Below are 144,179 nucleotides of genomic sequence, written 5' to 3' on the forward strand. Positions count from 1 at the left end.
TTTGCTCATCTTCACATACATGCTTGGCCTTCAATGCAAGATTGATCTTTGATGTTGAAGTACCATGCATGGCAAGATGTTTTGTAGCATTTGCCTTTGACTCTTAAAATAGCTAGAAAGTGGATATGTTGTCATCCAGAGTCATTTCCTTGAAGGCATGGTGTTTTCTTATGTCCCACACCATTTGGTGATGATAGGGAGCAAGAGCATGGAGCAGCTTGTCCACAAGAAATTTCTTAGTCACACTCACACAACTCAATTTCAGCAGTGAGAGTCATGAGACGCTCAAGAAGTTGATTGGGAGATTCACCTTTCTCCATACAAAAGTTTTGCAATTGCCCCTTGGCAATTTCATATTGAGCAAGTCGAAGAGTGGATGTACCAGTCTTGGATCTTACAATACTTTCCCATAGTTCCTTGGCAATTGTGATGTGTACGAATGGTCTCCTTTGCTTTTCAGCCATACCTCTCCTTATACACATGATTGCGGTGTCATTGAGATTCTTGTCATAAATTTCTCTTGGTGTAGGGTTCTTTGGATCAACCACATGGTAACCATACTCCAAGATCTCCAGCATCTCATCATTTCCATATCAAAGATGATCCTGCACAGAAACTCTCCACACAACAAAATCGGAAGTGGCATCAAGTAAAGGAGGTTTGCCTTGAGGGCTATACTTAGGTTTCTCTATTTGAGGTCTTGCATAGAGCTAAGGAACACTTGAGTGTTCATTGCTAGGAGGTTGTTGGCCAAGTGAAGGGGTAGGCACAGCTGGCCTCGAGGCCGCACCACCAGAAAGTGGTGCGAGCATCGTGGTTAGTGTGGCTAACCTCATTTGGACCAAGGCCTCAAGAGAGGAATCATGCTCCTCCTTTTTCTTAGCAAGAGCTCGTTCCAGATCCTCTGAAGTGAAGGACTTGGCTTCCATGGAAGCCGCGTCCGTATTCTTCGGATCTGCAACAAGGGGAGTCTCATGGGGGTTCGTCTTGCTCTAGGGCGGTTAAGCCACAAGAATAGAGCACGAGGCTTTGATACTAATTGAAAGGATCGAGATGGACCTAGGGGGGTGAATAGGTACAATTACAATTTTAATTATTACTTAGCAATTTTAGGCAATAATGCGGAATATGAAGTTTAGCCTAACAATTGCAAGTATGATGTTATGAGCTAAGCAAGGTAACCAAGTACCACAAGTAAGAAAGTAAGCAAGTACAATATGATATACGTAAGACTAAGAGACAAGAAACCACAAGTAGGGATTTAGGATTAGGGATAACCACAATTTAGAGAGACGAGGATGTATGCCAATGTTCACTTCCTTGGAGGGAAGCTACGTCACCATTTAGAGAGGTGGATGTTACCACGAAGGCACACCAACGCCACAAAGGCTCACCCTATTGTCTCTTTGAGACAACACCACGGAGGCATTTCTGAACCACTAGTGGTAGAACTTGGGGTGGTCTCCAAACCCTCACAAACTTTTCTGAGGGTTATCACAATGGTCGATTCCTCTCACAAGGACTCCTACTGCCTAGGAGTCTCCAACCTCCAAGAGTAACAACAACGTTGGGGATTGCTCAAGAACTTGCTCAAATCACGAATTCCTTGGGTGAGTAGAAGGAGAAGAAGTGGATCTATCACTTGATTGGAGAATTCTCTCAAATGTTCCCAAATCCCTTGGGGATCTAGGATTTGGTGTATAGTGTCAAGAGAGGGAGTGAGATGTGTTCTTAGAAAGCTCAAAGGTAATGGTCAACCTTCTCTCGTGAGAGGAAGACGGCTATATATAGTATGAGTGTAAAACAGATCGTTGACCCACTTAGTGCACAGGGTCTAACAGACATACGATGGGTACCGTATGACCGGTGTCACAGATTAGACCGGACGTCCGCCCGAGCCGCCGGTCGTCCGATTGCTGGAACATCTACCAGGGGCACAGACGAGGTATGGGACTTCACAGCCAGCGGACGCCCAGAAGGCGCCGGTCGTCCGGAGGCCAGACGTCTGGAGTGGTCGTAAATCCACAAATATCATTTTGTTGAAGTGCAACGGATATCCGGAGATGAGCGGATGTCCGGTGGGACCGGTATTTCGCTAATATCGGTTCTGTGGAGACGCACCGGACAACCAGTGAGAGCCGGAAGCCTGGTCGGCTGAGAGAGGCCGGATGTCCGTAGACTTTCGGTCGTCCGGTGGTAGCTGAACCTCTCTAGACCATACCAATATTTGTGCATAAGTAAGAGGAAGAATCTTGAGATGATATGTGAGTGAATTTTGTGGGTTTGAGCAAGTTCTTTCACGAAATCCAACGATCCCCTCTTAATAGTGCGGGATCCCTATACTCAAGAACAAACCGAAAAAGAAGCTGAAGCTTTCTGTCTTTGTCTTGTGTCTCTGCTCTCAAGTGATATATGTATATATATTTGTATGTCCGTAGTCATGATCCACACACCGCCCTTGAGACATAATCCTAAGATATACTTGACAAACATGATTAGTCCCAACATGCATGTTGTCATCAACATCAAAATATGATTAAGGGCATGATTGCACTTTCACACACAACATCAATTGTTAGCCGTGTGTGGCGTCCCCCTCCACAGTTTACACCCCCGGTCATATTCTCGCGGTGCTTAGGCGAAGCCCTGCGTGGATCACTTCACCATCACCATCACCACGCCATCATGCTGACGAAACTCATCTACTACCTCGACACCTTGCTGGATCAAGAAGGTGAGGGACATCACCGAGCTGAACGTGTGCAGAACTTGGATGTGTCATACGTTTGGTACTTGATCAGTCGGAGCTAGAAGAAGTTTGACTGCATCAACCGCATTGTTAAACGCTTGTGCTTACGGTCTACGAGGGTACATAGACACACTCTCACCCTCTCATTTCTATGCATCTCCTAGATAGATCTTGCGTGAGCGTAGAAAACTTTTGAAATTGCATGCTACGTTCCCCAATAGTGGCATCTGAGCAAGGTCTATGCGTAGATGATATGCACGAGTAGAACACAAAGAGTTGTGGGCGGTGATCATCATACTGCTTACCACCAATGTCTTATTTTGATTTGGCGATATTGTTGGATGAAGCGGCCCGGACCAACCTTACATGACCATGTTCATGAGACCGGTTCCACCAACAGACATGCAACTAGTTTTGCATAAAGGTGGCTGACGGGTGTCTGTTTCTCCTACTTTAGTTGAATCAAATTTGACTGTGGCCAGTCCTTGTTGAAGGTTAAAACAAAAAACTTGATAAATCACCGTTGTGGTTTTTGTGCCGTAGGTAAGAACGGTTCTTGCTAGAAGCCCATAGCAGCCATGTAAAACTTGCAACAACAAAGTAGAGGACGTCTAACTTGATTTTGTAGGGCATGTTGTCATGTGATATGGTCAAGACATGATGTGATATACGTTATTGTATGAGATGATCATGTTTTGTAAAAGTTATCTGCAACCGACAGGAGCCTTATGATTGTCTCTTTATTGTATGAAATGCAAACGCAATGTAATTGCTTTACTTTATCAATATGAGTTAGCGATAGTTGTAGAAGCATTGGTTGGTGAGACGGCCACGACGCAACGATGGAGATCAAGGTGTCGATCCGGTGACAATGGAGATCATAACGATGCTTTGGAGATGGAGATCAAAAGCATAAGATGATGATGGCCATATCATGTCACATATTTTGATTGCATGTGATGTTTATCTTTATGCATCTTATTTTGCTTAGTACGGTGGTAGCATTATAAGATGATCCCTTAACTAAATTTCAAGGTATAAGTGTTCTCCCTGAGTATGCACCATTGCGATAGTTCATCGTGTTGAGACACCATGTGATGATCGAGTGTGATAGGCTCTATGTTCACATACAATGGGTGCAAGATAGTTTTGCATATGCGGAATACTTGGGTTAAACTTAACGAGCCTAGCATGTACAAACATGGCCTCAGAACACTAAAGACCGAAAGGTCAAACGTGAATCATATAGAAGATATGATCAACATAAAGATGTTCACCATTGATGACACTCCATCTCATGTGATGATCGGACATGGTTTAGTTGATTTGTATCACATATCATTTAGATGACTTGAGGGATGTCTATCTAAGTGGGATTTCTTAAGTAATTTGATTAATTTAACTTAATTTATCATGAACTTAGTCCATATAGTATTTGCATATCTATGTTGTAAATCAATGGCCCGTGCTACCGTTCCTAGAGAAAGCTAAGTTGAAAGATGATGGTAGCAACTACACGGACTGGGTCCGTAACTTGAGGATTATCCTCATTGGTGCACAGAAGAATTATGTCATTGATTCACCGCTAGGTGTGCCACCCCCTCCAGCAACTGCAGATGTTGTGAACGCCTGGCCGTCGCGTGTTGATGACTACTCGATAGTTTAGTGCGTCATGCTTTACGGCTTGGAATCGTGACTTCAAAGACGTTTTGAACGTCATGGAGCATATGGGATGTTCCAAGAGTTAAAGTTAATATTTCAAGAAAATGCCCGAGTTAAGAGATATGAAGTCTCCAACAAGTTCTATAGCTGCAAGATGGAGGAGAACAGTTCTGTCAGTGAATACATACTCAGAATGTCTGTATATCATAATCACTTGACTCAGCTGGGAGTTAATCTTCCAGATGATAGTGTTATTGACAGAGTTCTCCAATCACCGCCCCAAGCTACAAAGGCTTCGTGATGAACTATAATATGCAAGGGATGGAGAAGACTATTCCCAAGTTCTTCTCAATGCTCAAAGCTCCGGAGGTAGAAATCAAGAAGGAGCAACAAGTGTTGATGGTTAACAAGACCACTAGTTTCAAGAAAAAGGGAAAGGGAAATAAAGGGAACTTCAATAAGAATGGCAAGCAAGTTGCCACTCCAGGAAGAAGCCCAAAGCTGGACCCAAGCCTGAAACTGAGTGCTTCTACTGCAAAGGGACTGGTCACTAGAAGCGGAACTGCCCCAAGTATTTGGCGCATAAGAAGGATGGCAAAGTGAACAAAGGTATATTTGATATACATGTTATTGATGTGTACTTTACTAATGCTCATAGTAGCGCCTGGGTATTTGATACATTCGGTTGCTCATATTTGTAACTCGAAATAGGAGCTATGGATTAAATGAAGATTTGGCTAAGGACGAGGTGACGATGTGCGTTGGGAATGGTTCCAAGGTCGATGTGATTGCCGTCAGCATGCTAACTCTACATATACCTTCGGGATTAATTTTAGACTTGAATAATTGTTATTTGGTGCCAGTGTTGAGCATGAACATTCTATCTGGATCTTATTTAGTGCAAGACGGTTTTTCATTTAAATCAGAGAATAATGGTTGTTCTATTTATATGAGTAATATCTTTTATGGTCGTGCACCCTTGAAGAGTGGTCTATTTCTATTGAATCTCGATTGTGGTGATACACATATTCATAATATTGATGCCAAAAGATGCAAAGTTGATAATGATAGTGCAAATATTTATGGCACTCCCGTTTAGGTCATGTTGGTGTAAAGATCATGAAGAACCTCATGCATATGGACTTCTGGAATCACTTGATTATGAATAATTTGATACTTGTGAACCATGCCTCATGGGCAAGATAACTAAAATTCCATTCTTTGGAACAATGGAGCGAGCCAATGACTTATTGGAAATAATACATACCGATGTATGTGGTCTGTTGAGGCACGCGGTAGGTATCATTATTTTCTAACCTTCACAGATGATTTGAGCAGATATGGGTATATCTACTTAATGAAACACAAATCTGAAACATTTGAAAAGTTCAAAGAATTTTCAGAGAGAACTGGAGAATCATCATAACAAGAAAATAAAGTTTCTACGATCTGATCGCGGAGGAAAATATTTGAGTTACGAGTTTGGCCTTCATTTAAAACAATGTGGAATAGTTTCACAACTCACGCCACTTGGAACACCACAGCGTAATGGAGTGTCTGAATGACGTAACCGTACTTTATTAGATATGGTGCGATCTATGATGTCTCTTACCAATTTACCCCTATCATTTTGGGGTTATGCGTTAGAGACAGTTGCATTCATGTTAAATAGGGCACCGTCTAAATCCGTTGAGACAACACTGTATGAACTATGGTTTGGCAATAAACCTAAGCTATCGTTTCTTAAAGTTTGGGGTTGCGACACTTATGTCAAAAGGCTTCAGCCTGATAAGCTTGAACCCAAATCAGAAAAGTGCGTCTTCATAGGATACCCGAAGCAAACAATTGGGTACACCTTCTACCACAGATCCGAAGGCAAGATCTTTGTTGCCAAGAATGGAACCTTTCTAGAGAAGGAGTTTCTCTCAAAAGAAGTGAGTGGGAGGAAAGTAGAACTTGATGAGGTAATTGTACCTTCTCTCAATTTGTAAAGTAGCTCATCGAAGAAATCTGTTCCCGTGATGCCTACACCAACTAGAGAGGAAGCTATTGATGATGATCATGAAATTTCAGATCAAGTTACTACCGAACCTCATAGGTCAACCAGAACACAATCAACACCAGAGTGGTATGGTAATCCTGTTATGGAAGTCATGTTACTAGACCATGGCGAACCTACGAACTACCAAGAAGCTATGATGAGCCCAGATTCCAATAAATGGCTTGAGGCCATGAAATCTGAGATAGGATCCATGTATGAGAACAAAGTGTGGACTTTGGTGGATTTTCCCGATGATCGGCGAGCCATAGAAAATAAATGGATCTTCAAGAAGAAGACTGACGTTGATGGTAATGTTACTGTATATAAATCTTGACTTGTTGCAAAAGGTTTTTGACAAATTCAAGGAGTTGACTACAATGAGACTTTCTCACCCGTAGGGATGCTTAAGTCTGTCCAAATCATGTTAGCAATTTCTACATTTTATGATTATGAAATCTGGCACGTGGACGTCAAAACTGCATTCCTTAATGGATTTCTTAAAGAAGAGTTGTATATGATGCAACCAGATGGTTTTGTCGATCCTAAAGGTGTTAACAAAGTGTGCAAGCTCTAGTGATCCATCTATGGATTGGTGCAAGCATCTCGGAGTTGGAATATACGCTTTGATGAGGTGATCAAAGCATATGGTTTTATACAGACTTTTGGAGAAGTATGTATTTACAAGAAGGTGAGTGGGAGCTCTATATCATTTCTTATATTATATGTGGATGACATATTGTTGATTGGAAATGATGTAGAATTTTTGGATAGCATAAAAGGATACTTGAATAAAAGTTTTTCAATGAAAGACCTCGGTGAAGCTGCTTATATATTGGGCATCAAGATCTATAGAGATAGATCAAGATGCTTAATAGGACTTTCACAAATCACATACCTTGACAAAGTTTTGAAGAAGTTCAAAATGGATCAGTCAAAGAAAGGGTTCTTGCCTGTGTTACAAGGTGTGAAATTGAGTCAGACTCGATCCCCCACCACTTCAGAAGATAGAGAGAGAATGAAAGTCATTCCCTATGCCTCATCCATAGGTTCTATCATGTATGCTATTCTGTGTACCCGACCTGATGTGTGCCTTGCCATAAGTCTGGCAGGGAGGTACCAAGGTAATCCAGGAGTGGATCACTAGACAGCGGTCAAGAATATCCTGAAGTACCTGAAAAGGACCAAGGATATGTTTCTCGTTTATGGAGTTGAGAAAGAGCTTGTCATAAATGGTTACGTCGATGCTAGTTTTGACACTGATCTGGATGACTCTAAGTCACAAACCGGATACGTATTTGTTTTGAATGGTGGAGTTATCAGTTGATGCAGTTCCAAGCAAAGTGTCATGGAGGGATCTACGTGTGAAACGGAGTACATAGTTGCTTCGGAAGCAGCAAATGAAGGAGTCTAGATGAAGGAGTTCATATCCGATCTAGGTGTAATACCTAGTGCATCAGGTAAAATGAAAATCTTTTGTGACAATACTGGAGCAATTGTCTTAGTGAAGGAATCCAGATTTCACAAAAGAACCAAACACATCAAGAGACGCTTAAACTCCATCTATTATCATGTCAAGGAGGGAGACATAGAGATTAGCAAAATACATACGAATCTGAATATAGCAGACACGTTAACTAAGCCTCTTCCATGAGCAAAATGTGATCAACACCAAGACTCCATGGGTGTTAGAATCATTACAATGTAATCTAGATTATTGACTCTAGTGCAAGTAGGAGACTGAAGGAAATATGCCCTAGAGGCAATAATAAAGTTGTTATTTTATATTTCCTTATTTCATGATAAATGTTTATTATCGTGCTAGAATTGTATTAACCGAAAACTTGATACATGTGTGGATACATATACAAAATATCAAGTCCCTAGTAAGCCTCTACTAGACTAGCTCGTTGATCAAAGATGGTTAAGTTTCCTAACCATAGACATGTGTTGTCATTTGATAAACAAGATCATATCACTAGGAGAATGATGTGATGGACAATACCCATTCGTTAGCTTAGCATTATGATTTTTCAGTTTTATTGCTATTGCTTTCTTCATGTCGAATACATATTCCTTCGACTATGAGATTATGCAACTCCCGGATACCAGAGGAATGCCTTATGTGCTATCAAACATCACAACATAACTGAGTAATTATAAAGATGCTCTACAGGTATCTCCGAAGGTGTTTGTTGGGTTGTCATAGATTGAGATTAGGATTTGTCACTCCGAATATCGGAGAGGCATCTCCGGGCCCTCTCGGTAATACACATCATAAGAAGCCTTGCAATCAAAGTGACTAATGAGTTAGTTGCAGGATGATGTATTATGAATGAGTAAAGAGACTTGACGGTAACGAGATTGAGCTAGGTATGAAGATACCAACAATCGAATCCCGGGCAAGTAACATACCGATGACAAAGGGAATAACATATGTTCTCATAGCGGTTTGACCGATAAAGATCTTTGTAGAATATGTGGGAGCCAACATGAGCATCCAGGTTCCGCTATTAGTTATTGACCAAAGAGGTGTCCTGGTCATGTCTACATAGTTCTCGAACCCGTAGGGTCCGCACGCTTAACGTTCGATGATGATATTATATTATATGAGTTATGTGATTTGGTGAACGAATGTTGTTCGGAGTCCGGGTGAGATCTCAAACATGATGACGAGTCTTGAAATGGTCGAGAGGTAAAGATTGATATATAGTACTATAGTATTCGGACACCAAAAGTGTTCCAGACGGTATCGGGTCACCGAAAGAGGTTCCGGGCACCCCCAGCAAAAGATATGGGCCTATTGGGCCAAGAGGGGAAACGCACCAGCCACCATGGGCTGGTGCACCCCCCATATGGGCCGAGCCAGGAGGAGAAGGAAAGAGGAGAAGGGAAAAGGAAATGGGGGATTCGGCCTCCCCCTTCCTTCCCTCCTCCCTCCTCTTTCCTTCCTCTCCGGTAAATAAGAAAAGGGGGGCCGAATTGGGGAGTGTCGGTGTCAAAACCGGCGGATCTCGGGTAGGGGATCCCGAACTGTGCGTCTAGGCGGATGGTAACAGGAGACAAGGGACACGATGTTTTACCCAGGTTCGGGCCCTCTTGATGGAGGTAAAACCCTACGTCCTGCTTGATTGATATTGATATTGTGGATGTTTACAAGAGTGGATCTACCACGAGATCAAGGAGGCTAAACCCTAGAAGCTAGCCTATGGTATGATTGTAATGGTTGTTGTTGTGTCCTACGGACTAGAGCCATCCGGTTTATATAGACACCGGAGAGGGCTAGGGTTACATAGAGTCGGTTACAATGGTAGGAGATCTACGTATCCGTATCGCCAAGCTTGCCTTCCACGCCAAGGAAAGTCCCATCCGGACACGGGACGAAGTCTTCAATCTTGTATCTTCATAGTCTTGGAGTCCGGTCGATGATGATAGTCCGGCCGATGATAGTTCGGCTGATGATGGTAGTCCGGCTATCCGGACACCCCCTAATCCAGGACTCCCTCAGTAGCCCCTGAACCAGGCTTCAATGACGATAAGTCCGGCGCGTATATTGCTTGGCATTGCAAGGCGGGTTCCTCCTCCGAATGATAGAAGATTGTGAACACCAGGATAGTGTCCGGCTCTGCAAAATAAATTCCACATTCCACCGTAGAGAGAATAATATATACACAAGTTCAATCTGCTGACGTTTTTTGCGGCATGACGTCACGCCACTACCAAGCCATTACTTGAATCGTTTTTTACTCTACCACCTCAGCGCATTTAGCGAAGCGGTTTCCTTGGCACGTCTTGTCGAAGCAGAGATCGTGTTCCCCCTTAATCCGGGATTCTCATCAATACGGACGTGGGTAACCCAACCGCGCCATTGATGGTGACGCTTGGGGGATAAGCGAGTTTTACCAGGCCGGTGGGGGACGCGTAGACTTCGCCCGCCCATATAAGGGATAAGGATTCACCTTTTCACCTACGCCTTCTTCCTCCTTTGCTTATCCATCTCCGCGCACTCGAGCTCCAGCGCCCAAGCCCGCACATCTCGTCTCAACCTTCCCCAGTTATGTCTGGAGCGGGAGGCAAGTGGATGACCTCCTCCGTTACGGAGGAGCACATCGAAAGACTGCGCAGCGCCGGCTACCTGTCCGGCGACATCGCGCACCGGCTGCCCGACGAGGGGCAGCTCATCCCCACCCCCAGGCCCCATGAGAGGGTCGTTTTTCTTCCCCACTTCCTCCGCGGACTGGGCTTTCCACTTCACCCCTTTGTCCGGGGGCTCATGTTCTACTACGGCCTGGATTTCCATGATCTGGCGCCGAACTTCATCCTCAACATCTCGGCGTTTATCGTCGTGTGCGAGGCCTTCCTCTGCATCCAGCCCCACTTCGGCTTGTGGCTCAAGACCTTCAATGTCAAGCCGAAGGTAGTGAAGGGCACTCAAGCGGAGTGCGGAGGCGCCATGTTGGGCAAGATGCCCAATGTCCTTTGGTTCGAAGGGGCCTTCGTGGAATCCGTCAAGGGGTGGCAATCGGGGTGGTTCTATATCACCGAGCCGCGCGACCCTACGTGGGCGGCGGCCCCCGAGTTCAGATCTGGTATCCCCATGCAGCTCACCTCCTGGAAAGAGAAGGGCTTGCTGTGGGGTAGTTCGGAGGAGCTGACGGGACTCCAAGCCTGTATCCAGAAGCTGGTGAAGAAGCTCAGGCTGGTTAACGTGGTCCAAGTCATGCTCGTCTGCCGGATTCTCCCATGCCAAGAGCGGGCATTCAATCTGTGGGAGTTCAATCCGGAACAGCACCAGGCGCTGAGCGGGCTCTTCGACACGACGTACGAAGGCGCCTGGAGGGTGCTGTTTAAGGGCGCCGAAGCCCCCGCATCCGCGACTGAAGATCGCGGATTTCGCTCGCAGCGCCAAGCCGACGAGGTAAGTGATTCTACCCCTTTACGGGACACTTGCTTTTCATAGTTTGACTCTATGCGGGTTTTAATTTCCCCTTTTCCTTTGACAGGACTGGATGAGGAAGGCGGAGCAGATTATCTGCCCGGCTCCTATGCCAGAAAACCCAGTAGACGCCCATCTAGCGAGGCTGCTGGTTCCGGCACCGCACGTGGTGCCGGAGAAGAAGGCCAAGAAGGAGGCCACGGGTGCTCGAAAGAGTTCCCGTTTTCAGGTGTCCGACGACTCCGGGGCGGACTCCTCCCCCGAAAACGAGGAGGAGAAAGAGGACTCTCTCCCAGAGGAGGGAGAGAGGAAGAGGAAGGCTTCCCCAACAGGGGAGGCCGAAGGGTCCAAGAGGGGAAGGACTATTCCCCCGGACAGCTCCGCCAACATCAACGTTGGCGAGGAAGAATGGCCTTCAAGGGCCAGGCCTCCGGCGAGATCGTAAGTATCCGGATTCCTGAATGATTTATAATTTCTTTTTCTGTGTCACATAGTGTCATTCTGATGCCGCATGCTGCCTGTAGTCCGGCCAATGATGATCTCCCCGCTTCATCGAGCGGGTCGTTGGCTCCGTCGGATGTAGACTCCATCCCGACCGCCTCCACCCCTCGCGACACCGAGGACGCCGAGGTGGGATCCCAAGAAGGGACCCATCAGGGGGAGGCTCCGGAGGCGCCACAAGGCGTCCTCCCGGACTTTGCGCCGGACTCCATATCAGAACCCGCAGTGGTTCCGGAGTCCGGCCGGCGGCCCCTTCGCACGAAGGGCAAGACCGTGACGCCGGCGGCTTCCGTCCAACCGGAGGCGCCGGACAATTTGTTGGAGGCGCTGCAGAGCGCTTCCATCGAGGAAGAACACCGCACTATTATGAGTGCGGTGATTCAGAAGGTACAGCTCGCCAAGAGCGGGCTGACCGAAGCCTGCAGTAGCCTTCTATCAGGCTTTGAGGTAAGAAGTTAAAAATATGCAATGTAATACCGCATAGACAGTAGCCCCTGATGCTCGGTTCGGTGTTCGGAAAGAAAAGCCGGACTGAGGATCTGAAAAAAAGAAGATATACGCAGGGTTGCTAAAAAATTATGTCAATATGGGTTGCAGGCTGCGCTGCTGACCTCTGCCGCACTGACTGCGGAGGTCGGTGCTTTGAAGCAGGAGCTCGAGCGGTCCGAGCAAGAGCTCGGCCGCGCCAAGAAGCAGCTCCAGGACAAAGAAGGTGAGTAACACCACTTTGAACTTGTACCTTACAGAAAAGGATTTAGGTTGCAACAAAAAATAACAAGGATAACATGGGTACTGCAGGGGCCACGAACGAGGTGGCGACCCTGAAGGAGGCCGTGTCCGCGGCCGAACGCAATGCGGCCGCGGAACGGGCAGAGCGAGAAAAGCAGGAGGCGCGGGTGGCGGTGGTTCGGCAAGAGCTCCAGGCTCTCATGGAAAAGCATGAGAGTTTGGAGCGTGACTCAAAGACTCGAGAGTCCGAGCTTGCCTCGGCTCTCGAAAGTGCCAAAACTGCCAAGGCCGATGCCCATAAGTCCCTTCAGGAGATTGAGTTGGTGAGGAAGATAGCGGCGGGTAAGGCATTTTTCATGCAAAGCAAGCATGTGAATGTAAATTACGTGTTACTTACCCGAATTCGGAGCTCTCCAGGGGCGTTTGCAGATCTGCCTCGCAGCGTGTCTGATGCCGCCGCATTCTACCGAGCCGAGGAGGGGAGCTCAACGGAGAAGGTCTTCTGGTCTCAGTATGCTGAGGCCGGCCATCCGGTGCCCCCTAGCGACCAGCTGAAGCAGCTGGTCGAGCTCCACAAGGTGGCCGAGCAGGCCATGAAGGGCCTCATAGTCCGGCTGTGGCCTGGAGAGGCCATGCCTGGGAGCTACTTCGGCCTCGTGCGACGGTTGGTGGATGCGTGCCCCTGGGTGGAGGTTATCAAGCGCTCCGCCTGTATTGAAGGTGCTCGTCGGGCCCTTGCCCGCGCAAAGGTGCATTGGGGCAAGCTGGATGCGGAGAAGCTAATCACTGACGCGCCACCAGCGGGCAAGGAATATCGTACGCCCGAGATGTACTATAAGACTGTCCTGAAGGGTGCCCGCAAGATTGCGGATGAGTGCCCCAGGGATGTAATTATTGAGTAAATTCGCAATGTGTTATCCTGTGCGCTGAAAACTTTGTTCATATGCGCTAAGCAACGCTTGTTAATTTAAAATATTACCTTCTGTGCGGCCGTTTATTAAATCTGAGAGATGGCAAGTCGTCGGCTTCAGCCCCCATGCCACGAGTGCTGGGGTGTTCGGGATAAACTTGAGCACTCTTGTTCCCATTTTTGGGTCCATCTAGGGAGGCGCTCAACACAACGAACAAGGCAACCGGACTTATAGTGCTTGAACACTCTCACTTAGCCATAGAATTCTATAATTTTAAATTTCGGCGAAGCCCCTAGTATTCGGAAGACCGAATTCAGGGGCGCTATCCACGCCTTCGTCGGACATTATCCGGAACTTCGCTCGAAGCGGCGTAGGTCTTTAAGGACCCGAAAGGACCTCTCGAACAGCGACCAGTCTCTCGCCTTATCATGACAGTCAGTTTTAGCTTTCTCCACTGAGGCGTTAACCCGGCTCAACCGGGGCGCAATCGCAGTGGTTCTCCCAGTGCTACCTTAGCCGATAGAACGGAACGTAAGGTGCCAAACATGGGAGCCGGGCAAACCCAACTATTGACCCAAGACATGATTCGGAGCCGATTCATATAATGCTATAAGTTCGGGGTGCCGCACTTGTGAAAGTGTTCGGACTTTATCACACCATAATGCGGGGAACATAAGCCCCTGGTGTATTTGGCCGTACCAAAATGTACGGATGCAACATGTCGTAAATGAACATATATATATATAAGGTAATGCAATTATGGGCAAAAAGTGCTGCATTTTATTCGAGAAGATCTGCTATGAGTGCGGAATGATACAAATAGTGCGGAAAGCAAGGGATTGGACGAATTAAAGGCGTCTCCCTCCAGGGGTAGGCCGCGGAATGGTGTATTTAACAAATTTAATGCTCGTAATGGAGACCACCTGAGTGTTCGTCGCGGCCTTTGTCCCTCCCTGGCTGTTGCATCATGAGTTCGGCAGGTTCGCCGCCGGACAGAGTTCTGTATAAAAAAGAGAAATAAAAGATAAAAAGAGCGACACACTTGGGAGCCCCTGGTGTGGTCGAACCGCACTCTGGGTCTGTTGTGGTTGTGCCTCTCCCCCTATGCCCATGGTATCTCCAGGGCGTAATTATGTACGCGGAGAGTTTGTCTTACAATTGTGCGAGGGCTGGGGTTGAGGCCGCATTGCTACGCGTGCTCGGAACGTGCCAGGTGGTCTTGGTTGATGTTGCTCCGGGCGCGTTTGGCCGTGTCCGGTCGTTTAACGGCCGGACTCGAAAATTGCCTTAAAAGGCTGCTCTGTACTTCTGCCGCGAGAGCCGCTGTATGTTCCTCCGTTCGGAGGGAGCGTTCCGTGTTTCCATTGACCGTGATGACTCCACGAGGGCCTGGCATCTTGAGCTTAAGGTATGCATAATGCGGCACCGCGTTGAATTTTGCGAACGCGGTTCGTCCGAGCAGAGCGTGATAGCCACTGCGGAACGGGACTATGTCGAAGATTAACTCCTCGCTTCGGAAATTATCCGGGGATCCGAAGACCACTTCCAGTGTAACTGAGCCTGTACAACTGGCCTCGACACCTGGTATGACGCCTTTGAAGGTTGTCTTTGTAGGTTTAATCCTTGAAGGGTCTATGCCCATCTTGCGCACTGTATCCTGATAAAGCAGGTTCAGGCTACTGCCGCCGTCCATCAGGACTCTCGTGAGGTGAAATCCATCGACGATTGGGTCTAAAACCAATGCGGCGAATCCGCCATGGCGGATACTGGTCGGATGGTCTCTTCGATCGAAAGTGATCGGGCAAGAGGACCATGGGTTGAATTTTGGGGCGACTGGCTCCATCGCGTATACGTCCCTTAGTGCACGCTTCCGCTCCCTCTTGGGTATATGCGTTGCGTATATCATGTTTACCGTCCGAACTTGAGGGGGGAATCCCTTTTGTCCTCTGTTGTTCGGCGGCCGGGTCTCTTCCTCGTCATCGCTGTGTAGCCCCTTGTCATTGTTTTCGGCGATTAATTTGCCTGCCTGCTTGAATACCCAACAATCTCTGTTGGTGTGGTTAGCTGGCTTTTCGGGGGTTCCATGTATTTGACAGGAGCGGTCGAGTATTCGGTCCAAATGGGACGGGCCCGGAGTGGTTCTTTTGAATGGCTTCTTCCGTTGACCGGGCTTGGAGCCTCGGAATCCGGCGTTGACTGCCGTATCCTCATTGCTGTCGCCGTTAATGCGGCGTTTGTTTTTGTTTTGACGCGACCTGCCATTGCGGTCCTTGGTATCCGGACTGCCAGCGTTTTTGCTGAGGTTGTTGCTGCGAGCTAGCCAGCTATCCTCTCCCGCACAGAAGCGGGTCATGAGTGATGTGAGGGCTGCCATGGATTTCGGCTTTTCCTGTCCTAGGTGCCGGGCCAGCCACTCGTCGCGGATGTTATGTTTGAAGGCAGCGAGGGCCTCTGCATCCGGACAGTCGACGATTTGATTTTTCTTTGTTAAGAACCGTGTCCAGAATTGCCTGGCCGATTCGTCTGGCTGCTGGATTATGTGGCTTAGGTCATCTGCGTCCGGTGGTCGCACATACGTGCCCTGGAAGTTGTCGAGGAATGCGGCTTCCAGGTCTTCCCAGCATCCAATTGACTCTGCGGGCAGGCTGTTAAGCCAATGCCGAGCTGGTCCTTTAAGCTTGAGCGGGAGATATTTGATGGCGTGAAGATCGTCGCCGCGGGCCATATGTATATGGAGGAGATAATCCTCAATCCAAACCGCGGGGTCTGTTGTGCCATCGTAGGATTCGATATTAACGGGTTTAAACCCTTCAGGGATTTGATGATCCATTACTTCGTCAGTGAAGCATAGTGGGTGTGCGGCGCCTCTGTATTGAGCAATATCGCGACGTAGCTCGAGAGAGCGTTGTCTGCTGTGTTCGGCCCGGCCGGAGTAGTTGTATCCGGCGCGACGGTATTCGTCGTGGGTCTTGGGGCGCCCACGTGATCCATAGATAGATCTGGATTGTCTTGCCTTGTCCTCCAATATATCCCGCAAGTCCGGCCCGTTCCCCCGTGGCTTCATGCTTTTTGAGCGATGCCGGGGTACGGTTTTGGTGGAGGGCTTGCATGCCTCTCTGTCGCGGCCACGAGGTGGTCGGTCTGCCGTATTGTGCGCTGGTGATGCAGGTTTGTACGCTTCCTCCTCTAGTCGGGGGAGCAACTTGCGTTTTGGGTAACTTTTGGAGGGGCGTTCGAGTTCATACTCTTCGGCCGCGAGGACCTCGGTCCATCTGTCGGCCAGTAGGTCTTGATCAGCTTGAAGCTGTTGCTGCTTTTTCTTTAGGCTGTTTGCCGTGGCCATTAGCCTGCGTCTGAAACGCTCTTGTTCGACGGGATCCTCAGGCACGACGAATTCGTCGTCGTCGAGGCTTGCCTCGTCTCCGGAGGGAGGTAAGTAATTATCATCCTCGACCTCTTCGTCTGCCGCCCTCTCGTGAGGGCTTGCTTCTGCCTCCTCCTGCGCTGGATCATGCTGGAGGGGGTTGTCTTCGGCACTTTCTGGGGTGTTATTATCTCCTGTGCCGGAATCTCCATTCTTGCTGTGGCGGGATTTAGAGCGGCGCCGCTGACGTCGGCGCTTGGGCTGTTTCTTTAAGGAATCGGCCTCCGTTGCTTCTTCGCCGTCCCCATCTTTTGGGGTGTCCACCATGTATATGTCGTATGACGAGGTGGTCTTCCAGTGTCCTGTAGGCACTGGTTCTTGATAGTCTCCGGCATCGTCGTCCATACCGTCGATGTCTTCGGAGTCGTAGTCGAGTACGTCGGTTAGATCGTCGACGGTGGCTACGAAGTGGGTGGTGGGTGGGCTCTGAATTTCTTCGTCGTCCGCGTCCCAACCATCCTGGCCGTAGTTCGGCTAGGGCTCTCCGGATAGCGAGAGATGCTTCAGCGAATTTAAGATATCGCCGAAGGGTGAGTGCTGAAAGATGTCCGCAGCGGTGAATTCCATGATCGGCGCCCAATCGGATTCGACTGGCAGGGGCGCAGGAGGTTCGGAGTCCGGCAGAGAGTCCGGCACCTCGGAGTCATGAGCTTTATGCGGGACAAGGTAAGTGTTCGGCTCCATCGCCGTAGAAGTTGCAGCTCCCGAGGCGGCGTCCAGCCATCCGTCCTCGATCTGAGCGATCGGCTCCGGACTATGGGTCGGAGCGGATTCGTGTGCGGCCTCCAAGGTGCTGTCCGGCGGCAGAGTTAGGTCGTGCCCATCGTGACAGCGCGGCACGCTCGGCTGTGGCTCAGATCCATCGAAGATCAAGTCCCCGCGGATATCGGCCGTGAAGTTTAGGCTTCCAAACCTGACCTGACGGCCAGGGGCGTAGCTTTCGATCTGCTCCAGATGGCCAAGTGAGTTGGCCCGCAGTGCGAAGCCGCCGAATACGAAGATCTGTCCGGGGAGAAAAGTCTCACCCAGGACTGCGTCGTTGTCGATTGAAGAGGCCATCAAGCCTATCGGTGACGACACAGAGGAACTCTCAATGAAAGCACCAATGTCGGTGTCAAAACCGGCGGATCTCGGGTAGGGGGTCCCGAACTGTGCGTCTAGGCGGATGGTAACAGGAGACAAGGGACACGATGTTTTACCCAGGTTCGGGCCCTCTTGATGGAGGTAAAACCCTACGTCCTGCTTGATTGATATTGATATTGTGGATGTTTACAAGAGTGGATCTACCACGAGATCAAGGAGGCTAAACCCTAGAAGCTAGCCTACGGACTAGAGCCATCCGGTTTATATAGACACCGGAGAGGGCTAGGGTTACATAGAGTCGGTTACAATGGTAGGAGATCTACGTATCCGTATCGCCAAGCTTGCCTTCCACGCCAAGGAAAGTCCCATCCGGACACGGGACAAAGTCTTCAATCTTGTATCTTCATAGTCTTGGAGTCCGGTCGATGATGATAGTCCGGCCGATGATAGTTCGGCTGATGATGGTAGTCCGGCTATCCGGACACCCCCTAATCCAGGACTCCCTCAGGGAGGAACCCCAAGTAGCATTCGGCCTACTTGGGCGCCCCTGGCTACCTCCCTCTCCCCCAACCTATATATATGTGGGGGCGCCCCTAGAACACACAACATCAATTGTTAGCTATGTGCGGCGCCCCCCTCCTCAGTTTACACCCCGGTCATATTCTCGCGGTGCTTAAGTGAAGCCCTGCGCGGATTAGTTCACCATCACCGTCACCATGCGGTCGTGCTGACGGAACTCATCTACTATGTCAACACCTGGATCAAGAAGGCGAGGGACGTCACCGAGCTGGACGTGTGCAGAACTCTAAGGTGCCATATGTTTGGTACTTGATTGGTCGGAGCTAGAAGAAGTACGACTACATCAACCGCGTTGTCAAACGCTTCTGCTTACGGTCTATGAGGGTAAGTAGACACACTCTCCCCCTCTCATAGCTATGCATCTCCTAGATAGATCTTGCGTGAGCGTAGGATTTTTTTTTGAAATTGCATGCTACGTTCCCCAACAAATCTTGGGTTCAAGAACCCAGAAATAGAATATATACCTACTAACTAAATGACATCACGAGATGATTTCAAGAATGGTGGCCAGAATTATCACACTGGGAGCACAACATGGCCAGATTACTGGGTGGTTCTCTAAGATACCCTAATGTCATAATAATAGCTTCAACATATATGTCGAGGCAATGGAGTATCTCAATACACCGATTAGTGTGCTTAATCTGTCCCAAAAGAACGTCGAGAACAAAGAGGAAAGATTGCAAATGCATCAGACTATTTAGAGACCTGGAATAACTTGGACAACATAACGGCTGCAGATGCTCAAAAAGATTTGAGACATCCTGGAAAATGGTGGCATAACCACTCAACATTACAATATCAAGGTTCCGAGACCAATTATTAACACACGGAAGTACTAGAAACTGAACTGAGACTTGAATCCATAATTCCTATAAGTCTACGTATTAGTAACACGTGATCCTGATAGAAAGATGAGAAGCCTAGTTCTTAATCCCCGTAGAAGAGAAGAGGATGTCTTATATCAGAAGGACATAGGGTAAAGGAGTAAAATGAGCCTCACGTTCCCTTCCGCAATCAATTCCCTTATATAACTAAAGCATTTCTAGACTCAACATCGACTAGTTTGGCTTGGTAATCCTATAAGCAGTCAGGCTCTGATACCAAAGCTATCAGGACCCTGATCCTAATTCACACCGATCTAGTATGTAACACATCATATCACTTTGCAGCCTCACGCACGGTATTCCCACGGCTGCAGCCTTACCTAGGCCGAGACCGTTTGTGCTTTTTGGCTCACGTATATGATTGTCTCGCTAGCATCCATATGATAGAGAACCCGAGCCGACATGACTAGTCGTAAACCCAATGTGGCACAAACTTACAGGGACATGCATACATGACCCAACAATGCATATGTCGGTCAGGAGCGAGTGTAACTGAGTCGTAGCAACCTACAAGGACTTTAGTAAAACACCACGTGACATTTCCCAGAAGGGGCAGACACGGGAGCAAGGAAGGACACATGCTGGTCAATCCATGTGTTCCGGAGCATTAGTGAGCTACCAAGGCTCAGTGGAAGCACTAGGAGGCATTTCACCATACGAGAGGCTACCAAGAATAAACAACTAGGTGTCGGATCCCACAAATACCAAGCATTTCAATAACATACACGCAATATGATTGATATGTGTAAATACAACATGCCATCACAACAAAACTCTACGAGTCAGAGTATTTATTGGAAAGGCTCCGAGGAGCCATACATAGTATGATATTACAAACATGGGTCTCATGACCCAACACATAGAGTCACACAAGCAACACACACAAGCAAAAGCTTATCCTGTCTAAGTACAAACAGCTAGAAAGAAAGAAGGGTAGGAAGCCTGTCTATTTACAAGACCCTCCATAGGAACCAAACCTCTGTCTGGGATTCCCAAGCTAATTGTTGAAGCCCGCGTGAAACTACTAGTGAGAATGAAGTCTCTCTGCAAAAACATAAATTAAGCAAACATGAGTACAAATGTACCTAGCAAGACTTACATCACAACTAGCTACATATGCATCAATATCAACAAAGGGGGTGGTGGAGTTTAACTGCAGCATGCCAGCTTGACTCGGTGGCTATCCTAAACTACGATTGCCAGCAACTTCTTTGAGGTGGCGCACATGAGTCCACATATTCACCATATCAATACACCACTATGGATCCGCTCCCGTCTCTCTATGAGAAGACCATCCATAACACTCACGTTTATCTTGCGCATTTTAGAGTATCCACTTCAAGTCATCTATGAATAATGTAAGCAGTCCAAGTAGTGCATATCCGCGGACGCGGCTATTTGAATAGATCATATTACCCTGCAGGGGTGTACTTCTTCACACACGCTCTCACCACTTATCACCATTTACATGATATGTACTCGACAACCTTCAAGTGGAAGCCCAGCGATGGTGTCAGCCACGACCTGACTAACCACACAAGTCTCCAGTCCAGGTTTATCACCTATTTGAGTTCCATCCGCAAGGAAGTCCGGCCAAGGTTTCCCCTACGGGCCCAAACGATGTGTGCAAGGTTCCCAAATCCACCAAACGGGTGCCACTTGGTACACCGGGCCACGGTGCCTAGTCTGTCCCAAGCCCATCTGTACCGGGTGCCACTTGGTAGACTACTACACAACCTACCAACACCAGAAACTAGTTGCAACTCCTGGACAGAGATCGAGGCGATTAATAAGCCGAGAGGGGCACTTAAGCATTCCAATGCGTGGTAGTAACTATCTTGGATCACAAACATGGAACTCGGTTCCTGAGGGCGGCTTCAATGAGAGAACCCACCATGTACTCCTACATGGCCTCTCATCGCTACCTTTACCAAATCGGGTTGACACAGTTAGGTCTCAACAGTAGGACATGTTCACCACATTCCAATTCATTCCCAATGAATCAGACCTGGCACAACTCTAAGCAATAGCAGGCATCACAAGCAAACATGGATGAGTAGGCACATCATGGCTCAAACAACTCCTACTCATGCTAGTGGGTTTCAACTATTTACTGTGGCAAAGACATGTCATGCAGAGGAATGGGTTCAACTACCGCAACATGTAATAGTGGAATCGTTGTTATCCCATTGCAGTAAAAGAGAGCAGAAGCGAGAGAGTGGGATTGTATCGGAGTGGTCAAGCAAGGGTTGCTTGGCTGACACTTCTGAAGATAGCATAACTCTTCATCGGTGTCAACGATCACATCGTCTGAACAACGTCTACTGAAAGGGGACAAACACCGACAAACAAGAGGGAACACAATCAATGCAATGCAACAATATGATGAATGATAATGACATGGCAAAATTATGTTGGTTGAGCTAATGCAACTAGCAACAAAGTTAAATGGAGTTGGTTTAAACCCAAGGTTCAAAATCAAACTCCATATGTGACATTTCAAATGTTATTTTCTCAAATTGTCCTATACAATAGCTTTAAGTTGTTTAAACATGCATGAAAATGCCATAAACAGATTCTTTGGATTTTTCTGATAATTTTTCATATATAAATTATTTCATTTGGAGTTACGCTTGAATTACTATGATTTTTCAAAGTTTCAAAAATTTTCTGGATTTTCCAAATTTATTTATAAATAAGAAAATCCTAGTAATTGTATTTATGATGTCATTAGTGTGTCATGCCGGTGTCAGGAGGTTAACGGGTCGGCCATGTCAAACCTGATCAGCAGGGTCCACTGGTCAGTGACCCAAGGTTAATCCCGGTCAAACCCGATGCTGACTAGGGTTTGACCCTATGGTTGGGCCCACTGTTAGTGTCTGTTAAATGGCTAATTGAGGGGATTAGCCGCTAATGATAGCGCCATGTCATCATCACCGGACTTAGGCCAACGACGACCAGATTGGCGGCAGAAGTTCATCGGAAACTCGCTACGGGGCTCGGTTTTGCGTGTGGTTTGCGTCTATGGGTAGCTGAAGGTGTGCCGCATCCAATCATGTAGGTCGTTGGTCGTGGGGTGGCCGGTAACACTGTCGGGCGGGGAGCTTGGCGGGGGCCAGAGCCACGGGCTCGAGCGAGACGAGGCTAGAGTGCACGGCGGGAGGCTTGGGTGGTGGCGTTGGGTTGCCTGGGAGGTCCTGAGCACATTCCAGTGCTTGGACGCAAGCGGCGGCGACTATGGCCATGACGGCATCGAGGCCAGCGGCAAGGAGCTCACGACTCCGGTGGTTAGCGTGGTTAGAGAAGAAAAAGACGGCAGGGCTAGGGGGAGATGGGTCAGGAGCTCAGAAGGAGTCGGATCGGGTAGACGATGTGCTTGGGACGTCCTATCAACAACGAATCAACGTCAGTGATGATCGGCTCCTGAGGTGGAAGACAGTGGCGATGACGATGCTACCACACATCTCGGCTTGCTTGGCTCGATGGAGATGATGAGGACGACATCGTAGAGCTCGTGGGAATGACGGAGTTGCGAGCGGGTGGCTGTGGCTGCGTGGCAGCGAACGGCGGTGACAAGCGCGCTCGGCAGCATTCGAGGGAGAGAGCAGGGAAGGGGGTGCGAGGGAGAGGCCGAGGGGATGCAGGGGGTGCATGGCACGCCTGGAGGCGTCCAAGGCGACGAGGGGGAAGCCAGACAGGGAGGAGGTGGCCGGCGCGTGGGCGCGCGACACGACCACACGCCCTCCTGCCTACTGGCAGGAGGTTGAAGACAGTGTGGCACGTGGTGGGCTGGGCCAACGGTGTTGCCACCAGGTGGGCTGCGCCAGGTAAATTTTTTGCTCTGTTTTATTTTTTGTTCTGTTATGAAATCATAACTAATTCAAAACCAGTGTCAAACTTCTCTAAAATATGTATGTTGCCATAATGGACCTAGCCAAATGCACACAATTAAGTCCAGGGGGTTTTGAATTTATATTCTATTTAATATGAATATAAACCCAAATTCAAATACCATATTGATTTAAATTCAGTGCCCAAAATATTTCTTAAAAATGTTCATAAATTGTGGTTTGATATATAGTTCCTGCCAAAATCCTCAGAACTATTTTAAAGGTAGTTTGCATTCAATGATTTAAATTTAAAGGGTTCTTACCCTTCTTCTAAAATAATTTTTAAGGCTTTGAATATTCCTCAATTCAATTTCTTGAATTAAACATGATGCATGCTCACTGATGCAACTATCACACTCAGATATTCTAAGGTTGGGACAGTTCATCCCAAACAGCTTTTATGCAAGGAAGAAACATACTCGATGGAGTAGTAATTTTGCATGAAATCGTTCATGAGATGCATAGTAAAAACTTGAGTGGAGTAGTGTTCAAAATTGACTTTGAAAAAGCCTATGATAAAGTCAAATGGCCGTTTCTCCAATAGGCCTTGAGAATGAAAGGTTTCACCAATAAATGTCGTGAGTGGATCCAAACCTTCATTTCTAGACGTAGTGTGGCTATTAAAGTCAATGATGACACATGCCACTACTTCCGAACGGAAAAGGGCCTACGTCAGGGTGACCCATTATCTCTAATGTTATTTAACATTGTCGCTGACATGTTGGCTACTTTGATAGAGCGTGCCAAACAGGACGACCAAATTGCAGGAGTAGTGCCACATCTTGTGGAAGCGGGCCTATCAATTCTGCTATATGCCAACGGCACAATTCTCTTTATGGACATGAGCTGGAGGGGGCTCATAATCTGAAACTTTTGCTTTCAGACTTTGAGCAAATGTCAGGTCTTAAGATTAACTTCCATAGAAGTGAATTGTTCTGTTTCAGAGAGGCTAAGGAGGCGGCTACACAATATGCTAATTTCTTTGCCTATGCGCAAGGCCAATTTTCAATTGAATATTTGGGAACCAATTATTCATTATCGATGCCTCACTAACTCGGAGTGGAAGCACGTCGAAGAGCACTCAGATAAACGTTTGAGCAATTGGAAACGCAAGTTGCTCTCCGTTGAAGGATGACTAGTGCTGATCAATTCTATTCTTACAAACATGGTACTCTATATGCTTGCCTTCTTCTAGCTCCCCAAAGGCGTGCTGCGAAGATTAGACTATTTTAGATTCATATTCTTTCGACAATGAGATGATGAAAAGAAAAAATACAGGCTAACCAAACGGAATGTTGTTTGTTGACCGAAATACCAGGTTGTTTAGGCATCCAAAACCTCCAAGTCAAGAATGATGCCTTACTCAATAAATAGCTATTCAAAGTACTTATTGAGGAGGGAGTTTGGCAAACCCTCCTGCGCAATAAGTATCTTGGGAAAAAAGCAGTGTCCCAAGCATTTTGGAAGACAGGGGACTCGCATTTTCAGGCTGACCCGATAGTAGCAAAGAAAAATCTTTTCCGCTTTGGGTCTTTCACGATAAAGGACGGCTCCGAGATACGTTTCTGGGAGGATAAGTGATTGCGAACCACCACTCTTCAGGAATAGTATCGACCCTTGTACCGCATTGTCTGCGATGAGAATGACACCCTTGCACAGGTGCTCAGCTCCTCCCCCGAATGTTTCATTCTGACAGGATCTAGTTGGCCCCGTCTTACTTCATGGCAACATTTGTCATCCTCTTTGGATTCTGTTAAGCTGACACATGGACGGATGTATTTTGTTGGAATCTCACGACATCCGTGTCGTTCACGATTGAATCCATGTATGGTGCCCTCATGCGCCTAGAGATCTAGTGGATAATAATAATAAAAAAATATGCAGGTCGAAGATAACTTAAAAAATCAAGATTTTCACGTCGTATCTTCGTAGGGGAGTTGTACTAACTAAAGACAATCTCATCTGTTTCAATTGGCATGGAATTAGAAGTGTAATTTTTGTACTCATGATGATACAATTAAACACCTTTAATTCCAATGCAAGTTTGCATGTTCTACATGGTCATTCATCCATATAGCATCCAATATGTATCCGCGGATGAGTGTTGCTAATATATATGGTCACTGGCTTGACGGTATACCAAATAGGTTTTGCACATTAATAAGATTGGGAGCATCTGCCTTATTATGGCGCTTTGGCTATGTAGAAATGGCATTGGTTTCAATCGTAAAACCCCTTTTCCTTTGCAGGTTTTTCTGTAGTACGAACTGGCTTCACATGTGGTCTATGTTGCACGGAACGGAGTATCAACCGTTGTTTAAGGTGTGTGTATGCGGTTGGAGCAAGTGGCCAGGGAGGTTTTTACCAAACATGGGTGACAACATAATCTCTGGCTCGGTCCAACTCCTCCTTCGGCATAGGCATAGTTTTGGTCTCATAGGACTTTACTGCAGCCAATATGCCATTTCGTTTATTTATTTATTTCTATCAAACTTGTTTTTGTTGGCTGTGTGCATCCTAATTATTCAAAGGCCGAATCTTGCTCAATATGAACATATTTACTTGATGCTATATTTTGAGCTAATAAAAACGCCCTTTATCGAAAAACATGCTGGCAAGTGTTGAAAAAGTCATTTAGTTGAACTTGTAGATTCATGGTTCATGCCAAAGCCTACAAGTTTGCGGAGAGTGACCAAGCCACTGTGGCCATGTTCACGGTTGTGCCCCTATTTCCGTTCTGTGATTTTGGGAACACCTAAACATCTATTACCTTGTTTCCTATTTCAAAGTGTACAATGCAGCGGCTTATAGATTACAAAAGAAGTGAGTGAGAGAGAGAGAGTGTGTGTGTGTGTGTGTGTAAATTGCACGATTAGTATACAAAGTTGTCGCAATTTCAGTCTCATACATCAACTTCAAAATCTTAAAGAGTCTGATACATGGCCTTGCTATTGCCATACATCACTCTTCATTGGGTTTAACATGAACTCATTGCATTAACTTCTCGCTAGCTTTGCCCCTGATCTAGTCCAGATGCTTATCATCAAAGACCGGCAAAGATAACCGAGAAGAAAGGGGAGGGCGGCCCAGCTTAGGACGCTACTATGCTCCTCCTCCTCCTCTGGGGCTGCCGCATCCTCCTTGCCTTGTCCACTGGCCATGGGGCATGTGAACGGTAACTCAAGCAGGTTCGTGAAATGTATGAAACCCTGCCCTTCGTTTGCCTGGCTCTTCTTTCCGCACAGGAAGCTTCCGTCAAGTGGGTGCAAAATCTGAAAGCTTTCGGGGCAAAATGCACACGCGGTTTTTAAGTGGCTTTTGCGCGACGACTTCTCTGCGGATAAAGAACAAAAGAAAGAAAGAAAACAAGTTAGGACTAGGCGTCACCGAGGTAAATACGAAAGGAAACCATACGTAAACGTGCCAGAAAATGTTATGCATATATATTGCATACGACGGATGTTTTCTCGTGGCGGTTCAGGTGTGGTCACTGCTTACCGATGATGGTGCATGTTTCGACGGCCGGCGCGCCGGAGTGGTGGCTGTAGCGCAGCTCCGCGAAGAAGGTCTTGTCCGTGTCGTTGGCCTGGTTCCGCCTCCGTTTGCTGCTGGCGATCTTCTTCCTGTGAGCCACGAAGCCCACGTGGACCCAGATGTGGCTTTGGAAACCCACGTACGCGGCCATGAGAGGCTTGACGGGAACGAACTCCGAGCCCGGGTTGGTGGCGTTGTAGTGACGGAGAGCGAGGTGGACGTGGCAGATGATGGAGGCGTCGCGCTCCCTAAAATCGATCCAGACATCACCATTAGCAAATAGCAATAGGTTAGTGGACTCGAGAAAGACGGATACATGTACATGAGCTAAGCGAAAGCGAGCAAGGAGAACGTACTCTTCGGTGCGCTGGCGGCAAGGAGTCGCCGTCGTCCCGTGGTGCGGCAGCGATTGGCTGCCGCACCCGCACACGGAGCGTTCCTGGAGAATTTGGTACTCGCGGTGCAGGTCGTGCACGAAGGCGGGCGGCGCGCCGTCCTTCTTCGGCTTCATCATCCGCACCATCGACAACAGTGCAGATCCCATTGGTGATGATCGACGGAGTGAGCGTCCTCTCGAGAGCGTACGTACAATCCCTAGGTAGCCCGTGCCTCTCTGTGACGCTATCGATCGTCTACGCTTGTCCTTGATCGTGTACCGTGGGTACCTGCATATATAGATGGAAGCAGGGGAGACGTGCGACCCGATTCTGACATGTAGCGCTCAGCAGCCGAGCCTCGGTCCGACTCGGAACTGCAAATGAAACCAAGCCCGACTCGGCCGACCGACCATCTGCGACTGTGAAGCCGGTCGGTCCTCGACCCGCTCCAACCCGGACCCCCGCCGCGCGCGTCTATATACACACACGCACGCACGCCTCGACGCCACTCATCACATCACATCAACAAATGGCGGCGGCCAAGCAGAAGCAAAAACCAGATCTCTCTCACGCAAAAGTCAGATCTCTCATGGGGAGCAAGAGCAACGACGGCGGCGGCGGCGGCAAGGACGCCGCGACGGAGGCAGAGGCCGCCGGCGAGGCGGCGATCAAGCAGGAGGCCCCGGCGAATCGCGGGAAGACGCCGCAGCAGGTGAACCAGGAGCTGAGGGAGTCCCTGTCGAAGCAGGACAGTTTCCGCAAGCTGGCGGAGCGCTACGGCGGCGTCGACGACCTCCTCGACCTGTGCGTCGGCGACGGCGACGACAACTGCTTCGACGACTGGTGCTGCGTCGTCAACCCCGATGGCTCCTACTACTACATGGACCGCCACTACGCTCCTGCCCCCGATTACTTGCTCTCCTATGATGCTGATGGTCGTCTTGTTCTCCTCAAACAAGAAAAGCCCACCTGAATCCTGATTCGTGTACCTCGTGCCTGCTCTAGTTTGCTTGCTTGTGTGTTTCTTCCTTTGTTAATTTGGATCTCTCAGTGATTAATGTTTTAACCTCCTTTTAAAAAAAAGTGATACAATTAATATTTGCTTGACCATCGAAATCTGACCCCCCTGTTCAGTAGAATTTAGTTTGCTTTGGTCTCATCCTCCTCGACCCTGGCCTTTTCCAACTCTACTGTCATGAAATAAATGGTATTATATTTATTCGATGATTTTGCAAAACTAAATGTGGTACTAAGTTACTGAATAATTCAATCGTACAGAAAAGAACATGCAAATCATGAAATAAATGAGAAATTTTGCGAATAAATGTACTAGCAAAGTAGCATCCAAATCATATATACTCCAGAGCATGCAAATCATGAAATAAATGTACAACCCTGGAGAACTAAATGGAGTACTCCCTCCGGTTTAGAAGGCACACTTCAGTTTTCCTGCATTTTCAGAATAGGAAAGGATTAAGTCGTGTGGGCAAAAAGTGCATGCAAATCATGAAATAAATGCACCACCCTGGAGAAATTTTGCGAATAAATGTACTAGCAAAGTAGCACAAGCGACTCTTATCAACTTCACTAATGCCGACGTATCCATATGGATATCTTCTCAGAATGCATTTCATAAGACTCAATTAATTATCCAAATGCAAAGGGTGCGTATTGATTTTCCTCCCTGACTGTGTCTGCGATCAGCCCAACCATACACAACTCTTTACTCAATTTTCCTTTTTTATTCTTTAAAAAATGTGCACCGACTTTCATAAATTTGAACTTTAAAAAGACAAACCCAATGCATAGAAGCTCCCACACAAGGTGGAGTCTGGAGAGGAATTATAGAAACCTAGTCTTATCTCTGCAAAGTGCAATGCAGATAGGCTGGTTTGAATCCAGGACCTCTGGCATAAGTGGGGAGGACTTATTAAATACTGACTTTCAAAAGTTATTTTTTTAAAATTAAAATTTCATAGATTTTAACTCTCAAAAATTCAAATAAGTTCTCCTATCGTATGACCGATTTTTTCTCTGGAACAATAATAAACCGATGGGTGTACAATGTGCCGGGTTTAGGTCTCTCTAGACAATATAAGAAAGCCAAGTGATCATATTATATGTTGCACTTGATCTCAAAATCGCCTCGGCCAATATAGTTGTAAGAGTTCAGCTGCCTTTTTTCACTCGAAGATGCACACTACCATTACAATTTGACCACTATTCAGTGGAATTAGTCGCTTGCATCTCATCCTCCTAGACCCTGCTGGCTGTCCAACTCATCGTTGAGGCATGTCGTTGTCTACTACGTTCACTCGCGCATTGACGTCTTTTCCTTGACCCAAGACCATCTCCGATGCTGATATATGGATGAATGTATGAGTCATGGTGCTACTTTGCTATTATATTTATTTCACAATTTGGAAGATCAAATGTACTGCCAAATTAATGAATAAATCATACATAAAGGAACATGCAAATCATGAAATAATTGTACTACTCTGTAGAAAATTTGAGCATAAATGTACTGGCAAAGTAGGATAGCGACTCTTATCGGCTCCACCAATACCAACAGTAATCGTATCCATACGGATATCTGCTTAGATTGCATTTTACAAGACTAGTTAATTGTCTATCTCCAAAGTGTGTACCTGTTTTCCTCCCTGATGCCTGACCGGGCGTGCAGTCCGCCCAACCATACACAACTCTTCACTCAATTTTTTCCTTTTTTCTTTCACTAGTAAGAATGCACGTGCAATGCACATATTGACTAATATATGTAGTCAAACGTATTACAAACACTAATATTCAAATTGTTGCATGCCATGAGATGACATATCTCCATGTCAAAATACAAAAAAGAATACCAATTATATATGTCCATAATTCTAAACTCCATGCCCCCAATGCTGGGAATGATTCAAACTTGCCAATCTAGTGTTGTCCAATGTCTGAAAATCCATCTAAACCAATGACTATTAGATCACCTTCCATAAGATTTACATAACGAAAGTAGAGAAGCCAACGAGTTCAGTATCAGAAAGGACCAGTCTTAGAAACACTTAAATCTTTGAAAAAAAGCCCGCTTAAATCTGATTACGCTCATAGACAGTTGTAATGAAGCAAAAAAACTACAGACAATACAACAATCGTGTCATTTTATTCTCACAGGAAAAGAGCAAGCTATTTATCATCATCCAAAGAGTTTACAACGTCAAATGGCTAAGCACGAACGACATGACAACATTGGCGGGCTGACCAGTGATTTATCTTTTTTCATGCCCTTATTGGTCATTTTCACCACAAATATGAAACTTTGTTGGATTCGTAGAGAGCAAATGCAACAGTTACTTCGTTTCCATAGGGCCACTGGGTCCTGAAACAATGCATCCCAAGTTCAAATATTCGTCATATGAAAAGACAAGCTTTGAAACCCATCAAAGCAGAGACCAAACAAACTGTACCAAGGGTAACTATTTTCAACTATCATTATCCCAAGGGCCTCAGATCTTTCATATGATAACGACATTCTACCATGATACAGTAGAAGAAATATTTCAGCATGAAAATTAACCTTATCATGGTCATGCGACTTGTGGACCGGCTGTAACCTCATTCTCCCCCTCTCACCAAAATCCTGGGCTCCAAGTCCACTACATGCCTGCACCATAGCACCATCCACAAGCTGTCGTGCTTCTTCCATTGAAAAGAAGTGAGAAAACTAAGGGAAGTTTAGTTCAACATCCTCTGCCTAATGCAATCAACACCCGTCAACCTAATCCATCGCCAGGCTAATGTAGTACAATTAGTGTTCGATAGTTTGTAATATTCATTTCCTTAATCTAACTTGAACACTAAAAATATTATGGGAATAACCTTTTTGTGCTCTTTATATTGCCAGTTACATTCAATGTAAATGCAACCCAACACAAGAAGAAATGGAGGCACTTGGCCCATGCAGTCTGCGAATTATCAATTAGAGAGCAATGCAGATATAAAAAATCCATGCCATTTATTAGGCTAAGCATTCATATAGATGGTATAGAATACTAAAACTAACATTCAACAATACTAAAAGTGTCATTTACATTCAGCAATACTAAGAGTGTCGTTTTCATATACAGAGATGACAAGTACATAATGAAAACATCACTTGGTTTGAGCAATCATTTTCAGCTTAATAATAAGTAAAATCGGCTCGAACTTGCAAAATTTGAGATCAACAACACAAATTTAGATGTCTGTTGGCGTTCAAGGTAGCGGCAATTGGCAGGTGCATTTTTCTCTTGCCATTTAGTTGACTTTCATTCTTCTGAAGTGACCAAGATCATGGGTTGCTGAAAATAGTGTAAAATTGGTAAAATCAGAAAATGAGAGGGGGTGGGTGTTCGAGATGGATCTCCCCTTCGTGACTTCATTTGCCAAAAAAAAAAAACAATCATCACCTTGAGAACATGTTGCTTGGCTGCCAACATCATGTAGTTTGACGTCACATGGTAATCACTCTATCAATTCTAAAGTCATTCGACATTATTGGTTACTGGTCACACCTCATCACCACCTAGTCATGCACCAACTCAAGAAGGTGTTGCAGTTTTCTCTGTGTGTGGATACGGAGACCAAGCCCTCTGTCGTCCTTGTCCCATGTAGACACACCTAGAGATCACGTGTTATGCGCTTGCATACTGTAGCAGGCACTCTACTCAATGTAGCGGGATGCAACCACAATTAACGGTGAGCATCCTTTGAGACGTTACCTCTATCTCTGCTGCTCCAAGTCGTCGCTTTCTAGGAGCCCAACCTTGGCATGGCTATATGTTCAACCTATGATCTTATGTCCATGCAACTATATACTATACAATTGAATCTGTACTGTTTGAAACATATGAGAAGACAAACAAAAGGACTTGTGGAAAGAAATTGGTGTTGCCTCACATCAGAGAATATTCTCTTTTTTTCTACCCAAAACTGTAGAACGACCTTGATAAGTGTCACACGTGCGGCATGAACACATGGCAACTTTGAACTTTTTTATGGCTAGTTTAGTGACTTGAGGATGGCAACTTCCTTTTCAGATGGTAAGTTTCAGTTTTTTTAGTTTTTTTATTTTCGGATGGCAATTTTAATTGTAAAAAACGCTAGGATCGGATTGCTTCATGCCACACGTGTGGCACTTATCATTTGGGTTGAACAATCGTTCTATGGTAATTTTTGGTCAAACCAAAGAATAAAGTTAAAATAGTACAAAAGCAAAAGAACAGAAAAATCAACAAATGCATGCCAGCTCTAGGGATTATGAAGGAAAACCAGTCTAACTTAGAGATGTACTCCCTCTGTCCCACAATGTAAGACATTTTTGCAAGCAAGTTTAACTTGCAAAAACGTCTTACAGATGGGACGGAGGGAGTATTATAGAAAAAGTCTAACTTAGAGATGGTGTTCTACCCAAACTTGAAGAGCTTCTAGAGAACAGGCCTTCCTGAAGTGGCAAAATGATTGACACGACTACATTTACAAAATCCTTCACCAAATTGGCATATACTTTTCATTGAGTCTAACACGAACTCATTACATTGACTTCTTCTGTAGATCCGCTACTACTCTAGAACACAAGCTTATCGTCAAAGGCCGGCAAAACCCTTGCCATGAGATTACGGAAAAAATCAAAGAAGGAGAGAGCCCGGCTCATGGTGCTACTATGTTCCTCCTTCTGTTCCTCTGGAGCTTTCTGTTCCTCTGGAGCTGCTGCATCCTCCTTGTCTTCTCCACCGACAGTGGGGCATGTGAACGACTTCTCAAGCAGATTCATGAAGTGCGTGAAACCTTGCCCCTCATTTGCTTGGGTCTTCTTTCCGCACACGAAGCTCCGGTCAAGAGGGTGCAAGATCTTAAAGCTTTCTGGGCAAAATGTACACGAGGTCTTCAAGTGGCTGTGTCGCGGCTTTTTATCTGTCGATAGTAGAGAACAAACGGAAGAAAAACATCTGGTGAGAATCCGAAGAGATGATTGTTTTCTCATGGCGGTTAAGGTGGTGGTCGCTGCTTACCGATGATGGTGCATGTTTCAACGGCCGGCGCGTCGGAGCGGCGGTGGCTGTAGCGCAGCTCGGCGAAGAAGTGCTCGTCAGTGACGGTGTCGCTGACAGTGTTCCGCCTCCGTTTGCCGCTGACGACCTTCCTCCCGCGAGCCACGAAGCTGACGTGGACCCAGATGTGGCCTTTGAAGCCCACGTACGCGGCCATCAATGGCTTGACGGGGACGAACTCCGAGCCCTGAAACGCATCCACTGTTCTGTCAGTATAATCCACAAAACAAAATCAACAGTGCACGGACATGTACTCTAGCTTTTGATCGATGATGCATGGCCTAGCTACGTACCGGGTTGTCTGCGTTGTAGCGGCGGAGGGCGTGGTGGACATGGCCGATGATGGAGGCGTCGCGCTCCCTGCAAATCCATCCAGACATCACCATTAGCAAACAGCAATAGGTTAGCGGACTCGAGGAGCTAAGCAACAAGCAGACGGCCGGATCAGAGTCGGAGATCGGAGAACGTACTCTTCGGTGCGCTGACCCGTCGTCCCGTGGTCCGGCGATTGGCTGCCGCAGCCGCACATGGAGCGTTCCTGGAGCGTTTGGTCCTCACGGTGCAGGTCGTGCATGAAAGCGGGGGGCGCGCCGCTCAGCTTCCGCATCATCATCCGCACCATCGGCGACAGTGCGGACTCCATTGATGTGATCCAAAGATCGAGCGAGCGAGCGTCCTCGAGAGCGCACGTAAAATCTCTAGGTAGCCCCTGCCTCTCTGTAACGCTATGGTCCTATGGATCGTCTACGTTAGTCCATGTACCGTCGGTAGCTGCATATATAGATGGAGAAGCAGGGGAGACGTGCCTCACGATTTTGACATATACTCCCTCTGTAAATTAATATAAAAACATTTAGATAACTAAAATAATGATCTAAACATTCTTATATTACTTTACGGAGGGAGTACCGCTCAACAGCCGAGCCTCGGTCCGATTCGGAACTGAAAATGAAACCAAGCCCGACTCGATCGATCCACCCACGGGTCTGCAACTTTGAAGCCGGTCAATGCTAAAAAAAGTGAAGCCAGTCCTAAACCCGCTCCAACACGGAAACCCGCCGCGTGTGGCTATACACACACACACCGGTTTGTCTAATTCACATCTAGATATTTTTTAAGGATGTCACATCTAAGCCCCGACAAATATATAATGCAACACCAAGAAATAAAAAAAAACTAGAAAAAAATAGACCACTAACAGAGTGGGCATCAGCTTATATGTGATATAACTATTTCACATCTAGATGTGTCCTAGACATACCTTACACACACAGCTTTGTCTCATTGCAGTGGCTTCATTCCCTTAGTCAAGGCACCGGTTTGGAGCCCACGTTCATCTTGCACGACTTCGTCTTATTGTGGTGACTTGTCCACGTTGAGGACCCCAGCCACTCTTTAGTGATGCTTATATGGGTGAAGTTGCTGTTTTCAACGTCTATATATCCTGCCTTGGGTGTGTGTTGTGGTGGCGTGTGTTTGTGTCTGATTGTATAGTGATGATTGCTTTATATATTTTTCGATAAAGGGTGAACTTTATTGACTCAAAATGGAGCACCAAGAGGATACAAACACAATGGATACATGATGCACACAGGTAACACCAACACACATACACACAAAAACACGCCAGTAAATAGTTAAGTCATATAAGATCAAAGCTATGCGTAGGAGAGAAAAAAATATGTCCCAAAGCGATCAGATCCGCGATGGACACAAAACTATAACAATGACACCATGAGAAGACGAGATTCTTCAACAACAACGCCTTCAGGAAAGGACCGACACTCAAGTGTCACCTTCACCGGATCCAGCCACCCAAGGCTAGAATCTAGGCTTTCACCCTGAAGAATCAGTCAGAGCATTCTGAACAATGCATTCAACAAGGTAACGATGTAAAACATCGTCATTGACAGGTATACCCAACTCGGGTTAGACCTATGCTTTCACCCGGAGCTCGAGACTGGGTGCTCAAGTAGCACCACTATCGAAGTCATTTATGTGTTGTCGTCACCATTTCTCCATGATCCCAGCAGCTACATGTGATGTGACCGCCACACAACCTTCCCTCTGCATCAAGACTTCGTCATTATATATTTTGCATCTCGCCACCGAAGTTAACCACCAGACCTGTAGAAATGAAACTCACACAAAGATCTTTCGACGGCGACCGCATTGAGTGAGGCAAACAGCCATGATCATGGGCTTCAGCTAGTCGGAGGCCGTCATCTGCACGCATGTGCACATCTCAAGCCGCCGTCTGTATGTGTAAGCATTCATGCACCAGCTCCGCATGCTTGTCCTGATCGTACTCTAAGCCATGGATACCAACCAGATTGGAAGACCGAAATCAGTAGCAGGCAACCAGATCAGGAGGCACCCAACCATGGACATGATCCAGATCAGAAGGCTGGCAACCATCAGCAAACTGCCACATCGGGAGGCGGACAATCACCAGCGACCTTGTTAGATCAGGAGGCCGACGACGCACAACAACGAAACGGCACCCAGATGAGGAGGCGACCACTAGTGAAGAACAGAAATAAAGAAACCGGCCAAAGATGCCCCGCCGCCGTCCGCCCGGCGGTCGGCTTCCTCCGGCGGTGGCGAGGTGAACGGGGTTGTGGAGGAGGGCCTTCGAAGCTGGCTGCGGCAGCGCCTCCAGAGTCGCCCAAAGCGACCCGAGAGACTAGGGTTGGGTACGTGCGGGTCCAGTTTGGCTTTATATATAAAGCGGGAAAACCATTTTCGTCAAATATTGTTGTAAGTTACTTTTCTTTACTTGCAGTAGCATTGGATCTGTTTGATTTGGTGAAGGTGCAACCTGAACACTGTTGGATGTTCACGTTCATAGTGTCAAGCTGCAGGTATTTATTACCGCATAGAGCTTTGTAAAGGTTGTGTTACCTAGCTGTGAAATATCTTCCTTGTAATTACTTTGAGATAGGGGCCCACTCCATATGTTTTTTTTTTGAGAAAACCCACTCCATATGTAAAGCATCGTACTGTGGCAGCCATCAAATAATCAAACCCGTGTCAGCTAAAAGAGCCCATGTCAACAATTGAGTAGTACTTTTCCAGTGGAGTGTACACATGCATGCATTTGTCTCTCTCCAAAACAAATACATGCATTTTATCGTTGTTTAAAATTTTCGATAATCAATATCTTTTACCAGGATGTTCTATTATTGAATTTTTTATATATTCAAATTCCTTGGCACATCATGTGTAGAACAAGATCAATCTTGTATATATTTAAACAAATTTAATTTTTACTATTTAAAAAAATTGAAATATGGTATTCGTGAAGATCCTTATTTCGGTGTTCCTTTTGCGAATGTGCTTTGTTCATTCATTTCAGTTTCAGTTATATTTCAAATATACCAACTTCTTAAAAAGAGGAAGGATAACATACCCCTCGTGGAAACTAAGATAAGAAGGAGTTGCAGGTTGCAAAAATTGTCTAAAGGTTTTAAGAAAACAGTATGTAGAGATAAAGATTGCCTGAACTGCCATGTTGCACCACCTATTCTTTCTGCTAAAGTGGTTAAAAGTCTAAACACCCTTTCTATAAGGTACCTGGAAAAGACACAACTGATGAAATTCTTAGCAAGAGAGCTAAGAAGAGCATAGGAGAAAGACCTGTGATGGAAGGCCACAAGGTGACCAAGGAAAAGAACAAGAAATGGCTCTAAGCCGTACTGGAGATCACTAGAGAGCACCTTTTGTACCAGATCTATCTATGTATGCAATGTGGCAGTTGTATCTACAGTACCTGTTATGCTTTAGCAGTAGTTGGATCTTTATATATCTGGGCATCTCTGGTCTTTTGGTTCAGACTCTGTGGTATATTCCTAAGCAGGCTACTTCTATGCCTCTTCCTATGTTTGCCAGTTGGTACCTCTCATTTCTTGCAAGTTTTGAGATGAACAATAATCTTCCATATCCATCTAATGAACAGAAATTGGAACATCCTTAATTGGAACATTCGTGGCCTTAATGACCCCAAGAAATGGACTGCTATATCAAACAAAGTGGAAGAATCCAAATGCTCCATTTTGTGTCTCCAAGAAACCAAGAGAGAAACTATTGATTCAGCCTATCTTAAAAACTTCTACCCTAGAAGGATCTCAAAATTTACTTATCTTCCATCTGTGGGTGCCTCAGGAGGCCTTCTGGTGGCATGGAATGAACAACTCTTCTCTGGGCAACTCCACCACATCAATGAGTTCTCCATGACCATGCTATTTACATCCAAACATGATGATGATTCATGGTTCCTCACTAATATTTATGGGCCCTGTCAACCCAATGAGAGAGCAGATTTCATAAATTGGTTTTAGAACTTCTCTATGGCAGTTGATGCAAACTGGATTATCTTGGGTGATTTTAATTATGTCAGATATCCCCACAACAGAAGCAGAGAAGGGGGGAAGTATTAATGACATGCTCACTTTCAATGAAGCAATCAATAGGCAGGCTTTGATTGAAATCCCTCTTAAGGGCAGAATATTTACTTGGAGCAATATGCAAGATGCCCCACTCCTTGAGAAACTTGACTGGTGTTTTACCTCAGAAACTTGGACACTAAAATATCCTATCACACTTGCTTACCCTCTAGCTAAAACAACCTCTGATAATATCCCTATCATGATTTCTATTGGCACTAATATCCCTAAATCCAAGGTTTTCAAATTTGAGAACTATTGGTTAGAACACCATGCATCAATTCAGAGATGTAGTGCAAGGTATATGGTCTCAACAAGTGAATGAACAAGACAGTGCTAAAGTGATTGCCACCAAATTCAACAGATTGAGGAAGGGATTGAAGAACTGGGCAAGAGACCTCTCAAATTTGAAGAAGATCATTGATAACTCCAACTTTCTAATTCTATGCTATGATTATTTGGAGGAATATAGAAGTTTGTCAGCAGAAGAATCAATGGGAAGAGATATAATCAAGAGTCACTTGCAAGTTACTCTGGAACACGAAAGAATGTACTGGAAACAGAGAGCCACAATTAGAAAGATAAAGGTGGGAGAAGCTAACACCAAATATTTTCAAGCAAAGACAACAATCAAATTGAGAAATAATTGTATTGCTATGTTAAAGGATGAACCTGGTTTTGAGCACCATGATCACCAGGCTAAAGCAGCCATCGTACTTAGGGCTCACTATTAGGAAAAGGCCTGCTAGTGGCGCACCTGTTTTGCCTACTAATGGCGCACTACAGGTGCACCACTAGCACCACGCCATTAGTATACCAGATACTAATGGCGCACCAGGCAGTGCGCCATTAGTATAGCCCACGGTGCGCCATTACTATCTGACTTAGTAATGGCGCACCACATAGAAGTGCGCCATTAGTAACAAATTTTTTTCAAATATTTTTTCAGAATTTTTTTCTTCGTTTTTTTCTTAATCTCGGGTCACTATGGCTTAATCTCGGGTCAATATGCTTAATCTCAAGTCAAATCGCACTAAGTGGTCAAACTTCCTGGAAGGTCACCCATCCTCACACTACTCCAGCCCGAGCACGCTTAACTTCGCAGTTCTATCCAACCCCAGCATCACCTCACTTAATAGGCACTTGTTGATATATCTATCATACCAATCCTATTAAACCTTATTGATGTCTAGGACTTTGTTCATGTTCATCAGTATGATGAAATTTTGAAAAATATTTCAAACTTCCCGGTCATATTACGTATCATTTTTTAAAAAAAAATCCAAAAAAAATTCGAAACCAATTTTTTTCTGTTACTAGTGGTGCACCTAGCAAACTGTGCGCCACTAGTAAGTTTGAAATTTTTGAATTTTTTTGCCTCTAGATCTTGAAAGCCCCGTAACTTTTTTTCTGTTAGGTTTTTGAGGATTTTGAAAATCTTTAACAAGGTTCCCCTGATTAAATTCGGATGTAACTTTTCGAGTAGATGATTGTTCATATAAAAAACTTTTTAATCCAAGTTCCTATGCAAAAGTTATGCCCATTTTACAAATTCCACAGAGATTCTGTAAATAAAGTCGAAATTCATATTTGTAAATTTTCCCAACAACTAGACCATATATCACATGGGAAACTTATTTTCTTTTATTTTTTTGACATTCCCATCATTTTCCTTTATTTTTTTAAAGCTGAAAAGGCGGTCCACGGGGGAGGGGGGGGGGAGGGGGTGCGCACCGTGGATGTAGTGCGCCATTACTAGTTTAACTAGTAATGGCGCACTATCCCCTGATGCGCCATTACTAGTTTTGGAAAAAAATTGAAAAGAAAATACTAGTGGCGCATCGTGGATGTGGTGCGCCATTACTAGTTTAACTAGTAATGGCGCACTATCCCCTGGTGCGCCATTACTAGTTTTGAAAAAAATTAAAAAAAATTGTTACTAATGGCGCACCGTGGATGTGGTGTGCCATTGGTATTTGGACACTAATGGCGCACCACCACATGATGCGCCATTAGTATATAGTAGTGGCGCACCACATGTCTGGTGCGCCATTAGTGTCCATATCATCTATAGCCCTTTTCCTAGTAGTGGCTTTTAAAGGCAGAATGGGCACTAAGGCTACCACAAGCAATCCTGTGCAGATACACCAACTACTGAGCCCCCTGGAGGACCTCTCTGATCTAGAAACCCCTTTCACAAAAGAAGAGATTGACAAAGTAATTCAGAATATGCCTGCAGACAAAGCCCGAGGACCAGATGGCTTCAATGCCTCCTTCTTAAAGCACCGTTGGGACATTATTGCTCCAGATTTCTACAAGCTCATTGAGGACTTCCATTTAGGCAAAGTCAATCTTCAAAGCATAAACTACTCCTTCATCACTCTAATCCCCAAGAATGATACAGCAGCTAGCCCATCTGACTTTAGACCCGTCTCCCTATTGAACTACACACTTAAGAGCATCACAAAGCTGCTGGCAAACATATTACAAAGATACATTCTTAAAATGGTGCACAGGAATCAATATGGCTTTCTAAACAAGAGATGTATCCAAGATTTCCTAGCATGGGCTTATGAATATATCCACAAGTGCTATTAGAGTAAGAAAGAACTCATCATGCTGAAACTAGATTTTGAAAAGGCTTTTGACATGCTCAGCCATGACACAATCATTCAGACACTTAAGGCCAAAGGATTTGGAGAGAGATTGATACAATGGATTAAGATGATTTATGGTACAGGTTTCTCTTCAATCCTCCTAAATGGAGTACCAGGCAAGCAGTTCCTCTGCATGAAAGGAGTCAGACAAGGAGATCCCCTATCTCCTTTGTTTTTTGTTATTGCTGCTGATATTCTTCAAACCATGCTCAATGAAGCCATGAGAAATTCCTTGGTGGACCCACCTTTGCAACACAATTCATCTCCTGATTACCCCATCATTGAATATGCAGATGATACTGTGCTAGTGGCACATGTTGACCATAGACAAGTTCAACATATCAAAAATCTGCTTTTGCATTAGGCTGAGTTCTCTGGTTTGAAGATCAATTACTCAAAATCCACCATTATCTCAGTTAATACTCCACATGAGAAAATGATGGAACTATTGATACGTCCATTTTGCATCATGCTTTTATATCAATTTTTATTGCATTATGGGCTGTTATTACACATTATATCTCAATACTTATGGCTATTCTCTCTTATATGACATGGTTTACCATGAAGAGGGGGAATGCCGGCAGCTGGAATTCTGGCTGGAAAAGGAGCAAACATTGGAAACCTATTTTGCACTGCTCCAAAAATCCTGAAACTCCACGAAACTTATTTTTGGAATTAATAAGAATTATTGAGCGGAAAAAACACCTCAGGGGGCAAACACCCTGGCCAGGAGGGTGGGGGGCGCGCCCACCCCTACCGGGCATGCCCCCTGTCTCCTGGGCCCCCTAGTGGCCCTCCGGTGTCCATCTTCTGCTATATGAAGGCTTTTACCCTGGAAAAAATCATGGGCAAGCTTACGGGACGAAACTCTGCCGCCACGAGGCGGAACCTTGGCGGAACCAATCTAGAGCTCCGGCAGAGCTGTTCTGCCGGGGACACTTCCCTCCGGGAGGGGGAAATCATCACCATCGTCATCACCAACGATCCTCTCATTGGGAAGGGGTCAGTCTCCATCAACATCTTCACCAGCACCATCTGCTCTCAAAACCCTAGTTCATCTCTTGTATCCAATCTTGTATCCAAACCACAAATTGGTACCTGTGGGTTGCTAGTAGTGTTGATTACTCCTTGTAGTTGATGCTAATTGGTTTACTTGGTGGAAGATCATATGTTCAGATCCTTAATGCATATTATTACCCCTCTGATTATGAACATCAATATGCTTTGTGAGTAGTTACATTTGTTCCTGAGGACATGGGCGAAGTCTTGCTATTAGTAGTCATGTGAAGTTGGTATTCGTTCGATTTTTGATGAGATGTATGTTGTCTTTCCTCTAGTGGTGTTATGTGAACGTCGACTACATGACACTTCACCTTTATTTGGGCCTAGAGGAAGGCATTGGAAAGTAATAAGTAGATGATGGGTTGCTAGAGTGACAAAAGCTTAAACCCTAGTTTATGCGTTGCTTCGTTTGGGGCTGATTTGGATCCATATGTTTAGTGTTGTGGTTAGGGTTACCTTAATACTTCTTTTGTAGTTGCGGACCCTTGCAAGAGGGGTTAATCATAAGTGGGAAGCTTGTCCAAGTAAGGGCAGTACCCAAGCACCGGTCCACCCACATATCAAATTATCAAAGTACAAACGAGAAACATATGAACGTGATAAAAACTAGCTTGACGATAATTCCCATGTGTCCTCGGGAGCTCTTTTCTCATTATAAGAAATTGTCCAGGCTTATACTTTGCTACAAAAGGATTGGGCCACCTTACTGCACTTTATTTACTTTCATTGCTTGTTAATCGTTACAATTTATCTTATCACAAAACTATCTATTACCTACAATTTCAGTGCTTGCAAAGAAAACCTTACTGAAAACCGCTTATCATTTCCTTCTGCTCCTCATTGGGTTCGACACTTTTACTTATCGAAAGGACTACGATAGATCCCCTACACTTGTGGGTCATCAACTATCTACTCTGTTGAGGTGTAAAGTTGGGAATTGGCCACACACTTACCTGGGACTTCCATTGGGCTCTGCCAAACCAAGAGTGGAAGACTACATGCCAATGTTGAAGAGAATTGAAAACATATTGCTTAGCTGCTCCACAATGCTATCCACTGAAGACAAGCTTACTCTACTCAAATCAGTCTTTACAAGTATGACAATATTTTTCATGTGTAGTCTCATGATCCCCAAGACTGTGATTAAACAAATAAACTCTTATCTGATGAACTGTTTTTGGAGGAAATTTGGAACTCAGGATAGAGGTGTTGTTCTGATCTCAGGACAGAGGGGTTTTGGACCTTCATATTCATAACCAAGCACTTCTCATGAAATTCCTTCACAAATTCCCCAATAAAGAAGACATACCATGGGTTAATATAATATGGGAGACATATTACGAGGATAGTGTTCCAGTAGATAGGATGATTGGATCTTTCTGGTGGAAAGTTGTCCTGAAACTGCTGCCCACATTCAAGGAGCACACAAGGTGCAAAGCTGGAAGGGGAGATACAGTTATGTTCTGGACAGATAAATGGATGAACACCCCTATGAACACTCTCTTCCCTGAACTACATTCTTTTGCTATCAATAAAGCCATCACTCTGCAAAAGGCCCAGCAGCATGAGGACTTCAGCCACAACTTTCATGGACCTCTGTCACTCCAGGCATACAATCAGTCCAATGAACTTCAAGATACCCTCAGTAACAGAGAAACTTCTACAGACAGAGATTCTTGGATCATGGATGGCGCCACACAAAAATTCTCCTCCATGAACATATATAAAGCAATTTGTGGACCCAGCCAAGCACACAAGATCTTTCAGATGGTCTGGAAAACAGCATGCAGACTAAGGCACAAAATCTTCTTTTGGTTGCTGCTCCATGACAAATTAAGCACTAGAAATATGCTCAAGCACAGAAACATGTTCTTAGAAGACTACAACTGTGCCCTTTGCTCAGAGGCTACAGAAGAAACCAAAACTCATCTTTTCTGGGACCGCCAGTTTGCATGGACTTGCTGGAATCTGGTAGTTCCTAATAAACATAGAGGTACTTCGGTCTATGATGAAGTCCTATTCACGCTAAGCAAAATTCCAAAGGATATTGCTATGGAAGTGGTGATCATGGGATGGTGGAGCATCTGGATGACCAGAAATTACAAAATTTTCAGAAAAGCCCCTTCGCACTTTGGAACATGGAAGTTTTATCTCAAAGAAGGTGTTGAAGTTACTAGACTAAGAGCTAAACAGAGGAAAGCTGATTTGATTAGCACTTGGATTGTACAGAATCTTTAATTTTCCTATGTTTCACAAAACAGGTATTGGTTGATCTTCTATAGACTTGCTACTTCTAGCCTTTGTATTTTGTTTATTTATTTAATACAGAAAATACCGTAGAAAGATTGTTCTGCGGTTTCGGCTAAAAAAAGTATTATTTTTAAAATGAGTGAAATTAGCTCCTTAAAATTTTAAGCATGTCTTCCAAATGAAGGGAGTGAATTTAGTAACACCTGATGGCAGAAAAGAAACATCTTTTTCGCTTCGAGTCTTTCGTGATAAAGGACGGCTCAGAGATACGTTTCTGGGAGGATAAGTGGTTGGAACCACACTCTTCGGGAATAGTATCGAGCCTTGTACCGCATTGTCTGCGATAAGAATGATACTCTTGCGCAGGTACTCATCTCCTCTTCCCCGGATGTTTCATTCCGACGGGATCTAGTTGGCCCCATCTTACTTCATGGCAACATCTGTTATCTGCTTTGGATTTAGTTAACCTGGCACATGGACGGGATGTATTTTGTTGGAATCTCATGACATCCGTGTCATTCGCAGTTGACTTTATGTATCGTGCCCTCATGCACTTAGAGATTCCAGTGGGTAATAACAATAAAATATGAAGGTCGAAGATACCTCTAAAAATCAGATTGTCATGTGTTATCTTCGTAGAAAAGTTGTACTAACTAAAGACAATCTCACCCGTCGCAACTGGCATGGAATTAGAAGTGTACTTTTTGTATTCATGATGAGACAATTAAACACCTCTTCTTTCAATGTCAGTCATCCATATAGCGTCCAATATGTAACCTCCAACAAGTGTTGCCAATATATATGGTCACTGGCTTGACGATATACCAAATAGGTTTTGCACGCTAATAAGGGTGGGAGCATCTGCCTTATTATGGTCACTTTGACTATGTAGAAATACATTGTTTTCAATCGTGAAACTCATTCTCCTTTGCGGGTTATTTTCCATTGTACGCACTGGCTTTGCATGTCGTCTATGTTGCACGGAACGGAGTATCGACCGTTGTTTGAGGTGGTGTGTATGCGGATGAAGTGAGTGGCTAGAGAGTTTTTTTTACCAAATATGGGGCAATATAATCTCCGGCTCGGTCCAACTTGTCCTTCGACATAGGCATAGTTTTGGTCTTGTAGGACTTTACTGTTGCCAATATGTCGTTTCATTTATTTATTTATTTTTGTCAAACTTGTTTCTGTCGAATGTGTGCATCCTAGATATGCACAGGCCGGGTCTTGCTCAATATGATTGCTTCCATTTGATGCTATATTTAAGGTAATAAAAGCGGCCTTTATCAAAAAAACATGCTGGCAAGTGTTGAAAAAGTCATTTCGTTGCACTTGCGGATTCATGGTTCATGCCAAAGCCTACCGGTTTGTGGAGCATATTTAGCACCAAGCTGCCCAAGCAGCTGTGGCCATGTTCACTGTTGTGCCCCAGTTTCCGTTCTTGATTTTGAAAACACCTAAACATCTATTACCTTGTTTCCTATTTCAAAGTGTGCAATGCAGCTGCTTATTACAGAAGAAATTCAGTCACATACATCAACTTCAAAATCTCAGAGTCTGATACATGGCCTTGCTATTATCATACGTCACTCTTCATGAGGTTCAACATGAACTCATTGTATTAACTTCTCGCTAGCTTTGCGCCTGATGTAGTCCCTACACTAGCATCGAATTAAGGCTGGCAAAACCCTTGTAATAAGATTACCGATAAAATGAAAGGGGAGAGCAGCCCAGCTCAGGGTGCTACTATGCTCCTCCTCCTGTGGGGCTGCCGCATCCTCCTTGCCTTCCCCATTAGCCGTGGGGCATGTGAACGGCAACTCAAGCAGGTTCGTGAAATGTGTGAAACCCTGTCCTTCATTTGTCTGGCTCTTCTTTCCGCACAGGAAGCTGCCGTCAAGGGGGTGCAAAATCTGAAAGCTCTCGGGGCAAAATGCACACGCGGTCTTCAAGTGACTTTTGCGGGACGACTTCTCTGTGGATGGAGAACAAAAGAAAGACAAAACACAAGTTAGGACCAGTGGTCACCGAATCTGAAGGGAAACCATATGCAAGTGTACCAAAAAATGTCATGCATAGGATGGATGCTTTCTCATGGCGGTTCAGGTGTGGTGGTCGCCGCTTACCGATGATGGCGCATGTTTCAACGGCCGGCGCGCCGGAGAGGTGGTGGCTGTAGCGCAGCTCGGCGAAGAAGGTCTTGTCCGCCTCGTTGGCCTGGTTGCGCCTCCGTTTGCTGCTGGCGATTTTCTTCCTGCGAGCCACGAAGCCGACGTGGACCCAGATGTGGCTTTGGAAGCCCACGTACGCGGCCATGAGAGGCTTGACGAGGACGAACTCTGAGCCCGGGTTGCTGGCGTTGTAGTGGCGGAGGGCGTGGTGGACATGGCAGGTGATGGAGGCGTCGCGCTCCCTGCATGTCGATCCAGACATCACAATTAGCATGCAATAGGTTAGTGGACTCGAAAAAGACGATACATAGATGAGCTAAGCGAACAAGGAGAACGTACTCTTCGGTGCGCAGGCGGCAGGGAGTCGCCGTCGTCCCGTGGTGCGGCAGCGATTGGCTGCCGCAGCCGCACACGGAGCGTTCCTGGAGAGTTTGGTCCTCGCGGTGCAGGTCCTGCACGAAAACCGGCGGCGCGCCGTCCTTCTTCGGCGTCATCATCCGCACCATCGACAACAGTGCAGACCCCATTGGTGATGATCCAAAGAAAAGATCGAGAGCGTACAATCTCTAGGTAGCTCCTGCCTCTCTGTAACGCTATCGATCGTCTACGCTAGTCCTTGTCCTTGATTGTGTACCGTGGGTAGCTGCATATATAGATGGAAGCAGGGCGGACGTAGCACTCAACAGCCGAGCCTCGGTCGGACTCGGAACTGAAAATGAAACCAAGCCCGACTCGGTCGATCCACCGGCCGACCGCAACTCTGAAGCCGGTGGGTCCTCAACCCGCTCCAACCCGGACCGCCGCCGCGTGCGCGCGTCTATATATACACATAACACACACACGCCTCGACGCCATTCATCACATCAACAAACACTTGCGCCCGACCGAGGCTAAGCAGAAGCAAAAGTCAGATCTCTCCCACGCAAAAGTCAGATCTCTCATGGGGGGCAACGACGGCGGCAAGGACGCCGCCACGGAGGCGGCGGCCGCCGGCGACGCGGCGACCAAGCAGGAGGCCCCGGCGAATCGAGGGAAGACGCCGCAGCAGGTGAACCAGGAGCTGAGGGAGTCCCTGTCGAAGCAGGACAGCTTCCGCAAACTGGCGGAGCGCTACGGCGGCGTGGACGACCTCCTCGACCTGTGCGTCGGCGACGGCGACGACAACTGCTTCGACGACTGGTGCTGCGTCGTCAACCCCGATGGCTCCTACTACTACATGGACCGCCACTACGCTCCTGCACCCGATTACTTGCTCTCCTATGATGATGATGGTCGGCTTGTTCTCCTCAAACAAGAAAAGCCCACCTGATGTATCATGCATGTACCTCGTGCCTAGTCTGGTTTGCTTGTGTGTTTCTTTCTTTGTTATTTTGGATCTCTCAGTGATACAATTAATATTTGCTTGACCATCGAAATCTGACCCCCTGTTCACTGGAATTTAGTTTGCTTTGGTCTCATCCTCCTCGACCCTGGCCTTTTCCAGCTCTACTGTCATGAAATAAATGGTATTATATTTATTCGATGATTTTGCAAAAGAAAAGAACATGCAAATCATGAATAAATGAGAAATTTTGCGAATAAATGTACTAGCAAAGTAGCATGCGAATCATATAGTATACTCCAGCGCATGCAAATCATGAAATAAATGTACCACCCTGGAGAACTAAATGGAGTACTCCCTCTGTCACTGACTCACGGTTTAGAAGACGCACTTCAGTTTTCATGCATTTTCAGAATAGAAGAGGATTAAGACGTGTGGGCAAAAAGAGCATGCAAATCATGAAATAAATGCGCCATCCTGCAGAAATTTTGCGAATAAATGTACTAGCTAAGTAGCACAAGCCACTCTTATCGGCTTCATTAATGCCGACATATCCATATGGATATGCTCAGAATGCATTTCATAAGACTCAATTAATTGTCTAAATGCAAAGTGTGTGTATTGATTTTCTTCCCTGGCTTTTGACTGTGCCTGCGATCAGCCCGACCATACACAACTCTTTACTCAATTTTCCTGTTTTATTCTTTAAAAAATATGCACCGACTTTCATAAATTTAAACTTTAAAAAGGACGGACCCAGTGCATATAAGCTCTCACACAAAATGGAGTCCGGGGAGGGATTATAGGAACCTAGTTTTACCCCTGCAAAATGCAATGTAGAGAGGCTGGTTCGAATCCAGGACCTCTCGTATAAGTGGGGAGGACTTAAATAATGACTTTCAAAAGCTAATTTTAACTCTCGGAAATTCAAATAAGTTCTCCTATTGTATGACCGATTTTTTCTCTCTGGAACAATATAAGCCGATGCATGTACATTGTGCCGGGTTTGGGTCTCTCTAGACAATATAAGAAAGCCAAGTGATCATATTATGTTGCACTTGATCTCAAAATCGCATCGGCCAATATAGTTGTAAGAGTTCAGCTGGCTTTTTTCAGTGGAAGATGCACACTACCATTACAATTTGACCACTATTCAGTGGAATTGGTCGCTTGCATCTCATCCTCCTAGACCCTGCTGGCTGTCCAACTCATCGTCAAGGCATGTCATTGGCTACTACGTTCACTCGCGCATTGGCGCGCGTCTTTTCCTCGACCCAAGACCATCTCCTGATGCTGATATATGGATGAGTGTATGAGTCATGGTGCTACTTTGCTATTATATTTATTCGACAATTTGGAAGATGCAAATCATGAAATAATTGTACTACTATGTAGAAATTTCGAGCATAAATGTACTGTCAAAGTAGGATAGCGACTCTTATCGGCTCCACCAATGCCAACAGTAATTGTATCCATACAGATATCTGCTTAGATTGCATTTTATAAGACTTAGTTAATTGTCTATCTCCAAAGTGTGTAGCTATTATCCTCCCTGATGTCTGACTGTGCGTGCAGTCCGCCCAACCATACACAACTCTCCACTCAATTTTCTCCTTTTTTTTCTTGGGTTTTTATCATTTTATGCCACCAGTTGTATCCCACTACTCAGTTTTGCCATTAGAAGTTACATCAGCTCAAAAATGTCATCGGTTCTCGAGATGCTTACTCAAAAATTTCATTAGATATATAAAAAATGCCATCGTTCCGTTAGATGTTTGCTCTATAATGCCATTAGACATTGTTATTTTCATGTCAAAATTGTTGACCATCCAACATGACAAAAAAGGCCTAGACCCACATTTCAGTTCTCTCTATCTCACAATGATAAGCGTGACCCCACTTGTGAGGAGTAAGTAAGCGAATAATTTTACAGGAAAATAAGAACACTGTTGGGATCAAGTGGGCCCCACACTTTATTATAGTGAGATAGAGGGAGAGCTGGCATATTGGTCCATAGGTATTTATGCCATTATAACATGTCAAAAGAGATTTGAGATCATAATAATGATGTCCAGTGGCATTTTTGAGCATGTGTCTAACGAAGCGATGGCATTTTTTAGCAGTTGAAATTTTTAGTGGTAAAAACTGAGTAGTGGGACACAACTGGTGGCATAAATGATAAAAACCCTTTTTTCTTTGACTAGTAAGAATGTACGTGCAACGCACGTATTGACTAATATATGTATAGTCAAACGTACTACAAACACTAACATTCAGATTGTTGCATGCCATGAGATGACGTATCTCCATGTCAAAATACAAAAAATAATACCAATTATATGTCCATAATTCTAAACTCCATGCCCCCAATGGTGGGAATGATTCAAACTTGTCAATCGAATGTTCTCCATCCCATGACAATGTCTGAAAATCCATCCAAACCAATGACTATTAGATCACCTTCCATAAGATTTACATAGCAAAAGTAGAGAAGCCAAACGAGTTCAGTATCAGAAAGGACCAGTCTTAAAAACACATGAATCTTTGAAAAAAATGCTTAAATTTGATTACACTCATAGACACTTGTAATGAAGCAAAAAACTACAGACAATAAAACAATCGTGTCATTTTATTCTCATAGGAAAAGAGCAAGCTATTTATCATCATCCAAAGAGTTTACAGCGTCAGATGGTTAAGCACGAGACAACATTGGCGGGCTGACCAGTGATCTATCTTTTTTCATGCCCATATTGGTCATTTTCACCACAAATATGAAATTTCGTTGGATTCGTAGAGAGCAAATACAACAGTTACTTCGTCTTCATAGGGCCACTGGGTCCTGAAACAATGCATCCCAAGTTCAAATATTCATCATATGAAAGAGAAGTTCTGAAACCCATCAAAGCAGAGATAAAACAAACTGTACCAAGAGTAAGCCATTTAACTATTTTTCAACTATCAATATTCCAAGAGCCTCAGATCTTTCATATGGTAATGACATTCTACCATGATACAATAGAAGGAATATTTCAGCATGAAACTTAACCTTATCGTGGTCGTGCAACTTGTGGACCGGCTGTAACCTCATTCTCCCCCTCTCGCCAAAATCCTGGGCTCCAAGTCCACTACATGTCTGCACCATAGCACCATACACAAGTTGTTGTGCTTCTTCCATTGAAAAGAAGTGAGAAAACTAAGGGAAGTTTAGTTCAACATCCTCTGTTTAACACTACCAGAACAGGGCTCTACCCCGACGGCCGAAATAATGCCGACGGTCCCCCGTCGGCCTATTCTGAACTATGCCGATAGCCAAGGTCGGACCGTCAGTGTATCCAAGCCGTCAGGCTATCCCCAGGTATACCTACAGGCGCCGTTGGCACAGATAAGCCGTCGGCATAGCTCTGCATACACCTACAGCAGCCGTCGGCACACCTGGGCTGTTGGCATAGAGGTTGGCCCGGCGACCCGGCGTGTGATGGGAAGTGCACGCCGTCGGTTATATATCGACGACAGGGATGGCGGTCGTCGGCATAGCTATGACAACGGCAAAGCCGTCGCCATAGCTCGAGTCCACGTCATCGATCTGCCGCAGGTACCACGTCATCGATCCGAAGCACACCTCTCAGCTACCCCTGCCACAGTTATGCCGGCGGTTGTGCCGTGAGCATAGTTATGTATATTTTTTAGTTTTTGTATACATTTTTTAGTTATGTATTATTATTTTATTAACTTAAATGTAGAATAGTTAGGCGGGACGGGAGCCCTAGGGGTAGCAATGCCACCGGAGGTCGCACCGGGCCCTGATACATGCCTTAAGGTGTGGTGGCATGTCTGAAGAGGCAACAGGTAGCTCCGGGGTGTGGCCACCCTCACGGACGGCGCCGCCGCCGGCAGGGGAAACGGTCGCGTCGGGTCTACAGGAGGGGATCTTGTTGTGGGTTTGGCCCGGACGTTGCTCCCAAGTGTTCCTATGGGCTGACCTACCACGACCGGGTGGAGAGGTCCACTGGTCAAAGCCTGTCCGAAAAAAGTCAAAGGGTTAGATCTCGTGGTCAACCGCTCCTGGGTTAGGCAGGATGGGGGCCCTGGGGGTAGGAATGCCACTGGAGCGTGGCATCGGGCCCTCATACATGCCTTAAGGTGTGGTGGCATGTCTGAAGAGGCAGCACGCAGCTCCGGGGTGTGGCCCCCCTCACGGCCGACACCGCTGCTGGCACCTGGAGGGGGAAACGGCTGCGTTGGGTCTACACGGAGGGGATTGATACATCTCCAACGTATCTATAATTTATGAAGCATTCATGCTATTTTATTATCTATTTTGAATGATTACGGGCTTTATTATACACTTTTATATTACTTTTGGGGCTAACCTATTAGTCGGAGGCCCAGCCAATATTGTTGTTTTATTGCCTATTTCAGTGTTTCGAAGAAAAGGAATATCAAACGGAGTCCAAACGGAATGAAACCTTCGAGAGCGTGATTTTTGGAACGAACATGATCTAAGAGACTTGGAGTACAAGCCAGGGAAGCTTCGAGGAGGCCAGGAGATAGGAGGGTACGCCCACCCCCCTGGGTGCGCCCCCTGTCTCGCGGGCCCCTCGAGGCTCCCCCGACCGACTTCTTTCGCCTATATATTCCCATATACCCTAAAAACATCAAAGAATAAGATAGATCGGGAGTTCCGCCGCCGCAAGCCTCTGTAGCCACCAAAAACCTTTCGGGAGCCCGTTCCGGCACCCTGCCGGAGGGGGAATCCTTCACCGATGGCCATCTTCATCATCCCGGCGCTCTCCATGACAAGGAGGGAGTAGTTCACCCTCGGGGCTGAGGGTATGTACCAGTAGCTATGTGTTTGATCTCTCTCTCTCTCTCTCTCTCTCTCTCTCTCTCTCTCTCTCTCGTGTTCTCTCTATGGCACGATCTTGATGTATCGCCAGCTTTGCTATTATAGTTGGATCTCATGATGTTTCTCCCCCTCTACTCTCTTGTGATGATTTGAGTTTTCCTCTTGAAGTTATCTTATCGGATTGAGTCTTTAAGGATTTGAGAACACTTGATGTATGTCTTGTCGTGCTTAGCTGTGGTGACAATGGGATATCACGTGATCCACTTGATGTATGTTTTGGTGATCAACTTGCGGGTTCCGCCCATGAACCTATGCATAGGGGTTGGCACATGTTTTCGTCTTGACTCTCCGGGGCACCCTCTGAAGTACTTTGTGTTGGTTGAATAGATGAATCTGAGATTGTGTGATGCTTATCGTATAATCATGCCCACGGATACTTGAGGTGACAGTGGAGTATCTAGGTGACATTAGGGTTTTGGTTGATTTGTGTCTTAAGGTGTTATTCTAATATGAACTCTATGATAGATTGAACGGAAAGAATAGCTTCATGTTATTTTACTACGGACTCTTGAATAGATAGAACAGAAAGGATAACTTTGAGGTGGTTTCATACCCTACCATAATCTCTTCGTTTGTTCTCCACTATTAGTGGCTTTGGAGTGACTCTTTGTTGCATGTTGAGGGATAGTTATATGATCCAATTATGTTATTATTGTTGAGAGAACTTGCACTAGTGAAAGTATGAACCCTATGCCTTGTTTCCTACAATTGCAATACCGTTTATGCTCACTTTTATCATTAGTTACCTTGCTGTTTTTATATTTTCAAATTACAAATACCTATATCTACTATCCATATTGTACTTGTATCACCATCTCTTCGCCGAACTAGTGCATCTATACAATTTACCATTGTATTGGGTGTGTTGGGGACACAAGAGACTCTTTGTTATTTGGTTGCAGTGTTGCTTGAGAGAGACCATCTTCATCCTACGCCTCCTACGGATTGATAAACCTTAGGTTATCCACTTGAGGGAAATTTTCTACTGTCCTACAAACCTCTGCACTTGGAGGCCCAACAACATCTACAAGAATAAGGTTGTGTAGTAGACATCAGGGATCTTGATGTGGGTTTGGCCCGGACGTTGCTCCCAAGTGTTCCTATGGGCTGACCTACCACAACCGGGTGGAGAGGTCCACTGGTCAAAGCTAGTGCAGGGAAAGTCAAAGGGCCTCCACCTCCGTCGGACAACGAAGAAGATATCTGTGATAGTGATGAAGAGATCGGTCGACAAATAGATTACAATAGTGATGATTCATATGGGTTCTAGAAATGTAAGTTTTTTTAATGATGATTCAAATAGATTACAATAGTATGCTTAATGTGCTCTTCTGTTATTAATGTTCCTTTATGTATGCTTAATGTGCTCTTCTGTTATTAATGTTCTTTTCTGTATGCCTGCTTATTTGTTATCCTTGCTAATTCTTTATTCTCTTATCATTGCAGGTTTGCTAATCATGGGCAAGTCCAGCGGCGCGTGTTTCCAGCAAATTCAAAGGTCTTGCTCGGAGTGGTCGAACCCAAAAGGTCCCCCCCCCGAGTACTTGAGGATGACACCCCAAAGGGAGGTAGAGCGGTCGAGGGAGGAGCCCCTAGAGGAGGAGGGGGTGGGGGAAGAGGCAACCGGGTCAAAAAGAATCGGTTTGTGTCCAACATAGGGGGTTCTTCTTCGATGCACTCCTATACTGCGGCACCTTCCGAGTCTGAGGAGGAGGTTCACGAGGAGGAGGGCGAGGAGGAGGAGGTTAAGGAGGAGGAGGAGGAGGAGGAGGAGGAGGAGGGCAAGGAGGAGGGCGAGGGGGAGGGTGGTGGAGGGGAGCTTGACGCCGAGTTGTGGGATAACTTGCCACCGGGTGGTCTGAAGGGGTGGTTGCATGGTATTGCAGAACTACCTACACCTACTTATATCGAGGCGAACAAGTGGCTCATTGAACCCGCGGGGAGAGAGTAAGTGCCTCTCAATCATATTAGGAATACATACCAACATTTTCATTGTACACATGCTAATTTTTTGATTCTTTTGCAGGAGTTAGAACCTTCTTAGAGAGGGTCGTAAACCGAACGGCATTATCACTATCATCTTGAAGGAGTTTTGGCCGAGACTATTCTGCCCACGGCCAAACAGGGACCCGGAGCTGCGGGTTTTGGCGACGAGCTGGGCCCACTATGAGGCTGCCAGCCTCACGGAGTATGGGATGGCTTCTAAGGCCGTGATCACCAAATTTTGGGTAAGTTCTCTTCAGAATCACTTGTCTTGAGTTTTGTTCATAGTTTATCATCGAGTCACTCAACTCATGCCTTGTTTGGTCATGGTTTTATGCATGACTGTAGCAACTCCATAGGGTTCTTGACGAGCACAAGGCCACAACCGACGTGGTCTTGCTAGCGGATGCGAGGAAGAAAGCTCGTTAGTTGCAGTATGAGGTGCGCTTGGTTGCCGTCTCGAACTACTACCACTCCTACCTTCATCAAAAGATGAGGAAGAAAGAAGCGAAGAAGCAACGGCTTACCTTGAATAGGGAGCAGTACATGAAGGTAAGTATTAGAGACTTTTCATTCCAACGTATAAGTAGTCAATTTCATTGTTTCGTATTGACATGTGATGCTTCCATTATTTTAAGTTATTCCTAAGTGGTGCTTCGGGAAGGATGATGGATGGGCGAGTTTGGTGGATAAGTGGCTCGGTCATGATGCAGAGTTTGCTGCCAAGAGCAGCAAGAACCGTGCTAACTGTGGAAAATACGGAACACACGGCCAAGGAAACAGGAACGACTGCGGCTTTAAGGCCATGAAGGTATATCGATATGCATGATGCATTCTTTTTCTTCTTTTTTCCGTCACGTTCTTATGTATGGCTAACTTCTGTTTGACATTGCAGGAGGCCAAGTTGAAGAGGCCGCTCTCAGACATGGAGTCATGGAAGCTGGCCCGTGAGCGGAGTGATCGCAAGGAAGATGAGAGCGAGTACTACGGCAAGACCGAGGAGCACCTCGAGTGTTACAAGAAGGAGTTTGAGAAATTGCATCTGCCTGGTCCGGATGCTCCTGACGTCGTCCAGTCTCAGATCGACGACACGGCGGTGGTGGCCATCCAGCCAAAGTACCATGGCCGCTACCCATGTTTTGATGGCTTGATCACTCCTTCTATCTCCTACACACGGCTTCGAGCTACCAATCCGAGCCCGTGCGAGAGTACGGGGTGTTTGCAGCCTCTCTTAGCCCGCCAGCATGCTGTAAGTATTTTTTCCCTTATCTTCTTTCTTTCTCATTTTCCACTTTATTTTCAGCATTGCGCACTTAGAAACAACCTAAATTTTGTAGGCATATAAGGCCTTTGTCAAGCTTAGGAATCTCGAGGTGCGGGAGTACTTGCAACGAGTGAAGGCAAACAAGGATTACAACCATCAAATGATGGTGGTTAGTTTTGCCCTCTTAGAATCAAGCTAAAATCTGCACTTTGATTTCTTCTGACCTTCTAGTTTGCTTGGTTAACTAACATCCAAGCTATGTTGGCGTCTTGGACTAACTGCACGGATCCACCACAAATGGGACCCGCACCACCACCTGCCGAAGAACCCACACACGTGCCCACATTCGATGAATGGGTGGCACTAGGCAGTGAGACTCCGGTTAGTACATTTTCCAAACTACTGACAAATTAGATCTCATTCATTCAACACTATCATATCATATTTACCCTTACAATCTCTTTTCAAACATGTAGGGGACCGGCGGCTCGACTCCAGTCACTCCGATCTGGCAAGGTGGTGCTGGTCTTGGCAGTACTCACGACGACGATACCCGTCTTGGCTGATGCTGTGTTCCATGCATGTCGTGTCATACTTTCCATGTTCCGTAGTTCTTATTAGCGTTCTGTAGATGACGATGATGATGTCCATGTCTCATACTTATGTTCATGAAGTTTAGCCGATGATGATGTTGATCTTTAGATGATCATGATGATGTTGATGATCTTTAGATGATGATGTTGGTGATCTTTAGATGATGATGTTATTTATTTGTCATATTTCTGTCTATATATTGTTTTTGTCATATTTGTGTGTTTAAATGCTGTGAATTTGAATGGAAATGGCAAAAATAGAGCATATAAAAAAACAAAACAGAACTATGCCGACGGCTATGCCATCGGCATAGCTATGCCCAGGTGAACCAGGTGCTGCCACGTGTCAAGGGGTATGGCCGTCGGCCTACCTCTCTGACATGAATGCCCAAGAAGTGCCACGTGTCAAGGCTAAGCCGACGGGCCGTCGGCTTAGCCTAACACATGGCCTCCTATGATAGGGACGCCGCGGTGATGGTGCCGTCAACTGTCGTTTTGTGAAAATCGGCGCCGACGGTCAATCTATGCTGACGTCCATACAGAAGCCGTCGGCATAGGTCTCTATGCCGACGGTCTGACATGACTATGCTGATGTAATCTATTTCGACGGCTCTATGCCGACGGCTGCCGTCGGCTTAGGTCTATGCCGACGGAAAAGTGGTCTATGCCGTCGGCATCGTGCGTTATTCCGGTAGTGTAATGAAATCAACACCCGCCAACCTAATCCATCGTCAGGCTAATGTAACACAATTAGTGTTCGATAGGTTGTAATATTTATTTTCTTAATCTAACCTGAACACAAAAAATATTATGGGAATAACCTTTTGTGCTCTTTATATTGCCAATTACATTCAGTGTAAATACAACCCAACACAAGAGGAAATGGAGGCACTTGGCCCAGGCAGTCTGCGAACAGATATAAAAAATCCATGACATTTATTAAGCTAAGCATTCATATAAATGGTATAGAATACTAAAACTGACATTCAACAATACTAAGAGTGTCATTTACATTCAGGAATACTAAGAGTGTTGTTTGCATATACAGAGATGACAAGTACACAATGAAAACATCACTTGGTTTGAGCAAACAGTTTCAGCTTAATAATAAGTAAAATCAGCTCAGACTTGCAAAATTTGAGATCAACAACACAAATTTAGATGCCTATTGGTGTTCAAGGTAGCGACAACCGGCAGGTGCATTTTTCTCTTGCCATTTAGTTGACTTTCATTCTTCTGAACTTGGTGACCAAGATCGGGTTGCTGAAAATAGTGTAAAATCAGTAAAATCAGAAAATGAGAGGGGGGGGGGTGTTCCAGACGGATCTCCCCTTCATGACTTCATTTGCCAAAAAAACAATCATCACCTTGAGAACATGTTGCTTGGCTGCCAGTGGCAGCGTGCAATCTTATATCCGGCAATAGAAAATGTGGAAGGACAAATACTACAAAATTAATCGTCCAATGAACATTTCCAGACCGACTCAATTTCACCATTTTAAATCCAATCACATATGTGTGAATGTAACCAGTTAAATACACATTGCAAGATCAGTCTGTGCTGCATCACAAATTGCTCCATTTGGTTCCGCTGGCTTCATTAAACAACATTTGTACTTAAACTGCCAAAGTGAAGACAAAAACAGACCTATAGACCACCCAGTACCATATTCATGTGACATCTCTGCATAACTAAATCAACCACATATAATCTAACAAAGCAATATCCAAATGTACATCACTAATGGACCAAATTAGATAAAGATGATGGCTAATGCATGGAATTAGTCACTATTTATGACTATACAAGAAGCACGAGCATCAACGCTCATCTGGATAATCCTCATTTATTTTTGAAAGATCCAGATTGCCTGGATTTTCATTGATTTAGCAAAGAGCAGAGTACAAAAACGCTAACTGATCGAAACACGATCAGTAGCAGAATGTTAAGAAAGCAAATGGGCTAAAAACTAGGGAAGCCCATGTTAGCTTGATAATCAAAGTCTTATATCTCACATCGGTTCCCCGAAAGGGGTCTCTATGCATGCCGCGCTGGCGAGACGCCATTGCTCCATGTCGCTTCTGACTGCATCGATGATGTCTCTGATGCTCGGCTGCTTTCCCTTGAAGGTGCAGCAGTTCCACTCCAGCCAGATGCGCCAAGAGATCAGGGCCGTTAGTGACAATATCCCCCTCCCGTGGCCTGGCTTGGTCTTGCTTGTGATCATGGCCACCACTTCCATTGTCGAACTGGGCATTGGCCAACCAGTAGGGTGCGGGGTTGCGCATCCTCTCCATGTCGATGCTCGTTGCCAGACTTCCCTGGCACCCTGCACTCCTAGAAGAGATGCACCAATGTCTCGAGGTTCCGATTGCATAGCTGACAGAAGTATGTGTTTTCCCAGCCCCGCCTCTGAAGCCGTCATTGCACCATAGCCGATTTTGGTGCAGGAGCCAGCAGAAGAACTTGACCTGCCCCATTGCCCAAGTCTTCCATATGAGGTTTCTGAACTCAGTGCGTGATTGGCTTGAAAATTGCAGGGCGTAGGCCGCGTGTGCGGAGTATGCGGCGCCACCTGCCATCCAGTTGATGTCGTTGCGCAGGGCCCCGTCGAGCGTGATGTCTGCCTCTCTGATGTTCTTGAGCAGGTGAATGACTTACGGCAAGATGTTGTTGACGTTGTTGTGTCTCAGATCGTTGATCCATCGAGCCTCATGTAGCGCTGCGGCCACCGTCCGTTTTTTCAGATGGAGTGGTTGTAGAGGATAGGGAAGGATTGCTTGAGGGGGCGTCCACTGATCCAGTTGCAGTGCCAGAAGGCTGCTTGCTCCTGATGGTGACCACCATTGCCGCCGCGAACAGGGCGCGGTCAGCGTTATCACACAGCGAGCTCGATCCTACCCATGGCCTATCGGGGGACTTCCAAGCAAGCCAGAGCCAGCGCAGTCGTACGGCCGTGGCGAATATGGCATGTCCGGGATGCCCAGCCAGCCGCGATCGACCGGGGAGGTGACCACTTGCTAGTTGACTTTGCACTTCCCCCCTGTGAGGTGCTCATCCTGGGCCCAGAGAAAACGTTGTCGCACTTTGTCATTGTCTTTAAGGAATCTCTTTGGAGTGCGTAGCACGGTGATCATGAATGCCGGGAGTGCGGAGAGCATGCTCCTGACAAGCACCCGCCTGCCGGAGATGGGCATAAGCCGGAGCTTCCATCCCGCCAGCCTGGATCTGATCTGATCAAGGAGGTATTGCAGATGCACAAGCCTGATCCTTCCAAGGGTGAGTGGCATGCCTAGGTATCTAATCGAGAAGCTAAAGATCTGGCCCACAAAAGATTGAAGAACGCTCTCCAGGTCGATGGTGCTGCAGCGGATCGGTGCTACTATGTACTTGGTTGGGTTGATGCGAACGCCGGTGGCGTCACCAAAATCTTGAAGGATCTGCATGATCATGTCAAGTTCCTCGCGCACCAGGTTGACCAAGACCATGGCATCATCGGCGTAGAGGCTGATCTGCACCCTGGAATTGCAGCCAGGAAAAGGGAGGAGCATGTCCATCCTTGCGGCTGCAGCAAGCAATATTTGCAGCGGATCGATTGCCAATATGAATAGCATGGGCGATAGTGGATCACCCTGTCGCAATCCTCTCTGATGCATGAAGCTGGGTCCTTCGACGCTGTTCAGCAGACAGGAGGAGGATGAGGAGGCGAGCAAGATCGCGATCCAGTCCCTCCATCTGCCCGGGAAGACCATGCGCTGCAGCAGCTCGAGGATATATTCCCAGGAAACACTATCGAAGGCTTTTGCAACGTCCAGTTTCAACAGCAAATCGACCTGTTCTTGTGGTGCAAGTTTCTGACGGTGTTTTGCATGAACAGAAAACTGTCATGGATGCATTTTCTCTTCTGAAATGCGATCTGGGCTGGCGAAATTAACTTGTCCAGTACCCCTCCAAGTCCGATGGAGATCACTTTTGTAATCAGCTTAGCAATGGAGTGGATCAAACTGATTGGCCTGAAGTCATTCATCTGGGATGCGATGTCTTCTTGGGTAGTATGTTGATGGCTTGAAAGTCACCGGCTGCAAGACCATGGAATTTGTGAAAAACTGCCATGACATCGCCCTTGATTGTTTGCCAGCACGCTCGGAAGAAGGTGCCGGAGAAGCCATCCGGCCCCGGGGCCTTCTCTGCCGGCGAAGCGCAGACTACCGCCCAGACCTCTTCCTCTGTGAATGGGTTGTCGAGGCCCTGATTTTGCATCATCGGCAGGTCGATTGCGTCCCAGTTGATGGAGCGGAAACGTGTTTCCTTTTTACCCAGCAGCTGCTCAAAATGCTCTTTTACTATCCTCTCCTTGTCATCGTAGGTGGTAGCCTGGACCCCGTTGTGCTCAATGCTTTGGATGAAGTTTTTCTCGCGCCTGGAGCACAACTTTGGCTGAAAAAAAGTAGTCTGAGCATCGCCTGCTCTCAGGCAGGTGACGCAAGATGACTATCATTTCCGGGCCCTCTCAAGCGCGGCCAAGCCGACGATCTTCAACTTGAGCATCTTTCAGAGATTGAACTATGCGTCTGTCACCTGCCGCTTCTCCTTCCCACTTCTAGCCGCAGTATAACCTCATTTTCTAGGTGGAACTGAAGTTTGGCTTCACAGAAGAATGACTTGCCCCAAATTTTCAGGTCTGTAGCAGTTTGCTTCAGCTTGATCTTGATACAGATGAATGGCCAGTCATGATTTATCGTGTGCTCCATGCTCTCGCCACCGTTTCTTAGAATCTAGGAGAGCGGGGCCAAAAGGACTCAAATCTGAACCTTGCGTGTCTGCGCGGAGCTGATAACCCATAAGTATAGGGGATCGCAATAGTTTTTGAGGGTACAGTATTCAACCCAAATTTATTGATTCGACACAAGGGGAGCCAAAGAATATTCTCAAGTATTAGCAGCTGAGTTCTCAATTCAACCACACCTGGAAACTTAGTATCTGCAGCAAAGTGTTTAGTAGCAAAGTAATATGATAGTGGTAGTAACAGTAACAAAAGTAAAGACAGCAAAAGTAATGTTTTTGGTATTTTGTAGTGACTGTAACAGTGTAGCAACGGAAAAGTAAATAAGCGAGAACCAATATATGGAAAACTCGTAGGCACCGGATTGGTGATGGATAATTATGCAGGATGTGGTTCGTCATGTAACAGTCATAACATAGGGTGACACAGAACTAGCTCCAATTCATCAATGTAATGTAGGCATGTATTCCGTATATAGTCATACGTGCTTATGGAAAAGAACTTGCATGACATCTTTTGTCCTACCCTCCCGTGGCAGCGGGGTCCTATTGGAAACTAAGGGATATTAAGGCCTCCTTTTAATAGAGAACCGGAACAAAGCATTAGCACATAGTGAATACATGAACTCCTCAAACTATGGTCATCACCGGGAGTGGTCCCCATTATTGTCACTTCGGGGTTGCCGGATCATAACACATAGTAGGTGACTATAGACTTGCAAGATAGGATCAAGAACTCACATATATTCATGAAAACATAATAGGTTCAGATCTGAAATCATGGCACTTCGGCCCTAGTGACAACCATTAAGCATAGCAAAGTCATAGCAACATCAATCTCAGAACATAGTGGATACTAGGGATCAAACCCTAACAAAACTAACTCGATTACATGATAAATCTCATCCAACCCATCACCGTCCAGCAAGCCTACGATGGAATTACTCACGCACGGCGGTGAGCATCATGAAATTGGTGATGGAGGATGGTTGATGATGATGACAGCGACAAATCCCCCTCTCTGGAGCCCCAAACGGACTCCAGATCAGCCCTCCCGAGAGAGATTAGGGCTTGGCGGCGGCTCGGTATCATAAAACGCGATGATTTCTTCTCTCTGATTTTTTTCTCCCCGAAAGCCAATATATGGAATTGGAGTTGGCATCGGAGGGCTTCCAGGGGGCCCACGAGGTAGGGGGCGCGCCCAGGAGGGGGGGGGCACCCCCCACCCTCGTGGATAGGGTGTGGGCCCTCTGGTCTTCATCTTTGGTGAGGATTTTTTATTATTTATTCTAAGATATTCCGTGGAGTTTCAGGTCATTCCAAGAACTTTTGTTTTCTGCACATAAAACAACATCATGGCAATTCTGCTGAAAATAGCGTCAGTCCGGGTTAGTTTCATTCAAATCATACAAGTTAGAGTCCAAAACAAGGGCAAAAGTGTTTGGAAAAGTAGATACGACGGAGACGTACCAACTCCCCCAAGCTTAAACCCTTGCTTGTCCTCAAGCAATTCAGTTGACAAACTGAAAGAGAAAAAGAAAAACTTTTACAAACTCTATTTGCTCTTGTTGTTGTAACATGAAAAGCCAACATTCAAGTTTCAGCAAGTATTATGAACTAACCATACTAACAATAACACATAGGTCTCACAATTACTCATATCAATAGCATAATCAGCTAGCGAGCCATAATAATAAAACTCGGATGTCAACACTTTCTCAAAATAATGATAACATGATATAACAAAATGGTATCTTGCTAGCCCTTTCTGAGACCGCAAAACATAAATGCAGAGCACCTTTAAAGATCAAGGACTGACTAAACATTGTAATTCATGGTAAAAGAGATCCAGTCAAGTCATACCCAATATAAACCAATAATAATGAATGCAAACGGCAGTGTGCTCTCCAGCCGGTGCTTTTAATAAGAAGGGTGATGACTCAACATAAAAGTAAATAGATAGGCCCTTCACAGAGGGAAGCAGGTATTTGTAGAGGTGCCAGAGCTCGATTTTAAAATAGAGATTGAATAACATTTTGAGCGGCATACTTTTGTTGTCAACGCAACAACTATGAGATGGTTGTATCTTCCATACTACATGCATTATAGGCAGTTCCCAAACAGAATGGTAAAGGTTTATACTCCCCCAACCACCAACAAGCATCAATCCATGGTTTGCTCGAAACAACGAGTGCCTCCAACATACAGCAGCCCTGGGGGAGTTTTGTTTAATTATTTTGATTTCCTTTGATCTTTTTGGATCATGGGACTGGGCATCCCGGTTACCGGCCCCTTCTCATGAATGAGAGCGGAGTCCACTCCTCTTGAGAATAACCCACCTAGCATGGAAGATATAGGCAGCCCTAGTTGAAACATGAGCTGCTCGAGCATACAAAACAGGATTTTATTTGAAGGTTTAGAGTTTGGCACATACAAATACTTGGAACGGCAGGTAAATACCGCATATAGGTAGGTATAGTGGACTCATATGGAAAAACTTTGGGGTTTAAGGAGTTTGGATGCACAAGCAGTATTCCCGCTTAGTACACGTGAAGGCTAGCAAAAGACTGGGAAGCGACCAACTGAGAGAGCGACAACAGTCGTAAACATGCATTAAAATTCATTCACACCGAGTACAAGCATGAGTAGGATATAATCTACCATGAACATAAATATCATGAAGGCTATGTTGATTTGATTCAACTACATGCGTGAACATGTGCCAAGTCTTAGTCACTTAATACATTCAAAGGAGGATACCATCCCATCATACCACATCATAATCATTCTAATAGCATGTTGGCATGCAAGGTAAACCATTATAACTCATAGCTAATCAAGCATGGCACAAGAAACTATTATCTCTAAATGTCATTGCAAATATGTTTACTTCATAATAGCTAACTCAGGAACAATGAATCATCATATTTACAAAATCAAAAGAGGTCGAGTTCATACCAGCTTTTCTCATCCCAATAAGTCCATCATATATCGTGATTATTGCCTTTCACTTGCACGACCGAACGATGTGTATAATAATAAGAGTGCACGTGCATTGGACTAAGCTGGAATCTGCGAGCATTCAATAAACAGGAGAAGACAAGGCAATATGGGCTCTTGGTTAAATCAACAATGATGCATATAAGAGCCACTTCAACAATTTAATCATGGTCTTCTCCTACTGACCCCCAAAGAAAACAAAAGAAATAAAAACTATTTACACGGGAAAGCTCCCAACAAGCAAAAGAAGAACGAGAAATATTTTTGGGTTTTCTTTTTAATTACTACAGCAAAGAAATAAACTACTACTAACAATTATTATTTTTTGGTTTTTTCTTAAGGTTTATTAAACACACAAGAAGAAAGCAGGAAAAAGAAAATAAACTAGCATGGATATTACAGTGAAAGAGTATGAGCACCGACATCTAGCAATGAGTGTGTGTGAACATGAATGTAATGTCGATGGGAAATACGTACTCCCCCAAGCTTAGGCTTTTGGCCTACGTTGGTCTATTGCCAGGGATAGCCTGGCGGATACCCGTAGGTGAAGCTGGGGTCATACTGCGATGCAGCGGCTATCGCCTCCTGAGCTGTAGCGTGGCGTCGAGCAGCATCCGCTCTCCTCTCGTACTCATCTGCCTCCTCTCTGGTAATAATATATCTTCCTTTTGTCTGAGAATCAAAGAAGGCAGGAGCAGGAAGAGTAATATGGACTACATGTTGTTTGTTAAAGACTAGTCGATACTGGAGAGGTGGTTCAGTCCTCTCAACAAACTGGTGGGAAACCATAGAATCAAAATCTAAATAAGTAGGGGCTAACTCCATATCACCCTCACGAATGTCTATCTCAAGAAAATTAGCTAAGCGGGTTGCATAAATTCCTCCAAAGAAATCTCCGTTATGTCTATTATGATGCAACCTACGAGCTACAATGGCTCCCATATGATAAGATTGGTCTCTTAACACAGCACTTCTGAGAATGTTGAGATTAGGGGCACACATGTGACATGCTTCATCCTTAGCATTTATGCATCTACCTATGAAGAGAGCAAAATAATGTATAGCAGGAAAGCGAACGCTCCCTATAGTGGCTTGTGTTATATCTCTAGATTTCCCCACAGTTATTCTAGCAAGAAAGTCTCTATATTCAGATTTAGGGGGATCCCTGACACTACCCCAAGATGGAAGTTTGCAAGTAAAAGTGAAATCCTCTAAGTCCATGGTATAAGATTTGTCATAAAGGTCAAACATGACTGAAGGATAATTACGCGAAGATGAAAACTCAAACCTCCTCACAAAGGAACTTGTGAGATCATGATACTGGGGGCATTTGTCAGCTTCAAAGTCCTCGAGACCGGCGTTGCGCAAATATGCGCTAAATTCTTCTTTGATTCCCACTTGATTCATAAAATTTTCCGAAGGCCATTCACAGGGCCTCACCGGAGCGTCTCTTGGTGGTTCCTCTTTAGCATCACGCATTGCAAGCCTGGGACCTTGCTTCCTTGAAGGACCACCTTGGAACATCTTCCTAAACATATTGTTTCCTCTGAAAAATTTCTGAAATTTTTAGTAACTTCAAATAAAAGTTAACCAACTTCAATAAAATTGATAGCAACAACTCCCACAAGTGCCTAGAGCCTATATCAAGCATTAGAACTACTTGGAACCATATAAATTTGACATGCAAGCTCAAGAACATGGTCACCTATGCAGCATAAATTTGCAATGAATAAAGCACTAGAACAAAAACTAAATGGACCAATGGAGGAGTCACATACCAAGGAACAATCTCCCCAAGCAGTTCTGCAAGAGGTGCTTTGAGCAAGGAGATCAAAAATCACAGCAACAGGGGCTGGAACTCGTGCTTGAGTTGGTTTTTCGTGTTTGTGTGAGGCAGAGGAAGAAGATGGGTGCAGGGATAAGTGGAGGAGGGCCACCGTGGGCCAACGAGGCAGGGGGCGCGCCCAGGGGGTAGGGCGCGCCCTCCACCCTCATGGCCAGGTGGCAGCTCCCCCGCGGTAATTTTTGCACAGTAAATCCTCAAATATTCTGAAAAAATCATATTAAATTGGCATGGCATTCTGAGAACTTTTATTTTCGGGATATTTTTATATTGCACGGATAAGTCAGGAAACAGACAGAAAAAATACTATTTTACTTTATTTCTACTAAATAACAGAAAATATAAAGGGGGTACAGAAGGTTGTGCTTCTAGTTTCATCCATCTCGTGATCATCAAAATGAACCCACTAACAAGGTTGATCAAGTCTTGTTAACGAACTCATTCCGAATAACACGGAACCGGAGAAATTTCGAATAACACTAAGTTACCTCAACGGGGATATGAAAATCCCCAACAATAAGAATATCATACTTTTTCTTGACAGTAGGGAGAGGAAATTCAAAACCTCCAAATATAATCGATGGAATTTTTCCAATAGAGTTGATACTATAAACTTGAGGTTGTTTCCTCGGAAAGTGTACCGTGTGCTCGTTACCATTAACATGAAAAGTGGCATTGCCTTTGTTGCAATCAATAACAGCCCCTGCAGTATTAAGGAAAGGTCTTCCAAGAATAATAGACATAGTATCATCCTCGGGAATATCAAGAATAACAAAGTATGTTAAAATAGTAACGTTTGCAACTACAACAGGCACATCCTCACAAATACCGACAGGTATAGCAGTTGATTAATCAGTCATTTGCAAAGATATTTCAGTAGGTGTCAACTTATTCAAGTCAAGTCTACGATATAAAGAGAGAGGCATAACACTAACACCGGCTCCAAGATCACATAAAGCAGTTTTAACATAATTTCTCTTAATGGAGCATGGTATAGTAGGTACTCCTGGATCTCCAAGTTTCTTTGGTATTCCACCCTTAAAAGTATAATTAGCAAGCATGGTGGAAATTTCAGCTTCCGATATCTTTCTTTTATTAGTAATGATGTCCTTCATATATTTAGCATAAGGATTTGTTTTGAGCACATCAGTTAATCGCATACGCAAAAAGATGGGTCTAATCATTTCAGCAAAGCGCTCAAAATCCTGATCATCCTTTTTCTTGGATGGTTTCGGAGGAAAAGGCATGGGTTTCTGAACCCATGGTTCCCTTTCTTTACCATGTTTCCTAGCAACGAAGTCTCTTTTATCATAACGTTGATTCCTTGATTGTGGGTTATCAAGATCAACATCAGGTTCAACTTCTACATCATTATCATTACTAGGTTGAGCATCATCATGAACATCATCATTAATATTTTCACTAGGTTCATGTTCATTCCCAGATTGTGTTTCAGCTTCAGACATAGAGATATCATTTGGATTCTTAGGTGGCTCAGCAATAGGTTCACTAGAAGTTTGCAAAGTCCTATCATTTTTATTTTTCTTCCTTTTAGAAGAACTGGGTACATCAATATTATTTCTCTGAGAATCTTGCTCGATTCTCTTAGGGTGGCCTTCAGGATACAAAGGTTCCTGAGTCATTCTACCAGTTCTAGTAGCCACTCTAACAGCATAATCATTTTTCTTACTATTCATTTCATCAAGCACTTCTTTTTTAGCTTTATGTACTTGTTCTACTTGAGTGGTAACCATAGAAGCATGTTTGCTAACAAGTTTAAATTCACCTCTAATATTAGCCATATAATCACCCAAGCGTTTAATCATAAATGTATTTTGTTTTAATTGTCTACCAAAATAAGCATTAAAGTCATCTTGCTTAAACATAAAGTCATCAAACTCATCCAGGCACTGACTAGCAATTTTAGTAGGAGGGACTTCAGCTTTATCATATCTATAGAGAGAATTTACCTTTACTACCTGTGTCGGGATATCGGGATCAGGAGGTTCTTCAGTAAATAAGGAATTGAGATCATATATTTCTTTAATAGGCGGTAAATTAAGACCGTGTATTTCTTCAATAGGAGGTAAATTCTTAACATCTTCAGCTTTAATACCTTTTTCTTTCATAGATTTCTTTGCCTCTTGCATATCTTCGGGGCTGAGAAATAGAACACCTCTCTTCTTCGGAGTTGGTTTAGGAATAGGCTCAATAATTGGCTCAGGAGCTGGCTCGGGAGTTGGCTCAGGAGGTGCCCAATTATTTTCATTTGTCAACATATTATTCAATAGAATTTCAGCTTCATCCGGTGTTCTTTCCCTGAAAAGAGAACCAGCACAACTATCCAGGTAATCTCTGGAAGCATCAGTTAGTCCATTATAAAAGATATCAAGTATTTCAGGTTTCTTAAGAGGATGATCAGGCAAAGGATTAAGTAACTATAGAAGCCTCCCCCAAGCTTGTGGGAGACTCTCTTTTTCAATTTGCACAAAGTTGTATATTTCCCTCAAAGCAGCCTGTTTCTTATGAGCAGGGAAATATTTAGCAGAGATGTAATAAATCATAGGACTACACACACAACCAGGATCAAGAGAATTAAACCATATCTTAGCATCACCCTTTAATGAGAACGGAAATATTTTGAGTATATAAAGGTAGCGTGATCTCTCATCATTAGTAAACAGGGCAGCTATATCATTTAACTTAGTAAGATGTTCCACAACAGTTTCAGATTCATAGCCATAGAAAGGATCAGATTCAACCAAAGTAATTATATCTGGATCAACAGAAAATTCATAATAATCCTTATCAGGAACACAGATAGGTGAAGTAGCAAAAGCAGTGTCGGGTTTCATTCTATCTCTAAGAGATTCTTTACTCCATTTAACTAGCAGCCTCTTAAGTTCGTATCTATCCTGACAAGCAAAAATAGCTGCAGAAGATTCCGCATCAAAAAGATAACCCTCAGGAATAGCAGGCATATTCTCATCATCACTCTCATCATCGTATTCAGATTCAATAATTTCTCTTTCTCTAGACTTAGAAATCTGTTCATCAAGAAATTCACCAAGGGGCACAACAGTATCAAGCAAAGAAGTAGTTTCATCATAAGTATCATGCATAGCAGAAGTGGCATCATCAATAACATGCGACATATCAGAACGAATAGCAGAAGCAGGTTTAGGTGTCGCTAGCTTACTCATAACAGAAGGAGAATCTAGTGCAGAGCTAGATGGCAGTTCCTTACCTCCCCTCGTAGTTAAGGGATAAATTGTTGTCTTAGCGTCTTTCAAGTTCTTCATAGTGTCCAGCAGATATAAATCCCAAGTGACTCAAAGAATAGATCTATGCTCCCCGGCAACGGCGCCAGAAAAAGGTCTTGATAACCCACAAGTATAGGGGATCGCAATAGTTTTCGAGGGTAGAGTATTCAACCCAAATTTATTGATTCGACACAAGGGGAGCCAAAGAATATTCTCAAGTATTAGCAGCTGACTTGTCAATTCAACCACACCTGGAAACTTAGTATCTGCAGCAAAGTGTTTAGTAGCAAAGTAATATGATAGTGGTAGTAACAGTAACAAAAGTAAAGACAACAAAAGTAATGTTTTTGGTATTTTGTAGTGACTGTAATAGTAGCAACAGAAAAGTAAATAAGCGAGAACCAATATATGGAAAACTCGTAGGCACCGGATTGGTGATGGATAATTATGCCGGATGCGGTTCGTCATGTAACAGTTATAACATAGGGTGACACAGAACTAGCTCCAATTCATCAATGTAATGTAGGCATGTATCCCGTATATAGTCATACGTGCTTATGGAAAAGAACTTGCATGACATCTTTTGTCCTACCCTCCCGTGGCAGCGGGGTCCTATTGGAAACTAAGGGATATTAAGGCCTCCTTTTAATAGAGAACCGGAACAAAGCATTAGCACGTAGTGAATACATGAACTCCTCAAACTATGATCATCACCGGGAGTGGTCCCGATTATTGTCACTTCGGGGTTGTCGGATCATAACACATAGTAGGTGACTATAGACTTGCAATATAGGATCAAGAACTCACATATATTCATGAAAACATAATAGGTTCAGATCTGAAATCGTGGCACTCGGGCCCTAGTGACAAGCATTAAGCATAACAAAGTCATAGCAACATCAATCTTAGAACATAGTGGATACTAGGGATGAAACCCTAACAAAACTAACTCGATTACATGATAAATCTCATCCAACCCATCACCGTCCAGCAAGCCTACGATGGAATTACTCACGCACGGCGGTGAGCATCATGAAATTGGTGATGGAGGATGGTTGATGATGACGACGGCGACGAATCCCCCTCTCCGGAGCCCCGAATGGACTCCAGATCAGCCCTCCCGAGAGAGATTAGGGCTTGGCGGCAGCTCCGTATCTCTCTGATTTTTTTTCTCCCTGAAAGCCAATATATGGAGTTGGAGTTGGCGTCGGAGGGCTTCCAGGGGGCCCACGAGGTAGGGGGGCGCGCCCAGGAGGGGGGCGCGCCCCCACCCTCATGGACAGGGTGTGGGCCCCCTAGTCTTCATCTTTGGCGAGGATTTTTTATTATTTATTCTAAGATATTCCGTGGAGTTTCAGGTCATTCCGAGAACTTATGTTTTCTGCACATGAAACAACATCATGGCAATTCTGCTGAAAACAGCGTCAGTCCGAGTTAGTTCCATTCAAATAATACAAGTTAGAGTCCAAAACAAGGGCAAAAATGTTTGGAAAAGTAGATACGACGGAGACGTACCAGGCGCTTGCGCGTTTGCCAGGAGGAGCGGGCAGTGGTCGGAGCAAGCTGTGGATGCCACCATGAGAGTGTGCGAGGGGAAGAGTGGCTCCCAGTCGGTGTTGCAGAAGAACTTGTCGATGCTAACTAGGGTGGGGCTCCGCCGCTCGTTTCTCCAGGTAAACCTCTGATTCTTGCATTTGATCTCGCATAGGCCCGCGGTATCAATCGCCGAACTAAACCTACCCATAATGCGCCTATTTAGGTTTAGGTTGTTTTTGTCGTGTGCCTCGTAGATGATGTTGAAGTCGCCATTGATGAGCCATAGCTAGCACAACGGCGGCGCGGTGGCAGTGAGCTCTTCAAGGAAGTCGTCCTTGCACGCGTCATTGGTGGGACCGTACACGGTTGTTAGCCAGAAGCGGGCGTTTGTGCACCGCACGATGACTTTGGCGGTGATCGCGCAGCTGCCGACGGCGTGCGTGGACATGTCTACGGCACTGCTATCCCAAAGAATGGCTGCTCCCCTACGCATTCTAATCGCAGGCAATAACATGCATCCATCTAATCTGCTACCCCCTATTTGCCTGACGAGTTCCGGCGACCAAGTGTTGATCTTTGTTTCCTGATGCAGAGTAATAGGGGTCGATGAGTGTCGACCACTTCGCTGATGGTCGAATGCCTCGCCGGCGAGGTGAGGCCTCAGACGTTCCAGCTCACAATTGCACAAGAAGAACTACTCATGGATGAACGCGCAATTTCTCTGGAGGCATGACTTTACTTCGAAAAAGAACAAAGCACAGTACACCGCCTTACAAGCCATGGCACGCCAGCAACCACCAGTAGCACCAAAGATATGCTGACGACGAACTAAACCTCTAATTCTATGACTAAACATTAACATGGATCCTAACTCAATCTGACGCATGGCCAGACGCCACCGGAGAGACGAGTCGGTGAAGAGAGGCACTCTATGCTGCTGCACCGCCCACGTCGTCCGGGCCAGCGAGGGTAGCCATGGCGCCCAGCACCTCCACGTTCAGGCGAGTGATCTTGGCAATGTCGGTGATGTCTTCCTCGGACAGGGGCTCATCGAAGTGTCGCACTAGCACCTCGGCCGCCTGGGCGGTCATCCGCTCCTTTGGCCCCAGCACCCCGAGCCCCTGGACGAGCGACAGGGTGGCGCTCTGCTCCACAGGGACGGAGGATGGGTTTGCCGTCTGGCGAGCGCTCTGACGAAGCGGGATGGAGGAGGCCCTGGACTTTGGCAGCGCAGCGGAGTGGCAAGGTGGAGCAGGTGGGTTGGCGATGACGGGAGGCGTAGGCTCGCGAAAGGGGCAGTGCGGGGTCGGCGGGGTGGTGCCCATGTGGAGCTCCTGAACTTGCTGCACCACCGCACCCAGTTGCATCGTGGTGGCCACCCTCGGGCGGGGCACGCGGCATGCTGCACTGGCCAGGTCAGGCAACATGCACTAGGAGGGGGGCCATCTGTCAGTGACGGCGGCGGGGCTTACTGACCGTTGATAGCGCGAGCATCGAAGGATAGTGGTGCCGCTAGCGTGTCGTCGATGGAGGCCTCCAGCTGCATCTACATGTTGTCTACCCGGGGCGGCCGCGCGATCATGTCTGTAGTGGAGCTGAAGAACTCTGCCACCTAGTCCTTCTCTGGAGGCGCCAAGCGCAGCTTAGCGGGTGGCAGCTGGGGGGCGGAGGGGGCGGCTGGGACGGTAGGTGGCAGAGAGGGAACGACGGGATGGCACGGATGCCCGAGTCGTGGCTCTTGCTGTAGCGGCGGCTGGTAAGCATCCGGTTGTTGTGCCATGCATTGGAGGGTGGGGCCTTGTCGCTGTTGTTGCTGTGGCGCACCGTGTCTCGAGTGCCGTGGCCCCACCCCAGTAAGGCGTCCCTCTAGGAGCGCCGGCCGCCGTGGTCTCCATCGCGGTCATCGCGGTCACGTCACCCACCTCCCAGCTGCAGGCCCTGGCAGCCGGTGGAGGACACCATTGGGGGGTTGCGGCGCCCTGACCGTCCTCGACATGCATGACCCAGGTCCTAGGGTAGATTGCAGGGAATGGCGTGTCGTCGTCGAAGCCGGATGAGGGAAGGCCGCTCTGGCGCGACTGGGAGGAGCGGGGAGACGGCGGAGTCCAGTCCTCCACCCGGTCGACATGCAGCTGCAGCTCACGCTTCTTGACGGCTGGGGGCGGTGCAGCTTGGCGGCTTGGGGGAGAGAAGCCGAGCATGGCCTGGATGCGCCCAGCACCACGCGCGGCATGCCAGATGGCGCACTTTGTGTGGATGAAGGCGACATCCGGGACCCACACCCAGTACTCGAACGTCCTGGTGTGGCCGCATTCATGGGTGCAGCTGTCCAGGCGGTCGACGATGCACTTGTCGCCGATGACCTCCGTCGCACCCTCAAGGGACCACATCTGCATTGGCATCCGCTTGATGATGACGCGCACGTGGAGCTTGAGGTCGTCGGGCACGTCGTGGTCGTCCTCCTGCCATCTCTTGATAGAGAACGCCACGTCACCGACCATGATGGAGCCGAGGCGCACGGCATTCACCTTGTGCCCCGGCAGCTCAAAGTGGACGAAGAAGTCCTCGGGGACGTGGCTGGTGACGCACAGCAGATGAGGAGGGGTGTGCAGCTGCTCCTCGATGGCGCAACCCATGGCCATGGGGATGGCGGCGTGGTGCTCCGCCGTCGTGTTGAGCAGGACGGTGTGCTTGCGCAGCAGGAACTCCTGGTGCTCCATGGTCGACGTGGTGATGATGACCTTGTGGCTGGCTCGTGGGTGGCGGGAGGGTTTGGTGTGGTATGCCCGGCGATCCATGGCAGGTGCGGGCGGCGATGGCGTCGGAGCGGGCATGGGGAAGCGCAGTCTCTCCTTCACCGGGCCACGCTGCTGCAACGGACCCGGTCTCTCCATCACCCTGCCCCCCTCTCTTGTTTCTTGGATTATTGGGGCACTCCCGGCATAATGGCTAGACAGCTTGTAGATGATGCAGTGCAGGGGATCCCGGCAGTCTATGCGCTAGTGGAGCGGGCAAAGGCACCAAAAACAAAGGCCTGTGAAGCGCCTTAAAAAGGCGTCACGGCCGCTCAAGCCATTGATGGAGGAGCGCCGACCAGAGCCTTGATGCGGCTTGAAGCTATGTCGGTATTTCCCCAAAGAGGAAGGGATGATGCGGCACAACAACGGTAGGTATTTCCCTTAGTGATGAGACCAAGGTTATCGAACCAGTAGGAGAACCAAGCAACACTACGTAAACAACACCTGCACACAAATAACAAATACTCGCAACCCGACATATTAAAGGGGTTGCCAATCCCTTTCGGGCAACGGCGCCAGAAATTGGCAAACAGACGTGAGAGAGTTATAAATTTTGATAGATCGGACGCCAAATAAAATAAATTGCAGCAATGTATTTTTAGTTTAATAGATCTAAAAATAAAAGCAAATAAAAATAAAACGCAAAGGAAAATATATTAAAGAAGAGACCCGGGGGCCGTAGGTTTCACTAGTGGCTTCTCTCGAGAAAAAATAGCAAATGGTGGGTGACAAATTACTGTTGGGCAATTGATAGAACTTCAAATAATCATGACGATATCCATGCAATGATCATTATATAGGCGTCACGTCCAAGATTAGTAGACCGATTCTTACCTGATCTACTACTATTACTCCACACATCGACCGCTATCCAGCATGCATCTAGCGTATTAAGTTCATGGAGAAACGAAATAATGCAATAAGAACGATGACATGATGTAGACAAGATCTATTTATGTAGAAATAAACCCCACCGTTTTATCCTTAGTAGCAACGATACATACGTGTCGGTTCCTTTTCTGTCACTGGGATCAAGCATCGTAAGATCAATCCCACTACAAAGCACCTCTTCCCATTGCAAGATAAATAGATTAAGTTGGCAAAAAAAACAAATATCAGAGAAGAAATATGAGGCTATAAGTAATCATGCATATAAGACATCAAAGAAGACTCAAATAACTTTCATGGATAAAAAGATAGATCTGATCATAAACTCAAAGTTCATCGGATCCCAACAAACACACCGTAAAAAAGAGTTACATCATATGGATGTGACGCCCCGATTCAATCGTACACTAATCATACACGCAAATGTGTACGATCAAGATCAAGGACTCACGGGAAGATATCACAACACAACTCTAGACACAAATCAAAATAATACAAGCTTTACATTACAAGCCAGGGGCCTCGAGGGCTCGAATACAAGCTCGATACACAAGAGTCAGCGGAAGCAACAATATCTGAGTACAGACATAAGTTAAAAAAGTTCTGCCTTAAGAAGGCTAGCACAAAAGCAACACGATCGAAGAGGCAAGGCCTCCTGCCTGGGACCTCCTGACTACTCCTAGTCTTCGGCGGCCTTCATGTAGTAGTATTCGTCGGCGGTGGCATCTGGCTCCAAGGATCCACCATCTGGTTGCATCAACCAGAAAGAAGAAGGAAGGGGGAAAAGGGGAGCAAAGCAACCGTGAGTACTCATCCAAAGTACTCGCAAGCATTAGATCTATACTAAGTATGCACTGGTATCAAATGGAAGGTTTGTATCTGTGGACTGAACTGCAGAATGCCAGAATAGAGGGGGAGGACCTAGCCTATCGAAGACTAGCATCTTCACGCAGCTCCGAGCATCTTGCAGCATGTAGAAGAGTAAAGAATAGCAGTTTATAATTAACAAGCATGTTGTAACATTAATGCCCAGAGATCCTTCCTCGACTCCCTGCGAGAAAGCAATCCCGGAGCCATATACCCATCACATATCAAGTATCCATTTCTAGTTGTATAAGATCAGGATACAAGTATGAACGTCCATTACCGAGGACACGGTATTCGAATAAAGATCTTCCCTGCAGGGGTGCACCACGTTACCCAACACGCTTGATCACTCTGGTCGGACACACCTTTCTGGGGTCAATGCCCGCCCTCGGAAAATCAACACGTCACAGCCTGACCTAGGCTCAGCAGAGAGGTCGCCGTCGGTCTACATCCTACGCACTCCGGGGTCTTGGGCCCATCGCCCGCAGCACTCCGGGTCGTTGCGAGCAGGGTGGATACTAGCACCGCCTCGGATGGCCAGCACGATCCGACCGTGCCGCACTGCTGAACTAGACGTCTGACAAAGCTTCGGCTGATACTGCGACGTCGAGGCCCATAACTATTCTCACGTGGTGGTTAGTGCGTAAAGGCCAAAGGCCAACTCAGAACAAATACCCAAACCTGTTAGTGCATTATTAAAAGGAGTGACGCTGTCGGGACAAGTCCGGAGCTATCACCCCCTCCCGGGTGATACCGCTAAACAGCCAGCCGCCACTGTCACATCGCACGGGTGCTCTCCGGGCCCGCCCGGCTTTCACAACGGTCTCCAGTAAAGTCAAGGTAACTGTGTGTCCAGACATCAAGGGGAAAACCCGAGGAATCACCCCCGGTGGATTCCACTCAATGTAATCATCAAGGTGAACGTAAGAGGGACCGCCCTCGAGGTTCACACTTGAGGTGTTGAACGACGGAGCCGTATCGGGAATGATGAAAGAGGAAATCACTCTCGATGACCACGACCGAATAGCTAGACTACAGAATTGTCATCAAGAGTGCGTTATGAGGGATCACCCTCGGCACTCGATAGTAGCTCTGCAGAGTCGAGCAACTAAAGGGGCGTGATGTGATATGAGGTGTCGGGCTCTGGTCGTCGATCACGTCGATCGAGGCGTCAATGATGAAGCAGGGGCAACAAGGACAAGTGGGGGTCACTGGTGGATCACTAACCAACCTATACTAAGCAGTTTAGGATAAGCAGGTAAGGTACAATGAGTAGGTTACAAAAAGCAGGTTATGCATCAGAATAGGAGCAATCAATAACAGTAGCAAAATCTAATGCAAGCATGAGAGTATAGAATGGGCGATATCGAGATGATCAAAGGGGGGGCTTGCCTGGTTGCTCAGACAAGAAGAAGGGGTCGTCGTCGACGTAGTCGATCACAGCGGCAGTCTCGGGGTCTACAGGAGAGAAGAGGGGGAAGAAACAGTAAATAGATAGCAAGCAAGAGCATAGCAGGACAACAGGCAGAGCTAGACGTGTTCTAACACGATGCTACACGTTACCGGCGAAGGGGGATAACATCCGGGAAAGATTTCCTGGTCCCGGACGTCTGTCAGACAGATGAACCGGAGGGGAAAGTTTGCAGGTTTGTTATGCTAAAGACGCGTGGCCGACGAATGGACCGCGTATCTGGATTCGTCTCGAAATTCTGAGCAACTTTCATGTATAAAACCTTTTCATCCGCGTTACGGATTAATTTATATGATTTTCCAAATGTTTAAACAATATTCTAAAATTATTATTAATTCGGAATAAAAGGTGAAATTGCTATGTGCACCTGGCAGAGTGTACACAACAGGGCCACTAGAGGCTGACAGTGGGTCCAGGGGGTCCCAGTTGACTCAGTCAACAATGTAGTCAACAGTCAACAGTTTGACTGTTGACTGGTCAAAACTGTAGATTTGGCCTAGGTGTCATTCACACATATCTTGCATTTTCTTTTTAAGTGGATATTTAGAGGGGGGTCCACCTGTCATTTGCACTATACCCAACCACTGATTAGACTAACAAGTAGGAGTACTAATTAGCTAACGGGAAGCCGGCCGGCCACCACACACACAGAATACACACACGCACACACAGTTCTGTTTTCTGCTAACGAAAGATAGCATTTTGTGATTTTCATAGGATTTATTCCATGCATCAAATGGATTTGGTCCAGTGGACACATTTAAACATTGTCAAGTGTACTTTCTACTAATATTATTTTTAGCCTTGTTTACAGTTGTTTAACCAAAGTTTAGGGGTTGTTTAGGGGGTTACTCAATGTAAAAACTAAAAAGCTAGCTAGTAGCTACAGTTGCTATCATCAGTTAGCATCAGTAGCAGTAGACGAGTAGCAAGCGGCAGCAGCAGTGGGCAACCAGAAGCAGTAGCCGCTGGTAGCAGCAGGCACGCACGCCGGCGCGTGCGCACGCGCAAGGCACGACCAGCGCGGGGAGCAGCCAGTAGCGCCGGGCGTGCAGGGGAGCGCGCGTGCTCGTAATTGGAGGCGCGGGCGGACGAGCAGGGCTGTGGCCCGGGCGTAGTAGGGGATCCGGGCGAGCGCGTTCCGGCGCGAGTGCGAGATGACAGCGACGGCGCCGTGCGTGTGCGGGCCAGGGGAGCGCGAGCGCGTACAGGGGAGGAACGGGCGCGCGGAGCTTCGGGCGAGTCGGTCGCAGCATCCTACGGCGTCAAATCGAAGAGGAGAAGGGGAGTTTGGACGTGGTGCTCACCTAGGAGCACACGGCGGCTCGGCGGGAGGTTTAGGAGCAGCAGGCGGTCGAAGTGGAGGAAGCCCGCCGTCGTAGTAGAGGAGGCAGACGGCGCGGTGGCGTTCCGAGGTGGTAGGGGTCGGGGCGGTGCTGCGGGGCCGTCCCGGTCCGATCTCGTCTACGAGGAGGAGGAAGGCGTCCGCGATGGAGCTATCGGACAGCTCGGAACGGAGAGGGGAGGCTAGTGGCTGCGTCCATGGCGACGGCGAGCCCTCGGGACGGCGTCGGGGCGAGGTGGCGTCGGCGTCGAGGCGCCGCGGATGGAGCGGATCTGGCGAGAGGGGGGGGGGGGGGGGGGGGGGGGGGGGGGGAGGAGGAACCGAGGAGGAGAGGGGGAAGTGGAGCGGGGAGACGAGGGGACCGAGGGGAAGGCGGCCTTATCCCCTCCCCGTCAGCGTCGGCGAGACGGTCGGGGGCAACCATGCCCCTGTTGCGACCGCGCCAGGGGAACAGGAAGGGAGGGGCGACCGTGGGGGTTTGCTGGGTTTGCTGGGCCTGTCCAGTGGCCAAGGCCCAGTGGAATTAGTGGGGCTCTTTTCTTTCTCATTTACTTTTACCCTTTTTGTTGTTTTGTTTTGATTTTTAATCCATTAGAGTTTTATAAAACATAGAATTTGTTCCTAAATTAGTATTTCTATTTATACCACTGCCACAACAGGTTTGAGGTTTAAACAAAATAGTTTAGCGTTTTTATAAATTTTAAAAGCATTTAACTTATTATTTTTGCCAATTATTATTTAGTTTAGTGCAATCAATCACTTTATAAAAATGTTGGGTCACCTCTGTAATTAGATATGGAATATTTTCCACACTTTGAACATTTTATTTTGCGTGTTTGAGAAATTTGAATCTTGGACTTTTATTTTAAATTTGAATTTGGATTGTGACTTGGATCAACCGAGGATTAGCAACAGTAATGTGATGACATGGCACCATTAACAAGGGTTTACTGTAGCTTAATTATCCGGGCATCACAATGGATCTCCAAGAGACCATTATATTGAGAATCAAACAAGAGAGAGGAAGCCATCTAGCTACTAACTACGGACCCATAGGTCTACAAAGAACTACTCACGCATCATCGGAGAGGCACCAGTGGACATGATGAACCCCTCTGTGATGGTGTCTAGATTGGATCTGGTGGTTCTGGAACTTGCAGCGGCTGGAATTGATTGTTGTCGACAACCCTAGGGTTTCCGGAATATTGGGGTATTTATAGAGCAAAGAGGCGGTTCATGGGGCACCCGAGGTGGGCACAACCCACCTAGGCACACCTAGGCCTCCAGGTGCTTTTCCGGCCCACTAGATGTCTTCTGGTCAAAAAAATCCTCAAAAAGTTTCGTTGCGTTTGGACTTTGTTTGGTTTTGATTTCCAGGCACTTGGCACTTGGCGCTATGTCAATAGGTTAGTACAAAAAAATGATATAAAATGACTATAAAATGATTTAAAAACATCCAAGAATGATAATATAACAACATGGAACAATCAAAAATTGTAGATACGTTGGAGACGTATCAGCATCCCCAAGCTTAATTCTTGCTCGTCCTCGAGTCGGTAAATGATAAAAACAGAACTTTTGATGTGGAATGCTGCCTAACATGTCATCTCATATTCTTTTCTTTATAGCATGGACATTTGGACTTTTATATGGTTAAAGCAATAGTCTAGTTTTGACATGATAACTTAAATACTCAAGCATATCAACAAGCAACCATGTCTTTCAAAATATCAACGCTAAAAAAAGCTATCCCTAGCCCATCATGCTCAATCATTGATCCATTCATGAAACACACTCGCATATTAGCTACACCCAATACTCAAGTACGATCACAGTGCCCCCTAGTTGGTGCTTTATATGAGAAGATGACTCAAATTAAAAATAAAAATTGCATAAAGTAAAAGAAAAGCCCTCCGCAGAGGGAAGTAGGGATTTGTAGAGGTGCCAGAGCTCAAAGCGGAAAACTTAGAGATAAAAACATTTTGGGAGGTGTGCCTTTCCCACCAACGAAAATGACTTAGAGTTCCCAACACTTACCATGCTAGATATATCATAGGCGGTTCCCAAACATAAAATAAACTTTATTCCTTTTTCCACCATATTTTCACTTTCCATGGCTAACCGTATCCACGGGTGCCCTCCATACCAACACTTTCCAAAGAATTGATTATTTGACAACATAAAGTAAATTCATTTTTTATTTTGGGACTGGGCATCCCTAATACCTTTGCCTTAATTACTCTCATGCAATGACAAGTGAATAAACACTCATCGTGAGAATAACACATCTAGCATGGAAAATATTAGCCACCCCTCACCACCTCGCGAGCGGTACAAACACACAAAAGAGAAGTTTATTTTGAAAATTAGAGATGGAAGATACAAATTTGCTTAGAACGGAAAAAGAATACCCCATATAGGTAGGTATAGTGGACTCATGTGGAAAAACTGGTTTAAAGGTTTTTGGATGCGCAAGTAGTGATCATACTTAGTGCAAAATGAAGGCTAGCAAAAGATTGAGAAGTGACCAACCAAGAAACGAATAATCTCATAAGCGAGAATTAAGCATAATTAAGACTGAATAATGCACCACAAGTAGGATGTAATTTCATTGCATGACTATTGACTTTCGTGCTTGCATAGGAAATCACAAACTTTAACACCAATATTCTTACTAAAGCACAATGACTCATCAACATGACTCACTTATCACATCATCATATCTCAGAACTATTACAAGGAATCAAGTTCATTTTGTTCAATGATCTTCATGAAAGTTTTTATTATATCCTTCTTGGATATGTATCACTTTGGGACTAATTTTCATATGTTGCTTTTGATAAGCTCAAACAAATATAAGTGAAGATCATGAGCATACTATTTCTTTCTCTCAAATTAATTTAAGTGAATCAAGAGAGAATTTCTTAAAAAAATTACTAACTCTCAAACAAATCTAAGCGAAGCAAGAGAGCATTTCTTCAAAAATACGAAAGCACACCATGCTCAAAAAGATATAAGTGAAGCACTAGAGCAATGCCATAGCTCATAAAGATTTAAGTGAGGCATATAGAGCAATTCTAACAAGTCATGGCATAATTTTGGCTCTCTCAAATAAGTGTGTCCAGCAAGGATTCATGACTCAAAAAGCAAAATAAAACAAGCAAATACTCATATCATACAAGACGCTCCAAGCAAAACTCATAGTATGTGACGAATAAAAATATAGCTTCGAGTAAAATACTGATGGTCGTTAGAAGAAAGAGGGGATGCCACTTGGGGCATCCACAAGCTTACTTGCTTGCTTCTCTTTGGATAATAGCTTGGGATGCCATGGGCATCCCCAAGCTTTGGCTGTTCTTACTCCTTATTCCTTCATCCATCGTAAAATCACCCAAAACTTGAAAACTTCAATCACACAAAACTCCAACAAAACCTTTGTGAGATCCGTTAGTATAAAAAAGCAAATCACTACTATAAGTACTGTAGCAAACCAATTCATATTTCATTTTTGCATTATATATACTGTATTTCAACTTTTCTATGGCAAAAACTCATCAAAGAAAACCATAGAATCATCAAAACAAGCACACAACACAAACAAAACATAATCTTTAGAAACAAAATAGTTTGTAGCTATCTGAATATTTCGAATACTTCTGAACTCAAAAAATTCTAAAACAATTAGGTCCACGTGACCAATTTGTATATTAATCTTCTAGAAAAAGAGTCAACTCAAAAGCGCTCTTCTGTTAAAAATGATAATTATTTTCGTGAGCGCAAAAGTTTCTATTTTTCAGCAAGATCAAATCTACTATCACCCAACATGATCCTTAAGGCTTTTCTTGGCACAAACACTAACTAAAACACAAAAAACACAATCATAACAGTAGCATAATTGTGCAAACACTCAGGAACAGAAAGCAAAAAGCAAAAATAAACTTTATTCATTGGGTTGCCTCCCAACAAGCGCTATTGTTTGATGCCCTTAGCTAGGCATAAAGCAAGGAGCTAAGTTTTGTCATCATTCTCCTTAATTTCCTTGGGGGTGTTTTTGTCATGAGGTTTTGTAAAGACAACATAAAACATATTATCCATAGAAACTTTAGCACTATTAATTTCCCCATCATCATAACCCCTTTGATTTCCGGCAACAATCCAAGAATAATGTTGATTAACATTATTGAAAACTTGTTGGCTTATATCTAAAAAGGGGACTTCCTTTTTGAGATTCTCATCAAAGATTTTATTATCCCCAAGACAATGCCTTAGCGCATAATCACTATTGTAAAGAATTTCATCTATCACGGGTTTTTCATGATTCATACCGTAAAAATCAAAGATTTCCCTAGCTTCCTGTATTATGTAGTCAAATTCATTCATAAGGACAAGAGTGGCCAACTTTTTAGCCTTTGATTCTTTATAACGGGAAGCTCAAAAAACAATTTGTGCAAAGTAGGATGAGTATGGATAAATTTACTTTCAAGTTTCAGAACTAGTGTTGAAATAGCATATGTATAATATCTAGTAGTTCTAAGTATAGGAGCATCATCAAGACTTAGATTTCCAACACAATTGAAAAATTCTTGAATACGTTCTTTTCCCATAACATTCCCTTGTCCCAAGAAAAAGTTTTAGCATCCAGATTGCCCGTATGTCCAATCTTAGGAGTTAGGCCATCATCTGTTGCTGACATACCAAAATAACTCATGCTTGCAAGCAAAGGATAGATTTGACAAGAAAACGACGAAAAAAGGCGAATAAAACGGCAAATTTTTATGAAGTGGGGGAGAGGAAAACAAGAGGCAAATGGCAAATAATGTAAATTGTGAGGAGATGAGATTTGTGATTAGGAACCTAGTATGTGTTGATAATGTCTCCTCGGAAACGGCGCCATAAATTCCTTTTGATGCGGCATGAAGCTACGTCGTTATTTTCCAAAGAGGAAGGGATGATGCAGCACAGCAGCGGTAGGTATTTCCCCCAATGATGAGACCAAGGTTATCGAACCAGTAGGAGAACCAAGCAACACTACGTAAACAACACCTACACACAAATAACAAATACTCGCAACCCGACATATTAAAGGGGATGTCAATCCCTTTCGAGCAACGGCACTAGAAATTGGCAAACGGACGTGAGAGAGTTGTAAATATTGATAGATAGAATGCCAAATAAAATAAATTGCAACAAGATATTTTTGTATTTTTAGTTTAATAGATCTGAAAATAAAAAGCAAATAAAAATAGATCGCAAAGGCAACTATATTAAAGAAGAGACCCGAGGGCCGTAGGTTTCACTAGTGGCTTCTCTCGAGAAAAAATAGCAAACGGTGGGTGAACAAATTACTGTTGGGTAATTGATAGAACTTCAAATAATCATGACGATATCCAGGCAATGATCATTATATAGGCATCATGTCTAAGATTAGTAGATCGACTCCTGCCTGCCTCTACTACTATTACTCCATACATCGACCAGTATCCAGCATGCATCTAGTGTATTAAGTTCATGGAGAAACGAAATAATGCAATAAGAACGATGATATGATGTAGACAAGATATATTTATGTAGAAATAGACCCCATCATTTTATCCTTAGTAACTTAGTAACAATGATACATACGTGTCGGTTCCCTTTTTGTCACTGGGATCAAGCACCATAAGATCGAACCCACTACAAAGCACCTCTTCCCATGGTGTCTAGATTGGATCTGGTGGTTCTGGAACTTGCGGTGGCTGGAACTGATTTTCGTTGACTCCCCTAGGGTTTTTGGAATATTGAGATATTTATAGAGCAAAGTGGCGGTTTAGGGGGCACCCAAGGTGGGCACAACCCACCTGTGCTCGCCTCGGAGCACCCCCTGGGTGCTTCTCCGATCCACTGGATGTCTTCTAGTGTAAAAAAATCCTCAAAAATTTCGCTGCATTTGGACTCCGTCTGTTATTGATTTCCTGCGATATAAAAACATGCAGAAAACAATAACGAGCACTTGGCACTGTCGATAGGTTAGTACTAAAAAATGATATAAAATGACTATAAAATGATTGTAAAGCATCCAATAATGATAATATAACATCATGGAAAAATTAAAACTTATAGATATGTTGGAGACGTATCAAGCGCCGGGGAGCGGAGGACGCAGGCCGGCCGATGGGTTCTTGAGGGCGCGCCACTCCTTCCGCGACTTGACTTTTGTCCATCCATCGTCGTCGCCAGAAGAGGAATGCTTTGACTTGGGGGAGGGTCTAACCATAATGGATTTTAGCATGGGCGCCCCGAAGGTGGGATCCACCGCACAGACCATTGGCGGAGGCGATGCAGCGGCGGCATGGGAGCACTTGCCCCGCAGCAGGATTCGCGGCGAGGCAGCGGCCAGTTGTAATGGCGATGGCACGGCCGGCAGGGAGTCAGGTACATGGGACAGATCAGAGGACTGAGCGAGATCTGAGATGGAGGCGCGCACTCCCCATCCCGATCTATCATTGGACGCGGATCACGAGGAGCGCGCTGAGCTGGGCGGGGAGGCTGAACGCATGGCGCCCTTTGGATGGCGCCGACGCCCGACGGGCGACGGCGGGGCTGGGTGGCCGCCGTGGCCGGAGTGGCCAGCTGCGCGTGGGGTGTGAGGTCCGGGGGAGGGCTCTCCCTGCAGAGCACTTACCACCCCTACAGGAAATTAACTTTGCCTTTTGACTACTAATCCTCATTAAATGGTCACTGTAGCTACAACAACAGAATGCATAACGAAAGACAACGGTGGCCGCCGTTCGGCTGGGACCTCGATACGGGGTGGGTCCACCATGCTAAGAGGGAGGGAGGAAAGCCACGGCGTGATGGCACTGAAGGGAGAACCCTAGTGGCGGGATGATACTTACTCTTACTCCCATCTGCACCTGCTTCTCACTATTGCTCATCCGCCGAGGCCGTGTAGCCACAACCATTCATATCCCCTTTTCACATTAATTACCCCTGATGTTGTTCTACAAATGTGACTAGAAATTGTCAATATCCCTTCCCCAATACAGAAATTCAGTGCAAATCAACTATTTCTTCACATAGCCAATTAGAAATACACCAAATCAGAGATGGATAAATATTGAGTACATACAAATCACCAGGAGAAGCCAAGAACAACGGGGTCATGTGATGTAACCTTTCATCAGACAGAGAAGCCAGGACATGTGGAAATGGCAGTGTTGTCGCCCCAACTGAGGAGGAGGGCGCCGAGGGCTCCCGAGCGGCGCATGGGAACAAGGAGGTTAGGTTGAGGAGCAGTCGGGTGGTGAGGAAGGTGGGCCAAACAAAGAGCGCGTGCATGAAGACGCTTTCTGTGGTACGCGCTGTAGTCGGGGGAGTGCTGCTCCAGGTTGAGGCATCAGCCATCGTGAGATTTGTCGATCAGGCGTTGCCGCTTCCAAACAAATGAGGCGCGACGGAGGAGGTAGACCAGAGGAGGTCGTGGAGCACGGGGTCAGGGGTGGAGCGGCGATGGAAGGAACAGATTGGGAGATGGCGGCGCCTACAGTTCCAACCCCAAGAGATAATGCGAGGCGGCTCTGGGTGCTCGATGGGTTGCGTGATTGTAGGGGACGTGGACCTGGTAGTTACAATATTTCTCTGCTGGTGGAGGTGAAGTACGGTCAGTGATTGGAAATTGCTGAGTGCACACCATAGAGCTATTGGATTAATGATGATTGTTAGATTGAGATTTGTGAGACTAATCGTGCGGTGCTGATCGGTTCATGCGGTGTCGTGGGCCTAATTGTTGGGTGCACGTAAGAAAGTTCTTGTTTGATTGTTTAATAATGGTGGACAAAAAGAGTACCAAGTTTCATACATTTGAACTTTAAATTTTTTTAAATACTGGCTTTTGAAAAATATATTAAATTTTCATAAATTTTAACTTCTGAAATTTTTAACTTTCAGAAAATTAAATTAGTTCTCGCATTGTATGATCCACTTTTTATATGGACAATAATAAGTCGGTGCATGCAAATTATGTCTGGCTTGTTTATTTGGGTCTTCCTAGAAAATAGGAAAGCCATTTTATTATATTATGTTGCGCTTGATCTCAAAATCACATTGACTAATATAGCCATAAGAGTCCAGCCGCCTTTTGCACTTGAAGATGCACACTACAATTATAGTTTGATCCTATTCAATGGAACTGGTCTATTGCCTCTTTTTCTATACCAAAGAACCTCTCCGGTGCGACATCCGGATGTGCGTACGAGTCATTGTGTTATTTTGGTATTATATTTATTCGATGATTTTGGAAAACTAAATGTGGTACTAAATTAGTGAATAATTCGATCATACAGAAAAGGACATGCAAATCATGAAATAAATGAGAAATTTTGTGAAAAATGCACTAGCAAAGTAGCACAATGACTCTTATCGGCTCCACCAATGCCGACGGTAATGGTATCCATACGGATATCTGCTTAGAATTCATTTCATAAAACTCAATTAATAATTGTTTCTCCAACAGGCCTTGAGAATGAAAGGTTTCTTCGATAAATGTCGTGAGTGGATTCAAACATTCATTTCTAGACGTAGCGTGGCTGTTAAAGTCAATGATGACATAGGACACTACTTCCGAATGAAAAAGGTGTTGGGGAACGTAGCAGAAATTCAAAATTTTCCTACGTGTCACCAAGATCTATCTATGGAGAGACCAGCAACGAGTAGAAAGAGAGTGCATCTACATACCCTTGTAGATCGCTAAGCAGAAGCGTTCAAGTGAACGGGGATGATGGAGTCGTACTCGTCGTGATTCAAATCACCGATGATCAAGTGCCGAACGCACGGCACCTCCGCGTTCAACACACGTACAGCCCGGTGACGTCTCCCAAGCCTTGATCCAGCAAGGAGAGAGAGAGAGGTTGAAGAAGACTCCATCCAGCAGCAGCACAACGGCGTGGTGGTGGTGGAGGAGCGTGGCAATCCTGCAGGGCTTCGCCAAGCACCGCGGGAGAGGAGGAGTACTTGTGAGAGGGGGAGGGCTGCGCCAGAACTTCGTGTGTAGCTCCCATGCGCCTCCCCACTATATATAGGGGTGGAGGGGCTGGTTTCTTGCCCTCCAAGTCCATTGGGGCGTTGGCCAAGGTGGGAGGAAAGAAATCCCATCATTTCCTTCCCCACTGATTGTTATCCCCCCTTTTTAGGGATCTTGATCTTATCCCTTCGGGATATGATCTTATTCCTTCTAAGGGGGGATCTTGTTGCGCCTTGACCAGGGGTGTGGGGCCTTGCCCCCACTACCCACGTTCATGTGGGTCCCCCCATGCAGGTGGGCCCCACTCCGGAACCTTCTAGAACCTTCCCGGTACAATACCGAAAAATCCCGAACATTTTCCGGTGGCCAAAATAGGACTTCCCATATATAAATCTTTACCTCCAGACCATTCCGGAACTCCTCGTGACGTCCGGGATCTCATTGGGGACTCCGAACAATATTCGGTAACCACATACAAACTTCCTTTATAACCCTAGCGTCATCGAACCTTAAGTGTGTAGACCCTACGGGTTCGGGAGACATGTAGACATGACCGAGACGTTCTCCGGTCAATAACCAACAGCGGGATCTGGATACCCATGATGGCTCCCACATGTTCCACGATGATCTCATCAGATGAACCACGATGTCAAGGACTTAATCAATCCCGTATTCAATTCCCTTTGTCTATCGGTATGTTACTTGCCCGAGATTCGATCGTCGGTATCCAATACCTTGTTCAATCTCGTTACCGGCAAGTCACTTTACTCGTTCCATAACACATCATCCCGTGATCAACTCCTTGGTCACATTGCGCATATGATGATGTCCTACCGAGTGGGCCCAGAGATACCTCTCCGTTTACACGGAGTGACAAATCCCAGTCTCGATCCGCATAAAACAATAGATACTTTTGGAGATACCTGTAGTGCACCTTTATAGTCACCCAGTTACGTTGTGACATTTGATACACCCAAAGCACTCCTACGGTATCCAGGAGTTACACGCTCTCATGGTCGAAGGAAGAGATACTTGACATTGGCAAAGCTCTAGCAAATGAACTACACGATCTTTTGTGCTAGTCTTAGGATTGGGTCTTGTCCATCAAATCATTCTCCTAATGATGTGATCCCGTTATCAACGACATCCAATGTCCATAGCCAGGAAACCATGACTATCTGTTGATCACAACGAGCTAGTCAACTAGAGGCTCACTAGGGACATATTGTGGTCTATGTATTCACACGTGTATTACGATTTCCGGATAATACAGTTATAGCATGAATAAAAGACAATTATCATGAACAAGGAAATATAATAATAATACTTTTATTATTGCCTCTAGGGCATATTTCCAACAGTCTCCCACTTGCACTAGAGTCAATAATCTAGTTCACATCTCCATGTGATTAACACTCACAGGTCACATCGCCATGTGACTAACACCCAAGAGTTTACTAGAATCAGTAGTCTAGTTCACATCACTATGTGATTAATACTCAATGAGTTTTAGGTTTGATCATGTTGCTTGTGAGAGAGGTTTTAGTCAACGGGTCCGAACCTTTCAGATCCGTGTGTGTTTTACAAATCTCTATGTCATCTCCTAGATGTAGCTACCACGCTCTATTTGGAGCTAATCCAAATAACTGTTCTACTTGGAGCTATTCTAAATTGTTGCTCCATTATATGTATTCGGTATCTCTACTCAGAGCTATCCGGATAGGTGTCAAGCTTGCATCGACGTAACCCTTTACGACGAACTCTTTTACCACCTCCATAATCGAGAAAAATTCCTTAGTCCACTAATTTCTAAGGATAACTTTGACCGCTGTCCTGTGATCCATTCTTGGATCACTCTTGTACCCCTTGACTGACTCATGGCAAGGCACACTTCAGGTGCGGTACTCAGCATGGCATACTGTAGAGCCTACGTCTAAAGTATAGGGGACGACCTTCGTCCTTTCTCTCTTTTCTGCCGTGGTCGAGCTTTAAGTCCTAACTTCGTACCTTACAACTCAGGCAAGAACTCCTTCTTTGACTGGTCCATCTTGAACACCTTCAAGATCATGTCAAGGTATGTGCTCATTTGAATGTATTATTAAGCATTTTGATCTATCCTTATAGATCTTGATGCTCAATGTTCAAGTATCTTAATCCAGGCTTTCCATTGAAAAACACTTTCAAAATAACCCTATATGCTTTCCAGAAATTCTACGTCATTTCTGATCAACAATATGTCAACAACATATACTCATCAGAAATTCTATAGTGCTCCCACTCACTTCTTTGGAAATACAAGTTTCTCGTAAACTTTGTACAAACCCAAAATCTTTGATCATCATCAAAGCACACATTCCAACTCCGAGATGCTCACTCCAGTCCTTAGAAGGATTGCTGGAGCTTTGCATACTTATTAGCATCTTTTGGGATTGACAAAACCTTCCGGTTGTATCACATACAACCTTTCCTCAAGTATAACATCGAGGAAACAATGTTTTGACATCCTATCTGCAAGATTTCATCAATCATGCAGTAACTGCTAATCCAATTCCAACAGACTCTTAGCATCCCTACGAGTGAGAAAACCTCATCGTAATCAACTCCTTGAACTTGTCGGAAAATATCTTAACGACAAGTCGAGCTTTCTTAATGGTAATTCTTACCATCATTGTCTGTCTTCCTTTTAAAATCCATCCGTACCCAATGGCCTTACGACCATCAAGTATTTCTTCCAAAGTCATGGATCCGTTCTCGGATTTTATGGCCTCGAGCCATTTATCGGAATCCGGGCCCACCATTGCTTCTCCATAGCTCGTAGGTTCATTGTTGTCCAGCAACATGACTTCCAAGACAGGATTACGTACCACTCTGATGTAGTACGTATCCTTGTCATCCCACGAGGTTTGGTAGTGACTTGATCCGAAGTTTCATGATCAATATCATAAGCTTCCACTTCAATTGGTGTAGGTGCCACAGGAACAACTCCCTGTGCCCTGTCACACACTAGTTGAAGAGACGGTTCAATAACCTCATCAAGTCTCCACCATCCTCCCACTCAATTCTTTTGAGAGAAACTTTTCCTCGAGAAAGGACCCGATTCTAGAAACAATCCATATTGCTTTCGGATCTGAATTAGGAGGTATACCCAACTGTTTTGGGTTTCCTATGAAGATGCATTTTATCCGCTTCGGGTTCGAGCTTATCAACCTGAAACTTTTTCATATAAGCGTCGCAGCCCCAAACTTTTAAGAAACGACAACTTAGGTTTCTCTAAACCATAATTCATACGGTGTCATCTCATCGGAATTACGTGGTGCCCTATTTAAAGTGAATGTGGTTGTCTCTAATGCCTAACCCATGAACGATAGTGGTAATTCGATAAGAGACATCATGGTACGCACCATATCCAATAGGGTGCAACTATGATGTTCGGACACACCATCACATTATGGTGTTCCAGGCGGTATTAATTGTGAAACAATTTCCACAATGTCTTAATTGTGTGCCAAAACTCGTAACTCAGATATTCATCTCTATGATCATATCATAGACATTTTATCCTCTTGTCACAATGATCTGCTACTTCACTCTGAAATTACTTGAACCATTCAATAATTCTGACTTGTGTTTCATCAAGTAAATATACTCAACATTTACTCAAATCATCTGTGAAGTAAGAACATAATGATATTCACTGCATGCCTCAGCACTCATTCGACTGCACACATCAAAATGTGTTACTTCCAACAAGTTGCTATCTTGTTCCATCTTACTGAAAATGAGGCTTTTCAGTCATCTTGCCCATGTGGTATGATTTGCATATCTCAAGTGATTCAAAATCAAGTGAGTCCGAACGATCCATTTGCATGGAGTTTCTTCATGCATATACACCAATAGACATGGTTCGCATGTCTCAAACTTTTCAAAAACGAGTGAGTCCAAAGATCCATCAACATGGAGTTTCTTCATGCGTTTTATACCATTGTGACTTACATGGTAGTGCCACAAGTAAGTGGTACTATCATTACTATCTTATATCTTTTGGCATGAAAATGTGTATCACTACGACCGAGATTCAATAAACCATTCCTTTAGGTGCAAGACCATTGAAGGTATTATTCAAAAATAGAGTAACCATTATTCTCCTTAAATGAATAACCGTATTGCGATAGACATAATCCAATCATGTCTATGCTCAACGCAAACACCAATCTCGGTGGTAGAGGGAGCGTGCGATGCTTGATCATATCAACCTTGGAAACACTTCCAACATATATCGTCAGCTCACCTTTAGCTAGTCTCCGTTTATTTCGTAGCTTTTATTTCGAGTTACTAACACTTAGCAACCGAACCGGTATCCAATACCCTGGTGCTACTAGGAGTACTAGTAAAGTACACATTAACATAATGTATATCCAATATACTTCTATCGACCTTGCCAGCCTTCTCATCTACCAAGTATCTAGGGTAGTTCCGCTTCAGTGTCCGTTCCTCTCATTACAGAAGCACTTAGTCTCGGGTTTGGGTTCAACCTTGGGTTTCTTCACTAGAGCAGCAACTGTTTTGCCGTTTCATGAAGTATCCCTTGTTACCCTTGCCCTTCTTGAAACTAGTGGTTTTACCAACCATCAACAATTGATGCTCCTACTTGACTTCTACTTTCGCGGTGTCAAACATCACGAACACTTCAAGGATCATCATATCTATCCCTGATATGTTATAGTTCATCACGAAGCTCTAGCAGCTTGGTGGCAATGACTTTGGAGAAACATCACTATCTCATTTGGAAGATCAACTCCCACTCGATTCAAGTGATTGTTGCACTCAGACAATCTGAGCACAAGCTCAACGATTGAGCTTTTCTCCCTTAGTTTGCAGGTTAAGAAAATCGTCGGAGGTCTCATACCTCTTGACGTGGGCACGAGCCTGAAATCCCAATTTCAGCCCTCGAAACATCTCATATGTTCCGCGACGTTTTGAAAATGTCTTTGGTGCCTCTACTTAAACCATTTAACTGAACTATCACGTAGTTATCAAAACGTGTATGTTCGATGTTCGAAACATCCACAAACGACGTTTGGGGTTCAGCACACTGAGCAGTGCATTAAGGACATAAGCGTTCTACTGTCCGCATAATCGCTACTGTCAACTTTCAACTATATTTTCTCTAGGAACATATCTAAACAGTGGAACTAAAGCGCGAGCTTACGACATAATTTGCAAAAAGGTCTTTTGACTATGTTCAAGATAATTAAGTTCATCTTATGAACTCCCACTCAGATAGACATCCCTCTAGTCATCTAAGTGATTACATGATCCGAGTCAACTAGGCCGTGTCCGATCATCACGTGAGACGGACTAGTCATCATCGGTGAACATCTTCATGTTGATCGTATCTACTATACGACTCATGCTCGAACTTTCGGTCTCCGTGTTCCGAGGCCATGTCTGCACATGCTAGGCTCGTCAAGTTAACCCTAAGTGTTTTCGCTGTGTAAAACTGTCTTACACCCGTTGTATGTGAACGTAAGAATCCATCACACCCGATCATCACGTGGTGCTTAGAAGCGATGAACTGTAGCAACGGTGCACAGTTAGGGGAGAACACTTCTTGAAATTTTGTAAGGGATCATCTTATTTACTACCGTCATCCTAAGTAAGCAAGATTGCATAAACATGATAAACATCACATGCAATCAAATAGTGACATGATATGGCCAATATCATTTTTGCTCCTTTTGATCTTCATCTTCGGGGCTCCATGATCATCATCGTCACCGGCATGACACCATGATCTCCATCATCGTGTCTTCATGAAGTTGTCACGCCAACGACTACTTCTACTTCTATGGCTAACGCATTTAGCAATAAAGTAAAGTAATTTACATGGTGTTGTTAAATGACACGCATGTCATACAATAAATAAAGACAACTCCTATGGCTCCTGCCGGTTGTCATACTCATCGACATGCAAGTCGTGAATCCTATTACAAGAACATGATCAATCTCATACATCACATATCATTCATCACATTCTTCTTGGCCATATCACATCACAAAGCATACCCTGCAAAAACAAGTTAGACGTCCTCTAATTGTTGTTTGCATGTTTTACGTGGCTGCTATGGGTTTCTAGCAAGAACGTTTCTTACCTACGCAAAACCACAACATGATATGCCAATTGCTATTTACCCTTCATAAGGACCCTTTTCATCGAATCCGTTCCGACTAAAGTGGGAGAGACTGGCACCCGCTAGCCACCTTATGCACCAAGTGCATGTCAATCGGTGGAACCTGTCTCACGTAAGAGTACGTGTAAGGTCGGTCCGGGCCGCTTCATCCCACAATACCGTCGAAACAAGATTGGACTAGTAACGGTAAGCATATTGTACAACATCAACGCCCACAACTACTTTGTGTTCTACTCGTGCAAAGAATCTACGCAATAGACCTAGCTCATGATGCCACTGTTGGGGAACGTAGCAGAAATTCAAAATTTTCCTACGTGTCACCAAGATCTATCTATGGAGAGACCAGCAACGAGTAGAAAGAGAGTGCATCTACATACCCTTGTAGATCGCTAAGCGGAAGCGTTCAAGTGAACGGGGATGATGGAGTCGTACTCGTCGTGATTCAAATCACCGATGATCAAGTGCCGAACGCACGGCACCTCCGCGTTCAACACACGTACAGCCCGGTGACGTCTCCCAAGCCTTGATCCAGCAAGGAGAGAGGGAGAGGTTGAAGAAGACTCCATCCAGCAGCAGCACAACGGCGTGGTGGTGGTGGAGGAGCGTGGCAATCCTGCAGGGCTTCGCCAAGCACCGCGGGAGAGGAGGAGTACTTGTGAGAGGGGGAGGGCTGCGCCAGAACTTCGTGTGTAGCTCCCATGCGCCTCCCCACTATATATAGGGGTGGAGGGGCTGGTTTCTTGCCCTCCAAGTCCATTGGGGTGTTGGCCAAGGTGGGAGGAAAGAAATCCCATCATTTCCTTCCCCACCGATTGTTATCCCCCCTTTTTAGGGATCTTGATCTTATCCCTTCGGGATATGATCTTATTCCTTCTAAGGGGGGATCTTGTTGCGCCTTGACCAGGGGTGTGGGGCCTTGCCCCCACTACCCACGTTCATGTGGGTCCCCCCATGCAGGTGGGCCCCACTCCGGAACCTTCTAGAACCTTCCCGGTACAATACCGAAAAATCCCGAACATTTTCCGGTGGCCAAAATAGGACTTCCCATATATAAATCTTTACCTCCGGACCATTCCGGAACTCCTCGTGACGTCCGGGATCTCATTCGGGACTCCGAACAACATTCGGTAACCACATACAAACTTCCTTTATAACCCTAGCGTCATCGAACCTTAAGTGTGTAGACCCTACGGGTTCGGGAGACATGTAGACATGACCGAGACGTTCTCCGGTCAATAACCAACAGCGGGATCTGGATACCCATGATGGCTCCCACATGTTCCACGATGATCTCATCGGATGAACCACGATGTCAAGGACTTAATCAATCCCGTATTCAATTCCCTTTGTCTATCGGTATGTTACTTGCCCGAGATTCGATCGTCGGTATCCAATACCTTGTTCAATCTCGTTACCGGCAAGTCACTTTACTCGTTCCATAACACATCATCCCGTGATCAACTCCTTGGTCACATTGCGCATATGATGATGTCCTACCGAGTGGGCCCAGAGATACCTCTCCGTTTACACGGAGTGACAAATCCCAGTCTCGATCCGCATAAAACAATAGATACTTTTGGAGATACCTGTAGTGCACCTTTATAGTCACCCAGTTACGTTGTGACGTTTGATACACCCAAAGCACTCCTACGGTATCCAGGAGTTACACGCTCTCATGGTCGAAGGAAGAGATACTTGACATTGGCAAAGCTCTAGCAAATGAACTACACGATCTTTTGTGCTAGTCTTAGGATTGGGTCTTGTCCATCACATCATTCTCCTAATGATGTGATCCCGTTATCAACGACATCCAATGTCCATAGCCAGGAAACCATGACTATCTGTTGATCACAACAAGCTAGTCAACTAGAGGCTCACTAGGGACATATTGTGGTCTATGTATTCACACGTGTATTACGATTTCCGGATAATACAGTTATAGCATGAATAAAAGACAATTATCATGAACAAGGAAATATAATAATAATACTTTTATTATTGCCTCTAGGGCATATTTCCAACAAAAGGGCCTATGTCAGGGTGATCCACTGTCTCTGATGTTATTTAACATTGTCGCTGACGTGTTCGCTACTTTGATAGAGCGCCAAACATGACGGCCAAATTGCAGGAGTGGTGCCACACCTTGTGGATGCGGGCATATCAATTTTGCAATATGCCGTCGAGACAATTCTCTTTATGGACATAACCTGGACAAGACTCATAATCTGAAACTTTTGCTTTCAGCCTCTGAGCAAATGTCGGGTCTTAAGATTCACTTTCACAAAAGTGAATTGTTCTGTTTCGAAGAGGCTAAGGAGGCGGCTACACAATACGCTGACTTGTTTGACTGCGCGCAAGGCCAATTTCCAATTGAATATTTGGGAATACTGATTATTCATTATCGACACCTCACTAACTCGGAGTGGAAGCACGTCTAAGAGCGCCTAGAGAAAAAATTGAACAATTGGAAAGGCAAGTTGCTCTCCAATGGAGGACGACTAGTGCTGATCAATTCTATTCTTACAAACATGGTACTCTATATGCTTTCCTTCTTCCAGCTTCCCAAAGGGGCGCTGCAAAGATTTGACTATTTGAGATCCAGATTCTTTTTACAAACTTGAACTTTCAAAAATTCGAATGCTCATTTTTGAAAATATAAATTTTATAAACTTGCATTTTAAATATTAAACTTCGAGGAATTTAAACTTTACAAAATTATGACAAATGAACATTTAGAATATATACTTTCCAAAATTCAACTTCTATAAACTTTTACTTTCAAAATTTCAAATATCTACATAAGTTGAAGGTAAGGGAGTGGGTGGGAGTGATAGGTAGAGAGAGAGAGAGAGAGAGAGAGAGAGAGAGAGAGAGAGAGAGAGAGAGTTGAAATGGGAAGATGCGTGGGCCAACTTTTGGATGCATGAGCATGTGCATCATCTCGGCCTTTTGAAACTCAAAAGCGCAAACTTTGTACTAAATTGAAGGAGGGCCTGGAATTTTCGGAATACCCTCTGATCTTCATCCAATTTTCTTTTTTTGCTAGTTAAAGAATATCCGAATCTAAAGGGCAAAATCTGTTTTTCATTTCAGAGTATTTGAAAAGGCAGCCCGAGCACAACAATGTGGATGCCTAAGTGGTTAAACTAATCAGGCAGAACATAAATGCACATGTCTGTTTGTCTGTTCCTTAATTTATACAACATGTGTGCATATTGAATTTTTTATGCTTCATTAATAAAAATCATATGGGATGTGAAAGAAACCGTACGCTCATGCAACTTTTGACTAGTTTTGAGAGGGAACGCTTATTTTTTCACGGATTGATGCGTAAAAGAATGCTGATATCACCTTATTAGTTCGGTAATGCTAGAAATCTGACATTGGATATTTAAGCATGGCAAATCCAATAATTTTTATGTAAATTTAGTTGACGTGAGGATGACAAATCTAGTTTACAAGCACAACAATATTCTGGCAAAACAATGAGAAGATTCTTTTTTAGTGGAGTCCTATTAATTTTACACGTCCCTACTTGGGGAGATTCTGTTTTCCTCTGTTTCCAATCAATCATACTACAATTATATTTCAACTTTACTCACAGGACCCGATGTATAAACTTGGGAGCAAATTTGTGCTGGAACTCAAAACATAAAAAAGACTGATTCATGTCAACAGTCCAAGACGCACGCATGTATCAACAATTTTCTTCATTTGTTCAACTAACTTAACTCAAGATATATTTGCCCGATGTATAAACTCGATATATACCACTACCAGAGCTTGTCACACCATGGTCCTGCCATCTAGCCAGCTCTCGGCGGTACGTATGGGGTGGGCAGGAGCACCAGCGGCGTCTTGCGGTGGAAAGTCAGTCTGCCGGCCTCCTCCATGCTCAGCTTCTCCGCCACCGTCCCCTCCGGCAGCTCCCACTCGAAGCCGTACAACATGTTGGCCAACGTGAACTCCACGTTCGCCACCCCCATGGCCAGTCCGGGGCAGATTCGCCGGCCGGCGCCGAACGGCATCAGCTCCAAGTGAGCGCCGCGGAAGTCCACCTCGCCGTGCCTCCCGCCGGACTCGAACCTCTCCCGCTGGAACTCCGCCGCGTCCTGGCCCCAGCTCGCGGGGTCCCTCCCGATGGCCCACGCGTTCACCAGCACCCGCGTCCCTGCCGGCACATCGTAACCGCCGATCTCCACCCGCCGCAGTGTCTCCCGCGGCAGAAGCAGCGTCACCGGCGGGTGAAGCCGCAGGGTCTCTTTGACGACCATCTTCAGGTAGGTCAGCTTCGGCAGGTCGTCCGGCTGCACCCGCTGCTCGTTGTTGCCGTTGACGGCGACCGCGGCCCTGATCTCCTCCTGCACTTTCTTCAGCACTTGCGGCTTCCGGATCAGCTCCGACATCGCCCACAGGATCGTCACCGAGCTCGTGTCGACGCCGCCGAGGAACGCGTCCAGGAGGACAGCCTTGACGTGGTCCCTCGTGAAGCCGTGCTCCTCGCAGATTCTGATGAGGGCGTCCACCAGGTCGCCGCCGCCGCTCTCCGGCTTGGGGCGCGCGGGGTGCAGGTGCTGCTCCAGCACTGCCTCGAAGAAGCCGTCGAGGTCTCTGAAGATCCTCTCCCTGCGCGCGACTATGCCGGCGAGCCGGTCGAGGAGGCGGCCGACGGCGTTGGGGAAGAAGTCCTCGGCGGAGAAGCTGGCCGACATGTCCATGGCCTCCTCTAGCACATGCTGGAACCCCTTGTGCTTGCCCGCGAACGCCTCCGCGCCGTACACGCTCCCGTACGCCACCGTGCTAATGACACCGTCGGCGACACGGAACACGTGCTCGTCCAACGACACCGGCCCCGCAGCGTCACCCAGGGCGGCCATGAGCCTGTCGACCTGCTCCCGCCGGGCGGCCCAGGCGGCTCTAACGCCGCGGGCGCCGAGGAGCTCCGCAGCGAAGAGGCTGCGCATGTCGCGCCAGTAGGCTCCGTATGGTGAGAAGGCGGCGCTCTTGCGCCCGTAGGAGAGCCGCGCGGGACCTGGCGACGAGGACCGGCTGCAGCAGTCGGCGTCGTGGGCCCTCATCACGTCGCGCGCCGCCGCGGAGGAAGAGACAACCACCGTCGTCGCCGCGCCGAGGCGGAGCAGCATGACGGGGCCGTGCCGCCGGGCCAGGTCACGCAGGCTGCGGTGCGGCAGAGGGCCCAGTTGGTGCAGGTTGCCGAGCACCGGCACCCGCTTCGGGCCGGGCGGCAGCTTCAACCGCCCTTCCTCGGAGCTGCGCTTCGTCACCAGCAGGTACGAGACGACGGGGAGGAGGATGCTGGCTAGGAGGAGGAGCTGCCATTGCTGGGGTAGTGAGAAATTCATCGTCCCGGCCGGAGGTTTATCTAGCTGGCTCACCGACCAGGTGCTGCTGCTCGTGGACGGTCGTCGAGGGTGTATAAAGTGACCGGCAATGGCATGGTGGACACCATGTACCAGTTGATCCAACATTGAAATTCCTGTAAGATTTTATTTCTGGGCTCGAAAAATAAACAGTAGAATTTGTTTTTGCACTAGATGAACAATTTCTTATACCCCCATGCTGAATACTCCCTTCATACCTAAATATATGTCGTTTTAGCTTTTCTAGTGCAAATTCTGTCACAAAATCATTTTGCAAAACTATCATCGTCCAGCACCACTCATTTCCGCAGTCCACTCACTCTCCCCATCCACTCCAGATTTTCCCATCTCTCTCTCTCTCTCTCTCTCTCTCTAGATCCGCCGGTCACTCCCTCTTCCCGTCTCTAGCAAGTCCCTCGCTCCGTCGCCGCCCTTTCCATGTCCCCGTCGCCGTCCTCTCCCTCTCCCTGTCGCATCACTCTTGCCGCTGGTCGGAAAATATCTCCAGCGACTTATATTTCAGGTCGGAGGGAGTATGTTTTTAGTTATGTACGAACAACTTTAGTTAGTTAATTCTCTGTCGACTGAGCGCTAGTCGCTCCCGTAATATGCCATCGCTCTTAATTTTAAGACACATAAATGTTGTCTTACTGTTATTTTAGATCCCTTTGGAAAGATGGAAAAAAGAAATCCGGGTCAATGACTTGTGCACTCCGTCTTCTCACCACCCGACCGGCCGGTGGCACGTGCCATGCCACTTCTACGTTTTGAGAGTTGCATCGGTTGGTCCTAGTGTTTTGAACTGGCTCACCACATATGCCATATCATTGTGCTGCCAAAAAACACATGTAGGTTGTTCACCACACATGTGTAATGTGGCATCGGTAGGCCCTAGCTAGTGAGGCATGCTTTTTTAGAATTTTTTAGTTTTTTTAATACGGCCTGTTTGGAATTTTTTAGAATCCTCAAATTCCAAAAGGAAAAAAAGATATGGTCAAATTTCAGTTTTTTTAAATTTTTTTGGTTAAATCTGGTCAAACTACTTATTCAAGAAGCATTAATGTTACTACATAATTATTCAAGAATATTAGTGTTACTAAATAATTATTTCAATTTTTTGATTTTTTGTAAAAACTGGTCAAACTATGGTCAAACTTATTCAAGAAATATTAGCGTTACTAAATAATTACTGTTTTTTAGAATAATAGTTTCAAACTCAAACGGTGAAATGTGTGACTTCATGCTCAAGCTAAACTCCTGAGGGTTAATAGGATTGACATCCTACTATTGTCAGGAAAACAACAAGTGCAGACTCGGAAACGAAGGAGAATAGAACCCAAAAGTTAAGCGTGCTTGGGCTAGAGTAGTGAGAGGGATGGGTGACCGGTTGGGAAGTTAGATGATTTGGAATGAATGATCTACACTTGAGCAGTTAAGAGAGGTGATTAAAGAATAAATCATCAAATAATTCAGAAAAATTTAAAATCGAAAAAAATTGAAAAAAAACCTTTAGTACCGGTTGGTAACACCAACCGGTACTAAAGGTCCCCCATACCAGGGCGCGAGCTCACGCCATGTGGTGGCACTTTAGCGCCGGTTTGTGCTGAACCGGTACTAAAGGGGGGGGCCTTTAGTGCCGGTTATGGAACCGGCACTAAAGGCCCTTACAAACCGGCGCTAAAACTCCGTTTTCTACTAGTGTAGACCTTTAGAACCGGGACAGATGGGCCTCCACGTGGCCGGTGCGCCGAGCCCAGGCAGGAGGGCCTTTGGTCCCGGTTGGTGGCACTAAGCGGGACCAAAAGGCATCAACGCGTCAGCATTTCAAGGGTTGGGTTTTTTGTTTTTTTTGAAAGGGGGGAGGGGGGTTCGATGTTTTGGGGGGTTAATTTAGGTGTTTCATATATTGTATTAGCTAGCTAATTAATAGAGAGAATTGTCCTCTCTTATGTCCGTGCTTGGTCGATGCTACGTACTATACATAGAGAGGCCCTCGACACGCTAGCTAGTAAGAAAATGAAGGAAACCATTAAGTACAGAAGTTCGTCATGCATATCGAGAGAAGTGATCGATCGACCTCTCCTTCTCCGAGAGATTGGTCGAACAACAAGTTTTCGTATTATCTATCCGATGCTACTGGCTACATACATATACAATATGTAAGATCTCTTACAATCCCCTAGCAATTGAAATCAACTTCCACATGGTATTCTCCGGCTTTATTGATGACGTGGCCAAGAAAGAATCCCGCCAATTCCTCTTGAATTGCTTTCATGCGATCTTGTGGTAGGAGTTCATTCTGCATCTGCCACGTCTAATTTGAAGAAGGGGGTTAATACATATATATGAATGAAACTCAACAGAAATGATGGTGTAATAAAATGAAATTGTGAATATTATTGCATACGCACTTCATATTGTCTTTTAGAGTAGCCCCGCTTATTTTTCTTAGTCGCATTGTAGATGAACTCGCACACGTAGTATCCACAGTAATCATTCCCTTGTTCCTGCCACAAGCACTTTACGAGAAATAGAGGTCAATCAAACTAATAATGAAGCATTATAAATGGCATTGATAAAAGATAGCTATAGAATCAACGGGAGATGCGCGCAACTAGCTAGCTAGTAGTACTTACTTTCGGGTATGTATATCGCAACTCCTTCGGCAGTCCCGGAGCTTCTGCCGTGAACTGTTTCCAAACCCTGCAAGACAAAGAAAATAATTATTATTACTTGAGATATCAGGAAATGAACAAAAAGTTGCCGATATGGTGCGATAATGATCGATTGAACTTACTTGTTGAGCATTTTAGTCATGTCCGCAAAGGTTTCGGGATCTTTTCGTCTCGAGTCTAAGACGGTTACTAGTCCCCGCTCAAGCTTAGTCTCCAGAAGAACATACTGGAAGCTGCGCACGCATGCATAACTCATCAATTACATTACTATAACCTCACTCGAGTAATAAGGGAAATCGAATATGCACACGATAGTAACACTCACTCGAAGTTGTAAGGAAAGAGTATTAAATCTTTGTTTTGATTTTTGATCAACGATTGTAGCAAGTTGGCCTCGGCCTCTTCGGCGTTCTTTGTAACCAGAAATTCATCTATGATATTTGTGTTAATGAACCCAATATCATACATTTCTTGTTTTCTGCACTCGACGATCTTCAATATGCATAATATAGTGAGGATAATTAATTATAAATATATGCAATGAAAGAGCTGAGCTATATATAGAGACTTAATGACAGAAATAGTACTTATAGTCAGTAGCAAAAGACCGTTAATTTATCGAGGGCCTTTTGATTGAAGAACTCGAAGAACTCCTCAAATGGAACAGGCAACAGATCATTTCCAACGAAGTCGTGCTCCTCTTTAATTCTCAGATACAAAGTATTCATCCCCCAGACTCTCTGCAGGTTTTCATGTACCAATTATGGAATCTTCGCATCATCGTTGTTAGAGATTTTTCATCTTTGACGAGAGGCTTCCCGTACTCGTATCTGTGTTCGTCCATCTCCATGAAATCAAAATTTACATCGTCAGGCAGGTAATCTCTAAGATTGCTATAATCGGGCACCATCCCCGGAGCATTAGCGACGATGTCGCTAGACACATTGAGCGGGGGGGCACGATTTATTTGCTTATTCGCCGAGCTGGGCAATTTTTTTTGCAGCTGCTCGTTCTTTTGACCTTTGATGTCTGACAGTACTTCCCGACCGCTCTGCTTCGAGATATGCCTTTTCAATAATGCGCTCATAGTTGGTTTTCGGTGGAGACTTTGGTGCTTTCCTCAGGGCATCGATAGTGCGCTTTTCTTTCACTGGATTTACCTTCTCCTTCGGAGGTGGATGTCTCTTTGCTTTCAACCCTTCAAAGAAGTCCTCCACTTCGGTCCGCACGATCTTCGCGTTTTCCTCCTCGATCCTCTCGTACGGTAACTTCTCTAGAGGCTTGAGAGGTGGACCTTATCTGTATTGCCTCCCGCCTCTGGCTGTACTGCTAGACGCTAGAGCAGACGGAGCGGCTGCGGCGTCTGTATTCTTTCGTGCTTGCTTACGAGGCGGAGGAGAAGGACTACGACACGTGGGAGCAACCGGGGCGGCGGCAGGTCTCTTCCACCCTTGCTGGCGAGGCAGAGAAGGAGGAGGCTGCTGGCTGCTCGGGCGCGCCGACGCAGGCGAAGAAGGAGGTGGAGTGCCGCCACGCACCGGAGAAGGAGGCTGAGTGCCCTAATCGTCACTCGCCGGAGGAGGAGGCGGTGGAGGAGGCGGAGTGCCCTGACTCGTCGTCGGAGGAGGAGAAGGCGGAGGCGTCCAGTTCAGAAGGTTGACGAACTCCTTCCGCCATAGGCATGGAGTCTTCAGAGCAGAACCCAGCCGAGTCTCCCCTTCACCGGTAGGGTGGTCAAGCTGGAGGTCCTCAAATCCCTCCGTTATTTCATCCACCGTCACCCTAGCATATCCTTCTAGAATCGGACGACAGTGAAAAGTTGCGCCGGGTTCAGAAGGTCGAACAGAGCCGACAGTCGCCTTGACTTTTAAGTTCTGCCATTGCGTCATAAGGTGGCAACTTTGAGACTCCGTGATAGCATCCACGGGGTAGCTAGCAGGAGTCGTCAAGACATGCTCCGGCTGAAGCAGCTCGGTGGAAGCCACGCTGCTTCTCCACTGAGATGGTGGGGTAGCTTCGGGGAAAGCTTCGACAGTTCGTTTGCTGCGATTTGCTTCTCGTTCCTCTATCGCTTGTACCCTTGCATGTAGCGCCTGTAGTTCGGTCTGCTGCACTTTCTTCCTCCTCTCCTGGCATTTGTAACCGCCTGCGTCCGGAAACCCAACCTTCCACGGAATGGAGCCTGGCATGCCTAGTGTCCGTCCAGGGTGCTCAGGATTCCCGAGGGCCATTGTGAGCTCGTCGTTCTCTCTGTCTGGAATGAACGTCCCTTCCTGCGCTGCATCGATATAGTGCCGAAGCCTCTTGACTGGTATTTTCATTTGATCGTCCGTCCAATGGCACTTCCCTGATATAGGGTCCAAGGTTCCGCCAGCCCCGAAGAACCAAGTCCGGCAACGCACTACTAGAAAAACCGCTACTAATGGCGCACCTAATTTGGCCATTAATGACGCATCACTGGTGCGCCATTACTAGCACGCCATTAGTAATTTTTACTAATGGCGCACCACTGGTGCGCCATTAGTATCTGGTATACTAATGGCGCACCACTGGTGCGCCATTAGTATAGGCCACGGTGCGCCATTAGTATGCCTCCCAGGGCCATGTATACCCAGGTGCTTTGGCATACTAATGGCGCACGACGAAGGGATGCGCCATTAGTAACCGAGGCATACTAATGGCGCACTGTCCAGTGATGCGCCATTAGTATGCTTTGTCATACTAATGGCGCACTGTCATGTGATGCGCCATTAGTATGAATATTAGGTTTTTTTATTTTTTTTCTGTTTTTTGCACAGGTTACAAAATGTATAATTTGACAAAATATAGACAGCACACATCAATAACAGATTCATCGAATACAATAGAAGATTAGTCTTTGAATACAATTCATCATATTAGTCTCCGAATACAATTCATCATATTAGTCTCCGAATTGAAAAGACCGAACAAAGATAGAACATTATATTACAAGTCTCGAGACCGCGAGTAGCGAGTTTGTCTTCACATTACAAGTCGATATCGATCATCTAAACTACCATCACATAGAAGAGAGCTGCGGTCATCACGATGAGCATCATCACGATGAAACTCGTCTTCATCCGGTTCCTCCAACGCTCCCTCCCCTCTCCCGCTAGATAGCGGGCGTATCTAGATTCGGCCTCGGCCCTAGTGGTGTACCCTTTGTAACTGTTACCGCTGAATCGGTGAACCTGTCTCCGACACTCCTCCCAGTCATCGTAGACTCCGGGAACCTTACCCTTGTACACGACATACGTCGGCATCGCTATACAATCTGAACTTTTTTTGTCATCTATGTGCTCATTTAACTTTGATCCAAATAGTATCAAAGTTCTTAGAAACAAGCAGCTCTGCTAACAAAGAACAGTAAAAATGGGGCTTGCCTTAAGATGGGAAGTAAAGTTGCAAACTGAATATGTAGCTGCTAGGACCCAGTTTATCTTTCATGCACTCTGCTTCAACACAAATGTGCTCTGCTTCAACACATTGGAAACTGAGTTCTGACTGCTACAAATTCAGTTTTCAGATACCAGCAATCAGGAGCCTACATGGTACCATTTTGTTATCCTAGCAAGAACAGCATGAGCCAAACAAGTAAATGGAAAACATGTTTCCTCAACAAGCAAAAAGGGAAAATGCAATTTATGGCACATAGATGTTGATCCACTGACATTCATAAATTTCAGAAGAGAAAACAGCAGGCATTGCGCATGCAGTATTTACTGCTAACCAGGGAGAAGAGGTTCTTATTTTCACTCCCAACAACAAGCAGGAAAACGTCTACATCGATGCACTCGGACGAAGAAAGTGCAGCATACATATAGTTCATAACAGAGTGCACTGTGTGCAGAAACAGGAAGCGTACTATCAATCATCCACATATTTTTCGACAAAGATCAATCATCTATATAGTAAGGGATAGCTAAATTCGCACTTTACTAAACAAACTATCCCTCAAGTTATGCTATGAAAACATATTCAGTTTTTGAGACACCAACAATTAAGAACCTACAGACAAGTATTAAGAGAGCAGCTACACTAGGATTAAAGAAATTGACTCCTAACTACTACCCAGTTCAGCGTTGAGACTCCACCAATTAAGGTCCTACATAGTAATAGACCATCTAAAATAGCATTCCACTACTACCCACTACAAGCAGTATGTGCTAAACTAGCATGTCACTACTACAGACTAGATTGGAAACTGGGTCCTAGCAGCTACATATTCAGTTTGCAACATAACCAATCAAGACCCTACAAGGTGCCACTTGTTCATCCTACCAAGAACAGCAGCATCCAGAAAAGCCCCATATTTCATGCACTCTGCTTCTACACAAATGTGCTCTGCTCCTAGCTAGTTTCAGTTCAGATCTGATTACTCTTTGCTCTTATCCTGGTTTAGATCTTGTGGTAATTAAATAAATGTCCGTATATGCAATTGCAGACCAAAACAAAACTACAATTAACAGCCCCTGTTTTATTGCAAGTAAATTTGCTATCTTATACTCCCTCCTCTCTGGATTAGAGATCCTGCGTGTAAATCTAGGTTGTCTATTTTACCAACATAACAATACATATCACAAAAGTTATACCGTTAGTAGAAAGTACAATAAATCTTCAGCAAGAACCAGTAAGGTCCATATAGGGCTCTGGCTCCAACTATATCATGTTTTATTTAAACACAGTATGTTTCAATTCCTCCTCTATACAAATCTTGAGCAAGGACCAGCATATAGTATATGTCAACGATTCCGCAAGCAAGAACACGAGGCTTACTTGAGATCCAAAGAGTAGCTACCGGACTAGAGATATCGGGAACTAAACTATCAACGAAATCAATCACAGCAACTAAATCGATCCAGCACAAAAACGAAACGATAAAGATCACCGATCCGTAGAGCCACGCGTGAGGAGGCGTAGGGGAGGGAGGGAGGGAGGGAGGGGAGGGGAACCTTTCTTGGGCTGCTGGCGATGGGGATCGCTGCTTCTGCTACGACGGCGGAGGCCGCGCTTCCGCTCCCTGGTTCGGGGCGGCGGGGCGACGGACGGTGGTGTCGGGGCGGCGGGGCGACGGTGGTGTCGGGGCGGCGTCGAGGGCGGTGGGGCGACGGTGGTGTCGGGGCGGCGTCGAGGGCGGCGGGGCGACGGTGGTGTTGGGGCGGCGCTGGGGCGGCGGGGCGACGGTGGCGTCGGGGCGGCGTCGAGGGCGGCGGGGCGACGGTGGTGTCGGGGCGGCGCTGGGGCGGCGGGGCGACGGTGGCGTCGAGGGCGGCGGGGCGACGGTGGTGTCGGGGCGGGGCGACGGTGGCGTCGGGAGAGGAGATCGGGGAAGGGGATCGCGGGCGAGGGCGAGGGAGAGAGAGGGGATCGGTACGAAGTAGGGGCGCACAATACTAATGGCGCACCACCCCTCGGTGCGCCATAAGTACATTAGTAGTTTTGCAAAAAAAGGAATAAAAAAATAATAAAAAAACAACATTAGTGGCGCACTCTCTGGCAGGTGCGCCATTACTAGTTACAACTAGTAATGGCGCACTACCTATGGATGCGCCATTAGTATGTTTGGACAGGCGCACTAGTTCAAAAAAAATTTGATACTAATGGCGCACCATGTGCCAGGTGCGCCATTAGTAGTTTCAACTCTAATGGCGCATCAGAAGGTGGTGCGCCATTAGTATATACTAATGGCGCACCACTTGTCTGGTGCGCCATTAGTGTCAATCCCATCTATAGCCCTTTTTCTAGTAGTGACGGTCTGGCCAGTTCATTGTCTCTGGTTCGATCCCTTTATCAAGCAGATCATTCTCAGCCTTGGCCCACTTAGGTCGGGCTTTGAGGTAGCCACCTGACCCCGTGCGATGGTGAAGCTTCTTCTTCGCAGCATTTTGCTTGTTTGCCGACATCTTCTTACTCTTTTCCGATGTCTTGTGGGCCATAAATGCGGGCCAGTGATCTCTGATCTTCTCATATTTGCCGATGAATTCTGGTGTCTCTTCTTTGTCGACTAACCTTTTCAGCTCATTCTTCCACCTCCTGAATTGGCCTGCCACCTCCTGAATTTGCCTTCAGCTCAGTCCAAAGATCATCTTTCTGCATATCATTGACATAAGACACTTCAGGGTCTTTGTTCCTAGGCTTATACCATTGGTGGATGCTGATCGGGATCTTGTCCCTAACAAGAACCCCGCACTGAGCAGCAAATGCATCCCTTGTCCGGATGGGTTCAATCGGTTCGCCGTCGCGCGCGATTGCTATGATCTCAAATCTTTCATCCGAGCGCAACTTTTTTCTTCGGGCCTCATTTTTTTACCGAAGTTGTGCTCGATCCGGAGGGCTAGAAAAAAGAAGAAAGACGAGAGTTAATTAATATGTGTACATATACCAAAACAATGAATGCATCAATTAGCTAGTCGGCACATGCTTAACTAATATATATACCTGGCCGGACTCGGTTCGGTCACCGGAGCCGTCATCACGGTCTCCTTCTTGCACCGTCATTAGGTCACCGGAGCCATCATAATCATGTCTTTCCTCCTCCATTCTTCGATCACCGTAGCCTGCTTCTTCAGCATGTTCTTCCAGACCATCATTGTCGTTAAGATACGACAAGATATCACCTCCGGCTAAGATTATGTCCCCCAACACCTCTTCTACTTCCTCGTCTCGTATGTGCTCCATTGTTTCTGCAAATATTACAACATGGCAAATTATTACACAAACATGAAAGCAGGTGGATATATTAGTGGCAAACGTAGACCGAGCTTATTCCGGATTTGGGGTGGCCTCGGCAACGCTTCAAGGGTAGGGGCGCGGTGGGAGGGGTAGGAGACCGACATCATTTTTTTCTAGGGTTTGGGTGTCCTCGAGAGTTTTGGTCGAGCGAGAGGGCCGGGGGTGCTCCCGTGGTATAAGTTATCACGGTCGAAGTTATCCGAGAGGGTGTTATATCGACAATGACGACATACATACATGGGAAAATAATGTTATCAGGGAGGGGGTAGGTCGAACCCCCCCCTCGTGTTGAAGTTATCAGGAGACGGGGTATATCGACAACGACATATCCGATAAGAAATAAGAAGACGAAGAATAAATAAAAAGATGAGAAAAGAAAGGAATAGAGGAGAAGATTGAAGAAAAAAAAGGAGAAGAAGAAAGGAATAGAGGAGAAGAAGAGAAAATAGAATATTCTATTTTCTCTTCTTCTCCTCTTCTTTTTCTTCTTTTTTCTTCTTCTTATTTATTTCTCCTCTTCTCCTTTCTTCCTCTTCTTATTTTCCTTTTTCCTCTCATTCTTTTTCTTCTTCTTTCTTCTTAATATCACTTAGCAACTTCTCCTCTATGTAACTTTTGCATATATAAAACTTTTCCATGGATCATCATTTCTCATATATATTGAATATATATCCATAGTCATATATAAAAACTTTCTATATATGAACAAAAAACTTTCTATGAACAAAAAAACATTTTTGACATATATACTTAGCATATTATATATTTTCCTAACTCTTTTACAACCAGAAAAATTACATATATGGAAAAAAAACATTAATACACATATGAACAAAAAATACATATATGAACATAAACATGCTCTGAACAATTTTTTTATACATTTTGAACAACTACATACACATAGCCACATACATACACATATACATTATATATATATATATATATATATATATATATATATATATATATATGAACAAAAAAATAAACTAATAAAAATGAAAAAAACAGAGCCGCATAGCCACATACATACACATATACATTATGTATATATGAACAAAAAAATTAAACTAATAAAAATGAAAAAAACAGAGCCGAGGCAGCGTGGCGGCTCACAGCGGGGGCGACTAGCGATGACGATGGCGACGGCGGGGGCGGCGAGGGCGCCGTCACGCGGGGGCGTGATGGGGCAGGGTCTCGGGGCGCCGGGGTGGCACGCACGTCGGAGAAGGGGAGCTCGAGGCGGGGCAGCGCGTGGGGGCAGGGCGACGGCGACGAGGACCGGGCGGCGACCCGTCGGGGCAAGGGCGCGGGGCGACGGCGACAAGGAGCGGGCGGCAACGGCGAGCACGGGGCAGGGGCTCGGGGCGCTGGGGCGGCGCGCGCGTAAGAGCAGGGGAGCTCGAGGCGGGGCGACTCGTGGGGGCAGGGCGACGACGACGAGGAGCGGGCGACGACCCACCGGGGCAAGTGCGCGGGGCGATGGCGATGAGGAGCGGGCGGCGACGGCGAGCACGGGCAGCCTGGCGGCGTCGATGAGCTCGGCGTCGTCGGGGGCAAATGGTCGATGAAACTGAAAAATTCCTAAGTCCTGCTTATATGCACAGAGTATTGGTCCCGGTTCGTGGCACCAACTGGGACCAATGCCCCCTTTAGTCCCGGTTGGTGCCACCAATCGGGACCAAAGGCTAGTTTTCGGCAGTCCAAAGGGCGGAAAGCGGCGGCCTTTGGTCCCGGTTGATGGCACCAACCGGGACTAAAGGTGGGGCATTGGTCCCGGTTGGTGCCACGAACCGATACCAATGCCCCCCTTTAGTCCCGGTTGGTGCCACCAACCGGGACCAAAGGCCCATGTGCTGCCCGCGTCGCGGCCAAAGTTTAGTCCCACCTTGCTAGTTGAGAGGGCTCGAGAGTGGTTTATAAGAGCTGTTGCGCCCACCCTCTCGAGCTCCTCTCAACTATAGGCTTTCGGGCCTAATCTCACACTATGCTGCTGTGGGCCTATTGGGCCTTCTGCGGGCCTGAATCCTGGCCCAGGTTGGGTTTCTAGTCGTATTCAGGCCGTGGTGTCCTAATAGGTGGCAGTTTTTTTATTTTTTTTCCAGTTTTTTTTGTTTTTTGCATTATTTATTTTCTTTTGTTTTTTGCTTTATTTTTTAATTCTTTTTTCTTTTAGTTTTAGAAAAATTATAAACTTTCTGTTAGTGCCATTAGTTTTCAAATTTGAAAACACTTTTTTTGTTTTTTTTTGTTTTCTTTCTTGCTTTATTTATTTTATTTTGTTTCTACTTACAAAAAAATACTTATTGTTGCTATTTTTTTATTTTTCCAGTTTTTTGTTTTGTTTTCTGCATTATTTATTTTCTTTTGTTTTTTGCTTTATTTTTTAATTCTTTTTTGCTTTTATTTTAGAAAAAATATAAACTTTCTGTTAGTGCCATTAGTTTTCAAATTTGAAAACACTTTTTTGTTTTTTTTGTTTTCTTTGTTGCTTTATTTATTTTGTTTTGTTTCTACTTACAAGAAAATACTTATTGTTGCTATTTTGATTTTGTTTCCAGTTTTTTTGTTTTGTTTTCTGCATTATTTATTTTCTTTGTTTTTTGCTTTATTTTTTAATTCCTTTTGCTTTTAGGTTAGCAAAATTATAAACTTTCTGTTAGTGCCATTAGTTTTAGAAAAATTATAAACTTTCTGTTGAGAGTGTTCTTGGTGAGAACATAGTTGGCAAGGAGCAAAACGGGATTAATGGTATTACGAGGGCCGAACCATAAGACATTAAAGCATTTCAAATGAACTCTGAAAAAGTTGAAAGTTGGCATGGTATCATAAATTCACCCACATAGCATGTGCATGTACAAAACGGACAATGGTATCATACTCGTCTGTTACAAAGTTGGCATGGTATCATCATAATAGTTGCGGGAGAAAGTCTTCACTTTTTCTTCGCTTGTGTCATTTGCTTATTGCGCCGTAACCATGGATAATCTTCATCGTTTATCAGGATGCTGGGGTCAGCCTTGACTTTGAAGGGAGGAATTTCATGAAACTTTTCATAATCTTCAGACATGTCTGTCTTGCCCTCCACTCCCACGATGTCCCTTTTTCCTGAAAGAACTATGTGGCGCTTTGGCTCATCGTATGATGTATTCGCTTCCTTATCTTTTCTTTTTCTCGGTCTGGTAGACATGTCCTTCACATACATAACCTGTGCCACATCATTGGCTAGGACGAATGGTTCGTCAGTGTACCCAAGTATTTTCAGATCCACTGTTGTCATTCCGTACTATGGGTCTACCTGTAACCCGCCTCCTCACAGATTGACCCATTTGCACTTAAACAAAGGGACCTTAAAATCATGTCCGTAGTCAAGTTCCCATATGTCCACTATGTAACCATAGTATGTGTCCTTTCCCCTCTCGGTTGTTGCATCAAAGCGGACACCGCTGTTTTGGTTGGTGCTCTTTTGATCTTGGTCAATCGTGTAAAATGTATTCCCATTTATCTCGTATCCTTTGTAAATCAATACAGTCAAAGATGGTCCCATGGACAACAAGTACAGCTCATCACAAACAGTGTTGTCACCTCTGAGACGTGTTTCCAACCAACTGCTGAAAGTCCTGATGTGTTCACATGTAATCTAGTCGTCGCACTGCTCCGGGTGTTTGGAGCGCAGATTGTTCTTGTGTTCATCGACATACGGGGTCACCAAGGTAGAGTGTTGTAGAACTGTGTAGTGTGCTTGAGACCAAGAATATCCGTCCCTGCATATTATTGAGTCCCTTCCAAGCGTGCCTTTTCCAGTCAGTCTCCCCTCAAACCGCGATTTAGGGAGACCTATCTTCTTAAGGCCAGGCATGAACTCAACACAAGACCCGATGACATCCTCAGTTTGATGGCCCATGGAGATGCTTCCTTCTGGCCAAGCACGGTTACAGACATATTTCTTTAGGACTCCCATGAACCTCTCAAAGGGGTACATATTGTGTAGAAATACGGGGCCCAGAATGACAATCTCGTCCACTAGATGAACTAGGACATGCGTCATGATATTGAAGAAGGATGGTGGGAACACCAGCTCAAAACTGACAAGACATTGCACCACATCACTACTTAGCCTTGGTATGATTTCTAGATCGATCACCTTCTGAGAGATTGCATTGAGGAATGCACATAGCTTCACAATGGCTAATCGGACGTTTTCCGGTAGAAGCCCCCTCAATGCAACCGGACGCAGTTGCGTCATAATCACGTGGCAGTCATGAGACTTTAGGTTCTGAAACTTTTTCTCTGCGATATTTATTATTCCTTTTATATTCGACGAGAAGCCAGTCGGGACCTTCATACTAAGCAGGCATTCAAAGAAGATTTCCTTCTCTTCTTTGGTAAGAGCATGTTGGGGAACGTAGTAATTTCAAAAAAATTCCTACGCACACGCAAGATCAAGGTGATGCATAGCAACAAGAGGGGAGAGTGTGTCCACGTACCCTCGTAGACCGAAAGGGGAAGCGTTATTACAACGTGGTTGATGTAGTTGTACGTCTTCACGATCTGACCGATCCAAGCACCGAACGTACGGCACCTCCGTGTTCAGCACATGTTCAGCTCGATGACGATCCCTGGACTCCGATCCAGCAGGGTGTCGGGGATGAGTTCTGTCAGCACAACGGCGTGGTGATGATGATGATGTTCTACCGACGCAGGGCTTCGCCTAAGCACCACAACGATATGACCGAGGTGGAATATGGTGGAGGGGCGCACCGCACACGGCTAAGGAACGATCACGAAGATCAACTTGTGTGTCTAGAGGTGCCCCCTGCCCCCGTATATAAAGGAGCAAGGGGGGAGGCCGGCCGGCCCTAGGGGGCACGCCAAGGAGGGGGGAGTCCTCCTCCTAGTGGGAGTAGGACTCCCGTTTCCTAGTCCAACTAGGAAGGAGGGAGGGGGAAGGAAAGAGAGGGAGAGGGAGAGGGAAAGAGGGGCCGCGCCCCCCTCCCCTAGTCCAATTCAGACTCCTCATGGGAGGGGGTGCGCCACCACCTGGGCTGCTGCCCTCTCTCTTCCCTCAGGCCCACTAAGGCCCAATACTTCCTCGGGGGGTTCCGATAACCCCTCCGGCACTCCAGTTTTCTCCGAAATCACCAGGAACACTTCCAGTGTCTGAATATAGTCGTCCAATATATCAATCTTTATGTCTCGACCATTTCGACACTCCTCGTCATGTCTGTGATCACACCCGGGACTCCGAACAACCTTCGGTACATCAAAACTTATAAACTCATAATAAAACTGTCATCGTAACGTTACGTGTGCGGACCCTACGGGTTCGAGAACTATGTAGACATGACCTAGAACTGTTTCCGGTCAATAACCAATAGCGGAACCTAGATGCTCATATTGGCTCCTACATATTCTACGAAGATCTTTATCGGTCAAACCGCATAACAACATACGTTGTTCCCTTTGTCAATGGTATGTTACTTGCCCGAGATTCGATCGTAGATATCCAATACCTAGTTCAATCTCGTTACCGGCAAGTCTATTTACTCGTTATGTAATGCATCATTCCATAATCAACTCATTGATCACATTGCTTGCAAGGCTTATAGTGATGTGCATTACCGAGAGGGCCCAGAGGCACCTCTTCGACAATTGGAGTGACAAAACCTAATCTCGAAATACGCCAACTCAACATCTACCTTTGGAGACACCTGTAGAGCTCCTTTATAATCACCCAGTTACGTTGTGACGTTTGGTAGCACACAAAGTGTTCCTCCGGTAAACGAGAGTTGCATAATCTCATAGTTATAGGAACTTTGTATAAGTCATGAAGAAAGCAATAGCAACATACTAAACGATCAAGTGCTAGGCTAACGGGATGGGTCAAGTCAATCACATCATTCTCCTAATGATGTGATCTCGTTAATCAAATGACAACACATGTCTATGGTTAGGAAACATAACCATCTTTGATTAATGAGCTAGCCAAGTAGAGGCATACTAGTGACATTAAGTTTGTCTATGTATTCACACATGTATCATGTTTCCGGTTAATACAATTCTAGCATGAATAATAAACATTTATCATGATATGAGGAAATAAATAATAACTTTATTATTGCCTCTAGGGCATATTTCCTTCAGTCTCCCACTTGCACTAGAGTCAATAATCTAGATTACACAGTAATGATTCTAACACCCATGGAGTCTTGGTGCTGATCATGTTTTGCTCGTGGAAGAGGCTTAGTCAATGGGTCTGCAACATTCAGATCTGTATGTATCTTGCAAATCTCTATGTCTCCCACCTGGACTTGGCCCCGGATGGAATTGAAGCATCTCTTGATGTGCTTGGTCCTCTTGTGAAATCTGGATTCCTTTGCCAAGGCAATTGCACCAGTATTGTCACAGAAGATCTTCATTGGTCCAGATGCACTAGGTATGACACCTAGATCGGAAATGAACTCCTTCATCCAGACCCCTTCATTTGCTGCTTCCGAAGCAGTTATGTACTCCGCTTCGCATGTAGATCCCGCCACGACGCTTTGTTTAGAACTGCACCAACTTACAGCCCCACCGTTTAATAAAAGCATCTATCCGGTTTGTGATTTAGAATCGTCCGGATCAGTGTCAAAGCTTGCATCGACGTAACCATTTACGACTAGCTCTTTGTCACCTCCATAAACGAGAAACACATCCTTAGTCCTTTTTAGGTATTTCAGGATGTTCTTGACCGCTGTCCAGTGATCCACTCCTGGATTACTTTGGTACCTCCCTGCTAAACTTATTGCTAAGCATACATCAGTTCTGGTACACAGCATTGCATACATGATAGAGCCTATGGCTGAAGCATAGGGAACATCTTTCATTTTCTCTCTATCTTCTGCTGTGGTCGGGCATTGAGTCTGATTCAACTTCACACCTTGCAATACAGGCAAGAACCCTTTCTTAGCCTGATCCATTTTGAACTTTTTCAAAACTTTATCAAGGTATGTGCTTTGTGAAAGTCCAATTAAGCATCTTGATCTATCTCTATAGATCTTGATGCCTAATATGTAAGCAGCTTCACCGAGGTCTTTCATTGAAAAACTTTTATTCAAGTATCCCTTTATGCTATCCAGAAATTCTATATCATTTCCAATTAACAATATGTCATCTACATATAATATCAGAAATGCTACAGAGCTCCCATTCACTTTCTTGTAAATACAGGCTTCTCCAAAAGTCTGTATAAAACCATATGCTTTGATCACACTATCAAAGCGTTTATTCCAACTCCGAGATGCTTGCACCAGTCCATAAATGGATCGCTGGAGCTTGCACACTTTGTTAGCACCTTTTGGATCGACAAAACCTTCCGGTTGCATCATATACAACTCTTCTTCCAGAAATCCATTCAGGAATGCAGTTTTTACATCCATTTGCCAAATTTCATAATCATAAAATGCGGCAATTGCTAACATGGTTCGGACAGACTTAAGCATCGCTACGGGTGAGAAAGTCTCATCGTAGTCAACCCCTTGAACTTGTCGAAAACCTTTTGCAACAAGTCGAGATTTGTAGACAATTATATTACCATCAGCGTTAGTCTTCTTCTTGAAGATCCATTTATTCTCAATTGCTTGCCGACCATCGGGCAAGTCAACCAAAGTCCATACTTTGTTCTCTTACATGGATCCTATCTCAGATTTCATGGCTTCAAGCCATTTTGCGGAATCTGGGCTCATCATCGCTTCCTCATAGTTCGTAAGTTCGCCATGGTCAAGTAACATGACTTCCAGAATAGGATTACCGTACCACTCTGGTGCGGATCTTACTCTGGTAGACCTATGAGGTTCAGTAGAAACTTGATCTGAAGTTTCATGATCAATATCATTAGCTTCGTCACTAATTGGTGTAGTTGTCACAGGAACCGGTTCTTGTGATGAACTACTTTCCAATAAGGGAGCAGGTACAGTTACCTCATCAAGTTCTACTTTCCTCCCACTCACTTCTTTCGAGAGAAACTCCTTCTCTAGAAAGGATCCGAATTTAGCAACGAAAATCTTGCCCTCAGATCTGTGATAGAAGGTGTACCCAATAGTCTCTTTTGGGTATCCTATGAAGACACATTTCTCCGATTTGGGTTCGAGCATATCTGGTTGAAGTTTCTTCACATAAGCATCGCAGCCCCAAACTTTAAGAAACGACAACTTTGGTTTCTTGCCAAACCACACTTCATAAGGTGTCGTCTCAACAGATTTTGATGGTGCCCTATTTAATGTGAATGCAGCCGTCTCTAAAGCATAACCCCAAAACGATAGCGGTAAATCAGTAAGAGACATCATAGATTGTACCATATCCAGTAAAGTACGATTACGACGTTCGGACACACCATTTCATTGTGGTGTTCCAGGTGGCGTGAGTTGCGAAACTATTCCGCATTGTTTCAAATGTAAGCCAAACTCATAACTCAAATATTCTCCTCCACGATCAGTCGTAGAAATTTTATTTTCTTGTTATGATGATTTTCTACTTCACTCTGAAATTCTTTGAACTTTTCAAATGTTTCAGACTTGTGTTTCATCAAGTAGATATACCCATATCTGCTCAAATCATCTGTGAAGGTGAGAAAATAACGATACCCACTGCGAGCCTCGACATTCATTGGACCACATACATCAGTATGTATGATTTCTAACAAATCAGTTACTCGCTCCATAGTTCCGGAGAACAGTGTTTTAGTCATCTTGCCCATGAGGCACGGTTCGCAAGTACCAAGTGTTTCATAATCAAGTGATTCCAAAAGTCCATCAGTATGGAGTTTCTTCATGCGCTTTACACCGATATGACCTAAACGGCAGTGCCACAAATAAGTTGCACTATCATTATTAACTCTGCATCTTTTGGCTTCAACATTATGAATATGTGTATCACTACTATCGAGATTTAATAAAAATAGACCACTCTGTAAGTGTGCATGACCATAAAAGATATTACTCATATAAATAGAACAACCATTATTCTCTGATTTAAATGAATAACCGTCTCGCATCAAACAAGATCCAGATATAATGTTCATGCTCAACGCTGGCACCAAATAACAATTATTTAGGTCTAAAACTAATCCCGATGGTAGATGTAGAGGTAGCGTGCCGACCGCGATCACATCGACTTTGGAACCATTTCCCACGCGCATCATCACCTCGTCCTTAGCCAATCTTCGCCTATTCCATAGTCCCTGTTTCGAGTTGCAAATATTAGCAACAGAACCAGTATCAAATACCCAGGTACTACTGCGGCATTAGTAAGGTACACATCAATAACATGTATATCACATATACCTTTGTTCACTTTGCCATCCTTCTTATCCGCCAAATACTTGGGGCAGTTTCGCTTCTAGTGTCCAGTCTGCTTGCAGTAGAAGCACTCAGTCTCAGGCTTAGGTCCATACTTGGGTTTCTTCTCTTGAGCAGCAACTTGTTTGCTGTTCTTCTTGAACTTCCCCTTCTTCTTCCCTTTGCCCTTTTTCTTGAAACTGGTGGTCTTATTGACCATAAACACTTGATGCTCCTTCTTGATTTCTACCTCTGTAGCCTTTAGCATTGCGAAGAGCTCGGGTATAGTCTTGTCCATCCCTTGCATATTATAGTTCATCACAAAGCTCTTGTAGCTTGGTGGCAGTGATTGAAGAATTCTGTCAACGACACTATCATCAGGAAGATTAACTCCCAGTTGAATCAAGTGATTATTATACCCAGACATTTTTAGTATGTGTTCACTGACAGAACTATTCTCCTCCATTTTACAGCTATAGAACTTATTGGAGACTTCATATCTCTCAATTCGGGCATTTGCTTGAAATATTAACTTCAACTCCTGGAACATCTCATATGCTCCATGACGTTCAAAACGTCGTCGAAGACCCGGTTCCAAACCGTAAAGCATGGCACACTGAACTATCAAGTAGTCATCAGCTTTGCTCTGCCAGACGTTCTTAACGTCGTCAGTTGCATCTGCAGCAAGCCTGGCACTCAGCGGTGCTTCCAGGACGTAATTCTTCTATGCAGCAATGAGGATAATCCTCAGGTTACGGACCCAGTCCGTGTAATTGCTACCATTATCTTTCAACTTAGCTTTCTCAAGGAACACATTAAAATTCAACGGAACAACAACACGAGCCATCTATCTACAACAAACATAGACAAGCAAAATACTATCAGGTACTAAGTTCATGATAAATTTAAGTTTAATTAATCATATTACTTAAGAACTCCCACTTAGACAGACATCTCTCTAGTCATCTAAGTGATCACGTGATCCAAATCAACTAAACCATGTCCGATCATCACGTGAGATGGAGTAGTTTACAATGGTGAACATCACTATGTTGATCATATCTACTATATGATTCATGCTCGACCTTTCGGTCTCTGTGTTCCGAGGCCATATCTGTATATGCTAGGCTCGTCAAGTTTAACCTGAGTATTCCGCGTGTGCAACTGTTTTGCACCCGTTGTATTTGAACGTAGGGCCTATCACACCCGATCATCACGTGGTGTCTCAGCACGAAGAACTTTCACAATGGTGCATACTCAGGGAGAACACTTCTTGATAATTTAGTGAGAGATCATCTTAAAATGCTACCGTCAATCAAAGCAAGATAAGATGCGTAAAGGATAAACATCACATGCAATCAATATAAGTGATATGATATGGCCATCATCATCTTGTGCTTGTGATCTCCATCTCCGAAGCACCGTCGTGATCACCATCGTCACCGGCGCGACACCTTGATCTCCATCGTAGCATCATTGTTGTTACGCCATCTATTGCTTCTACGACTATTGCTACCGCTTAGTGATAAAGTAAAGCAATTACAGGGCGTTTGCATTTCATACAATAAAGCGACAACCATATGGCTCCTGCCAATTGCCGATAACTTCGGTTACAAAACATGATCATCTCATACAATAAAATATAGCATCATGTCTTGACCATATCACATCACAACATGCCCTGCAAAAACAAGTTAGACTTCCTCTACTTTGTTGTTTGCAAATTTTACGTGGCTGCTACGAGCTGAGCAAGAACCGTTCTTACCTACGCATCAAAACCACAACGATAGTTCGTCAAGCTAGTGCTGTTTTAACCTTCGCAAGGACCGGGCGTAGCCACACTCGGTTCAACTAAAATTGGAGAAACAAACACCCACTAGTCACTTGTGTGCAAAGCACGGCGGTAAAACCAGTCTCGCGTAAGCGTACGCGTAATGTCGGTACGGGCCGCTTCATCCAACAATACCGTTGAACCAAAGTATGACATCCTGGTAAGCAGTATGACTTGTATCGCCCACAACTCACTTGTGTTCTACTCGTGCAAATAACATCAACGCATAAAACCTGGCTCTGATACCACTATTGGGGAACGTACCAATTTCAAAAAAATTCCTACACACACGCAAGATCATGGTGATGCATAGCAACGAGAGGGGAGAGTGTGTCCACGTACCCTCGTAGACCAAAAGCGGAAGCATTATTACAACGTGGTTAATGTAGTCGTACGTCTTCACGATCTGACTGATCCAAGCACCAAACGTACGGCACCTCCGTGTTCAGCACACGTTCAGCTCGATGACGATCCCCGGACTCCGATCCAGCAGGGTGTCGGGGATGAGTTCCGTCAGCACGACGGCGTGGTGACGATGATGATGTTCTACCGACGCAAGGCTTCGCCTAAGCACCGCAACGATATGACCGAGGTGGAATATGGTGGAGAGGATCAGCGCACACGGCTACGGAACAATCACGAAGATCAACTTGTGTGTCTAGAGGTGCCCCCTGCCCTCGTATATAAAGGAGCAAGGGGGAGGCCGGCCGGCCCTAGGGGGCGCGCCAAGGAGGGGGGAGTCCTCCTCCTAGTGGGAGTAGGACTCCCCTTTCCTAGTCCAACTAGGAAGGAGGAAGGGGGAAGGAAAGAGAGGGAGAGGGAGAGCGAAATAGGGGCCGCACCCCCTCCCCTAGTCCAATTAGGACTCCTCATGGGAGGGGGCGCGCCACCTCCTGGGCTGCTGCCCTCTCTCTTCCCTCAGGCCCACTAAGGCCCAATACTTCTCCGGGGGGTTCCGATAACCCCTTCGGCACTCCAGTTTTCTCCGAAATCACCCAGAACACTTCTGGTGTCTGAATATAGTCGTCCAATATATCAATCTTTATGTCTCGACCATTTCGAGACTCCTCGTCATGTCCTTGATCACATCCGGGACTCCGAACAACCTTCGGTACATCAAAACTTATAAACTCATAATAAAACTGTCATCGTAACGTTAAGTGTGCGGACCCTACGGGTTCGAGAACTATGTAGACATGACCTAGAACTGTTTCCGGTCAATAACCAATAGCGGAACCTGGATGCTCATATTGGCTCCTACATATTCTACGAAGATCTTTATCGGTCAAACCGCATAACAACATACATTGTTCCCTTTGTTATCTGTATGTTACTTGCCCGAGATTCGATCGTCGGTATCCAATACCTAGTTTAATCTCGTTACCGGCAAGTCTCTTTACTCGTTATGTAATGCATCATTCCGTAATGAACTCATGATCACATTGCTTGCAAGGCTTATAGTGATGTGCATTACCGAGAGGGCCCAGAGATACCTCTCCGACAATTGGAGTGACAAAACCTAATCTCGAAATACGCCAACTCAACATCTACCTTTGGAGACACCTGTAGAGCTCCTTTATAATCACCCAGTTACGTTGTGATGTTTGGTAGCACACAAAGTGTTCCTCCGGTAAACGGGAGTTGCATAATCTCATAGTTATAGGAACTTTGTATAAGTCATGAAGAAAGCAATAGCAACATACTAAATGATCAAGTGCTAGGCTAACGGGATGGGTCAAGTCAATCACATCATTCTCCTAATGATGTGATCTCGTTAATCAAATGACAACACATGTCTATGGTTAGGAAACATAACCATCTTTGATTAATGAGCTAGTCAAGTAGAGGCATACTAGTGACATTAAGTTTGTCTATGTATTCACACATGTATCATGTTTCCGGTTAATACAATTCTAGCATGAATAATAAACATTTATCATGATATGAGGAAATAAATAATAACTTTATTATTGCCCCTAGGGCATATTTCCTTCAGAGCATAGCTGGCAGGACCTTCATACTGCTTTGGAGGCATGCCATCTTTTTCGTGCAAATGTTGCAGGTCCTCCCGTGCCTCAGCTGTATCTTTTGTCTTCCAATACACGCCCAAGAAGCCTAGCAGGTTCACGCAAAGGTTCTTTGTCACGTGCATCACGTCGATCAAAGAGCGGACCTCTATGTCTTTCCAGTAGGGTAGGTCCCAAAACATAGATTTCTTCTTCCACATGGGTGCGTGTCCCTGAGCGTCACTCGGAACAGCTAGTCCGTCGGGACCCTTTCCAAAGATTACATGTAAATCATTGACCATAGCAAGTACGTGATCACCGGTACGCATGGCGGGCTTCTTCCGGTGATCTGCCTCACCTTTGAAATGCTTGCCTTTCTTTCGACATTGATGGTTGGTCGGAAGAAATCGACGATTGCCCAGGTACACATTCTTCCTGTAGCTTCCTAGGTATATACTATCGGTGTCAAGTAAACAGTGCGTGCATGCGTGGTATCCCTTGTTTGTATGTCCTGAAAGGTTACTGAGAGCGGGCCAATCGTTGATGGTCACGAACAACAACGCCTTTAGGTCAAATTCCTCCTGTTTGTGCTCATCCCACGTACGTACATCGTTTCCATTCCACAGCTGTAAAAGTTCTTCAACTAATGGCCTTAGGTACACATCAATGTTGTTGCCGGGTTGCTTAGGGACTTGGATGAGAACTGGCATCATAATGAACTTCTGCTTCATGCACATCCAAGGAGGAAGGTTATACATACATAGAGTCACGGGCCAGGTGTTGTGATTGCTGCTCTGCTCCCCGAAAGGGTTAATGCCATCCGCGCTTAAAGCAAACCATACGTTCCTTGGGTCACTTGTAAACTCATCCTACTATTTTCTCTCGATTTTTCTCCACTGCGACCCGTTAACGGGTTCTCTCAACTTGTCGTCTTTCTTACGGTCCTCACTGTGTCATCGCATCAACCTGGCATGCTCTCCGTTTCTGAACAGACGTTCCAACCGTGGTATTATAGGAGCATACCACATCACCTTCGCAGGAACCCTCTTCCTGGGGGGCTCGCCGTCAACATCACCAGGGTCATCTCGTCTGATCTTATGTCGTAATGCACCGCATACCGGGCATGCGTTTAGATCCTTGTACGCACCGCGGTAGAGGATGTAGTCATTAGGGCATGCATGTATCTTCTGCACCTCCAATCCTAGAGGGGATACGACCTTCTTTGTTGCGTATGTACTGTCGGGCAATTCGTTATCCTTTGGAAGCTTCTTCTTCAATATTTTCAGTAGCTTCTCAAATCCTTTTTCAGGCACAGCATTCTCTGCATTCCACTGCAGCAATTCCAATACAGTACCGAGCTTTGTGTTGCCATCTTCGCAATTGGGGTACAACCCTTTTTTGTGGTCCTCTAACATGCGATCGAACTTCAGCTTCTCCTTTTGACTTTCACATTGCGTCCTTGCATCGACAATGACCCGGCAGAGATCATCATCATCGGGCACATCGTCTGGTTTCTCTTGATCTTCAGCAGCTTCACCCGTTGCAGCATCATCGTGCACATCGTCTGGTTCCTCTTGATCTTCAGTAGCATCACCGTATTCAGGGGGCACATAGTTTTCATCGTACTCTTCTTCTTCATCGTCTTCCATCATAACCCCTATTTCTCCGTGCCTCGTCCAAACATTATAGTGTGGCATGAAACCCTTGTAAAGCAGGTGGGTGTGAAGGATTTTCCGGTCAGAGTAAGACTTCGTATTCCCACATATAGGGCATGGACAACACATAAAACCATTCTGCTTGATTTCCTCAGCCACTTCGAGAAAATCATGCATGCCCTTAACGACTCGGAGGTGTGTCTTGAACCGTACATCCATTGCCAGTCCATCTGCGAGCATTACAGAACATCATGAGTAGATAATTAAGTGACCAAATTAATAGAAGTTCATCATCACATTAAAACCAAAGTACATACATAGTTCTCATCTAACAACATAAAGCTCTGCAGAGCATCTAAATTAATTAAACCATACATTGAAACTATGTAAAGCATTTCAATGCGAAAACAAATGCGATCATAATCGCAACCAATGTAACAACTGATCCAACGGCATAATGATACCAAGCCTCGGTATGAATGGCATATTTTCTGATCTTTCTAATCTTCAAGCGCATTGCATCCATCTTGATCTTGTGATCATCAACGACATCCGCAACATGCAACTCCAATATCATCTTCTCCTCCTCAATTTTTCTTATTTTTTCCTTCAACAAATTGTTTTCTTCTTCAACTAAATTTAACCTCTCGACAATAGGGTCGGTTGGAATTTCCGATTCCACAACCCCCTAGATAAATAAAATATATGTCACGTTGGTCGGCATAATTGTCATAAACAATAAATGAACCAATAGTTATGAAAAGATAATATATACCACATCCAAATCATAGACAGGACAAGGGCCAACGGGGGCGGATACCAAAACCATCGCACTATATAAGATGCAATAATAAAAGTAAGAAAATTATACAAGTATCTATATAAACATACAAGTAAGAATTTTTTTCCTTTCAGAAAGAAGATAAGAACAAGAGGCTCACCACGGTGGTGCCGGCGACGAGATCGGCGCGGGCGATCGACGGCGGTGAAGACGGGGACGGGACGTGACGGACCGCTAAACCTAGAAAAATATTAAGGAAAATGGAGCTTGGAGAGGAGAAAGCTTAAGTAGTGTGGCTTGGGCATTCCATCAAACACCTCGTGTGCATAGGAGGTGAGCTAGAGCACCACAAAGCTCACCCCTCGCCGGCCAGGAAAAACAGAGCATTGGGAGTGCTCTGCTCGCGAGCGAGGGGTATATATAGGCAACTCATTGGTCCCGGTTCGTCCCACGAACCGGGACTAAAGGGCAGCCTTTGGTCCCGGTTCATGCCACCAACCGGGACCAATGGTGGTGGGCCAAGAGCGAGGCCCATTGGTCCCGGTTCGTCCCACCAACCGGGACCAAAAGGTCCAAACGAAACGGGACCAGTGGCCCGGACGGCCCCCGGGGCTCACGAACCGGGTCAAATGCTCCCATTGGTCCCGGTTCTGGATTGAACCGGGACTAATGGGCTGACCTGGCCTGGACCATTGCCCCCTTTTCTACTAGTGGAGGAGGAGCCGGAGGCGTCTAGTTCGGAAGGTTGATGAGCTCCTTGCGCCATAGGCATGGAGTCTTCATAGCAGAACCCAGCCTAGTCTCCCCTTCACCGGTAGGGTGGTCAAGCTGGAGGTCCTCAAAACCCTCCATTATTTCATCCACCATCACCCTAGCATATCCTTCTGGAATCGGCCGGCAGTGAAAAGTTGTGCCGGGTTCAGTAGGATAAACAGAGCCAACAGCCGCCTTGACCTTCAAATTCATCCATCGCATCATAACGTGGCAATTTTGAGACTCCGTGATAGCATCCACGGGATAGCTGGCAGGAGCCGTCAAGACATGCTCTGACTAAAGCAGCTCGGTGGAAGCCACGTTGCTTCTCCCCTGAGATGGTGGGGTAGCTTCGAGGGAAGCTTCGGCAGGTCGTTTGCTGCGATCTGCTTCTCGTTCCTCTAGCCCCATTACCCTTTCGTGCAGCACCTGCAGTTGGCCCTGCTCCAGTTTCTTCCTCCTCTCTTGGGTTTTGTAACCCCCTGCGTCCGGAAAACCAACCTTCCACTGAATGGAGCCTGGCATGCCTCGTGTCCATCCAGGGTGCTCAGGATTCCCGAGGGCCATTGTGAGCTCGTCCTTCTCCCTGTCCGGAACGAACGTCCCTTGCTGCGCTGCATCGATATAGTGCCGAAGCTTGGTGACTGGTATTTTCAGTTGCTCGTCCATCCAACGGCACTTCCTTGATACAGGGTCCAAGGTTCCACCAGCCCCGAAGAACCAAGTCCGGCAACGGTCTGGCCAGTTCATTGTCTCTAGTTTGATCCCTTTATCAAGCAGATCATTCTCAGCCTTGGACCACTTAGGCCGGGCTTTGAGGTAGCCACCTGACCCCGTGCGATGGTGAAACTGCTTCTTCGCAGCATTTTTCTTGTTTGTCGCCGACATCTTCTTACTCTTTTCCGATGTCTTGTGGGCCACAAATGCGGGCCAGTGATCTTTGATCTTCTCATATTTGCCGATGAATTCTGGTGTCTCTTCTTTGTCGACAAACTTGTTCAGCTCTTTCCTCCACCTCCTGAATAGGTTTGCCATCTTCTTAAGAGCACAAGACTTGATTAATTGCTCTTTAACTGGCTTCTCCGGATCCTCCTCTGGCGGTAGGGTGAAATTTGCCTTCAGCTGAGTCCAAAGATCATCTTTCTGCATATCATTGACATAAGACACCTCAGGGTCTTCCTCCTTAGACTTATACCATTGCTGGATGCTGATCGGGATCTCGTCCCTAACAAGATCCCCGCACTGAGTAGAAAATGCGTTCTTTGTCCGGATGGGTTCAATCGGTTCGCTGTCGGGCGCGATTGCTGTGATCTCAAACCTTTCATCCGAGCTCAACTTTTTCTTCGGGCCTCATCTCCTTACCGAAGTTGTGCTCGATGCGGAGGGCTAGAAATTAAAAGGAAGAAAGACGAGAGTAATTAATATGTGTACATATACCAAAACAATGGATGCATCAATTAACTAGTTAACACGGGCTTAACTAATATATATATACCTGGCCGGACTCGGTTCAATCACTGGAGCAGTCAGCACGGTCTCCTTCTTGTACCTCCATTGGGTCACCGGAGCCATCATGAACAGAGCCCTCTTCTTGTACCGGCATTAATGGGTCGGCGCCATCATGAACATAGCCCTCTTCTTCACCCAGTCCTTCTTGACCATCAGTGTCGTTGAGAAATGACGCAACGTCATCACTTCCTTGTGCGATTATGTCCCCCAACATCGCTTCTGTTGCTTCATCTCGGGAGTGCTCCATAGTTTCTGCAAATATTTACAACATGTTAATTATTATTCAAACATGGTACAGATGGATATATATTAGTGGCAAACGTAGAAGTAGCTAGCTAATCACAATAAGGAATCATGTTAGTGGCCTCGACGCTGCTTCTCTAGGGTTTGGGGTGGCCTTGACACAACGCTTCAAGGGTTTGGGGTGGCCTCGACGACAACGCTCTTTTAACTTGGTAAATTTGGGTGGCCTCGAGAGAGTTAATTTGTCGGGTAGGGGCGCGGCGGGAGGGGGTAGGAGACCAACATCGTTTTCTCTCTAGGGTTTGGGTGTCCTCGAGAGTTTTGGTCGAGCGAGAGGGCCGAGGGGGGTGCTGTCATGGTATAAGTTATCACGGTCGAGAGGGGGTATATATATCGACGACATACATATATACATTATATATATGAAAAAATGCAATGAACAAAAAAATACACTTATTAAAAAAAATACTATGAACATGTACTCATATATACACATACAAACACATATACACAAAAAATACAAAAAAATGCTATGAAAAATGCAGGGAAGGGGCGGCGGGGCGACGCGCGGCGGCCGCACAGGGTAGGGGTGGCGGGGCGGCGGCCGCGCAGGACAATGGCGGCGCGTGGCGGCCGCGCAGGGCAGGGGCGGCGGCGCGGCGGCCGCGCAGGGGCGCGGGACGGGAGGGGCGCGGGAGCAGGCTGTGCTCATAGGGGGCGGCGGGGACGGCGAAGTCGAGCAACCTGACGGTGTTGGTGGCGGCAGCGACGGCGAAGGCGAGCAGCCTGACAGCGTCGGTGGCGGCGGCGACGACAAGGTGGAGCAGGGGCGTCGGGCGGTGACGGTGACGAGGAGGAGCAGGGGCGTCGGGGGAGAAGTGGGGGATTTGGTCGAAACTGCTAAGTGCTGTATATATAGCAAGAGCATTGGTCCCGGTTCGTGAAACCAACCGGGACTAATGCACCCCTTTAGTCCCGGTTGGTGCCAACAACCGGGACCAAAGGCCTCTTTTCAGCAGCCCAAAGGGCGGGAAGCGGCGGCCTTTGGTCTCGGTTGGTGGCACCAACCAGGACTAAAGGGGGGCATTGATCCCGGTTGGTGCCACCAACCGGGACCAATGGGCCTTGCACAACGGCGTGGTGGTGGGAGTTTAGTCCTACCTCGCTAGCTGAGAGAGAGCCGCACCCTGTTTATAAGGTGCGATGCGCCAACCCTCTCGAGCTCCTCTCTAAAGCAGGCTTTCGGGCCTAATCTGTCTCTATGTGCCTGTGGACCTGCCGGGCCTTCTGCGGGCCTGAATCCTGGCCCATGCTAGGGTTTCTAGTCGTATTCAAGCCGTGGGGGCCCAGTAGGAGGCACTTTTTTTGTTTTCTTTACTTATTGTTGCTATTTTTATTTTTTTCCAGTTTTTTTGTTTTGTTTTCTGCATTATTTATTTTCTTTTGTTTTTTGCTTTATTTTTTAATTCTTTTTGTTTTTAGTTTTAGAAAAATTATAAACATTCTGTTAGTGCCATTAGTTTTCAAATTTGAAAACACTTTTTTTGTTGTTTTCTTTCTTGTTTTATTTGTTTTATTTTGTTTCTACTTACAACAAAATACTTATTGTTGCTATTTTTAAAGTTTTTTCCCAGTTTTTTTGGTTTGTTTTCTGCATTATTTATTTTCTTTTGTTTTTTGCTTTACTTTTTAATTCTTTTTGGTTTTAGTTTTAGAAAAATTATAAACTTTCTATTAGTGCCTTTAGTTTTCAAATTTGAAAACACGTTTTTTGTTCTTTTGTTTTCTTTGTTGCTTTATTTATTTTATTTTGTTCCTACTTACAACAAAATACTTATTGTTGCTATTTCTATTATGTTTCCAGTTTTTTTGTTTTGTTTTCTGCATTATTTATTTTCTTTTCTTTTTTGCTTTATTTTTTAATTCTTTTTGCTTTTAGGTCAGCAAAATTATAAACTTTCTGTTAGTGCCATTAGTTTTAGAAAAATTATAAACTTTCTGTTAGTGCCATTAGTTTTCAAATTTGAATAGTTAAAATTTGAATTCTTTAAATGATTGGTCATGGGCCAGGGGCAAGGCGCATTTGAAAGTACAAGTGCTCCCTAGGTGGTTTTGGCAATTAATGACAACATATCTCTTGTTGGACTAACACTTTTATCTAGTATGTTTCAGATAAGTTCAACAATGGAGTGTCATGGACTAAAGGATGTGGGAACTCCTTCAAGATGCTAAGGACAAAGGATTGGCTCAAGCTTCAAGCTCAAGACTCTTCATTTTACATTTTAGTGATCCAAGATCACATTGAGTCTATAGGAAAAGCCAATACTATCAAGGAGGAATGAGGTGTTGCTTAATGAGCCTCTTGCTTCAAAGTGCTTCGTGATATGCTCCAAATACCCTCAACTACTTTCCCACTTCCACACATATGTCCTAAACCTAAAGTCAAACTCGGCCCCACTGATTCTTTCTATCCGGCGCCACCGAGTTTGGATGTCTTAGCCACTGCCACAAACCCTAGGCAAATCGGTCTCACCGATAGGGATCTCGGTCTCACCGAGATGGGATTGTAATCTCTCTGTGTATGTCCATTATCAAAATCGGCCTCACCGAGTTTGAGCAATCGGTACTACCGAGATTACAATGCAAACTCTCTAGTTAACTTATTATCAAAATCGGTCCCACCGAGTTTGATAATCGGTCAAACCGAGTTTGCCTGACCAACTCTCTGGAAAGCTTATTACCAAAATCGGTCCCACCGAGTTTGTGTAATTGGTCCTACCGAGATTACGTTATGCCCTAACCCTAACCGAATCGGTCCCACCAAGTTGCACTCCGGTCCCACCGAAAACCCTAACGGTCACATTATTTGCTAAATCGGTCTGACCGAGTTTAACGATTCGGTCCCACCGAGTTTGGTAGATTGTGTGTAACGGTTAGATTTTGTGTGGAGGCTATATATACCCCTCCACCTCCTCTTCATTCGTGGAGAGAGCCATCAGACTGAACCTACACTTCCAGCATCCTATTTCTGAGAGAGAACTACCTAGTCATGTGTTGAGGCCAAGATATTCCATTCATACCATATGAATCTTGATCTCTAGCCTTCCCCAAGTTGCTTTTCACTCAAACCCTCTTTCCACCAGATCCAAATCCTATGAGAGAGAGTTGAGTGTTGGGGAGACTATCATTTGAAGCACAAGAGCAAGGAGTTCATCATCAATGCACCATTTGTTACTTCTTGGAGAGTGGTGTCTCCTAGATTGGCTAGGTGTCACTTGGGAGCCCTCGACAAAGATTGTGGAGTTGAACCAAGGAGTTTGTAAGGGCAAGGAGATCGCCTACTTCGTGAAGATCTACCGCTAGTGAGGCAAGTCCTTCGTGGGTGACGGCCATGGTGGGATAGACAAGGTTGCTTCTTCGTGGACCCTTCTTGGGTGGAGCCCTCCATGGACTCGTGCAACTGTTACCCTTTGTGGGTTGAAGTCTCCATCAACGTGGATGTACGATAGCACCACCTATCGGAACCACGCCAAAAACATCCGTGTCTCCAATTGCGTTTGAATCCTCCAAACCCTTCCCTTTACATTCTTGCAAGTTGTATGCTTTACTTTCCGCTGCTCATATACTCTTTGCATGCTTGCTTGATATGTGTTGTGAATGTTAAACTTGTGCCTAAACTCCACTTAAACTTTAAAGAAACTTAAAAACTGCAACTTTGGTACTTAGTGTCTAATCACCCCCCCTCTAGACACCTCTTCTCAAGGTCCTACAAGTGGTATCATAGCTTTGGTCTCCATTGCCTTGGTTTAATCACCATTGGAGGAAGATGGATGAGTCTACTTTGGGGAGTCTTAGACATAGAGTGCCTATTCTTGATGGAGAGTATTTTCATGAGTGGAAAAATGAGATGCTTGTATTTTCAATCAATATCATTTTAACAAGTACATTGCTAGCCCTTGTGCACCTTATGTTGATCCTATGCATCCAACCCATGATGAGTCAATTGACATGGTTAGGAATCTTAGAACTGCCGAACTTATCATTAGAGGATTGCCTAGAAACTTGATTGGATGTTTGCCTACTTTTAAGTGTGCCTACACCATATGGAAATTTCTTGAGGAATGATTTCCAGATTATTCCTTGGAAAATCTAGATGAAATTCTCCATAAGTCTATTGCTTTGAGTAAAATGAATACTAGTGATCCTATGTTTGGTGATCGTCTATTTGAGCTTACAAATCTTATGCGTGCCAAAGGAAATGTTGGTATTATTAGTGATATTATTTCCGAAGCTATAAAAATTCATAGACAAGATCATTGTCAAACTCACTCTAATGAATCACCCTCTCTAGGATTTGATCCACCACATGACGATGTTGAACATGGATACTATGATGAGGATGATGATAGTGACTTCGATCTTGATGATGCAATGAGACATTTTGGTCTTATGGCAAATCTTCGGGGACATATGTCAGGAGGAAAGGAATGGGTTCTTGATAGTGGATGTACCGATCACATGACCGGAGATAAAGACATGTTTCGTGAGCTTGCTGATAATGATAGTCCTCGAAAGTATGTCACTTTCGGTGACAACTCAAAGGGTAAGGTGGTTGGCCTCGGTAAGGTGGCCATATCACATGATAGCTCCATACAAAATGTTATGCTCGTTGAATCTCTTGGTTACAACTTACTTTCAGTATCTAGACTTGCTGATTTCGGTTTCAATGTCTATTTACTGAAGTAGATTGCCAAGTGTTTCGTCGAGATAATCATAAAATGGTCTTTACTGGTGTGCGTAGAGGTGATCTATACATTGTTGATTTCACTAAAAAGGCTCAACCTAAAACTTGCTTCATTGCTAAATCCTCAAAAGGCTGGTTATGGCATAGACGATTAGGTCATGTTGGTATGCGAAACCTTGACAAGCTTATTAAGGGGAATCATATCCTTGGAGTTAATGATGTCATATTTGATAAGGATAGACTTTGCAGTGCTTGTCAAGAAGGTAAACAGGTTGGAGGAAGGCATCCCGTGAAGAACATCATGACCACGAAGAGGCCACTCGAGCTACTTCACATGGATCTCTTTGGTCCCAACTCTTACAAGAGTCTCGGTGGAAATTCTTTTGGTCTAGTTATAGTTGATGATTTTTCCAGATTTACGTGGGTGTTCTTTCTCGATGATAAATCGCAGGTCCAAAAGATCTTCAAAAACTTTGCTAGGAAGGCCCAAAACCAATTTGAAGTGAAGATCAAGAAGGTTCGTAGTGACAACAGAACGGAGTTCAAGATCGCAAATGTGGACACCTTTCTTGACGAAGAAGGGATTTCACACGAGTTCTCGGCTACGTACACACCTCAATAAAATGGAGTTGTTGAGAGGAAGAACCGGACGCTCATCAAAATGGCGAGAATGATGCTTGAGTAGTACAAGACGCCGAAGCACTTTTGGGCAGAAGCGGTTGAGACAGCTTGTCATGCAACAAATCGCTTGTATCTTCACAAGCTACTCGGCAAGATGACATACGAGCTACTCACCGGTAACAAACCCCAAGTTGGATACTTTCGAGTATTCGGCTCAAAGTGCTACATTCTTGATAAGCATCATCATTCTAAATTTGCTCCTAAGTCTCATGAAGGTTTCCTACTAGGTTATGGCTCAAACTCTCACACTTACCGTGTCTACAACAATTTCACCCAAAAGGTTGAAGAGACGGTAGATGTGAAGTTTGATGAATCTAACAGCTCGCAAGTAGAGCAATTGCCAATTGATGTAGGAGACAAAGATCCTTCGGAAGAAATCCAAGACTTGTCTATTGGCAAGGTCCGTCCAACGGAGGTGAAGGAGAGTACCTCGTCCGTCCAAGTGGAAGCTTCTACTTCATGACAAGGTGAACCAAGAGTTGATACGGAAGCATCCACAAGTGGGACACACCAAGATGAAGAAAACGAGGAAGTGCATCAAGATGAACGTCAACAACCTCCTTCTCTGCCACGACAAGAGAACGACAACGCCAACAATGAAGAAGGCCAAGAAGAAGAACATGATGAAGAAGATGTTCAACGAAGACCCAAGCAAAAGCTTTCACGAGTTCGAGCAAGAATTGCTAAAGACCATCCCGTAGAGCAAATCTACAATGATATTCAAACCGGGAGAATCACTCGCTCTAAAACTCGTTTAGCTAGCTTTTGTGAAAACTATTCTTTCATCTCTAGCATTGAACCTATGAAGGTCGAAGAAGCATTGGAAGATCCGGATTGGATAAATGCTATGCATGAAGAGCTACACAACTTTGAGAGGAACCAAGTTTGGACATTGGTTGAGAATCCCGACAACAACCACAACATCATCGGTACCAAATGGGTGTTTCCAACAAGCAAGATGAAGATGTACAAGTAGTTCGCAACAAAGCACGTATCGTCGCCGAAGGCTACACACAAGTCGAAGGTATGGACTATGGTGAGACTTACGCCCCCGTTGCTAGACTTGAGTCCATTCGCATCTTACTTGCCTATGCTAATCACCATGATATCACCTTGTACCAAATGGACATTAAAAGTGCTTTTCTAAATGGTGAAATAGAGGAGGAAGTTTATGTTAAACAACCTCCCGTCTTTGTCAATCCTAAGAAACCCAATCATGTTTACAAACTTCACAAAGCTCTTTATGGACTTAAACAAGCTCCTAGAGCATGGTATAAATGCTTGACCAAGTTCCTTATTGAAAAAGGCTTTGAAATTGGGAAAATTGATTCTACTCTTTTTACTAAAAGGGTTAATGGTGAACTCTTTGTGTGCCAAATTTATGTTGATGATATTATATTTGGTTCAACTAACCCTCATTTTAGTGAAAAGTTTGGGAAGCTAATGTCGGAGAAGTTTGAGATGTCTATGATGAGTGAACTCAAATTCTTTCTTGGTTTGCAAATCAAGAAAACTAAGGAAGGTACTTTTGTCTCGCAAACAAAGTACACCAAGGACTTATTCAAGAAGTTCAATATGCAAGAATTCAAAAGTATGACTACACCCATGCCTACTAGTGGACATCTTGACTTAACCAAAGATGGTGAACCAGTTGATCAAAAGGTTTATCGCTCTATGATTGGTTCATTGTTATATCTATGTTCTTCACGTCCCGATATTATGCTAAGCGTGTGCATGTGTGCACGATATCAAGCTGCTCCTAAAGAATGTCATCTTAAGGCCGTGAAAAGGATAGTGAGATACTTAATCCATACACCAAATTTTCGCATTTGGTATCCTAAGAGGGCCTCTTTCGATCTTGTTGGCTATTCTGACTCGGACTATGCCGGGGACAAGGTTGATAGAAAGTCCACTTCGGGTACTTGTCAATTTCTTGGTAGATCTCTTGTGTCTTGGTCCTCCAAGAAACAAAACTCGGTATCCTTATCCACCACCGAAGCTGAATATATTGCCGCTGGTTCATGTTGTGCTCAATTACTTTGGATGACCCAAACTCTTAAAGATTATGGGATATATGTGTGACATGTTCCATTGCTTTGTGATAATGGAAGTGCTATCAAAATTGGTCATAATCCTGTGCAACATTCTCGAACTAAGCATATTGAAGTTCGTCATCATTTCATTCGAGATCATGTTGCTAAGGGTGACATTGATCTTAAGCATGTTCGCACCGAAAAGCAATTAGTGGATATATTCACTAAACCTCTTGATGAGAAAGTGTTTTGCAGGTTAAGAGGAGAATTGAACATCATTGATGCTTCAAACTTGGAGTAGAAACTTCATTGGATACATGCAAGACATGAGCTTATGACTAATCCTTGATATTTCTCTTATGATGAAAATCTTATGTCTTGGATATATTTGTATCTTGCATGTTATCTAACCCATGTAGGTACTTGGTTGAATCAAACTCCATGGGATTGTAACCTACTCACATCTTGAGCAATCTCTACATCACCAAGTCTCTATACAAAGGTGGTTGAAGACAAGGAAGCACGAAACCATTCAAACATATCCTTTGACAAATTCTATGTTGAGTTTCATGATTGTCATTTTTGGATATACAAGTGCTCTTCCTTGCAAGAACTAACCCATGTAGGTAGATGGACTCAAATTCCAAGTGGTGCTCCAAATTCTTGATGAGCTACATCAACCTTGAGCAACCCACGCAAGCTCAACTACATGGACAACACCACCAACCAAGGTATGTTATTCCATCTTAGAGAAGCTTTACTCCGAGTCATGAGTTAAATCAACTCGACAAGATGTGAATACATCAAGATGCTTAAACAAAAAATGGCAACCCCATTTTGAGCTCAAACGAGGAGTATGGCCTATGATCAAGTGATCTCACTTGACTCCTAAGTCAATATACTCTAACATAGGTGACTTTGTCGCCGACCATCTCTAGATGAAGTTCTCCTGTGTTCTTTTCTGAGTTTTTGCATTTGTCTCATGCATATGTGTTTCCCCTTTCAAAAAAAAACTTCATCTAGATTTCTTTCTGTTTTCTCTTGTCAGGACCCCGATCCTAAGTCACACCGATCTAGCATGTAACACATCATATCACTTTGCGGCCTCACGCACGGTATTCCCACGGGTGCCACCTTACCTGGCCCGGGACCGTTTGCGCCTTTTGGCTCACGTATATGATAGGGTCGCTAGCATCCATATGACAAAGAACCCGGGCTGACATGGCTAGTCGTGAACCCAAAGTGGCACTAACTTACAGGGACAGGCATACATGACCCAGCAACGAACGTGTCGGTCATCAGCGAGTGAATCCAGGCTGTAGCACTGGGCTAGCAGGACTCCGGTAAACCGGGCTGTAGCGGGCTAACAGGACTCCGGTATTCATCGCGTGATATTTCCCCGAAGGGACAGACACAGGAACGAAGAAGGACACATGCCGGCCAGCCTAAGTGTTCCGGAGCAGTAGCAAGCTACCATGGCTCAGTGGAAACACCAGGAGACATTTCCCGGTAAGAGAGGCTACTAAGGATAAACAACTAGATAGTCAGATCCCACACATACCAAGCATTTCAATAACATACACACAATATGCTCGATATGTGCAAATACAACATGGCATCACAACATGACTCTACAACTCAAGTATTTATTCATTAGGCTCCGAGGAGCGAGATATTACAAACATAGGTCTCATGACCCAACATTCAGAGCATACAAGTCAAAGCACAAGCGGAAGCTATCATGTCTGAGTACAGACATCTATAAATGAAAAAGGCTGAAAGCCTGACTATCTACCAGATACTGCCGAGGGCACAAGATCGTAGCTGAGGTAACAAGCTAAACGTCGAAGTCCACGCGGAATTACTAGTGAGACTGAAGTCTCTCTGCAAAAACATAGAATAGGCAAACGTGAGTAAAAATGTACCCAGGAAGACTTACATCAGAACTAACTACATATGCATCATTATCTACAAGGGGATGGTGGGGTTTAACTGCAGCAAGCCAGCTTTGACTCGGTGGCTAACCTGAACTACGACTGCAAGTAACTCTTTCGAGGTGGCGCACACGAGTCCACATATTCACCATATCAATACAGCACTATGGATCCGCTCCCGTCTCCCTACGAGAACGCCATCCATAGCACTCACGCTTATCTTGCGTATTTTAGAGTATCCACTTTCACTTGTCTATGAACTATGCAAGGGGTCCAAGTTTCCATATCCGAGGAATCCGGCTATTCGAATAGATAATGATAACCCTGCAGGGGTGTACTTCTTCACACACGCTCCCGCCACTTATCGCCCTGTACACGTCATGTACCTCGGCAACCTTCAAGTGGAAGTCGGGCGAGGGAGTCGGCCATGACTTGACTAACCAAACAAGTCTCTCGTCCAGGTTTATCGCCTATTCGGGTTCCATCCGCAAGGAGATCCGGCCGGGGTGTCGCTCACGGCCCCAAACGATGTGAGTAGGGTTCCCAAGCCCACCATCCGGGTGCCACTTGGTACACCGTGCCACTGTGCCTAGTCTGTCCCAAGCCCACCTGTACCGGGTGCCACTTGGTAGACTACTAACACTACCTACAAACACCAGAAACTAATTGCAACTCCTGGACAGAGATCAAGTTGATTAATAAGTAGAGAGGGGCACTTAAGCATTCCAATGCGTGGTAGTAGCTGGTCATGGATCACAAACACAGAACTCAGTTCCTGAGGACGGCTGCAATGAGACAACCCACCATGTACTCCTACATGGCCTCTCACCGCTACCTTTACCAAATCGTGTTCACACACTTAGCTCTCAACGGTAGGACATGTTCACACACCTCTGGTTCATCCCCGATGAATCAGACCCGACTCAACTCTAAGCAGTAGCAGGCATGACAAACAAGCAAGAATGAGTAGGCACAACAGGGCTCAAACAACTCCTACTCATGCTAGTGGGTTTCATCTATTTACTGTGGCAATGACAGGTCATGCAGAGGATAAAGGGGTTCAACTACCGCAGCAAGTAACAGATGAATCGTTGTTGTCCTAATGCAGTAAAAGAGAGCAGGAGCGAGAGAGTGGGATTTTATCGGAATGAACAAGGGGGTTTTGCTTGCCTGGCACTTCTGAAGATAATATAGTTCTTCATCGGTGTCATCGATCACATCGCCGGTACACGTCTATCAAGAGGGGACAATTACTGGCAAACAAGGAAGAACACAATCAATGCAATGCGACAATATGATGCATGTGTGACATGGCAATATGATGTGATTTGAGCTAATGCAACTAGCAGCAAGTTAAATGGAGTTGGTTTGAACCCTAGGTTCAAATTCAAACTCCACATGTGATTATTTAAATGCCATTTAATTGAATTGTCCTAAACAGCAGCTATAAGTTGTTCTAACATGCATGAAAATGGTACAGATGGATAGATTGGATTTTTCTGATAATTTTTCATATATAAATTATTTCATTCTGAGCTACGGTTGAATTTCTATGAATTTTTGAAGTTTAAATCATTTTCTGGAATTTCCTGAATTAAAATAAATCTAGAAAATGATTTATTGCGTCAGCACTAGGTCATGCTGATGTCAGCAGGTCAACTAGGCGGGTCCAGGTCAAACCTGACCAGTGGGGTCCACTGGTCAGTGACTGGGGCTGGATAGTGCCAATGACAGGTGGGGCCGGGTCAACAGACACGTCAGCACGGTCAAAGCTGACGTGTGGGCCCACGGTGGTTAGGTTAAAACTTAACAGAAAATAATAAAGATTAAATAAGGGCATGGGGCCCATACATCAGTGGCTCTGGGGAGGGTTAGCTGGCCGTGATTAGCGCTAATCACGTGGCCACGTCGGCTAGTGACGCCGGCGACCACGGCGACGGCGAGACCTCGTCGGAGTTGCTCGGGACGGCGCTACAGCCCGCGGCTGGTCGCGCTGAGGGCACCAAGAGGGAACCCGTGCTCCCGCGCATCTAGGGGCGCACGCAGCTGGGCACGGGGAGGCCAGGGTCGACGGCGGCGACCACTTAGGCGGCGGCCGGAGCTCGGGGGTTCGCGGGACCGGCGCTGCGGTGCACGGGAGGACGAGTGGTTAGGTGCTTTGGGTTCCTGGGAGCACGCTGAGGACTACAGCATGCTCGGACGCGACACATGTGGGTTCTAGCCGCGACAGAGACATGGACGGCGGCAAGCAAGCTCCGGCTCCGGTGGGATCGAGGCTACAGGGCGCAATCGAGGCGGGGAAGAGAGAGGGGAGGCGTAGGAGCTCACAGTGAGTTTGAAGAGCAGGTCGGCGTGCTCGGGGAGACGGCGGAGAGGATGAATCGGACGGCGGCATCCGGCGGCCGTGGTCGGGGAAGAAGCGCCGCAGCATCGTCTTGGGGCATCCGGGCTTCGGTGGGTCGACGTAGAGGGGCTTGGGGTCCGGGCTGAGCTCGGGTACGCAGAGAGGGAGCGAGGAAGTGGTTGTGGCCGCGGTGGTTGCGAGCGACGGCGATGAGCGCGCTCGGGCGCGAGAGGGGGAGAGCAGAGAAGGGAGAAGGGGGTCGGGAGAGAGTGAGAGAGAGGAGCGAGGGGGCTGCGTGGCGTCTCCCGAAGAGGCCAGGGCGAAGCGGCAAGCAGGAGGTGGCCGGGGCGGCGTCGGCGCTCGCCACCGAGCAGCTTCAGGGCGAGGGGGAGGAAGACGACAGAGAGGAGGAGGTGGGCTGGGCCGGCCAGCTCAGATGGGCCGCCAGGTGGGCTAGAATGCCAGGTAAGTGGCTGAGCTTCTCTCTTTTATTTTTCTGTTCTGTTTTATTTTTTTTAAAATTTGTTTTGCCACTGTTTTGAATTTAAAATAATTCAAACAATGCCAAAAACTCCTCTGAATATTTTTGTTTTGCTAGATGGACTTTTCCAAAAGCTCATAAAATATTTCAGGGGTATTTGAAATTATATTCTAATTATATGAATATAATTCAAATTCAAATAACTAATGATTTAAATTCAAAGTCCCAAAAATAAATCCTTCTAAAATGTTCATTATTTTGGTTGGGACCAGAACCCTTTCCAAAAATTATCAAACATTTAAGAAGAGCATTTTGGAACAAAGAATGAGATTTTAGGGTTTTTGCCCTTCTTTTATTTAGGGTTTTGAGGCTTCCAAATTTCCCCAGTTCAAGTTTCAGAAATTTAAACATGATGCAAACACTAGGCAGCACCATAAGCTAGGGATGTGACAACCCGCCCCCACTAAACAAGAATCTCGTCCTGAGATTCAAGCGTAGGGTAGGATGAAGGGGAACGCAACTAACGCAATCTTCACGATCCAACTTGCACTTCATAGGAACGTTGATTTGATCACCATCTTTGTCTCGACGTCTTGCTCTGAGAACTCTAGCTAACATGACAACGAGAGGGAAAGTAAGATTCTGGAAGGATCGATCTTCTCAAAGGTCGAACAACTCACGGAATGAGACATAGAACCATCTCTCGGGTTGAGACACGAGATACACATCAAGAGTGGTGGAAAGAAACGGATGACGAAGGTTCACTAGGTGGACAACAATTCCACACTTAAGAAGGTGGTAAACGATTGTCAAAGTAGCGAGGAGTTGAGTTGCCACGATACCATAACGGGGCACCTTAGGGAAGGTGACTTGTGGAAATATCCCCTTAAGTGGCAAAAGAATTACCTTTAATTCAGAGATCATTGAAACTCTTTAAACCAGCCTAAGGCAATTCTCGAGCGATCGTTTGGAGGGGGTCGGTAGAATGGCATACTCGGACTTGGATGATGTGGATTACCTTGTTGAAGACAACGTAATGGATGATTTTGCTTACCACCGGAAATGGAAGAGACCCATGGTAGAATGGCACAATGGCGGTGCAAGCTGGGAACAGAATGAAAATGCTGGGAATGATTCTGGTAACTGGGGAAGAACCCAACAATAGAGAGTGAATTCACTGTTTGAAAGGTCATAGCATAACCGAGGAAGCTGAGAGCACTATATAGTTAATGCCGACGATCAAACCTAGCACCTGCGCGTGCTCTCAAGAACTTGAGCAATTCCACAATCATTAGGGTTTTATCAACATCCGTGTCAAGGGTGCTGACAACACAACATACTACCATGATGAATAGCGATGGACGATGCAGATGCAAAGGAGGATAACACTTTCTCAGATTTCACCTTAGCGAGGCCAAGGAACCAAAATCTGCATGATCGACCGAGAGACATTTAGCACTCGGCTTCTAATGTTCTCCTTGACGTGCTAGTGTATCCCATTCATAGATATGGTTTGATAACTAGAACATCAAGTAAAGGTCGGACTTCGGGAGCAATAGAATCCATAAGGAACAGTTACGGAGGTAAATCCTACGAAATCCTTATGGGGAGGTGGCCAACTTCCTCAAACAAGATACTACAATAATAGGTCTTCCGGCTGGGTGTGTTGGCCACGACATCCACTTTACCGGTTATCGAGGGACCAATATTATAGTTCTTGGGAAATGTTCCAACCATCATATCTGCCTGAGATTCAGATCTGGTTGGTGTCAGGATATTCCAGACTCATCGAGTCTAGGAAGAAAAATGAAAGTTTGCAACAGAAATCGACGAAATGACGTTGCGAGATTCTCGGGAAATGAACTACGATAGCAAGCTCCAAAACATGAGCTGGTTCTGCTACACATGTGTGAACACGCTGCCTCAGACAAACATGATCACATGGTAGTCTTACAATAAAACACTACCGAGTTCTGGTTGGGAACCATCAGCGAGGATATCGAAGTTCTTTCATAAGTCCGGATTAGCTCTTATGAAGATACTCCTTCTCCTTGAACAAATCAGTCAGTGGCTTGGTGTGCTAGGATACACATATGGAATGAAGATGATCAGTCTATCAAACCACAGAATACTTCGCACGTGCATAACTGACTTGGGATGGTTCCAGAGGAGGTAAAAACATGCTTTCTCGAATTCACGGCGGCAACTTACATCAAATGCACGTGAATCAAAGGAAGTCAGTTCTTTCATCCAAACATATGCCTCAGAGACGGAACTCGAAGGCATTGTTTACAAAGTTTCCAACACTAGCTTAATGTCCAACAGAATGATGGAGAAGATAAGGATGTTGTCGATGGGCTCAACAACAATTCATCCGGGTTTCCTTTTAAAAGGAATTCCATAGTTAAATGAACACGGTGATAGCATTGGTCAGACCAAAGAATATAATGGTGTATGCTCGAGGAAAAACCATGAGTAAGACAACATTACGAACATCGTTGGTTCTGACTTGATTTGAGGATAGCCCACACTCAAATCAAAGGTTGGACAAGATGATAGGTCCATCAACTGATCACGAGGGTCAGTCGATGAAAATATCATCCTTCTTCAACACACACACACACACACACAAGAAGATATCCCTTAACATGAACTAAGTCAGACAAGTTTTTATCTCCCAACTCTCCAAGTTGATGCATAGCTTAACCAACTAGCTCAGGGGTATCTAACACGGATTCTTGGAGAAAGGGTGGTTTACAGGATAAACCAACTTGATCACGAGCTCAACATAACAGTCAGGTGACAACCTGGTGATACTTTCGAGAAGATATTCAGAAAATCACGAACCACCGATATGTTACTAAGATCGAGGACAATCCTGCTTTTCAGGGCAAGACGATATGATCAAATGAGTGAGGACTTGACAAGATCCTAGCTCATCAATCGAAGGGTGCACCGAAATAAGGACTAGGTAGCACGATCAGTCTTAGAAGGATGATTCAAAAACCAACACGCTAAGAATGAAATTATTGTCCTTTAACTACCAAGCAACAAGGTTGCTAGGAGTATTGATTTCACACATCACAATTCTTCTATCGGTATTCCGGTTGCATCAACACGAAGACCGAGGAATGACTAATGATGGTGAGAAGTATCACTACGTCAAAATTCATGAGAGTTGGTGCAGTTCTCATGACAATTCTGACATAAAGGGGGTAATACTCCAAGGTAGAACAGAACCAAAAGCTGGATTGGCATTTGATTTGCGGAATACAACTGTTAAGACCCAATCCTGGATATGGATGGGGTACTGGAGTTTGTTTCTCCTAGTCATTCCGCGATAGAATGGCTTGACGGACCACAAGAGTAATAGGCATCGATAAACGAACGCACACATACTCTTGACTATCAATTGGTAGACGAGGTTCAGAAGACAACTAGAGCGGGACAACTCAAAGGAACATACGATTTTATGAGTTGTGGATGCATGGTTTAGCATGTCGATCAAAGTTCAACATATTTCTTCCGGATAACCCATGCAGAGAGGTAGAACTGGCAGATTCACAATATAGAATGGAGAACTCATCAAAAGCACTCTAGTTGTGATCTTTTGGTTCAAAAGAACTCCTGCCAAGAATGGTTCATGGTATTTGGAAGAACGATATACCACGGACCTCGAGGACTATCGCAAAGGTTACTAATAACCTAAGGGAGCTAGCAATTACTATCAACATGAGGTAAGTAGGGTAATCTTGGGTTCAAAACCCAGAAGTAGAATACCTACTACTAAGTGGCATCACGGGATGCTTTCGAGAATACAGGCCAGAATCATCACACTGGGAACACAAAACATGGCTAGACTACTAGATGATCCCCTGAGACACCTAGGGTCATAATAATAACTCCAACATAAAGGTCGAGGCAGTAGAGTACCTCAACTCAACAATTTGTGTGATTAACCTGGCCTAGAAAGACATTGAAACCAGAGGAAAAGGATTTTGCAAATGCATCAGACTATTTAGAAACCTGGGATGAATCAGACAGCATAACGGCTGTAAATGCTCAGAAAAGACTTGAGACATTCACAAAAATGGTGGCATAACCACTCAGAAGCACAATATCAAGGTTTCGAGATCAACAATTAACATACGGAAGTAGTAGCAACTGAACTGAGACTTAAATCCAACAATCCTATAAGTCTACGGATTAGTAACACGTGATCCTGATAGAAAGAAGAGAAATCCTAATTCCTTAACCCCGTAGGAAAGATAAGATGACTCAGATCAGAAGGGCATAAGGTATAAGGAGTAAAAAGAGCCTTACGTTCCATCCCACAATCAATTCCCTTATATAACTAAAGAATCTCTAGACTCAACTTCGACCAGTTTGGCTTGGTAATCCTACAGGCAGTCAAGCTCTAATACCAACGCTGTCAGGACCCCGATCCTAAGTCACACCGATCTAGCATGTAACACATCATATCACTTTGCGGCCTCACGCACGGTATTCCCACGGGTGCCACCTTACCTGGCCCGGGACCGTTTGTGCCTTTTGGCTCACGTATATGATAGTGTCGCTAGCATCCATATGACAAAGAACCCGGGCTGACATGGCTAGTCGTGAACCCAAAGTGGCACTAACTTACAGGGACATGCATACATGACCCAGCAACGAACGTGTCGGTCATCAGCGAGTGAATCCAGGCTGTAGCACTGGGCTAGCAGGACTTCGGTGAACCGGGCTGTAGCGGGCTAACAGGACTCCGGTATTCATCGCGTGACATTTCCCCGAAGGGACAGACACAGGAACGAAGAAGGACACATGCCGACCAGCCTAAGTGTTCCGGAGCAGTAGCAAGCTACCATGGCTCAGTGGAAACACCAGGAGACATTTCCCGGTAAGAGAGGCTACTAAGGATAAACAACTAGATAGTCAGATCCCACACATACCAAGCATTTCAATAACATACACACAATATGCTCGATATGTGCAAATACAACATGGCATCACAACATGACTCTACAACTCAAGTATTTATTCATTAGGCTCCGAGGAGCGAGATATTACAAACATGGGTCTCATGACCCAACATTCAGAGCATACAAGTCAAAGCACAAGCGGAAGCTATCATGTCTGAGTACAGACATCTATAAATGAAAAAGGCTGAGAAGCCTGACTATCTACCAGATCCTGCCGAGGGCACAAGATCGTAGCTGAGGTAACAAGCTAAACGTCGAAGTCCACGCGGAATTACTAGTGAGACTGAAGTCTCTCTGCAAAAACATAGAATAGGCAAACGTGAGTACAAATGTACCCAGCAAGACTTACATCAGAACTAACTACATATGCATCATTATCAACAAGGGGATGGTGGGGTTTAACTGCAGCAAGCCAGCTTTGACTCGGTGGCTAACCTGAACTACGACTGCAAGTAACTCTTTCGAGGTGGCGCACACGAGTCCACATATTCACCATATCAATACACCACTATGGATCCGCTCCCGTCTCCCTACGAGAACGCCATCCATAGCACTCACGCTTATCTTGCATATTTTAGAGTATCCACTTTCACTTGTCTATGAACTATGCAAGGGGTCCAAGTTTCCATATCCGAGGAATCCGGCTATTCGAATAGATAAGGATAACCCTGCAGGGGTGTACTTCTTCACACACTCTCCCGCCACTTATCGCCCTGTACACGTCATGTACCTCGGCAACCTTCAAGCGGAAGCCGGGCGAGGGAGTCGGCCACGACCTGACTAACCAAACAAGTCTCTCGTCCAGGTTTATCGCCTATTCGGGTTCCATCCGCAAGGAGATCCGGCCGGGGTGTCGCTCACGGCCCCAAACGATGTGAGCAGGGTTCCCAAGCCCACCATCCGGGTGCCACTTGGTACACCGTGCCACTGTGCCTAGTCTGTCCCAAGCCCACCTGTACCGGGTGCCACTTGGTAGACTACTAACACTACCTACAAACACCAGAAACTAATTGCAACTCCTGGACAGAGATCAAGTTGATTAATAAGTCGAGAGGGGC

The 144,179-nt window shown here is 45.5% G+C and overlaps 4 protein-coding genes and 1 long non-coding RNA gene across 5 annotated transcripts; all 5 read right to left on the reverse strand.

The window, feature by feature from the left end:
- Positions 1 to 26,141: 26,141 nt before the first annotated feature.
- Positions 26,142 to 27,555, reverse strand: LOC123116500 (uncharacterized). The gene is made up of 3 exons (XM_044537452.1): positions 27,280 to 27,555; positions 26,888 to 27,171; positions 26,142 to 26,723 (listed from the first exon to the last, which is right to left on the reverse strand). The coding sequence occupies exons 1-3, from the start codon at positions 27,465 to 27,467 to the stop codon at positions 26,386 to 26,388; spliced, it is 810 nt and encodes a 269-aa protein (XP_044393387.1). The 5' UTR covers positions 27,468 to 27,555; the 3' UTR covers positions 26,142 to 26,385.
- Positions 27,556 to 32,810: 5,255 nt separating this feature from the next.
- Positions 32,811 to 34,223, reverse strand: LOC123116501 (uncharacterized). The gene is made up of 4 exons (XM_044537454.1): positions 33,857 to 34,223; positions 33,680 to 33,746; positions 33,348 to 33,573; positions 32,811 to 33,249 (listed from the first exon to the last, which is right to left on the reverse strand). The coding sequence occupies exons 1-4, from the start codon at positions 34,027 to 34,029 to the stop codon at positions 32,903 to 32,905; spliced, it is 813 nt and encodes a 270-aa protein (XP_044393389.1). The 5' UTR covers positions 34,030 to 34,223; the 3' UTR covers positions 32,811 to 32,902.
- Positions 34,224 to 45,295: 11,072 nt separating this feature from the next.
- On the reverse strand, positions 45,296 to 46,578 carry LOC123116502 (uncharacterized). The gene is made up of 3 exons (XM_044537455.1): positions 46,314 to 46,578; positions 45,930 to 46,216; positions 45,296 to 45,778 (listed from the first exon to the last, which is right to left on the reverse strand). The coding sequence occupies exons 1-3, from the start codon at positions 46,499 to 46,501 to the stop codon at positions 45,465 to 45,467; spliced, it is 789 nt and encodes a 262-aa protein (XP_044393390.1). The 5' UTR covers positions 46,502 to 46,578; the 3' UTR covers positions 45,296 to 45,464.
- Positions 46,579 to 74,610: 28,032 nt separating this feature from the next.
- LOC123116503 (uncharacterized) lies at positions 74,611 to 78,254 on the reverse strand. Its single transcript, XR_006457093.1, has 2 exons — positions 77,798 to 78,254; positions 74,611 to 74,899 (listed from the first exon to the last, which is right to left on the reverse strand). It is a non-coding gene; the product is annotated as an uncharacterized lncRNA (long non-coding RNA).
- An 18,329-nt stretch (positions 78,255 to 96,583) lies between these two features.
- Positions 96,584 to 98,694, reverse strand: LOC123116504 (4-hydroxyphenylacetaldehyde oxime monooxygenase). The gene has a single exon (XM_044537456.1). It carries the CDS (start codon positions 98,511 to 98,513, stop codon positions 96,831 to 96,833), a length of 1,683 nt encoding a protein of 560 aa, XP_044393391.1. The 5' UTR covers positions 98,514 to 98,694; the 3' UTR covers positions 96,584 to 96,830.
- Positions 98,695 to 144,179: the final 45,485 nt, after the last annotated feature.

Source organism: Triticum aestivum, chromosome 5B (assembly GCF_018294505.1).
Source record: "Triticum aestivum cultivar Chinese Spring chromosome 5B, IWGSC CS RefSeq v2.1, whole genome shotgun sequence".
NCBI classification, from domain to species: domain Eukaryota; kingdom Viridiplantae; phylum Streptophyta; class Magnoliopsida; order Poales; family Poaceae; genus Triticum; species Triticum aestivum.

Excerpts from the sequence above, each read along its gene's own strand:
- LOC123116501 (XM_044537454.1), bottom strand. The coding sequence starts at position 34,029 with ATGGAGTCCGCACTGTCGCCGATGGTGCGGATGATGATGCGGAAGCTG. Across the intron at positions 33,574-33,679 it reads GCTACAACGCAGACAACCCG|GGCTCGGAGTTCGTCCCCGT; the intron begins GTACGTAGCTAG and ends GATGCGTTTCAG. Across the intron at positions 33,250-33,347 it reads TGAAACATGCACCATCATCG|ATAAAAAGCCGCGACACAGC; the intron begins GTAAGCAGCGAC and ends TACTATCGACAG.
- LOC123116500 (XM_044537452.1), bottom strand. The coding sequence starts at position 27,467 with ATGGGATCTGCACTGTTGTCGATGGTGCGGATGATGAAGCCGAAGAAG. Across the intron at positions 27,172-27,279 it reads TGCCGCCAGCGCACCGAAGA|GGAGCGCGACGCCTCCATCA; the intron begins GTACGTTCTCCT and ends GATCGATTTTAG. Across the intron at positions 26,724-26,887 it reads CGAAACATGCACCATCATCG|AGAAGTCGTCGCGCAAAAGC; the intron begins GTAAGCAGTGAC and ends CTTTATCCGCAG.
- LOC123116502 (XM_044537455.1), bottom strand. The coding sequence starts at position 46,501 with ATGGGGTCTGCACTGTTGTCGATGGTGCGGATGATGACGCCGAAGAAG. Across the intron at positions 46,217-46,313 it reads TGCCGCCTGCGCACCGAAGA|GGAGCGCGACGCCTCCATCA; the intron begins GTACGTTCTCCT and ends ATCGACATGCAG. Across the intron at positions 45,779-45,929 it reads TGAAACATGCGCCATCATCG|AGAAGTCGTCCCGCAAAAGT; the intron begins GTAAGCGGCGAC and ends CTCCATCCACAG.
- LOC123116504 (XM_044537456.1), bottom strand. The coding sequence starts at position 98,513 with ATGTTGGATCAACTGGTACATGGTGTCCACCATGCCATTGCCGGTCAC.